At 33.4% G+C, this 126527-nt stretch overlaps 1 protein-coding gene across 1 annotated transcript; it reads right to left on the bottom strand.

Moving 5' to 3' along the window:
* Positions 1-10094: 10094 nt before the first annotated feature.
* On the bottom strand, positions 10095-109737 carry ANXA10 (annexin A10). Its single transcript, XM_074272533.1, has 12 exons — positions 109536-109737; positions 75887-75968; positions 68266-68360; positions 48984-49097; positions 45553-45643; positions 43926-44005; positions 27204-27257; positions 26991-27084; positions 23726-23821; positions 18554-18612; positions 13255-13377; positions 10095-10440 (listed from the first exon to the last, which is right to left on the bottom strand). Exons 1-12 carry the CDS (start codon positions 109551-109553, stop codon positions 10372-10374), a joined length of 975 nt encoding a protein of 324 aa, XP_074128634.1. The 5' UTR covers positions 109554-109737; the 3' UTR covers positions 10095-10371.
* Positions 109738-126527: the final 16790 nt, after the last annotated feature.

Genomic DNA, 126527 nt, shown 5'->3' with positions numbered 1-126527 from the left:
TATATGTGTGTGCACATATAAATACATAACACACATATATAAATACATAATATGTAGATATACCCTTCACTAAAAAAGGCCACATATTTCACACATGCATATCATATCTATATAAAACAATAGTATGCAATTCTATTTGTAAATTCTCTTTCAGGCTTTGAGTAGCATCTTCCTTCATAGTTTCTTTGTAGTTGATTTGAATATTTGTTATACTCAGAATAACTTAGTTGTTCACAATTATTCTTTGAACAATATTGCTATTATTGTGTACAATGTCCTTCTGGTTCTGCTCACTTCACTTTGCATCAATTCATATATATTTTTCCAGAATTATCTGAAAGCATCCTGCTCATCATTTCTTATAATATAATAGTATTTCATTACATTCAATTTGTTCAGTCATTTCCTAATTTATAGTCATTCTCTTAGTTTCCAATATTTTGCCAACACAAAAAGGCTACTATAAATATTTTTGCATGTGTAAATTCTTTTTCCATTTTTATGATCATTTTGGTAAATAGACCAAATAGTAATATTGCTGGTTAAAAAAAATATACAAGATTTTTGTATTGGTGTTACAATTTTACCAAAGTTCCTCCAAATTTGTTTGCCTTCTAACATTCTAGTCAATCTGATAGATGTGAGATGATATCTCAAAGTTGTTTTAATTTGCATTTTGCTAATCAATAATCATTTAGAGCACTTTTCATATGAATATAGATAGCTTTGATTCCATCAAAAAAGTGTTTCTTCATGAACTTTGTCTATCAATTCAGAATGACTCATATTCTTATAAATGTGACAAACTGTCTATAACCCTCTCTCTTCCCCCTATTTTCTCCTTTCCTTCTAATTTATGATATCTTGGTTTTATTTGTATAATGTAATCAAAAATATCTGTTTTATATCTCATAATATTCTCTTTCTTGTTTATTAATAAAAATGTATCCTATATATAAATCTAATAGGTGAGTGTTTCATGTTCTTTTAATTTTCTTATGATATGTTCTTTTATATCTAGGTCATATATAAATTTACCAAAACTTTGCCTTGGCAAAAAGATGCTAGTCCTTACCCAATTTCTGCCAGACTGCTTTCTAGTTTTCCCCCCAAAATCAACCAAATTGTGAATTTTAATCTCACAAACACATTAATTTATTACTGTATATTATATATCTGCACTTCCTACTAATCTACCTTTTTGTTTCTTAGTCAGTAGCAGGTAATTTTTATAATTTCCTCCTGATAATAAAGCTTAAGATTTAGTATTTCTAAGCCCCTATCCTTTGCATTCCTTTCTTTGACATTCTTAATCTTTTGTTTTTCAAATGAATTTTGTTATTATTTTTAGCTCAATTGGAGAGAACTCCCAGAAAGCATGAAATTTCAGTAACTGGGGTGGTTCCACTCCTCCTAAGATTAATTAAGGATTAATTTAAGCTTGAAATCAAGAGAAAACATAAGATCCTGGCACAATTACTGGGACATTGTGAACTTTACGAAAGATTGAGTCATTAGACACTAACATGCTTCAGAGAGTTACTTCATAGAAAACAGAAATCAGGGATGGCCACAGAACAATGCTTTTCATAATGACATATGGTTTTAAGATATATAAACAGCATGATTTCCCTTAATAAAAGGCTCTGTTGAATTATCAGCAATTCAGTCTCCTTATTTTCAATTGCCACTAGCCCCTTTGTGTTGTGCTGGTTACAACATTCAGTAAAACAAAATTGTTATGGCATTGAATACATAGATTATTTTAGGTAGAATTGCTATTTTTATTATATTGACTCTGCCCACCCATAAGCAACAAAATGTTTCTTTAATTATTTAAATCTAACTTTATTTGTATAAAAATAGTTTACAATTATGTTTCTGTAGTTCCTGGGTTTATCTTGACAGATAGATTCCTGGGTATTTTATGTTATCTATGATTATTGAAAATGGTTTATCTCTTACTATCTATTCTTGAAAAGTTTTGTTGGTGATATATAGAAATTCTGGTGATTTATATAGGCTTATTTTATATCCTGCTTTTGTGTTCAGACTAGCTCTCTAGATGACCTTGGTACAAGCCCAAGTCCTTGGTCTTAGTGGAGGAGTGATGAGGTGAGACTCACGAGGATGATCAAATTCTCTCACCCTTCTATACCTTAATACCCTTAATACAATACTGTGCATGCACTAACTATATATTGTGCATGGGGGACCACATAAACGACTTACTATTGTATGTAGATGACTTTGCCACCTGGTATCACTCTGCCTCAACTACAACACCATGAATATGTACTGTCAATAAAAAGTTATAATTTAAAAAAAAGAATAAGGTTCTAGCACTGCCAGTCTTTCACACCTCCTGCTCTCCACTGTAATGGTTCTTCATTCATCCTTTGTTTATATGAGGTAATTGCTTCATTTTACCTCTTCTTATCCAATTTTACTTTATTTTTTTAGAATCATCTCATCATATTTCTAACTTACCTTCTTTCAAACTATGGATAAGAGTTACAGATAATGTTTTCTCAAATAAGAACTAAGTAGTTTGATCTTATTGAATCTCATAATTAAACTTTCATATTTGCCTTCTTATATTTCTTGTTATTTTTGCAGGCCAGATTGTCCATTCAATTCGGCTCTTTTACTCATATTTTCTCACATATACCTGAAAATTTTAAATTAATAAATTAATTATCCCTTTTGTTTTCTAACCAGTATTACACTCAGCTTTGCTGGATAATTTATTTTTAATTGCAAATCCAGCTCCTTTGCTCTTTGGAGTACCATGTTCCATGCCCTTCAATCTTTTCATATATATAGAAGATGCTAAATGTTGTGTTATACTATTGCTCCACAATATTTAATTTTTTTTCTCTGGTTGTTTGTAATGTTTTCTTCATTAATTTAGGAACTTTGAAACTTTACACTAAGTTTCTTTCCTTGTTCCTTTGAGTTTTTCATCTTGAAATTTCTCTTAGGTGGCAATCAGTAGATTTTTTTCAATTTTTATTTTGCCCTTCATTTCTTGAAATATAGTGTCTAGGTTTTTAAAATTATAATTTTCAAGTAATCTAACAGTTCTTATTTAGGCTCTCCTTAATCTGTTTTTCCAATTTAATTTTAATGAGATATTTCACATTTTCTTCTATTTTTTATTCTTTTGATTTATTTTGATTGATGTTGTATGAAACAATTAACTTCTTTGTCCATATTTTAAATTTTAGAGAATTATTTTCTTCTGTAAGTTTTTTGATTATTTTGGTTTAATAAAAACTATTTTTTCCCAGTTATATGTAAAAACAATTTTTATATTTGCTTTTAAAACTTTGCCTTCCAGATTCTCTGTCTTTTTCCCCATCCCCCATTAGTAAGACACATGTGAAGTTATGGAAAATATTTATATAAAAGTCATGTTAAGAAAAAAAAAAAACATAGATCTTTGCCACTCCCACCCTCTAAATAAAACCTTCAAGAAAAATAAAGTTTAAAAAAAGACTATCCTTCAATCTATATTCAGACACAATCAGTTCCTTTTCTGGGCATGGACAGAATTTTTCATTATCAGTCCTTCAGAGTAATTGTATATGGTTGTACTAATGAGAATAACAAAGTCATTTACAGCTGGACATTGCACAACATTGCTATATTTCACTTTGTTCACTTTCCAGGTTTTTTTGTTTTTTTCCTGAGAGCATCATTTCATCATTCCGTTGCAAACACATACCATGGCTTATTGAACCATTCCTCAATTGATGGGCATCCCCTCAATTTCTAATTTTTTTTGTCCTTAGAAGAGAGCTGCTATGAATATTTTTTATACATATAGGTCATTTTCCTTTTTTTTCTTTTCTTTTCTTTTTTTTTTTCAAATCTCTTTTGGAATTCAAGCCTAGTAATGGTGTTGTTGGGTATGGGCGAATTAGCCACTTTTTGGGCACAGATCATATCTTTTGATCATTTGTCAATTGGTCATGGCTCTTAATTTTTTTTTATCAATTTGACTCAGTTCCCTCTATGTTTGAGCAATGAGACTTTATCAGAGAAAGTTGCTTTGATTTTTTTTTTACAATTACTATTGCTGATTGTATCCCCCCCCCCATTCTCTCTCTACTTTCACCCTGTCACTCCACAAAAGTGTGTTGCTACTGAATACTCTCTGCCCCAACATGTCCTCTCTTTTATTATCTTCCCCTTCCCATATCCTATTTGTCTCCTATTTTCCTGCAGAGTACGGTAGATTTCTATATCCCTATTGAGTATTTATGCTATTTTCTATTTGAGCCAATTGTGATGAGAGTAAGGTTCACTCACTCACCCTCTCCTTCCCTTCTTCCCCTCCCCTGTAAAATCTTCTTCTGGCCTCTTTTTTCGTGGCAGATAATTTGCACCATTCCACTTCTCCCAGTATATTCCTTCCACCTCTTAATTTCATTATTAAAAAATATCCCTTCATATTCAACTCACTCCCATGTCTTGTGTCTATTTATACTCCTTCTAAATGCCATAAGAATGAAAATGTTTCTAATGAGTTACAAGCATCACCTTCCCATGTAGGATGTAAACAGATAAACCTTATTAAGCCCCTTATGATATTACTTTTCTGATTACTTCTTTATGCTTCTCCAGAGTCCTGTATTTGAAAATCAAGTTTTCTATTCAGCTCTGGTGTTTTCATCATGAAAGCTTGAAAATCCTCTGTGAAATTGAATGACTACCTATAAAGATTATATTCAGTTTTGCTAGGTAGGTCTTTCTTGGTTGCAATTCTGGCTCTTTGCTCTCCAGAATATATTCCAAGCCCTCCAGTCCTTTAAATTAGAAACTGCTGAATCTTGTGTTATCCTGACTGTAGCTCCACTATACTTGAATTGTTTCTTCTGGATTATTGCAATAATTTCTCCTTGACCTGGGAATTCTGGAATTTGTTATAATATTCCTGGGTTGTTTATTTTGAGATCTTTTTCAGGAGGTGATCTGTGAATTATTTCAATTACTATTTTACCCTCTGGTTCTAGAATATTAGGCCAAATTTTCCTTGATAATTTCTTGAAAGATGATGTCCAGGATTTTTTTTAATCATGACTTTTAGGAAGATCAATAAGTTTTTAAATTATCTGTCCTGATTCTATTTTCCACATCAGTTGTTTTTTCAATGTGATATTTCACATTTTTTCCATTTTTCTTTTGTTTTGCTTTATTGTATCTTGATTCTCATAAAATCGTTTCCATTTGCTCAATTCTATTTTTAATTTATTTTTCTCAGTGATCTATTAGTACTTGCTTTCCCAACTGGCCAATTTTGCTTTGTAAAGAATTCTTTTCCTCATTAGCTTTTTGTATTTCCTTTTGCACCTCTCTCAATTCTTTCCCTATTTTCCCCTTTATCTCTTTTACCTGTTTTTCAAGGTCCCTTTTGAGCTCTTCCATGACCTGAGACCACTTCTTATTTTTCTTGGAAGCTTTAGATGTAGAAGCTTTGACTTTGTTATCATCCTCTGAGTATGTGTTTGATCTGCCTTGTCACTATAATAACTTTCAATGGTCAGAAATTTATTTTTCTTTTCTGTTATTTTCCTAGTCTATTACTGTGCTTCTAACTCTTTGTTAAAGTAGGGCTCTGTTTCCAGGATGGAGGTGCACTGTCCCAAGCTACAGATCTAGTAAGATCTGTGTGTGCTGTAAAATCTGGCCAGGGCAGGGGCTTAGCTGAACAGGACTACTCTAGGACTGCACACAAGACCCCCACCCATTGCCACAGACTGTCTCCACTGACCTTTTGGTGTTCCCAGGCTGAGAGGTCCAGAAACCTGCAGCACTGCTGCTGATTTAGAGGTCCTGCCTTACTGATGCTGGGGTCCAGGTGGGAGCTGGGGCCAGAGTTGGGCCTGCCCTGGGATTGTGGGCTGGACTTTCACTCTGGTTCCATAGACCTTTTCTGATCGTTCAGATCCTCTTGGATGTCTCTGGGCTGAGAGGTCTGGAAGCCACCAATACTACCTCTGATTCAGTGGTCAGACCAGACTGGAACTGGGGCTGTGCATTATTTCCTGGCTTGGGATTGCAGGCCAGACCCACCCTACAGGCTTTTTCTGCTGAGCTTCTAAGTAGTCTTTAGTTGGAAAATATTCTACTCTATCTTTTTGGATATCTTGATGCTCTAAAATTTGTTTAGTATCATTATTTAAAGGAATTTGGAGCAGTTTGAGGGAGAGTTGGGGAAGTTTCTGCTTTTACTCCATCATCTTGGCTCTTCCTTTTTTTTTTTTTTTTTTAATAATCTTTTTTGGGATTCTAGTGGTATTATTAGGTCAAAAGATATGCATGACTTTATAGCTCTTTGGATATAGTTCATATTTTTTGATAATTTATCAATTGGTCAATGACTCTTTTTAAATATAAATTTGATTTATTTCCCTATACATTTGAGAAATAAGGCCTTCATCAGAAAAACTGGCTTCAAAATTCTTTTCAAAAATACTATTTATAACTATATTTCTCTTCCCTTTCCCATTTATTCTATTCTCTCTTTCCCTTCACTCTTTCCTTCCTCAAAAGTGTTTTGCTACTGACCACCCCCTTCTGCCAAATGCTTTCTCTTCTATTACCCCTTCTCATTTCTTGTATCCCCTACATTTCCTACTTTCCTGTAAGATAAGACAGAGTTCTATTCTCATATTGAATATGTTAGCTATTTCCTCTTTGAGCTAATTCTGATGAGAGTAAAGTTCACTCAGTCCCCCTCTCTTCCCCCTCTTCCTCCTCTCTTCCCCTTTTCCCGTCCACTGTAAAAGCTTTTTTTTTGCCTTTTTTTTGATGGTAGATAATTTATATCATTCCACCTCTCCTTTTCCTGTTCTTCCAGTACATGCCTCTCTCACTCATTAATTTTATTTTTTTAGACATTATTCCCTCATATTCAACTCACACCTGTGCCTTCTGTATAGACTACACACACACAAACACACACACACACACACACACACACACACACACACACACACACTCTTTCCAACTATCATAATAATAAGCAAGTTTTTATGAGTTACAACTATTATCCTCCTATGTAGGAATATAACCAGATAAGCCTTCTTAACCCTTATGATATCCCTTTCCTGATTACCTCCTTATGCTTCTCTTGAGTCCTGTATCTGAATAACAAATTTTCTGTTTAGCTCCTGAATTTTTCATCATGAATGTTTAAATGTCCTCTATTTCAATGAATATCCATCTTTCCCCTGAAGGGGAATTCATTTTTTTCTGGGTAGGTGATTCTTAGTTGTTGCTGTGCAGAATATCAAATTCAAAGCCTTTTGATTCTTTAATGTAGAAGCTGTTAAATCTTGTGTTATCCTGACTGTGGCTTCATTATACTTGATTGTTTCTTTCTGGATGTTTGCAATATTTTCTCCTTAACCTGGGAGTTCTGGAATTAGGCTATAATATTCCTGGGATTTTCATGTTTTTTAGGTAGTGATAAGTGAATCCTTTTCAGATCCTTTGATTCTGAATATAAGGACGTTTTTCCTTGATAATTTCTTGAAATTTAAGTATGAGGAATAATATCTCAAGTTTCACTTTTTTTCATGCTTTTTAGTTCTATCTGAGTGACTGACCTACGGTTTGCCTTTCTACTCCTGAGCCACAATCAGGGCTCCCAACAATGTTGTCACCACAAATGCTTTTACTCTTTGTAGTCTTTTCTATGGCTGCAAACTTCAGCTTATCCTTCTAGAGTCAAAATCAAGAACTCTTCTTTCCTACGTATGCCCTTCTGTGGCTATACTCAGTATGTCCTTATCTCCTTACTTATAGCCATAGCTTGGGATGTCATCTGGTTAGCTCAACTGAGTCCCATGTTCAGTGCTAGGGGAGGACCCTGCAATCTTCCCCTCAGCATCTGTTTGACCCCCCCATACTGCTTATAAGGCAAAAATTCTTGAAGCTTAGACCAGGTCCCTACACAGCTATCCCCACTGCTTATTGTTTATTGATTCAGTTGTATCTGCCTGGTGCTATCTGGACATCATTCAGGACAAACTTCTCCCCAGAAGTTGGGTCTTTCCTAACATTTTAAGTTAGTTTATACTATATAACTTATTGCTTTGCCCCAACTTTTAATTATTTCTGTCACTCAAAGTACACATTGAGTCATTATTTTAATTTATTTTTAGGGGAATTAGGAGAGCCTTTCTTGTCTTATTCTGCCATCTTCCCAGAGTCCTCTGAGGCAAGAATATTTCAAAAAGACTTTATTAACAATGAAGAAAAAGAAGCTAAAAGGAAAAAAAAAACCCAAACCCCCAAACTTACAGAATATAAATCTGTCAAGTTATAGAACAAAGAAGTATTATCTGGGAAAAAATATCTAATTCAGCCTCATAGACTAGCACAATGCCTTGCTTATATCTGCTATCATTATGACTATATCATTGATTATCATTGATGTAAAGCATTCTCTGCTACATTTATATTCTCAAAGTCCAATGCTAAGTATATTTTATCCAACTGCCGATTGACCAAAACTTCTAACTTCTCATTACATTCAAAGTATGGTCTTTTCCTTCAAAACTATTATATTTCTGGGGGAGTGCTTCTAGCTTTCACTGGTCTATTACTCTGAATATTCTCTACCAGCTCCAGTGAGTTATATTTTGAATAAAACAATAACATCCACATATAATTCTCACCAATTGTGAGAAATAGAGCATCTTAGCAAAATCAAGGACTATGTCTAAGATCATAATGATAAAATAAAATTAAAAAAAAAACAAATGAGAAAAATCTTCCTTTTATAAAATGTCTGTTTTTGTGTTTTAAATTATTTAACAATGTTTAATCTAAGGCAACTTGTATTATACAGTACGTAATCCTGGTTATATGGTGATAATCAGTGATATTATTTATACACTTAATAACTGATTTCTACCATTTAATTGGAATATTTACATGTCAATTGAACATTTATAGTAATTCCTTTTAAAATAACATTTATTTGTTGATATCTCTATATTATTTTATGTCACATCCCATCTCCTTTGACAACTTCTAAAATTAAAATATATCTGTACTAGATTATAGATATTCATTTGTTGCTACATACATTCACATAACTTATGTTCATACATACATAAATACATCTATTTAGTTATTGTTTGAGAAACAGCCTAGCTAAATTAGATGATGACTTTTTCCAGCCAAGTAATGTATGAAATTGAATTGCAAAGTGAAGAAAAGATGTAGTTTTCAACAGTGAAATGAAAGTCATTATAATCATTATGAAACCACTTATCCCTGAAGATAAAAGGGCTGGGTGAGATGCAAAGTTAGCCATGTTCCTTGGGCTCATAAAACTTAGAATGAAAAATAAAAAGAAAAAAATTTATGGGGGAGAAGGAATACTTTCCACATATACTCCAGTGGCTCTATGATTTATCAGTGTAGGAAGAAACATGTTTCAGGTAAAGACAAAACTTAAATACTAAAGATGGGAGATATTGCCTTATCTACTGACTCAAATGTTGCCAGATACTACCAATTTAGTGGTTGCATAAGGAAAAATATCATGTGACAGTTCAGGAAGATGATCCTGGCCCAGAGATTTATGTTGTCATATCTTATTTTGGGAAACAAGTTGGCTTATAAGCAGTGACTTAGGGAGATAACCATATTAGAATAAGGATTGAAGCTGTTTCAAGTTTGCTAAACAAATCCCTCATGGTTTTGTGATGTGCCTATGTATCTTTATATACATATACACATATATTATACATACATATATACATAAATATTATTTGTGTATATATGTCTATTTAACACATATCTGATAAAAAGCATAATTATTCAATCAGGAATTCCACACATTTTTAAACTGCAAGCATTTTTTTTGTATAACTTCTTTTTCTCTTTCAGTTCCCTTTGGATATTCATTTTAACTTTTTTTTTTCCAGTACAAAAGATTAGAAGGTAGAGATATGTGACCATACTCTTTGTTGTAGGCCCTGAATTTCTCTTTGGGATTGCTCTAAATTGACCTCTCATCCTGCCTGATCACTAATTTAGTGTTAATAAAATAAGTTTAAATAAATACATTTAAATCTATTATTCTTTATTATTCCATGATTCATAAATTAATGAAGTACTATATTTAGAAAATATACATTTAAAAGAAATAAACATGTACCTTGACAATATACATATTTTTGGTTCAGTTTTTTTAAAAAGAAAGAATGCTAATTCAAAGGATGATCTTGTGATTCTTCCAAATTCATCTCAGAGATAATCAACAGTCTACATTTGTGAAGAAATGTCAATATTTGGAGACCTCTTTAAAGAATGGGGTTGTGGTCTCCCAAAATCTTTTTCCTTTTAATAGTCTTCAACATCACCAGCACAGATGGCAAGTAAAGCTTTCTCATAATGTCCTGAAGCAAAATTCTGAAATGCAAAACATTATGTTTACAGAGAGAAAAATGTGGCAATATTCCAAAAAACATCATTCCTTTATTTTTCAAAGGTAAGAGATGTTTCAGTATTCTGGAATTCTCTACAATAATCTTAAATGATGTGTAAAATAGCCACAATAGACATTATCATAAAGATAAAGTGAAATCACAAATGTAATGCTTTTGTAAGAACTTGGATGGAATGATAAATCTTGATGTAAATGATTGATTGGAGCAGAAAACCATCTTCTCTCCTTCCCCAAACCCACAATTGTATGTATTATAATGCAAACTATCATATACTTAGCCCAGAAAAGTAGTTCTAAATGCAAGTAAAATCTCTCCATCTAGTATTAGTTCACAAATACAATTATGAAAACTATTAAAAAGCTGTCGTATGAATATTCTCTCTTGAGCTAATGACATCCCAACTGACAGCTTCTAGATACACAGAATACAGCTGTGGTAACTACATGTAAATATTAATGTACACTAATGAGCTGCAGAATTATAGTGAATGCCTTAGAACTGGTTTTATTAACCAAGTAAATGAGTCAGAATACTTTTTTTCCTTACAGGAAAGTAAGCACAATAACTAATATTCAGTTCAATTTAAAAGCATTTATTAAGTGTCTACAATACTAATTTCTGGGTTTACCAAGAAGTAAAATTGTGGCTGCCTTCAAGAGGGGAGGAAAGTACAACATAAATAAAGAGAAGTTAATATATGTGTATGTGTGTACAAATATACATATATGTAAAAAGATGTGCATATCACAAATTAATTAGTTACAACAAGTTAGGGGAGGGAGTAACAATTGAAGGAAGTAGTAAAGGTCTTTTACAGGCGCTAGCATTTGACCTGAAGCTCGGTTCCTAATCCCTGAGGCAAGAAGAAAGAACATTCCAGGGAAGGGATCCATAACATGTACAAAAACACAGATTAGGGATAGAAGGCCCTGTACTGAGAATCTTAAGTAGGCGTATGTGGGGAAAAAAAAAAAAAAAAAAAGTGTCCATATGTGGAAATAGTGGTTTTGAGTTTGTGTGTATGTGTGTTTTATTTTTTTCCCCATAAGATAATGATTAAAGGATTTACTCAAAACTGCACATAAAACCTATCTTGTTTTTTATTTTGTCTTCTGCCAAAACCCTATCCTATATCATTGACAATACTTTGCTAAAAGACTTTCTGTCTCCTTACATCGATGAAAAGCCATCCTGTCTCCTTACTTGACTCCTAATATCGCTTCCCTAATTTATAATCTTGTTGGCTGTTAGCCTTCAAGGTAAGCCCCACATTTTCAGTATACAAACCCCTCCTGAACTATTTCTAATTTGCTAAACTTTCTTTTGAGGCTAGCCCTTTAGCTATGATACAAATAAACTCTTTGGGGATTTTAAGAGAATCATTTTGATTTCTTTCAAACAATTGTGAGAATATTGAAAAGTTTGGTTTCCACAGAATGTTGTAAGCTTCAAGGTAATGTAAGATATCACCTATAAGTACCATTGACCAATGGGTTGTCAAAATATGAGAAATTAGGAAAGGTAAAATTTCCACAGAACAATTAAGTTTCAATTTCTCAAAAGCCTTGAGCAAACAAGGAATTGTGCCTAGGAAGGCACAGGTGGATTCAGCCAATTAGAATGAGTCTTATGGTTTTGAGAATACCACAAACTTAAGATAATAGCTGTTTCAGCCCAAACTAGTTGGGGTCAATGACCTGACTTGATCAAATCCCAACTGTACGTACTTAATAGGCTAATTGAATATTAAACAACATCCCAAAGGAGTATTTTTCTGCCATTTGTGAACATGGGATGTATGAAGAAGGGGGGAGTACATGCTTATACATATTTAGGAGGAAACACACATTGGGCATATCAGAAAGATTGTAACCTGGAAGGGAATGGACTGATTCAGTCTCTGAAGGGAGGGACTACACTGAGCTAATAAGTAAAAAGCTTCTCTGGCTTCTGTGTTCAGTACTCCCTCTTCCTGAAGAGGAATGGGACCCACTTCTGGCCAGAAACGTTGAGATGATTCCTTAAGTTTCTTCTTTGATGAATTTTCCTCAATATCTGATTTTCATTGTCAAGTGTGTTTCTAATACTATGATCCATGAGTCTCTCACAATTCAATAAGATTGTTAAAAAAACAAAAAAAAACAAAAAACTAGTTTTAAACAAATCAGACAAGATGAAATGTTTTACGTGGAAATAAGAGGGTTCAAACATAAAATAGTTCAACAATTCAATTAGGCACATTTATTAAATGCCCATTGTGAATAGGATACTGTATTAGTGTTAAAAATGAGAAAACAAAACAATATTCTCTGCCTTTGAGTAGCTTACAGCCTATTTACAAACATAAATCAACAAAAAATAATTTTAGGATCAAAGAAGCAGCAAAAACTAAGTATCTTATCAAAGAAAGAGAAATGAAACGACTTTGGAGTATAACCCAATTATAACCCAATCTTTTTACAAATGAAGAGAATGAGACCTAAATAGGTCTTGCCTATATTCACAGAAGTAGTTAGTGGCAGAGCTGGGATTTGAACTCAAAACCAAATCCATTAATATTTCCCTATACCCTGCTTCTTTCTTCTTAGGAAAAAGAAGTTCAAAGAGGAGGTAGTAGCTGAGTTGGGAAATTTGGGTGAGTTTTAGGTGGGGAAGATAAATGAGTTCCGTTGTGAATATGTTCAATTTGAAATTCCTCAAATCAGAGATATAACAAAATATAACTATCAGAAATATAACTAAAGCACAAAGTCCAATAAAAAGCCAAGAGACTTACTTTGATATCATGAAACAGAGATTTTCCATATCTTTCTTTATATCTTTTTCTTATATTCATCAGGTCTATTTCACTTCTAGCAATTAAAATCCTGATAACGGTTTTGTTATGGAAACCGAATTCCTAAAAGAAAAGAAAGGAGAAAATGAGAAAGCCTAAAGTTTTTCTCTTTTTCCTCCTCTCCTATGGATTTTACTGAAAAACAAACAAACAAACAAACAAAACATGTTAAAATCTGGGCCTTAGAAATCTTTTTTTTTTTTTTAATTTTGTTTTGAAAGATAACATCTAAGCAAAGAAAAGAAGCCAAAATAAAGAGACTTTGAGAGAGAAAGAGAGAAATAGAAGCAGAGTTGAAGAAAAAGTTTTCTGCTAGCCTAAAGTAGCAAATCTTAGTACAATAGAGAATAGGAAAATTCCCAGTAGATTTTGCTAAGGTCATTGATTGAATATGATGGGTGAAGACTTTGGACAAGGCTAAACTTGTGAAATTAACATCAAATGTCCAGGACAAAAGAGAGTGGAGTCATGGATGTCTGACAGCTGGCCTGGAAGCCAGGGAGACAGCTTCCAGGTAGATTCATATTCTGCCTTTCAAGTGCTATGTGCTCACCTCTTCCCCTTCTCCGGGAAGAGTTCTAGTCAAGTCTTAAAAATGAAGAGCAGAGAAAGTCTCAACCTGCATTGATAAGGAGGTTCCTCATCAAGAGTTTTCTACACTCAAGAAATTCCAGCTCCAATCCTTATCCCTATCCTTATGTGGAATATAAAGACCAGAATAGCCCAGTTTAAAACCACTCTTTAATTTATAATTTAATGGGGCAATCCTGACATCTAGTGGTCAGAGAAGCTAATCTCAGTTTGGGGGGCTGAAAATTCTAATGATGATTTTACTAATCCGGAACGTGTGTTCTAGGGAGATGGAGGAGAGCCCATTTTTAAAACTTTTTCCATTTAGAGTCCAACATCGTCTGTTGAAATTTACTGGAAGACTTTCTTTAATCCCATGGCAATATGTACAGTTTCAAAACTCTTTTTTTTTTTTTTTAACTTAGTGCAAGAAGTATTTATTAAGCATTTATTATATGCCAGAACCTGTACAGGAGTAAGAGACAAAAAATGAAATGAATGAAATAACTCTTGCCTTTAAAAAAAACCTTTCATTCAGCTGAGTGTAGTATTTGCACTAGGCTTTTATTCTATCTTTTATCCCAAAATACTAGTATAAAGCAATTTCCTTATTCTGACAATTGAAAACTTTCTTCTTGTTCTTTCCCTTCTTTTCCTCTCTCTCTCTCTTTGACCTCCTTTCTGTTTTTGTTTTTCTCTCTCCATCTCTCTTCTGTATCCTACTCTACTTCTTACACTTTCTTTTTTTATCTGCCTCTCTCTCCTCTCTGTCTCTTTCTCCTAGCTCCTATTCTCTCTTTTCCTTTCCTCTCCTCTCCTGTCTTCTCATCTTTTTGGTTTTGTTATTCAATCTTTCCTCTTTTTCTTCTTTATCTACCTCTCTCTTGTCTCTTTATCTCTCTCCTCTCCTTTTCTGTCCTTTTCCCTCTTCTTTATTCTTCTTCTTCTTTTCTTCTTCTTTTTTTCTTCTTCTTTTCTTCTTCTTCTTCTTCTTCTTCTTCTTCTTCTTCTTCTTCTTCTTCTTCTTCTTCTTCTTTTTTCTTCTTCTTCTTCTTCTTCTTCTTCTTCTTCTTCTTCTTCTTCTTCTTCTTCTTCTTCTTCTTCTTCTTCTTCTTCTTCTTCTTCTTCTTCTTTTTTCTTCTTCTTTCTTCTTCTTCTTCTCCCTCCCTCCCTCCCTTCCTCCTTTCCTCCCTTTCTCCCTCCTTCTCTCTCGTTCTCTGGCTTCTTTTGATGTTTCCTTCTGTCTCTCATCTTCTTCTTTGTCTTTTATCTTTTTTTTTTTCTCCTTTTGCTTACCCTCTCTGTCTCTCGTTTTTTGTTGTTTCTCCAACTTCCTATCTCTGTATATTCTTTGTCTCTATTATTCTCTGTGTGTGTCTTTTTCTGTCTCTCTGTCTTAATCTCTCTCTCTCCCTTCATTCTTTCTCATTATCTCTCACTTTGTCTTTCTATCTTTGTTTCTCTATGTCTCACTATCTCTATCTCTTCTCTTTCTCTCCTTCCCTCCTTCCCTTTCTCCCTCTTTTCCCCCCTCTCTTTTTTTCCCCTCTCTGTCTCTCACATCAGGTCTTGGGATTTTCGTAATGTATATAGCATTCTCAATTAGGAAGCATCCTCTGCCAGTGCAGATCAGTGCCTTCCTTGAAGTTTGCATTGTGAAATTGGAGGAAGTGTGATGGTTAACTTGCTCACAGTCCCAAGCTAGTTATCATATGTTATATATATGACTTGAATCTGTCTCCTGTCTTCCAAGGTTGGTGTTTTAGCCATTATATCATTCAATTTCAGCATACATTTATCCAGATTTACAAGCACTACATGCACTACTTCCTAGGGTGCCCCCCTCTCTGTCATACAGGAATACAGACAATTTAACCTCAAAAATGATCATGGCAATTCTCCCATTCCAAATCCCAAAAGTGAAGTTTTCTCTGGCAACAGTGACTTGTTCTGTAAAGCATCATAATAATGGGCATATTATTCTCTTCCTAAGTATCATCTACTGGATTTCAGATATAAAATAAATTTATTTTTCCTGGGGGAGGCACTGGCACCTTGAATTTAAAATTTGGGGACAGAGGGAGTAAGCATCTACTGTTTACCAAGCAGTGGGCCAATTGTATTACGCACATTATTTCATTTGATTCTTACCACAACCCCTGGGAAGTATGCTATTTTCTCATAATACAGGTAAGGATACCCAGTGTCACATAGCTAGTAAGTATGTGAGGTTGTATTTTAATTCTCATCTTCTTGACCCCAGGACTGTAAAGCATTATCCACTCTGCCAGAAGAAAAAGGGCCCCAGATTTAAAAATGAGGAGTCTGGTTCAAATTCTATATTTATAATTATTAGCTTTTAACTTGAGCAAGGCCTCACATTTAGAATTAGGGGTTGGAATACTTATATTAGCTATGTCTGACAAAGCTACATGGGAAAAGCATGTTTTACACATTCAAGTCACTTTATAAATCTTAAGGAACATCATAAATTTGAGTTATTATTATCATTGTTGTGACTTAACCAAGATTACACAGCTAGTATCTGTCAAAGATAGATTTTTGAATCCAGGTCTTTCTTGCCAGTTGTCTTATCTACAAGTAACTGGGAGAGTTTGCTACATAAAGTACTGAAACAGAAGGATCTGAATTAAAATATTGCCTCAGATACTCATTAGCTATGTGATCCTGGGCAAATCACTTAAACTCTTTTTTCATCAGTTTCTTCATCTATAAAAAAAGAGATAATAATAACAGCTCATAGGAGTGTTGAGAGGATCAAATAAAATGACATTTGTAAGGTGGTTAGTAAATCTTAAAATGATATATAAATACTAGGTATTATTATTACTTTCAAATGCTGATTTTTATCTCCCAACATGATTCATAAGGAAATATGTAAAAAAAAAAAGACAATGTATATGTATAACCAAAAAATTGTTTTACATGTAACTGGTGAAAATAAATATAAACAAATTTTTAAAAAGAAACTGAAGTAAACAGAGTTAAGCAAATTGCACAGAATCACCTAGCTAGTAAGGGTCTGATACTGTATTTGAATTCAGTCTTTTTAAGTCCTTTATCCACTGAACCACCTTGACCATCAGGTAGAAGAAGTATTATTCTTGGCACTTGACAGAGGAAGAGCTTGAAGTTCAGATATGTTAAGCAACTCACTTAATGTCATTAGTGATATGAATCCAGGTCTTCTAATTTTAAGTTGGGTATTATCTATTGCTTTACAATGCATTCTGTAGAAAAATAATGCTCATTATGTTAGCATTAAAAATGATTCTCAAGATAGATAGTTGTGCTGGAAGTTTAATAGCTACTTAGGAAAAGTTGATGGCTTGTAAAAAAATGGATTCTTTTTCAAATTTTAATCTTTTGATAACACTAATAGATTTGCTCTCCATATTTTTCCTGTTCTTGAATCTATGATACCTGTACAATAAGATGGGGTACAGCATTTCCACTTGCCTCTAAAAGCTTTGTTGTCATTGAAAATCTTGTTTCACTGACCAGATGCTGTTTAAATCATGAAGTCCATAACCCCATTTAATTCAATATTATTTTTGAGGCTTTAATTTGGAAGAAAGCCAGCTGACACAATTGATAAAGTGTTAGATATGAAATCAGAAAGACCTTAACTCAAATTCACCCTTACTAATTAGCTATGTGAGCCTGAATGAGTTACCTGAATGATGTTTACCTCAGTTTCTTCATCTATAAAATGGGGATAATAATAGCATCTACTTCCTAGGCTTCTTATAAGGATAAAGTAGGATAATATTTGTAAGGCACTTTGTAAACTTTGAAGAGCTATATAAATGCTAGCTATTAATTTTATTAAAACAATATTAAACTAACATGTGATTTAATAGAAAGGAAAGGGAAATTAATTCCAGAAATTAGGTAACCTTCCCATTTATCAAGGAAATTCTTACCGTGTCTAGTATTTTGGGGATATCCAGAAGCCTATTATTGCTTTAAAGCAAGTATGTTAGTAAGCACCCAACACTGTATTAGGTGATTGCTATTAATTCTTATTGATTTATAATGTGTTATATTCTTTATAGGACAGATAGGTAGTATAGTGGAAGGAGGACTGAGCCCAGAGACAGGAAGATCTGAGGTCTTAAACAGTCACTTAATTCCTATTCACTAGTCCCTCATAACAAAATGGGGATGCACTGGAGAAGGAAATGGCAAACCATTCCAATATCTTTGCCAAGAAAATCTCATGAACATGGGGTCTCATAGAGTTGGACATGATTGAACAATAGCAATTTGTTTATATCATGTCTTATGTCAAGTAAATTTACCTTACTGTGAAAGTGTAGACTTCCAAAGAAGCCTACCAAACACTATAGCTGTAGATTAGCTTTAAAACATCTTGGGGCAATTCAATCCTCAGAAAGACTACTTCTGCAACCTGATATTATACACAAATATGAAATATGAGAAAGATTTTTTTCATTAAATTTGGGATTTTTTAGGGTCAAGAAGTTCTTTGGGATAGAGGGTGTTATATTTGAAACTAATATGATTCCATATACTATAACAGATGAGTATCACTTTAATTAAAGAAAATTGCTAGTTAATCCTTTGGAGATGGGGGCATAGTTCATATAGAAAATTGCTTAAATACATAGAGAATAGTACTCACATGGATTGCACTGTACAGTCTATAAGCAAAGAAGGCAGGTTTGTCCCGGACACAGAGAACTATAGGATATAAAAGAGTAAATGCTTTGAGATTTGGAGAAGATTTTTGTATCCATTTTCTTCCACATTTCTGATGAATAGACAATCAATTTATAGATTAGTTAGTTATGGGTTAGTTGATGATGGTTATCATTAGGGAATACTTATAAATGATGTTCTTTGAAGATAATTATGTTGCTAATTTTAAGCCAGTCTAGAGAGATGGTCACACAAAGACCATTTGAGAACCTATATAAGGGTTGGAAAGTCAGTGCCCCTGAATAATATTCTCATTGAGTTTCTTTTCCAAAAGCACACTCAAAATTCCATATATATATCTTTATATATATATATATATATATATATACATATATATATATATATATATAATGATTAAAGTTGGAAGGGAACTGAAGTTCCCCCTTGCTCTTCTCATTTCTAAAATAAAAACTTCATTTTAACTCTGAAGATTTTCGGTTCTATAAAGACAAGAACTGTGAAAATCAAAATGAAACAGCAGACACAAGGGGTCAGCACTGTAACAGAAATGAATTTAGAAATATACATGGCCCATGCTCTCTGTGCATTTTCAGACCACCCCTTCACATCCAGGCAGTTGTCGTCTTGTTCTATCTTAATCATTCCATCTGGCATAGTGAATAGAAAGTTAGCCTTGGAATCATGATGGCTACATTTAAAATTTTTTTTGACATGTACTTGCAAGTAATTCTTACCAAGATATTTAATCTCTTTGTACCCCAGGCAGCCTTCTAAGACTGTGAAGGGCAGAGAGAATACAAATTCACATTGTTAGAGGGAATTATCTCATCCTAGAAATCCCTAAACTATTAAATCACAAGACTTATAAAAAATACCACAACAAAAAACTCCCATACAAAATCCAACCAAAAAAAAAAAGAACAACAGCAACAACAAAGACAGTTATAATATGTATCTCACAAGTTTTGTGCAAAGCTGAAATAAGATAATATATATAGAGTTCTATGTAAATGTTAGTGTTATCATTATTCTCAGGATTTTTTTAAGCTTTTGAGCTTCCAATAAAATGACCATTGGGGATCTCTGAGCAGTTGGTCTTAACCTAATGCTAGAGGTAACCAAACCAAAATTGTATTGGGGCTTGATGATGTGTAAGTCTAGAACACAAGAAACAGATAATAGTGCATTGGATTTATTTTCAGAAGACCAGGGGTTGGATTCTGGCTCTATCATTTTAACATCTCTCTGTCAGTCAGTTGACACACATTTGTTAAGTAATTACTATGTTCTAAACCTGGCCTAAATACTGAGGATACAAGGAAAGGCAAAATTAAGACAAAGTGCTTACATTTTAATTGGAGAAAATAATTAGAAAAGGGGAAAAGAATAAGAATTTATTAAACATCAACCAGGTATTGTGTTAAGCACTTTGGAGATATCGTCTTTGAAACAACATGCAAATTGCTAAATGTGGGAAAGATATAGACAGAATAAATGGAAAATAGTTTGAAAATGGAAGATAATAGGAGCTGGGAGAAATGAGAAAAGCCTTTTTCAGAAGGTAGCATATGAGTTGATTTTTGAATGAAGTCAGGGTTTCTATGAGGGAGAGCTGAGCTGAGGAATAGCATTCCACATATGGAACAGCCAGTATAAAAAACAGAGATGAGAAATGAGTGTTTTGAAGGCAGAATGGCAAGTAGGCTAATGACCTTGAAATTGATGAAAGCACTGAACCTCTCTCTAAATATTTCTTAATCAATTAAAAGATGATCTTGCATTAGATGATCTCTAAATTCTCTTCAATCTCTAGAGCAATGTGACAGGTAGTATGGTCTGGACCTTGATAGGATAACGACTAATATAGGTAAACCTCTCAGGCTATATAAACTATATTAAACCTAATTGAGAGCACCCAACATGCCATATCTTGCCATTGCTGCTATGAATACTTGTATATTTGGAAAAGGAAAAAAATAAAACTATTGTGTTTCTGCTATTTTTTTCTCAAAGGGTCTGATTCAATAATACTGTGAGACAATAAACTGTCCATTTTGCCTTAATTACCTTTAGGATTTGAGTTTATAGGTGGAATGGGGAGACAGAGAGAAAATAAAACTCTCTCATACCAGGCTGCATAAGATTAGAGCGGTCTCAATATTTCTTAATATACACAGGTTTCTGGGTGTTATATTGTAGTGTGTGTGTGTGTGTGTGTGTGTGTGTGTGTGTGTGTGTGTGTGAGCATGTGTGATGTATATTGATATATCTGGTAACTTAGGTTGTATATCTCATAATACTTCTAGGATAGTGGTATAATGAAAATTTCCATTCTCATTTTTTCTTTTTTTTCACTTACAAGTGAAAACAACTTTAAAATTTAAAATCATCCATTCGGATTTTTTGTTCAATGGCTAGTAATAACTTCGATAAAGCTAATTATTTCTCTTTTATCTCTTCCCCCCGTTGTGAGTTCAGTAGAGTGACAAACTTCCAGTATAGACAATGCAGATTGTCCATTTATATGTAACTTAGACTCTTAAAGATCTGACTGGAACTCTGAGAATTAAGTGACTTGGCTTGGTCATTCCATTTGTCTGTATCAGAGATAAGACTTGAATCCAAGTTTTTTTGAATCCAAAGTTTGCCCTTTCTTCATTCTGTCATATTGTTTCTCATATAGAGCTTTATGTTCTACAAAGTGCTTTTCTCTGGAAAATTTTATGAGGTAGTGATTGAAAGTATTATTTTACTCATTTTACAGATGAAAAAATGAGGCTCAGAGACTTCTAAGTCTAACTGAGAAATGAGGCTTGAATTCAGATTTCACTTGACACCATAATTAATATTTATTCTATCCCAGTGCTTGCTAACTTTTTTTCCACTCATTTTTTTTTCCTTAGAAATTTTTACTGGCTATATGAAACTGGCCTAGAAATTAAACATTTATTTATAATTAATCATAATTTCATGACTCCCATGTTCAGTTACATGACAACAACTCATAGTTTAAGAAGCTTTGTTCTACTCTACCTCATACTCAGAGATATGTTGGTAAATATCTAACAACTATCTCTTCAGGAAAAAAAGGATATAGGACACACTTTTAAGTTTAATCTGAATTATTAATGTTTTCTTTCATTTTCTTAAAGCTTAGAAATCAACAGAATAGTAAATCAAGCTTCAACTTATTATATTTGTCAGTTACTGGGATGCAAATACTCAAACTGGACACTTAACAATCAGCTCTTAGGAGCCATCCCAAGCTAATTTTCCCACAGCTCTGTGTTATGCTGATTACATGATAAACATAAATCTATCCTCCTAGGATCTTCTTCCATTATAAAAGTCTAGTTGGGCTTTTGGCATCTGAGAGTTTTTTGAAATGGGTTAGAGATATTTTCTTGTCTTCTAGGAAGCATTGTATAGAAGAAAAAGAAAAACATTTTGAGTCATTGCCCTAAATGACTCACCATTTATGTTGACTATCAAGTTTTGTGAGACAGGGCAATGAACTGTCTACACTAGTGTTTTTAGCTGTAAAGTGAAAGGCTTGGGCTGTTTGACCTATTAACATTCTCTGACTATGTCATTCTTCTCTTAAAAAGGTACATTTTATTAATTATATATATTTCATTAATATTCATTTAATTATTAAATTCATTCTTTTATTTAGTTTGCTTGGTTCATTTAATTATTTAATTAAATTGTATTAATAAATTGTATGTTTATATTTTTATTGATTCATTCTTCAGATCAATATGTATTAAGCCCACAATATAACTCTCTCATTGTATTTTGAGAATCTTTCATTGTCATATTTCAAATTATCAGGGTATTTTAACCTTTCTGCTGTAAGTATGAGGAGACCCCAAGTAATACAAGAACAAATTAGGTTATTTTTGTCTTTTTTTTTTTAATGTGCAGGAGTTGTGTCAACTCCTTACCTGTTCTATTTTTGACATACTTGAATGGGGTAGTTATCATCTCTAGGATGTGGTAATAAATAGTTTAAATAGTTCTTTCTCTCCAACCAGGCTTTTTGGCCCATAGCTAGGGATTGTTTGATGATCACTTCCTCCCCCTCCTTTTTTTTTTTTTTTTTTCCCAGTAGAACTTCCAGGAAAAATACAGAGTTTTTAAGATAGGAGCTGAGAAGAGATAGACGCTTAAGAGATAGAAGAGATAAGAAGTTTAGTTGGAGGAGGTCATATTAGAAGCATCCTTTATTCCCTTGAATTAATTAAATTAATATAAAAATAAGATGAATAGGGTAGTGGGTATAATTACTTGTGAGAGATGTTTCAGTGGTTAATATTCATACTTCTAAAAGATGAACTAAGTGCATTAACTGTTTGAGGTCATGAAGTTAATTTTGTACCTTGTTATACATAACGACTGCAGATGCAGACATCTGCAGACATTTATACTAAGAACAAAAGCTGGAGTTCAAAGGAGCCCTGGAGATCAGCTAATTGAATGCCCTCATTTTGCAAATGGGAAAATTGTGGTCTGTAGCAGTGACATAATTTGCCCTGTATCACCTAAGTAGTGATTAGGAGAGCCAAAATTTGAACTCAGTTCCCATGGCTCTAAGCTCAGCACTCCATGTTCTGTTTTCTTAAACTTATACATGGACAGGTATCCCTTTGACAGTATCTTGGACTGATGATTGTCATCTATCTCTTCTTGAAAACTTCTACTGAAAGGGAACCCTTTATTTCTTGAAGCAGTTTATTCTAATCTGGAACAGTCATGATTATTAGCAAATAATATATTTATATGGAGTAGAAATCTATCTTTCTGTATCTTTCATTGTTCCAAATTTTATCCTTTGGGACCAGGCAGAACGAAAAATTAACACTTTTTCCTCATGATAAGTATGTAGACACAAACATGGAGCTAAGCAAAATGGACAAAAAACAAATAATAAAAAAACCCTTCCAACTCTGAAAGTCTATTCTAATTAGGTCTCTTCAAAGGGTTAAGGTGTTAGTGCTGTTTAAGATTGCTTTAGAAAACCAGATTTATTCTCCTCCATACTACACAAATACACAATTTATTTTAATCAGAAAAACCTTACATTATGGGGATTTTGAAAGTTCTACCCTATACCTAATGATTTTCCACTTACCTATTGCCACAAGTAGCTCCTGAAAGTATCCATCATAACATTCATTAATGGCATCTACCATGTCTTGTCCAGAAATATTTTGAAATTCCTGAAAAACTTTATAAAAATTGTGCAACTTACATATAACTTTGCAAAGATTAAATATATCACAATAAATATTGGTTGACTAAGTTTTGTTGATATATATTTCTCTCAAACAAATCTCCAAAAATTATTTACTATTTATAGTGATGCATACTATCATAAGGGTGTGTATTCCTTTCATTGGTATGGATACCAATTATTCTGTGCCCTGTTCTTCTATATAATTCTTGCATATATAGGTCTTCAATGGTGGATTTACTTTTTGTACTAGAGGCCTTCTTCTAGGTAGTTTAACTTTTTGTGTGTACCATCAGAAAAAATATTGGAGCTGTCCACCTGCTTTTCTTGCCATATACTTGTACACATACTACCATCTATTTGTGCCCATTATGTATCCAATCATTACTAAAGAACACAACTGGCATTCCCTCTTAATGCAGGTCTTTCCATTTTTGGACAGCTTCAATGACAAGATGGATCAAATATAAATCTAATTCTTTTGGGACTGTGATGTTTTAAGATAAGGAATTATATAACTTCACTGGGAGAATATGTGAGTCAATTAAAAGAAGTCTTTTTGTGTCAGGAAATCATCTCTTGGAATCATTAAAAAGGACAGCATAATTTCAAATGCAATTCTGTTGGCTCTCTACTTCTATTCATTTCTGGGTTCATCTCACTATTCAATTTCAGTGCCTATTGAGACATATGCACCCGGTATAATAACTCAATGTCTTGTTCATCACACTTTATGCCACAATCATAATAGGCATTTTTCATAATTTTTTTCCTCTTTGTTTTGTTAGACCTTTTGCTTTTAAGTGATTATCATTAAATAGGCCATATAATATTCCAGACTTTTGCTAAGAGCACAATATGATCTACACATAGAAGCATTTGTTGGACTTCACTATCTATGCGGAATTCCTTTCCTATTTGGAGTAATGTTGGTTTATTCTCAAGAATAAAGAATACATTTGAAGAGTATATTGTATATCTTCCTGCTTTATTTCTCACTTGGAAATAATAACCAGAGGAACATTGAACAGCATCTTTTTATCCTTTTATCAAAAATTCTTATTTTACTTTAAACATATATATATATATAGGATAAACCTTGCTGAAAGACTTCTAAAGTTGTATTTTACTTTCCTGAATCATTTTCTTATTATTAGAAAATGCATAAAATAGATGATCTAGCATTTCCTAGTTTCTAGTCAGTTTCATAATGATAAAGATATTATTTACCATAGAAAATAATTTTGTCAAAATGTGTATATTTCATATTTTCATCTAATATAACCTCAACATATATATATACATATATGTATATGTACATATATGTATATACACATATACATATACACATATACATATATATCAGTGATGCTCATAAATAAATTTTTAAGTGAGAAAGGAGATTTATAGGTCAATAGTTACTACTCTGATGATTTTGGTAATATCTTTGATAGTTAACATCTGTCATGATTCCCATCCCCATTCTTTTTGATATCTTTTCCTTCTTAAGATAGTTTGTAAAGTGATTCCTTGATATTTTAAATATTACATCACTTTCGACATAAATTTCCTCTTTCTATATTTAGTCTGATCCATCCAATCTTCTGAATGTCATCCTCTTAAGTGTCATTTCTTCTATGTCATATATTATATGATAGAATGGAAGGGCTCATATGTTATAGTCACAGTGTGGTAGTTTTGCCATTATTAATGATAAAGTAGAAATGTGGACATCTATTCTATTTTCTAATATTTGGCCTTTAGTTTTCTTCTATGAATATTCTTAAGACTCATCTTAGTATTCTGCAGAATTTTCAATGCTTATTTTTTTTAATTGTTCCATGAGGCAAAACTTCTAATGTTTTGCAAATATTTGCATTTTAAACTGGCACTTACTTCACTTGATATGTGTCTCTATTTAGTAAGAAGATCAAGTGTTTGTCAGTAAAAGCAGTTTCTGGGTTCTGGGTGAATGCCTTTTACTGATTAAACTTTTGTAGAAAGTGGTGATTATCAAGGTCAATATCTTTACTTTTTCCCATTTTCCATTTTAAGGACATAGAAAGCTTCTTTGAATATAGGGTCTTAAATTGTTCCTAATTATACACAATAGTATCTCCTTATAATCCTTTCTTTTAATTCTACATTTGTTTTAACCTTAATTCTAACTAGTAAATGATTTAGTTGTATATGTAAAGTTAATTATGCCATGACTTCCAAATTTGTAATCAAGCATTTTTTATCTGTCAAGTTAGAATAAATTTCAATTTGGGGGATGATTTTTTATATAATGTTTATTAAGAAATTTCCTTTGTGAATATAGTATTCACACAATGGTGTGAAGGTATCCCTAGCTCCTTATAGACTATACCTTGGGGAAGGGGGTTGGAAATAAACAAACTATGAAAAAAAGCAAAACAAAACTCTCCTCATCCAATACACTGGGATAATAAACTTTAGGAAAATTTCAATCTCTATTAGTAGAAGGAGTGCCTAGACAGATCAAGTTACAAGTCTTTTAAAGCAAGGGAATAGAGAATGGATCATGGGTTTCATTGGTATATAGAACTCCCATATAAGGTAACTCCCTTTACCATAACAGGTCAACAATTTTTCTGTAAATTAAAGTCTTAATTGCTTAAAACACTGAAAAGTTAAGTGACTTGCCAAGGGTCACATAGTCAGTATGTGTCAGCAGTGAGATTCAAATATAGATCCTCCTGCTTTTAAAACTGCCTCTCTATCCACTATTCCAAGGAGCCTTTCATTTGAAATATATCCTTTAAAAAAAATCAAGATGAGTCTTTAAATGCACTGTTTAAAAATTCCCATCAGTAATTAAGCTTTTAATCAAAAAAGTTTTTAGTGCTTTCAATCATTAAAACTGTCTAATAAATATAATTATTAATCAGGAATCATGCTAATCACTGGGTGTATTTCTAGGAGTTGAGCTATAGAATTTAACTTCAGTTATCTGGAATATTCACTGACATGAAAAAACTTTCCTGCTGGAGCTGGAAAAGTAAGGCTTGCTACATATAAATAAATTAAATTTAGATTAAGTGGTTACTACAGTTCATATTTTCCTATCTTTTCATTTAGCTACTTGTCTTTCATTACATATTTAGATAAGGAAGCAGAAATAAAAATGATTAATAATTACCCATCCATAATTGCTGGTAGCTCTTGTTACAGAGGATCATTTGTAGCATAGTTTTATGTTCTCCTGTCTTTTGTTGACAAGCTTCCCATAGAACCTGGAATATTATAAGACCATGAAGGGTCATCAGTACAATCCCAAACCATGAGGAGAAATATCTCCAAGGAAAGAGCTGGTTTGGAATTTTGGCTTTTTTGATTGCTTGACTGGACTTACCATTGCATCCTGGGCAGCCATAGCAGGATTGGTGTAACCTTCTTCCCTGGTTCCCTATAAAGAGAAATATAATGATTGTTCCTTTTGTTGTTCTAATTAAATTTACCACAAATTAAATGAGTAGCTTTTATGTTTATTTCTGGGATTTTTGAAATATTAGAAGCATTGATAATTCTCAAGAAAACTTCCCTAGGACTATGAGAGAGTAATGTTTTTAAAGTATAGATCATCCTGTTACTCTCTTGTTCAAGAAGCTTCAGTGGCTCCCTAGTACAACTGATAAAGTGCCAATTACTCATTTTGGCCTTTAAAAACCTTTATAATCTAAGTTCAAGCTAAATCTTTTTAGGGTATTTAAATATTTCTCCCTTTTGTGTTTTCTAGCCAAACTAGATTTCTGAAAATTTCTTATAGATAGTAATCAATTTCTCACCTTTATATCTTTGCAAGACTGTTTTCCATGCACAGAATTCTTATTCTTCACTCCAACATCTTAGAACTTTTAGTCACTAAGCTAAAGCTCTGCTCATCTGCCAACTTTCATGATTTTCCCAATTCTTAGTGCTTTCCTTTTCATCCCATTTCAACTACCTATTGTTTATTTTGAATATATTTTATATTTATTTATCTATATTTCCATTATTCCTTTTCTTCTCCTGTCCCAGTTTTCTTAAGAGCAGGTACTATTTGTTTTTATTTTTAGAAACAGAACCTAGCATAGTATCTGACATATAATGGATACTAGAGAAATACATCTTTCTGAATTGAATCTATATACCTAATGCTCTGTGAGTATCAAATGCTACCTAAAGGTCAAGGGGAATGAGGTTTGAGAAAAAAAGGTCATTGGATTTAGTATTAAGAGGTAGTTAATGACCTTTTACATGAGTTATAATAAAATGGTGGAGTTGTGAGGAGTTTGTGGGTTATGACAAAGTAGAGACAGTGAGCTATTTCTGGAGTTAGGAAATTTAACAGTAAAGGGGCTAGGGTGGCTTAAGGTACTGGCAGGACCAAAAAAAAAAAAAAAAAGAACAACTGAACATATTTGTTGTTGTTCCTCCTTCCTTCCCAAAGTGGACCAAAGATGTCATGAAACCCAAGTCTTGATTTACCCTTGAATTGGATTTAAGTGACATAGAGCTGCTCAAGGTCATCAGCCTCATTCCCTCCTCCAGTCACTGAAGTCTAATGGCAAGAAAACAGACCAGATGACTGGTGATGGCCTGAGATTCAGAAGATGATCTTGGCCTTTCTCAGTTAAGGTCTTTCACAGTCTCGGTTTTTTTCTGAAGCAAAACCCATCCAATGATTAATGGCTAAATAAGAATTGAGACAAAAGATGGTCTAATTTACCATCCCAGAAATATCAATCAATCAACCCTCAAAGTTTTTGGTAAGAGCAGAAACCAACTGCTATTTATACTCTTTAAAATTTAAACTATGAACCATTGAGGGTTGGATTGAGGACTATTATTTACTTTTCTATGTAATTTGAGTTTAAAGGCCTAGTTCCATTAAAAACAAAATAAATAAAAACAAATAAATGCTATCTAGATCCCCAAATTCCTATAGACAGAACACACACATAAGGAGATGGCACCCTAAGTGAAAAGAAAGACTACAAGTGGTGAGGTAAGCAACAATAGCAGGAGCAGCAGCAGCAGCAGCAGCAGCAGCAGCAGCAGCAGCAGCAGCAGCAGAAGAAGAAGAAGAAGAAGAAGAAGAAGAAGAAGAAGAAGAAGAAGAAGAAGAAGAAGAAGAAAGAAGGAAGAGGAGGAGGCTTAAAATCTTAATCTTAGGCTTAAAATTGTATTCCCCTTGCAAAAAAAAAAAAAAGAAAAAAAGAATAATACCATAGTACTTACTTCACAGAGTAGATGTGAAGATTATGTGCATTTAGTAAGCCTTAAAGTATAAATGCTAACTATTATTACCCAATAGGATGCTATCTAATTGGCCTCTTGGCTAGAAAAAGACAGAGAATGACTTGAATATTTTAGCCCACATCATGTTGGTTTGTCAAAGCATTATTATATAGCACATTAAGGTTTCTTGGCCCTTTGACAGGATTCCCTAGGATTTTGTGTAAATGAGACACATTTTAAGCTAAGTACTAATTCTTCCAGAGACATATTCCTCTCTTTTCTCTTTTTCCTAACATTATACCTATTTAACTGTTAGCAATACCACGGGTATCTAGCAGATCAATAGAATCCAGAGGTTGACTGATGAGAAAATATTAAAAATGAGCTGTGTGCCATTGGACAGAGTTCATAGAGGCAAAGATTCAGAGTGAATGATCAATGTGGACAGCCTAAACTAGCAGTAGGTGATGCTTTAATTGATATAAATGTCACAACAATAGTATATAGAGCCAAAGAGGTTGGGGTGGGAGCAGGAGAAACACTGATGAGGTCATGCCCAGGAAAGATCAAACTTCCTATTGGTGATTATTAAAGGTTGATGGAAATAGTGTTCCTAGAGGCATCAGAACAAAGATTATCAAAGTGTTTTTGCAAGGAAGAACTGGAAGCTCCAGCTGATGGGGTAGGTGGTCTGTCAAATCCTTTCTGCCTTTCTTTTCTCTAATAGAATTTTTTATCTTCGATGTGATTTGCACATGTTGATTAATTAGTCCCTAAGTGGCTAATTTTTCATTAGTTGACAGACAATTAATTCTCCTGTAGTTATGCCTTGATTGAAGAAGTAAGGGAGTGTTACCAGACTGCTTGCCAGCTTGCGTTCATTTACCAGAGATACTGGTCTGCACTGTTGCACCATACAGGAAGGTCATTGCCCTGTCTCAGAACATTACCTCACATTATATTTTGAACTGCTCGCCTAGTATTGTGACAATCATTCCTGAATGTTTTCATTCCATGAGCCCTTGAAGGCTTCAATAGTCCCCATGTTCCATATTTACACTATAATCAAGGAAAAGAATATCACAGAATTAATAAAAAATATGACAGAATCAGCAGGAGATTGAAATGACAAGATCTAGAGAAGTGTCTTCTCTTTGTCCATGCAGAGAAATTTTAACAGACAATGGCAGGGAAGAGAGGGGAAATCACAATAGTGACAAAATTATTTTGTGAATTATTAGAGCTAGAAAGGACTTTAGTATATAGTTTTCTCATCTGCAAAATAGAGATAATAATAGCACCCATATCTAAGGGTTATTGTAAGAATCAACTGAAGATAATTATAAGCTGCTTACACAGTGTCTGGCATATAATAAGTGTTATATACATGTTAGCCATTATTTCTATGATGTGCAGGACTATAACTATGATGGGGGCTGCTTTTATTAATGCTGATGCTGATGATACTATAACTATATGCAATATAAGGTTATTGTTTGTCCTTCATTCTCAGGGAGGGCCATGACATCAGGGAGGTGAAACCATGACATGCAAGTGAATTGGATTTAAGTGAGAGAGAGGTGTGCAGTGTTACTTGCTTCACTTTTCCCTCCAGAGCCATCTGGGTTCAGTAGCCAGATATAGATCAGGAGGACTGGAAATGGCTCTGGATGCAATGGGAGACCTTGATCTTTTTAAACTAAGGTGTTCAACTGGTCTCAATTTGATTGAGGTCACAACCATTCAGTGATTAAGGCTAGGTAACAATTGAGACAAAGAATTTCCTCGTTCACCTAGTCCAAAAAAAAAAAAAAAAAAATCTAAGGGAAAGACCCTCCCAATTTCTGGCCAAAGCAGAAATAACTGCTATTTACATTCATTCTGAATCAATCAGAACCCAAATAATGATCAAGTGGAGCTTGGCTTTGGACTTATTGGTGGCTAATCATTGAGAATCTGAGTGGTTTTGGTTTAAAGCATGGCTCTTAAGAAAGAAATCTGATGTGCAGAGGAAGGAGAAAGAGATCTCTTAGAACATATATCTCAGAGAATTAGCTCTGGGTGGCATTTTAAAACACAGGACGTCAGAGTTGGCAAAGACCTTAGGATATAGATTGTAAGAACTAAGAGGAAAAAGTAGAGCTGGAAATAAACTTAGATCTGAAAGACCATCAATGAAAAGGGACAAGAAAACAGTGGTTATAAATGCCTTGGAAATAGACAACTTCTTATTGAAGTTTTCTCATTGAAGAAATCAGTTCAAATCCAGCCTGGGTTAGTCACTTAAATCGCTACTTAGGTTTCTTCATCTGGAAAATGGGGGAAACAATACCTAACTTATATGATCATAGTAATGATAAAATGAGAATAATAATTGTAAAACTTATTGCAAATCATAAGGCATCATGTAAATGTTAGTTAGTATAGTAGCAGTAGAAGTAATAGTAGCAGCAGTTGTAGTATTCATCAGTTATTGTTAAAGAATAATGAAAATTGGGGCAGCTAGGTGGCTCAGTGGATCTAAAGTCAGGAGGACCTGAGTTCAAATCTGACCTCAGACACTTAACATTTCCTAGTTGTGTGACCTTGGGCATGTCGCTTAACCTCAATTGCCTCAGCAAAAAAATAAAACAAAATACAGAAGAATAATGAAAATTGTTTTCCTGAATTGGTATGGCTAATTAAGGCCCCAGAGGCCACAGTTACATCTGTTCTGTAGCATGAAAGGTTTGATTATTTAATGACAAGCAAATTTCATTATTTGCAAACTTGGTTAGACCAAATGGAAAATTGCATATGATGAGTGATTTGATTAAACTTTATGTTGTTTGGTTTTGCTTAGCTTTAAAAAAATCATTATAAGGGAAGACTTGGGAAGAAGGGAGAGTGGAGAAGAATATCTGGAAATGACTCAAAAGAAAACTCTAAAATTTGTAAAAAGGAAAAATCCTGTTTAGGATTTCTATAAACATTTCTATGCATAAACATTTTGCTCTACTGCTAAACTCAAGGAAGTATTGCCATATATGATATATATTCATGAAGATAAATCACCATTTGGGAGATTTCTGTTCACCATCCAAGATAAGACAAATATGAAATGTTAAATGAAATACATCCATATAATTTTTACTTGTTTGGCAATTTTCTTATAATATTCCTGAAAGGGTCTCATTCTCTATAAGAAAAAAAAAATCCCTCCTCCCATGTTGTGCAGTTCTAGGTTATGTCCCATGAGGTTATCCCATGGACGAGCCCATGAACAATCAAAAGACTAGAAAACTTTTACATAGGCGTACAATCAGAACACAGAACTAGCAACCCAAAGGGAGATATAAAGGGGCAGAGATCTATCATTAAATTGGGTTGTTCACATCCATAGATGTTCTAGATTTTGTTTTTTATCATGGGCTCTTACTTGGCCAGTAGATGGTTCCCCTGATGATCCAAAACAAGCACATATTAGTGGAGTCAAAACCAAAAGAGAGCCATAACTCATCTTTGGTAAACTATGGAGTGTTTCTTCTTGTTTGTTTAAGAGAATAAAAGTAGATCCCACAACACCTAAATGTTCACCACTGTGCTATTCCCAGGCTAAAATGAATGCCACACTTCCTTGAAGTGTAAAGACTTGGTTAATTTGTACTTGGAGAAGTTGGGATTACTACTGGTCTGTCACTTTAGCATTCTAAAATCAGCCCCAATGGTGCTCTATCCATTTCTTTTGCAGGTGAGATTGCTAAGCCATAGAAAGGTTAACTGTCTCAGCCAGTTAGTGGCAAATCATGCAGTCAACATTAAACACCCACTTAGTTTTCATATTAAGCTTTTCTTATATTTTAACATGCAAAAACAAAGAAGAGGCAAGCAATGGTTAATACAAGGTGATTGATAGAAAAAAATCCCAAACTAGCCAATGAAAGAGAAACAAAGAAGCCCTTTTGCAGCTCATCAGGGATTTCACTCTTAAGTTTGAGAAATATTAATGCAGCTATCATGCATGATACCTCAGAAGGTAAGTTTCAGTGTGAAAAGAATAAAGAGCAGATAGCAGAGTTTTTCATTCCCCAAATCTATCCTTATCTGCCTCCTACAATGCATATCACCTCAAATGCTGAATATATATTAAAAAAAAATCTCTGAATTTAAAATCCAAAGGACTCGACTCAATTCTCACACGTAGAGCATTGATAAAATTTGATAAATGGTTAATAGTAAGTAAATAATATTTTATTTTATGGCTAGAAAAGAATTTATTTACAAGCTAGTATAGCAGAAAAACATTAAGAAATCTAAGTTTGCTCCAGCTTAGCCTATAAATTAGCTGTCCATTAACTATAAGGATTATTTTCTATTTATAGTTGTATATCCAATCCTACAGTAACCCACAGAATGCATTGTACATAATAACAGATTAAAAAATGTTTGTCAAATGAATGAATCTATAATGGGTAAGATTGGCTCACTGTAATATGTAAATTATGTTCTTATATTTTTAAGTAGGAATGTTACAAACTCAGATATTAAACTAAATAGAATTACTTTTAATTTCCTTTGAATTAAATACTTGCTACTTTACTTTCACCTTAGGAATTCTTATATTGAAACAATAATGATAATAATTGAAAGATAACAAAAACATTTTGACCAGAATGAGATTATGATGTAATTACAAAAGATATTTAGGGGTTCAAGAGGCATCCCAAAAAATTGGAGTTCCAGACCAGCATCAGGAGGTCTTTCAAAAAAATATTCAGACTTGGACCCATCTCCAAGTCAAAAGACAAAGTTTATTATAATTGTAATGGCAATTAAAGCAGGCTGTTCCAAAAGAAGTTAGCAAAGAATCAAGGGCATGAAGATAAATATATAGGGAAAAATTAGAGACCAGGTGCTCCTATCTCTGATATGCTAATTTTGTGGCTGAGAAGTACAATTGAGAAGTGGTGTAGTTTTGACTTTGTGTGCTGGTGTAGTACCCATAATCCTCTGGGCAGAGCTAGGAGAAGAGAAGAGAACCTTCTAGAAATGTTTTTAAGTCTGAAACATCACTAGGTTAAGTGGCAAACACCAATTTTGTCATTATTGTTGCTCATTAGTCTCAGAAACTCTGTTATCATTGATCAATAGGCTGTTATCTGATAGCCAGCAATATTTGTAGCCATAGCATCCTGGTCCCATAGAGTAAACTGGGGCAGGATAGCCTAGGAGAAAAAATATGTCACTTCTAACTACATGATTCCCAAGGTCAGGTGGTCTTAGAGTTATTGCTACATCCTTCCTAATGGCTACACCACATCATTTACATTGTTCAAATTTGAGGAAAACTGAACTTAGAGAGAAACATTGTATTCTGTAGGATTTTAGATGTAAACTAAAGGGGAAAATGAGTGTCAGAAGTGTTGATGATATTATTAATGCATATGTGCTAAATATTGAATATAATATTTTAGAAAATCATTAATTTTCTTAAGGAAAGGAAAGGAAAGCTAAAAAAGAAGCACTACTGAAAGTAAGTTTGCTTATTCCTATGGAATCTAGCAAAATAGCTCTTGGTCTAAAAAAGCATCATGAATTATAATTTTTAAAAAAATCTTTCTAATTTTCCTTCTTTTTCCTTCTATTTCTTTCCCCTCTCTTTCCATCCCCTCCTTCCTTCCTTCTTTTCTTTGTTTCTTCCTTTGTTTAGTCATTCATTGATTTCTTCCTTCTAAAAATAATATTATCTGCCCAAATACATAAAGATTTAAGAAAAACAATCAAATGCTGACCTTAAACTTTTAGAGGATAATCTGCTCATCCATTAAAGCCGAATTAGCTTTGCAAGGATACCAAAGAACTATTTCTATTTGATCTCATCCAGCTCACTAAATGACTTTCTGTTGCCTTAGGAGAATTCGATCAAATTAAACTGAAGCATAAAGACAACAAAACTAATGAAGCAGCATAACAATAAAATACGAAAAAACAACAGATTATAGGATCAGAAAGTATAGGAAATATCATAGAAACGAAAATTTCATTGAAGACTAAATCTAATGGCCTTAGTGGTGGTTTTAATAATAATAAGTGGTTTCAAGAAATAATTAGAAATTTATATAGAAATATGTTTATGTATTTTTCTTCAGATCTCCTTGAATCCATCTCTTTAATTTTCTAGATGGTGAAACTGAAGCAAGGGGAAGTAACTCAAAGTTTTAAGTATAGCTAGCATCAGTGGCAGGATGTGAGTGACTCTCACATCAGCCAGTCTACTGGCTAGAGTGATAGTGATTTTTTCCATGCTGGCACAATTTCTTCTCAATATGTGGTTTACCAGAACAAAAAATTAAAAGAAAGAGAGAGAGAGATGCTGGTGGTCTTATGGCAAAAGTAAAGGACAGCCATTGGACAAGCAAATACTTGACTGTAATCCATGAAATGTTTGAAGAATGAAAGAGATACCTCCATCTTTTGGAGCAAAGGCTTTTTGAAAAACTTATGAAAAGATATAGGCAAGGATCTCTTGGGATGAAGAGGCAGGGATGGGCTGTGATTAGAATGAGTAGAGGTAGTACCACATTGAAAGGATGCTGGCTCCACTGAGAATTGAAGTATATAAAAAGGTGAAATTTAAATTTTAATTTGCTTCCTTTATTTAGGGTCTAAGAACTTTCAGAATAGGTAGTTGAGAAAAAGCACATTTAAGTTTTCCTGTTGTAGACATTTTTCATCATCTGTCAAACATAAGATTGTTAAATAGATGATAATAGCTGGCATTTATTTAAGAATTTAAAGTTTCAAAATACTTGGCAAATATTATGTCATTTAATCCCTTAAACAATCTTGGGAGGTAGGTACAATTATTATCCCATTTTACTAATGAGGAAGTTGGGATAAAAGCAGGTTGAATGACTTGGTCTGACCCACACAGTTAATGAAGCTGGATTTGAATACAAGTCTTCCTGCCTTCAGTTTCAGTATTCTATTCATTTCACTGCTTAACTGTATGGACTTACAGAGAGGAATAGTGAGTTGTACATAATAAATTTGCTGTTTCATGTGCAATCATCTTTTAAAAAAATTATACTGTTATGGAATTATTTGTTTTATTCCACAAATTAATAATAAAATAAATCAAAATTTAAAAAGACATATCCTTAAAGGATATGATGCTTGTACATCAAGAACACTGTCAAGGGAATTGCTGTTTGCCTTATCTCAGATATTTATCATTAATTTAAAGATTGATAAACTACATGTATGACTTTTTATTGGCATTGTGAAATAGAAAGCGGCATACAATTTTATAACTGATAGAAAAGTTCAATTGTCATTTAATGTTGAGCTTATTCAAGAGAAACTATATCCAAATGTATAATTTGATACTTTTAGAAGATTCGTGACATCATCATTGAAGATATTCCCATTTTAATGCATTCCATTATTTTTCATCTTGTACTTCCTTATCTTATTCTATCCTATATGCCAATGACTAGGGATTTATCCCTGAGGGGAATCTATCTGTAACATATGGTTATTCCAATTGTTAGAAACTTTCTTAGAAAATTGCCTGAGAACCTAAAATGTTAAGTGTCTGATATATGCTCACACAGACAGTAAGTGCCAGAGATGGGTGTTTATCACTTTAAAATACTACACCATACTGCCTCTCTAGACTCTTGGCCTATCCTCCATTGAAATACCATCCATTATACTAGGGGTCTTCCTCCTTCCTTTTTATCTTTAATATCTTATAAGTACCAGGATAGACTCAGATTGCCCATCATTCCTAATTCTACTTGATTAGTCCTCCTCCTTTTCTAACCATAAGATTGTAGAATCATGATCCTAAAGTTGTAAGGAAACTCAGAGGCCATAATTTTATCAACCCTATTAAAAGAGTTTATTCAACTCCACTAATTTCCTCATGAGAAAATCAAGGGTAGGAAGATTAAGTGGTTTTTCTAAAGTCAAACAAAGGAAAAATAGTTCAAAGAAAATATAGTAGACATTTTCTATGATTCTGGATGATGATACATTTTTGCCCACCATTTCTTATACATCCTTGGTTGCACTTATGATCAATCTCTCCATTATTATTTTGATCACTTTGAAATTCTGATTGTTTAATTATTGATCAGATTTGATATGATTATTTTAAAGTTAACTTATGTTTTGAATCATAACTCTAGGAAATGGAAGATTCAGAACCTTACTTTCTATTTGTGATTTTTAAATAGTTTCTTTCTATTTTCCTAGTTTCTTCTGCAGCAAACTCAAAGTTAATCTGTGAAATATCTAGCTATATCTTTTTAAAAATTGTGTTTAATAGCCTCAATAATTAAACTTCCTGGATTCAAACCCAGAGGACAGTTTGGAAGATATAAAATGAAATGTTTCACTGATTTTCCACATAGTTCCAAAAAAAATAAATTTGCCTATAAACTAACAAGATCTGATTCGGGAGCACTGCATTATAATAAGGTAGTTAATTTTTTTTTTCCTTTCCAACATTAACGATGCTTGAAAGATTCCAATCAGCCCAATCATGAGGCTTTCCTCAATCTCATGAGGCATTTAATAATTGGTTACCTCAGCAGTACATTTTTTAAAAGGTTGTTTATCCTTGGTTGACAATTATTCTGCTATAAAAATGAAAGAAAGAATTAAAAGTCAGTATTGCTTGGCAAGTGTTAGAATAATTAGTTTGCTTTTCCTGTCTAGCAAATATGCTAATTCCCACCTTAATTGTATTCTCCAGAATTTGTGTCAAGCAAAGTATGAAGTTTTTAGTCACAATATTCATACATCAGAGGGACCTGCACTGAAATGTTTGTGAATGTCCAAATGGGAATCTCTGCCAAATGAGAAAAATGGAAAATAGAAGGATAACAATCTGTGCCTCAAATTTGTAATAGGCTTTTCAAAGAAAAATAATTTATTGTTTTATCCCCTTTTCCAATTCAAGTTACTGCTAACTTTAGTTGCTTCTTTTTCAACCCACAAACCAGCTTCAAAGAGAGAACAAATAATAATGGATGATCTTTCTTCTCTCCTAGTAAATATATCATTTCCACTTAATGTTTGGAAATATGTTTTTTCATTTAAAGAATATTTAGTTGATGCAGGGAGAACAAAAATAGAATTTGAGGAAAAATACCTTTCTAGTTGACCCTAGAAATTTTGCTTATGTTAAAAGTTTTAACTTTCCATCTTAAAACCAAGAGAAACCAACATCAGATTAACTCCCATTTACACTGGATGGTTAGGGAACATCCCATTTTGTCCCTGAATATTATATTTAATATACTTCCTTAATACTGAATACTATATTCAATATACCTACTTAATAATTCCACTATATTTAATGGAGTCACCATTCCTGGATTTTCAATTTTCAAACAATTTCTATGCACAAAACTAACTTTAATGAGAAGATTGGTCATTCACAGGACACATCAGGATTTTTACCTTATGGCGGTTATCACGGTTCATCAGTTCTAGAGCAGTAAGGGATTTCAGATTTAATAGATAGCTATTAAATATGCAGATGAGAAAATGGAACACTTGAGAGTTTAAATGACTTGACTAAGATCATATTTTCAGTAATTTTCAGAAGAAGAAATAAACCTAAGTTTTCAGCCTTCAGGGAAGTACTTGTTTGATTGTACTGTTATGGAATGAAATGCCTTTGACCCTTTCTCTCTACTCTTTTAATTCCCATTCAAATTTACCCTTAAATTTTCCTTCCCAATTATAATCATCTGGTCTCATTACCTTTCCCCATGTCTATTGTTACTGAACTTAACTCTGTTTTTTTGTTCTCATCACCATTGATCCCGCAACCTCTACAATTTCCTTTAATCCATTGTTCCTATTTTAGCTTTATTTGCCCATCTCCTTAGTCCTGAACCTCTCTTCAACTCCTAAGAAAAGAATTTCAATAGTATTTTGGATTCTGTTTTTTTAGTCTTATGCTTTGACCTTCCGCTGTTTCTGTTACAATCCCATTGGGTAACCCCCAACATCTGTTTTCTCCATTTCTACTCTTGCTCAATCAAGTGAAGCTAGAGAAAATCATGAAACCTTTTTGATTGGTATCGCTACAAATTTATTCTATTTAACTCAATTAGGCTTTCACTGTTGCATGGTAATATATTTAATAATCTTTTAATGGCTACCCTATTGCTTCCTCCAGGGAAGTCATACAATACTCATTAAACCTCTCTCCCTACTCCACCTGCAATAATGTGGATAATCTCACACCCTATTTTTAAGAAAACTGAAAATATCAAACAGCAGAGTTTCATCAGACTCCTCCTCCAGATTTTAAGCCTTTCTATTCATTCAATCTCTCCTTTACTTTCATTGTAGAGGAAAGGATAGATATTGCTAAAGGTAAATCCTCCCTCTAAATCTTCTGTGTTAATACTTTCTATTTCCTCTGCAACACTGAAACAGAATTTTCAAAAAACAAATTATATGAGACTGTATATTTAGAGTTGGAAGAAGATTTAAAGATCATCTAATTCAATTCCCCTATCCCATTTTATAAATGAAGAAATCAAGAGCTATGGGAGTAAAGTGACCTGCCATAGGTCTTATAGTTAGTAATATAACTATGATTATAGCCAATACAACTTTAGTTAGAGATATTTGGTAGATCTGACCAAGACCTTTGATACTATCAGTTTTGAGGATTTATGGAAAAATCATGAAAATTTGGCTGCTCAGAGAAGTTCATCAATAAGTGAATTTCAGGACAATGCTCTCCCACTTTCCCAGTCACCAATGGAGTGAAACAAGGCACTCAATGCACAACCATCTGAAGCTGAGGCACAAAGTCTAGGTTGATTCTCTACTGTTTGTGCTCATTTTGGCCTAACACAATATCAAGAAAAATACAGGTGCTCCATCAACCAGCATCACGCAATCCATATGTGGAGCCATTGGCTACCAAAACCGGAGAAATTTTGAATTGTGGATAAGTTCACTTATCTTGGCAGGGATTTACACATTGATAATGAAGTTGACACATGCATTGCCAGAGCTGTCATTGTTTGGAAGGTTCCAAGGAAAATGTGGGAGAGACCAAACTGAAGGTCTACAGAGCCATTGTGCTGATCTATTGTGCATTCTGTCAGTGAAATCTGGACAGTATGCCAGCCCCATGTTGGGAAACTGAATCACTTCCATTTGAAGTGTCTAAGGAAGATTCTGAAACTTTCTCAATGACTGCCAAGCATTCAAACTCTAATGCAGAGAGCACAATTCTGATGGACTAGCCATGTTTTTGGAATGCCAAATGTACATTTGCCAAGAAGGCTATTTTATGCAGAAATGACAGCGGAAGCACTCACATGGTGGTCAGAAAAACTGGTACAAAGATGCTCTCAGGAACTTTAGAATAAATTGATTATATGACATGGGAAATACTGGCATAGGACTGCCCAGAATGGTGTGCCCTCATCAGAGAAGGCTCTATGCTTTATGAGCAAAACAGAATTGAATTAGGTCAGAAGAAACACAAAATACATAAAATTAGAGAATCTACCCCAAATGTGAACATGGACTATTTATGCCCACCAGTGGTAGAAAATACTGATCTTATATTAGTCTGATAAGCCATATTCAAACACAATGGAACTTAACTCTAACATAATGATATAATTTTAGAACTCTTTAAGAATGAAGGGCAACAGCCAAATAATTATAGATATACAATTAGTGTATATATACAAATATATATATATATATGTATATATACACACACACACTATATTACATCTACACATACATACATAAGTACATGGATACATAGATGTATACATAAATATATATTTATCTTCTTCGAAAGTGTTTGAATTCAGTATTTGATGCATTTGAAGAAAAAAGCACTTCAGCATTTGGCCCTAGCTCAGTACTTTTCCCACTGGGTGGTTTTCTTGATTGAGTAGTAGGGGTGTGAGGTTGGCTGGGAATACAGCGCAGCCTCTGACCCTGTTGTTATTGCCCTCAGCTGAGGCAGCTCCTCCCCAGCAAAGGTGGTGGTGACCCTGATTGTCAGGTTGGAACCCTCTATGCTGAGGTTTGTGGGCAGGCAGGTCGAGGGGCCATTCCTGTGGGATGATGGGGCTGCTGTGGATAATATCCCAGCTCCCAACACAGCAGTACTGCAAGGGACGTAGAGCTGCAAGAGAGCTCAGCAAGAGGAGACACAGCTGCAGGGCTCTGTTAGCAGCAGAGGCAGCCAGGATGGAGGCAATGGTGTCAGGGGACCCAGGATTCTTGGCAGTCCTGAGCCCCAGCAGCTAGAGCCTTAGGCACCAGAGGCATGGGACCATAGTTTCTGCCTCCACAATTAGCACCCCTTTTCCAAGGAAGTTTGAATCGATCAGGTGTGGGAAGAATATGAAAATTGAGGTTCCTCTCAGAAAGTGAGTTGGATCAAGGACATAGAGGCCTGGCTGGATTTGGGCTGGCTTATTTCTCTGCACCTGGAAGCCTTTGGGGTGAACTGGTGGGGAGCATGAGGAGGTTGTAGATTAGAGACGTATAATTCCTTTGATGCTCATCATTTTCATTACTCATCGTGCCTTCTGTAATCAATTAACAAGGAGTATCAAGCAAGGTACCTCTGTACACACACACACACACACACACACACACACACACACACACACACACACAATTAGTATTATAATTAATTGTAGTAAATAAAAGTGGGGACTTAAGCTCAGATTCACTGAATTTCCTTCCTTCCTTCTTTCCTTTTCCCTTTCCTTTTCCTTTTCCCTTTCCCTTTCTTCCTTCTTCTTCCTGACTTCTCTTTTATCTCTTAATCTATTTGTAAGAGAATAAGACTGTTTTTGGATGCTCCTCTTTCCCTCCCTCCTTTTCTTTTCTCCTCTCTCCTGCTTCCCTTAGCACTCAGAGAATTTTAGAATATGGCTCTAATCCTGACTTTTAAATTGCTCTCTCCATGTGCTTTGGGTACACACACTAAACGGAAGTACTTGTAATGTCTCACCACTTCCTGTCTCCACATATTTTCCTCACATCTTCTATGGAATGGATCCTTTAGACCCCATATTATGCAAATACTTTTACAAATCATGTGTTTAATAATAATTTATCGAATTGATAGAACATATATATTCAAGATATATAGGATATAGAGGTAGAAGGAACTTTAAATATCATCTCATTTAGCTCCTTCATTTTATATATAAAAAATGGAGTTAGTGAAGCTTACACATTAAACAAGTAGCAAAACTGATTAGAATCTAATTTCTTTGAGTCCAAATATACATGGATCTTATTTTCATATGATATATTTTATGTTATAGCCATTTACTTAAAGTAACAAATACTTATCAATATGATTATGTGACTACTAGCCAGTCATTTAAACAAAAAAAAAGTATCCAAGGCAGCTTTCTAAATTGTTAACATGTGCTAATCTGCATTGGTGAAGGGAGATTCTTCTTTGGAAATTCATTGTACAAATGGATTCATTAGTCTAGATTAAAAAAAAATTCTGACAATTACAGCAGAACTTTACTTAATATGTGGAATATATTTTCTAGTGTAGCTTCTTGCCTCTTTCCTCTGTTTTTAAAGAAATTATTTTTCACAGGTCACTCCTACTCCTAAATTCTAGCATCTTGGATTAAATGTCTCATTTCTTTTCTTTACTTTACAATGTGACAAAAAGATGGGATATAGCACATGATTTGATCATTAAAAGACCAATTAGAAGTGGGGAATCTTCCTCAATATCCAGACTGAAAAGACAGAAAAGAAATCCACAAGAAGAAATGAGCTTTGGATAATGTCTTTCGAACTATTTTTGTTAATACAATGGAAAGATGTGAATTAAGTAATAGTTAAATTAGATAGAGTTACAATCAGTTGAATAACTTGACCTAATATGTAATGAATGAGTAAATGTCAGCTTCCAGGAAGGTGATGTGTTCTAAATTCACTTAGTTGAACTATTGTCAAGGCTACATCTTTCCGCCTTGTCCACTTTACTGAAAACTGTTTATAGCATACTCCTGGTGACTGAATCAGAACAACAAGCATACCCTTGATCTAATAGTTTAATAACCTGTCCAAAAAAAAAAAAAAAAAGAAAAAAAAAGAAAAAAAAGAAAAAGAAAAAAGGAAGGGATGGAGGGAAGGAAGGAGAAAGGGGAAAAAGGAAAAGAATTAAAAAAAAGAGCAAGTAGGAAAGTTTTCTATTCTAGAAACCACAGGGGACTTAGAGGGAAGAATTAAGAGTGTGATTTTTTATAAATTGAAGGAAATGATTATAAATGAAAAAATTTAAAAGCAGCTACAATAATTGCTGCCATTGACATCGTGCTTTGAGGCTTGAAAAGCATTTTACAAATATTGTCTGGGAATACAATAACTCTGGGAAGGTATTTATTATTATCCTTACTTTTTTATTAACAAATGAAGAAGCTGAGGTGGGGTTAAGAAACTTGACAAAATTGTACAGTTAATAAGTATTCTAGAGCAAATTTAAATCCAGATCTTAATTCTAGTCCTAGAACCCTATCCATTGTACCACCTACAAACTATAGTTGTTTGTATCAATGTTTAGTTTAAATTTTCCATAAAACTATTAATTTTTTAAAAGTCTTTACAATTCCAAATAAGATCTATATGGAGTTTTGATTTCAGATCTCTTAACCTTTTGGGAGAATAATTTTATTCTCTATATCAAACAATTCTTCTGAAAGTAATTGTGTTGTATAACAGATTATAAATTATTGCTTCCAAGTATAATTATGAATATATTTTGACCTGTACTTATGTTTTTGAGCAGTGTATTTCATGTTTGGCTTAGGAATTACAGTACCTGAACCAGATTCATAAGTGTGTCTCTGAAGTGTCCAGAAGTCTCTGAGTAAATGTCTTGCTGAAGGTCACTATTGTATTCTGGGGAAGAAAAAGCCAGTGTTAAAAAGAATGATTTATTACAGGCCTCCACATATGATGTGCTTGGAATACTCTAGTGATAATTCTCTAGAAACAGTAGGTTCAAAGCTCAGGAAATATATTCTGACTGTTGACATTTATCTGTCTTTTAACACCTTCTCCTCAGAAGTAATCATTAAGGATCTCAGCAAAGAAACAACCAGTTGGCTTTTCTTGCTCACTTATAATCTTTTCACAAGCACTGATAAATACTGCTGGCAGCTTTTTAATAATGACTTATTTCAGACTTAAAAGGAATTCAGATTTTTGAGATATAAGGAAACAGAAGCAATTGCTTCCCAGACCACCTCCTGGCAAATACTTGAAATGGTTTGTTTTATTTTAAATTTTCTGAGTGATGGTGCCTCCTACAAATTTTACTGGGAAAATCCTATGCACATATATGCATATGCATACATAAAGATGGATCCATACATATGTCTTTTGCTTGAATGTATATATGTGTATATGCATATATACATGTGTATATTAAACATTTGTAATTTATATACACAATGATTATTTAATGATTGTTTCTTGAATGTCCCTTGATATTCAATTTCATATCAAGGATGATAGAGCAGGTTCAATAGCATTCAAGCATATTCATATTTATATTGAAAGTTTGTAGAAAATTTTATCTTAACTGAATTGGGGTGATATATAGATTATTACTATATAAAATAAAATAATGAGTTGATACAATTGTACTGATAATTATTCAATATATAAAAATGAAAAGCTCTGATTTCATATGAATTGACATATAATTCATTGATATGAATTATGTTATTGATTGTTGATCATTGTAGAATTCATTAGGTAAATTGCTAAATTACGATCTATTTTGTCTATGCAGAAAGCATTTATTTACCCTTTGGGTAGCCTGTGAACATATGCTGATAAAACAATAGAATTATATATAGTTGAAGGGATCTTAGATGTTATCTAGTCTGCCTCTCTACTTTGACTAAAATAAAACCTAAAAGGTAAAGTGACTTGCCCATTGTCACAAATTTTTGAATGCTGGTCAATCAATTACCTCTGAATCTACTATACTACCCTGTCTCCCAAGAAAAAAAACTGCCTTGAGATGTTAGAAAGTGCCAGGTAAGTTTCCTGACTTGGGAAGAATTTGCCTATGAATTACTAACTACTCCTAGAGAATTTTTTTTGTTTAACCTTCTTCTCCATGGAATTAAGTCAGATTTGTGTCATCACCAGACAGTATTGATTGAGAGGCTGCTTTCAAGGACATTTAAAAGTCACAGCATATTTTCCTTGCAATTTTCCAAGTATTTAGCACATAGTAGGTACTTAGTACATGCATACTGGCTTCATCTAAACTGGAGTTTCTATTTGCTTTATGTGCAAAAAAAAAAAAAAAGTTTAACATGCATATGTAATTATGTGTGTGTGTTTGTATATATCTATATCTATATCTATATCTATATCTATATCTATATCTATATCTCTATATATATGTATTTATGAATATAAAACATTACGCAAATAGTATGCTTCTTTCATTTGGAAAATTTCTCCATTTGTTCTTGATGCTAATATATCAATGAGGCAATTCTCTTCTGTGCCTGCTCCTAGAAGAAAAAAAAATACAAAATAGAGAAAGACACATACTGAAGATTAATAGTTCAGAAGGTATTTAAATAAGGAGATAGTTACATAAAATTGAATGACAAATGTTTATCACCCCAGCTATATTACAATAATTCTTTTTGACTGAGCCTGGAAGAGGCATGCTGAGTTCATTGAGATGGGACATTTGCAGTGTGGAAATAAAGGTAAATCAATACTAGTAGCTGAGTAAATTTGATTTGTAAGGGTGGAATTATGGGAATCAACTCCTAGAGAGAGACTAAGTAGCTTCTGACCCAATGTCGGGTGACTTCTAAGGATTATGTGTATTTCTTTGGCCATAGGTGGATTCAATTCAATTTAATTCAATTCTACAAGGATTTATTCAGTTTTTCTAGCTGTCTATGAAAGTCAACCATACCAGTGCAGAGTATTCAAAGGAAACTTAAAAAAAAATAAGTAAAACAAATAAAACAAACAAATATAGTCAATAAGATATATTTTATTGATATTGAAATAAAATATATTGAAAATAAAATATTCAATGAAAATAAAATACTCATAGGATCAAACATTGAGAGTTGGAAGGTACTTAAACCCAATCTCTTTATTTGATGGATGAGTAATTGAGTCCTAAATAGTTTTTTTTTTTTTTTTTTTACCCCAGGTCACTTAGCTAGTAAATGTCTAAGACAGGATTTAAACTAAGTACTTTCTGATTCCAGTTTAAGTACTTTACCATGAGCTTAATGAGTTTATATCCTATTCTGACTTTGATAGAGGCCAGATTATTTTATCAATGATTCAATGATTACTGTAAGAATTCAGAAAATATACTATTTCCTCCTTGCTCAGACCTATCACAATGACTGGCACTGATTCTTTAGAAAAGGCTTGTTGATTGACTGTGAAGATGCAGACATTTGAGTTTTTCAGGTATTTTTTTTCTCTTTCCTTCTCACTTGGAAAATTACTATTTCTCAGATAACCAAGCTGAAAAAGAAAAATCTACTGGGTCAGAAAAAACAAAAACAAAAACAAAACCCTATAGAATTGTAGAACTCAGAGTGGTAAGTAGCAGCATGATCTAGCCCAGTGGCATCCAACTCACATAGAAATGGGTATCACTAACCCATGTATAAAGATTCTTGTAGGCATATATTGATTTAGTTTGAAAATCTGATATTATCTCATTGCATTTTTATTTGTTGTATTACATGTTTCCTAATTATATTTTAATCTTGTTTGGACTGCATACTAAAGTGTGATGGGCTGTATATCTGACAACCTCTCATCTAGTTCAGGGCTTCTTGAATTTTTTCCATTTGTGATCTCTTTTCATATCACATAGGTATATAAAATAGGTAAACAAATCAAATATTTGCCAATAATAAATCATAACTTCACAACCCCCACATTTAGTTATATGAACCCATATGGGATAGTGACACAGTTTAAGAAGCTTTGATGTAGCTAACTCCTTCCTTTTTTTTTTTTTTTTTTTTTTTTTTTTTAACATTTGAGCAAATTGAGCTCTAGAGTAACTTGGTTAAGATCAAGTAAGTAGTAAGAAGGAAAGAGGGAATTCAAACTTAGTCCTTTCACTCTAAAGCACCAACCTACAATAGAACAGTAGGTAACAGTTACTAAAACTAGGATTTGATAGTGCTGGTATTTTGATTCCAGGGAGCAATTGAGATAGGATAATTCTAGGCTAAGCCCTCTGCAGGTGTGTAGATCAAAGGAAATGGAATAATGCTCCTTAGGCCAAGTGCAGGATTTAATCCTTTGGAAAAAAACATAATCTTTATCTTCTTCTGTGGTCTGCTAAATCTTAATATAAAAGGCTCAGGTCAGTTATTTCCTTTCCATGTTATCACTGGGGCTAGACAGATTGTCTTAAAATAAAATGAATTTAAATAGCAATATATTGTATAAAAAGTTTTACATCTTTGCAGTTGAAATTTCAGTATATGAACTCCTTTTCTTAAATTACTAAGAACAATAACTAAAATCTTGGGGGCTGGGTGTAAAAAAAAAATCTTTGCCCCTAATTCATTGTGATCAATCTATGAGAGTAATTAAAATAGTAAGGATGATTATGATAACATTCATGTAGACTTTAAAATTTTCAAAATGTGATGATTTCTTCCCTATAAAATTTATGGGTCTGATTTTGGGTACCTACTATTATGAATAGTTCTGTATTAGCCCCCTCTTAGTTTTAAGAATTTTTGACAGTATTTTCTAAATATAACTATAGGAATATCTGAGGTTTTATTATTGTGTGAAAATATTTTATTTCATGCAGATTATTTAAAAAATAGGGACCAGATAGTAGAGATTAGAACCCAGATTATCAATCTAACTTCCATTCATTACCTTTCTAATTTTTAGCAATACTTGTTATGTTTCTCAGATTCCATTCCACAGAGGGTAGGGGCTGTTTTTTTGCCGTTTCTTTTTTGTAATCTCAAGAGCTATGTGTCATTGCCTGACATATAGTAGGTTTTTAATAAATGTTTATTGATTGGTTAATTGGAATAGTGGTTAATAAAAATAATATAAATATATTCATAAGAATAATATAAATCAATGGTTAAATTTGAATTAACTGGCAAAAATTTGATACCAGATGTATTTTATAGGTCTTAGCCAAATTCCTGAGGTAGATAGAATTGACATGTATTTTAATAAAACATAAAATACTTCTAAGTGTAGAGAAGATTTTAATGATGTTTATTTTGGCCCTCAGTGATAACTACCAACTGGTAGTTGCTTCACATGCCCTCTGTTCACAGATTGTAATAGTCTCTTCTGCCAACTAATTTTGGAAAGATTTCAGAAGTCCTAGCGGTATTTCACTATAGCCTTTAAAAATAAGAAGGAATGCACAGAAAGAAAAAACACTTAATAAGATCTATAATTATCTTATTTTTTTAAAAATGGCTTTCTTTATGGGAAAAAAAACCACTTACTTTTTCAAAATGGAAATTCAGATGCATGGGAAAGCATAGGAGAAACTTAGGTCTTTTCAAAATAAATAGACAATATGGCATAAACATTTCATCTTTGATTCTGTTTACTATTTGTACTTGATGTGCTAAAGTGATTACCAACTATTTTTAAGAGCAGAATATTACCTCTGCCCTCCTTAATATGACAACAAACATAAATCATATTGCATAATGCATTTCTTATTTCTCATTAGGGCTCATTTAGAAATGGCCTTTATAACATTTGAGGGTTCCTGTTAAATGTCAGAGAGCAAGAGAAATAAATGCGATTATAGGCAAACAATATCTTAGAGTAGTTCCCAGGGTTTTAGAGATTGGAGAAGTACCTTCATGGCATGCCAGAGCTCATGAGCATCATAAGATGGTGGTGGATACATCAGACCAACCATAACATCCTTAAAATGCCCAGAAAGATTCTCCTTCAGGTCTTCAATTAAATCCTATAGAGAAAAAACAAAACAACAAATCCACACGCTGTCCACATCATGGCATATCTACATCAGAGGCACGGTGGTTGAGGAGTCCAGAGGCCATAGGTTCAAGTCCTGCCTCTGACATTTGTGATTCTAGGTAAATTAATTAAGCCCACAGAGCATCAAGAAACTCCCCAAGGCTGTAAATTGCAGAAAAATTGCTGATCATGGATCTTAGGTTCATTGGCATGTAGTTTGAGAGCAAGAAGAGACTTGAGATACCAATTAGTCTAATACTCATTTTATATATAAGGAAACTGAGGCCCAAAGAAATTAAAGCAACTTAAATATTCAATACAGGAATTAAAATCTATCCTGCCTCTAAATACAGCCCACTGTAGCATGCTTCTTCCACATTAGATAAAAAATCTGTGACTTTATCTCTACCTGTACAAATCATGGAATAGTAAAAAATGCATTTTGTGGACTCAAATAGTATTTCATCTCCAGTCCTTCCATAAGACAGGTGTCTTCCTGCTGAAAACCATGAAGGATTTGGGAACAAACAAATTAGTGAATCTTGTTAGATTGAAAACTTCAAGATTCCTATCTGATTAACTTTACCCTATTATCCCATGGAAAAGTATCTTAGCATATGCAGCAATATATAAAGAAGATAAAATTGTACCTTCCTCTATCCAACCTCCAAGCACACACACAGTCTTTGTCTCACAGTAAATATGAATAGTAATTGAAAACTAAATACACTTTACCTGGACTTACTTACATTAGTTATAGCTCTTCTGGTGTCCTTGATTGCTTCTGGAGACCAGGGAGAGGGGATCTTTTAGGAAACATTATTCTTTAAGAAAAAGTTTTTTGTTTTATTTTGTTTTTGCATCTTGGTAATAATGGCACTTAGCGGGAAGGAATTGATTTCTCTATTGCCCAAAAGCTTATGTTATCTTTTGTGACTTAAAAAAAAATACATAATCTTTTAGGCATTTTTGAATATCACAGCTAGATTTTATTGTAATGCATAAAAGAGCATGGGAAATAAAATATGCATACATACATATATATGTGTGTGTATATATATATATATATATATATATGCATATATATATACTTTTTTTTTCCCTCTCCTAAAGTCAAGCAGGCATACTGAGGTTTTCTTTGTTAAAACATGAGAATTTTTTAAAAATATCAATGTTTGCCAAATTACAAAAGTACAAAAATTGATGAGAAAAGATTTTTCGTTCTCAATCTTTTGAGATATATTAGCTGAAATATATGTACATATTGCGTATATAACATACATATATATATAATAATCTTTTTGCAGTATATTTAGCTTTTATTAAGACTACCAGAAAAAGGTTTATAAATCAATTCCACATAATTTAAAGATAAGCCAATATATGTAGATAATATTCTATCCTTTTTAATGTATTCAACATATTAGTTCAAATTTGTTCTGATTATATATATTAAGATATCTTAGTGACACAGAAAGGCAAAAAGGTCTTAAGAATGAAGACAGAATAATCATAAGTTGAATTCTCAATGTTACTAGACAAAACAATTAAGTGCTTTTATGTTTCATTTTAAGTTAAAAGCCATTTATCTGCTAACTGAATAGTATGATAGGTGGGCCATATGACTTGTGTTTTTCTGAACAATTGCTACTTCAAAATTTCTGTCCTATTGTCCCTATAAACCATAAAAATGTCTTAAGAATTGGACTATATCAGTAACTAGAGATTGATAGAATCAAGACAATAAATGTTATAATAAAACATCCATAACTCACAAAACATTGAGAACTACAAAAGAAATTGGGATTGAAAAAGTCAAAATTTACTAGTCAAAATCAAGGACTTTACCCTTTAGAATGTGATGTAAGATCTTTGTTCTCAAGGACTATGTTTCATTTTTTCTTTGTATTTCTAGTACACAGCAAAGAATATTAAGCATATCAGTATAATCATTGATATGCTTCTTAATAAATGCTTGAGTGAATGAAAGAATGAGTGACTGTATGGAAGATCTTAAGGAGTGAATTATCAAAATGGAAAAATATGGTTTGAACCCATGAAATGATGGAATATTAATATGAAATGATAGATGCTTAACTGCTTATTTTTACTTTCAATATTATTTTTACACATTATAAGATGTCATACAAATGGTAGACAATAGTTATTATGTGTAAGGGCCCTTGAAATGGGCTGCGCCACAGCGCATCATTGAAGCCCGGAAGTAATTTCTGTGGATATTAGGACTGCCTTGTAGGTGGGATCCTGTCCATTTTGAGATAGCTTTGCAATGGGTGACTCTCTCGCTGATTGGCTGTGTGTGTGACCTCACAGGCCCTATGTAAGCCCACTGCAGGCAGCAATTGCTCTCTTTAACCTGGCATTCTTCACCCTGGCTCCCTAGCCTGGGTGGCCAAGCCAAGATGGATAGCCAAAAGAGGTAAGGATTTTGGGAGTGAACACATGGGTCTTCTGACCAGGTGTTCACTAGGGAACCAACAAGTCAGGGCATCAGTTAGGGCATTATGTGAGTAGGTATAATAAAGGCTTTTAAGATTACACGTAGCTGTTCTTGAGTGCGCTACCGGTTATTAAACTATAGATTCAAGAGATCGTGGCCAGAGACCTTTGAAGGCCTCAGAGGAGGCGAGCCCGGTAGAGTTCACACTGCAAAGGACAGTGGTCAAAGGTACTCTGGTGGGTCTAGGACAGACTAGTAATAGTAACTGCCAGGAGAGCACGTTACAATTATGAAAAGTTAAAATGATGGGCCAGATCTAATAAGATAAATCTAAAAGAGATAAATGAAATCTTATTCTTAGAGTAAGGGGGAAAAACCAACGAATTTCACTATTATAAGACTGAGAAGGTGTGACTAGTTGACATTTCTTCTGGAAAAAACAAAAAACAAAAAACCCCCAACTATTTGGGGATTTAGTGGGCAAATGAAGAGTTTGGTTGTGACAACCAAGAAAGTGAATATAAACAGCCTACATTAAGAGAAGCATGGTCTGCTGGAAGAGGAAGGTAATAGTCATTTGTACTCTGTCAGACTTCAGCCCTATAGCATTGTGGTCAGTTTTGGACATTACATTTTAGAAGGTTCATTGATATTCTGGGGAATATGAAGAAGCATCCAAACATGCTGTTTGGAAAACCCTACAGAGCTTGCCAACTAAGAATCATTTAAAGTTAAGAGGGATTGTATGGCACATAGAAAACTTAGGACTTGGGGAATTATAATAGTTATTTATAACTATCTGAAAGGTTGTAGAAGGAAATTGGACTTCTGTTTAGTCCCAGGGAGGAGGACTAAGATGTTAGAGGAAAGTCATAAAGAATAAAATTCAGGTGTGAAGTAAAGGAAAGAAAACTCACGTTCCACTCAATTAATTCTCCGCCAAGAATAAGTAGCAGAAGGTCTTTCTAGTGAAGTTATTGGTTCCTCCTCACAGGAATCTTAGAGCATAAACTCAATGTCTATTTGTCCACCATATTTCAGAGAATATTTTAATTCTGGTTTGGTTTGTATTCAATAGCATTTTGAGATCATTCTCCATTCTGAGACATGTTCATGATTTCAGAAAAGAGCATGAGCTGAATGTGTGTAAGAAAAATGCATCATTTTTGGAGGAAGTGGGGTTTTAGCTAAGCCCTGGAGGATGGCTATGATTGCCAGAAGCACATAGTATATATGAGGTGCAGTGGTCCTCAGACTTTTTAAATAGGGGGCCAGTTCACTGTCCCTCAGACTATGGGAGGGCCGGACTATAGTAAAAACAAAAACTCACACTCTGTCTCCACCCCTCAGCCCATTTGCCATTACCTGGCAGGCTGCATAAAAGCAGGCAGCATGTGGCCTGCGGGCTGTAGTTTGAGAACCCCTGGTAGAGCATTCCATATGGTAGGAATCTGCAGGAGCAAATATAAAGGAAAGCATCTTTGTAGAGACAATAAGACCAGCCTTGATAGACTGCAGATCTTGTGTGAGAAAGTAATGGGATATAAAATCAGAGAAGTAGAGAACTGAAAATAAGATTTTGAGTGCCATGCTGAGAAATATAGAGTATGTCTTGTTGATACAGAGGAAGTCAGAAGAAATAGCACCATGAGAATTATATGCATTAATGATTACAGCTGAAGCTATGAGAATGTATAACCATTTTAAGAGTAGAAAACTAGAAGAGAAGATCTAAGTGAAGACAGGATAAAGAAATAATAAAAGGTATTTGGGGAAGTAGAGGCAGTCAGCCTAGATAAAGTAGACTAAAATCATAAAGATCTAAATTCACATCTGATGTTACATATTTACTAGCTGTGTTATCTTAGGTAAGTCTTAGAGAATTCCCTATGAAGAATCTTTTTATCAATGCATCTGAGCATGAACTCTGAAAATTTTGATGTTTTGATGTTTGATGATGACATGAAAAATGACATCAAGGGGTCACTCAGCCAATATGTATCTGAAGCAGGATTTCAAACCTATTATTTTCTGATTATTCAAGACCAGAAATTCTTAGCTACCAAGCCATGTTGCTCCTCCCAACAAGCAAATATTTATTCCTTCCCCTTTCCTCAGCACCCCCAATCTCAATGTCATGTTCTTGTTGGTTGTCATTATTTTCTCTAGTGAAAGAATTCTCAACTTGGGGTTTGTGAACATTTTAAAATGAGATTTCAAAAATTATATCTTAATACAATCCTTTGTAATCCTTTGGATTTTATTTTATGCATCTAAAAAACACTTGTTAGCTTAATTTGTGGGGTTCATTTTATAGATGGGACTTTAAAAATTCTAAGGCAGGAAACATTTTGCAAAGGAAAAAGTGTTGGACTTATAATGCCAGGGAATTTGAGGCAAATTTGAGACTAGTTTAAATTTCAAATGGAGAATTTAATAAACTAGCTGATGGAATGGGACTATGGTCCAAAGCACTTAGTGCCAAGGAACTGAGGCACAGAATTTATATAGGATTTAAGGGTACCTTCCAGGGCTAGTATTTTCAGAAAACAATAACTGATCTTATCTATAAAAGCACCTTACATGTGTGATGCTCAAGAAAGCAGAAGAACAGAAATAGGCAAGATTACTGCTTTTCACTTTGATCTAGTGTGTGAGGTGGCTAAATCCACATTCTCATGAGGAATTTACAGGATCTTTTTTGGTTCAACAGACTTAGAACCGAGGACCTATGTTTGAATTTGGCTATTGTTCCTTATGATCTTTTTGACCTTGGGTAATTTATTTAATTTTTATGGGCCTTGGTTTTTCATCTGAAAAATGAGAGACTTGGACTCAAAGATTTTAAGCCAACTTCTAACTTTAAATTTATGTACATGAAATGCAGTAGGAAGCGGACACAGGCCTATAACAGCTTTTATGGAGAAAGTCAGGCAGTGTTTTGAATAATTTTTGATAGAAAATGTGAAAGTAGAATTGCAAAGAAACAGGAACTCAGTTTTGTGAGAGTGGTGAGAATAAAAGCCAGATTGCAATCTATTAAAAAAGGAATAGATATTGAAAAAATGGAGAAAAATGTTTACATTTAGTATTCATTTATGATTTATGGTAATGATATGAAGAAAAGAGTGAAAAGGGAGCCTGTATGGGGACAAACAAAAAGTTGTTTTTCAAAATGAATAAAATCTGTGCAATCATGAATGCAGACCAGAAAGAGCCAAATACTTCCTCAGAGTTTTGGCTAAAACACAGACACAGACATACATGTACACAGAGAAAATACAGCACACAACTAAGCTAGTGATACCATGGAAAAATCCCTCTCTGGGAAATCAGAGAATATAAACTTGGCAATAAGGACTAGTCAGAGAGGTCTGGATTGGAATTCAAATTCCACCTGAGACACTAGCTATGTAGCTGTTGAGTAAGTTACTTAACCTCCCTGTGCTTCAGGTTCTCCAAATGCAGAATGGAGGATTTGGACTTGAGAGTCTTGAGGTCCCTAGAGGCTCTTTATCTAAAATCCCTTAATCTCAGTTGAAATACTTGCTACTTGTATGACTTTGGACAAATCACTCAGAGATTTGTTTGTAAAAACAAGAGTGTTTGACTAGATGGTCTTTGAGGTTTTCCTTAGATCTAAAGGTATTTTTGTTTTTCTTAAAAAATAAAAAAAAAAAACTTTATTAAAACAGAATTTAAATTGTTAGAGCTGAGAGGAACTTTAGAGATTGTCTGGAATCACATGAAATTAGGACAAGAAAGGTCCTTGTCAACTAATTTTTTTAACACAGCAAGAAAATGAGGCACAGTTGTCAATTGATTTATTTAAAATTATAGTTCTGTTGTCAATTACAAGTCAGCATTGGAACCCATTTTTCCTTAACTCTCAGTCCAGTGATTTTCCTACTAGAGCACAATGAAGCATAAATTTTAATTGATCACTAATTGTTAAACTTTGATATACATATATCTACATATGTGATATACATATACATATATGTATATATTACATATAATACACATAAACATATAGATAGATATAGATATAATGTAGAGTAAGGTTCAAAGAAACATTTAGATGAAATGTGGTAATTTTATCACCAGACTAGTTAATGATCATTAAGTAATGGAAAAATAAATGATTCTTTCTCAAAGATTCAATAATCATCATTCACTCCAAACTTTTCTTAAGCCTCAAACATTATATATTACATATATAAGTCACCTTCCTTTTCTGACCTCTTCTGACTCTTTTTGACTACAGACATCTCCAACCAGCTTGAGTGTTAAATTTTCAGTGTTAGAATTTTCACTTTAGAAATCAACAATCCATACAACTCAGTGCATACAAGATAATAGTTTTGTTGATTGTTTAAACTTAAGAAAGTGTTATTAATGGAAAGTATATTTGAATCCATCCCTCTACCTCCCAATCCTCCAAGTTGGTTCACCAAGAAAACTCTATGTTGCCATTTAGAGATTGCTTGAGCTAAATAAGAAGGCAGCAGAAGGTTCACAGAATTAAATTATCACCAGCCTGGAAGCTGCTGCTATTGTTGCTGTTGCTAATAACTGACATTTCAATAATGCTCGAAGGTTTGTAAAATGCTTTACATTCATTAACTCACCTTCTAACATTCTGTGGATATAAAAGCAGATTTGAGGGAGTGGGGTGTGCTTGTATCAATATCCTAATTGTACTCTAATTTGTAAGTCTTCTCTAATACATGACAACTCTCTTCCTTATGTACCAAAAAGAGAATTTAAACATTTGAACAATTCAAAATATATGCATTATATCTCTCAGTTTTAAAACTGCTTTCAATGTCTCATTGTTATTGGTCCCTAATCTATGAGGAATTTAGGACAAATATTATTATTGTGATTTTGTACATGAAGACATCTTCAGGGAGCCTCATTTCTCTGAGGTCATATAGTCAATAGATTAGTGAAGTAAAAAAAGTCGTGTCTTCTGAGTATGATGAAATATGATTTTGTGACCCCCTGATTTTAGAGGGGTTTCTATTCTAAATCTTCTGGTTTTGGAGTCTGCCTCAGGAAACTCCCAGGCCAAACTGTCTGAGTACCACTCCTCAGTCAAATAGCTTCTGGCCTCAGGAAACTCCCATAGATCAAACTCCAGAGACAATAGTAAATAGACCACTCCTCAAATCATTGCTGACTGGTAATCTCCTCAGTGAGAAGAACCCAAATTCTGGAGATCACTTCTCCTTCCTACCTCTGAGGCATATCAATGATTAAAAGCTGGAAAAACGTGGCTTCTTGCTAATTTCTTTTTTCTGCTAATTTCTTTTTAGAAATTCGGTCCACTTTGTAATGGAGTTACTTACAATAAACTTTGCCCTTTGTCTAGGAGATGGGTTCAAGCCTGCAAATTATCTTGAGACACTTTGTGATTCCAGTCTATGACCCCAAACTTTTGGGGTCCTCTTTCCCAACCTCAATAAGTAAGCATCATGTATTCTTTCTTAAACCATGCTTTAGATTTGTACTCATCACTTCCTATGCATTTTGCAGTCCCAGCAGGCTTGAACCCATCTCCTAGTCAAAGGGCAAAGTTTATTATAAGTAACTCCATTACAAAGTGGACCGAATTTCTAAAAATAAATTAGCAGAAAAAATTCCTTCTTGTTCCATTTGACTTATCTTAAACTTTAAAAGTTAGGCAGCTAGGTGGTGCAGTGAATATGATGCTGGATTTGGAGTTAGAAAGAGCTGGGTTCAAATCCTTACTCAGAGACTTTATAAAGGTTGGATTAAGAGCAAATCGCTTAATCTCCATGATCCTTCATTTCTTCTCATCTGTAAAATGGGAATAATAATAGCACCTACTTTGGAGGATTATTGTTGTAAGGGTCAAAGGAAATAACAAATACAAAGTACTTTGCAAATCTTACATTATTAATACCAACAGTCCCCTAGACTTTTTTAATCATAAAGGGTTTCCTTGTGAAACAGCTTTATTAATCTTCCTAATTTGTTGTTCCAATTTACTGTTTCCATTTTTTTTTTTTTTTGTTTGCTGTCATTCTTGAAGAAAATCATGACATTAAGGAGGTGATGGTATGACATGCAAGTGAATTGAATTTAAATGAGGGAAGACTGTGCAAGATCACCTGCCTCCAGAGCCATCTAAATCAGGATGGCTGAATATGGCTGTGGATGCAATGAGAAGCAATGGCCTTTTAAAACTGTCTTTAACAGGTCTCAGTTTGACTAACTTGAGGGAAACAAAATTTATGGAGGAAACTAAGGTTAGATTGAGAAACTAAGGTTAGACTTAGACTGAGAAGTATGTAGTGAGATGTGGTTGGGTCTAGGACTTCATATACAAGAATCAGGAGCTTTAACTAGTCTGAAACTTTTGTAAATGGGGAATCAGGAAAGGAACTGAACTGCGTCCAAATGGAAGAATGGCCTCTCAAAGTATGTTCTGGAGAGTTCTGGAAAGGGTTTCTAACAACAAAACCATTCTTATGCTAATACTATGACATTTTAAAATTTAATATATTAACTTTCAATAGATATAACCGACATAAACACAAAACTTTTTGGAGTCCTTAATAATTTTTAAGAATATAAAGGGTCCTGATACCAAAAATTGCTAAAATATACCATGCTTTTATTTCTTATGAAGCAAATCACTAAGAAACTTTATAGTATAATAGAAATGTGCACTATTGCTGTTATTCTTAAATTTTCCTGAAATTATGAGATAATCATTTGTATCTGCTGATCATTTTACCTTTGATCTCATGATAGATTTGGTATCTTTGATCATATTTGCTAACATTTTCCTTTTGGACTAGACCTGTGAAATTTATTGGCTTAGTCCAATGGTTCTCAAACTTTTTAAATAGGCGGCCAGTTCACTGTCCCTCAGACTATGGAAGGGCTGGACTATAGTAAAAACAAAAGCTCAAACTCTGTCTCCGCCCCTCAGCCCATTTGCCATAACCTAGGGGACCACATAAATGTCCTCGGCCATTCTCTCTAATGCCATGGTCCAGTTTCCTGTCCCAAACCTTGAAAGTCTCAGTCAGCCCTGAAAATTTAGTACTTTACATGATGTGCATCAGAAACTGATCTTCAAATACAATTTGTATTACAAACTTGATTGTGAATTAGGGCAAGTTTCATTTCTAAGAGAGATAATAGCAAATCCAGATAAACTTATAAACTCAACAGTTCAGTTTCAATAAAAGCCTAATTCCCTGAAGGAGAAAAAAATAATTGAAGGTATCCATAGGATACTGAATATAATTAATATGGTAGCTAAGACAGCAATAGGAAAGAAGCCTTAGAAATTTTGTAAAAAAGAAATTTTTTGGTCAAGAAACAATAATCTTCACTGAATGCACATTAGCTACAACTGACAACCACTAAATCACAAATGGAAAAGAAATTAATTCATTAAGACATTTCACTACTGATACCATGCCAGTGGGAAAATGGATTAATAGTGGGAATGAAGACTAATTAAAAATTACCCCTTGCAATATGAAACAGGATTGATGGAGAGAAGCACTGAGAAACAAAAAACTAAATTGTCATTATTTGTGAATTTTTTCCACTAATTGTCTCATGATATAATTGAAAGAAGGCAATTATAAATATTCCAATGAACTTACTAGGAATTTACTTAATTCTTCCTTTTCCCAAAATCTTTATTTTTTTTTCTTCTTCTTCCCATGTCCAATTTGACATTTTTACAAAAACTAGGCTAAGCATATTTCTGAATAAAATAATTATTTTAATTTTCTTTTATATTTATACTACCACACTAAATTTTGCCCAGAGAAAAAATAAAGGTTTTATTTAGCTTTAAGTATTGACAAATAACAATGATGGGGATGAATAAGACTCAGTAACCTTAGTAGTGGGGTGGGCCTTGGGGAGGAGCTTTAATCAGAAAGAGCCCGAATTACTGTAAAACATGGAAAAGGTAAGCTACCCCCAGAGGTAAGCAGTAAGGAGCATTGATAGGATTATCTTGTCCTTAAATTGTCTTTTTGTTGTCCTTAGGAGGCCCTTTTATTATCCTTAAGTAGGTAGACTCTTGTTCAACCTAGTTGAATTCCTTTCTTGTTAATAATTATCATGACCCCAGAGTCAGTGTATACAATCAGAAGGCCAAGCTATAGATGTCAACCCCTGAGATTATATTTCTTCATAAAAGAACCTATTGCTACCCCAGTTCTTCACTAACTGCTTTTTGGGAACATAGGCTGGCAGTCGATGGAGAGATAAAATTTTTACCTCTTTATTTGGAGATGCAAGACACTGGCTCAAAACCCCAATATATTGTTGGGGTTCAACCTCCATACCCCAACAATAAAAATCACAAAATATTTCACCTCACAATCCTAACATATTATTCTTTTCTGGGACTTGATGAAATTGTCATAAGTGCTGGTCTTTATTATTAAATAAAACTGAAATGAATATAATTTGGGGATATAATTTGAGCTAATTATAATAATAATTTATATAAAAATATTTATAAAACATAATAATATAAACAATAATTTGAGCCAATAAATAATCTATATTTATTAACAAATTAAAGTGGATGGATATTAACACCTTAGAATTGCTGTAATTTGTACTTCAATGATTTTAATTTGGCCATGTGCTTGGGAAGATTTATAGCAATCAGGACTATCTTGTGAAAGTCCCTTGTTTCTTTTACCCAGTCCTTGTGTTTTTCTTTCCACAAATATTATATCTTTTCTGATAGTGAGGATGGGTTATTTTGCAAAGTCTTTACAAGAGTGTAATACTAGAGAAACTGAGGCAGAGAGATATAGGTTTTAAATCTTTAATGTGGAGAGGTTAGGCTAGATGACTGAATGGGAATCTTGTGCAAAGCACTGGGCCCAGATAAACCAAGGCAGGAAACATATAGAATTTTAGCTAACTAGGATTTAACAAAGGCAGATAAGCAGGGTGAGGACGCTGGGAGGAAGGACAAGCCATAATTCCAAGAAAGAATCATAACTTAATCCTGACAGGATTGGGGTCAAGATAGGAAGGTCATGGACAAAAGACAGTGAGGTGAGGGGCAATACTCAAAAGGAAAGGGAATTATCCTAGCAAGGATTGAGATAAAGCACTTGGAGTTTATGACTCAATGGTATACAAGGGTGGTCAGAGCTCCAAGGTTTTTTAGTGTTAATGGCAAAGAGGGAGGGGAGGAGGTGACCATAATTTTTATTCACAATTTTACAGAGCATGCCATATACATTCACTTTCAAGCTGTTTTGATAAGCAATTGAATTTTTCTTCCCTCCATTTTGGGACTTTATTATTGTCTTACTAAAGTAGATTTTTCTTATTTATTTATTTTTTTTTCAAAGTAGATTTTTCTTATTTATTTATTTTTTTTCAAATTGATTACTCTGATGTCAATTAACTTTCTTCCACTGCTTCTATGCTGAAGATTATTCAATATTTAAACCAATAAAAACCAATATTGAAACCAAAATAAAAGCTAAAAAAAAAACACCCCCCCCCCCAAACTCAACATCATAAACAGAATCTTGATGAGTATCTGAAGGATTGAGTCTGAGAACTGAAGTTGGCTACATTAAGATAAATGAGTTAAAGTAATTCACCATCATTATTCCACTTGATAAACTTAAAGTATTTGGTGAATTTATGAGGTTGTTAAAATACACTTTTATTTTTATTTCATATATATATTTACTAGTATCATAAACCAACCTGAGACACTTATTATTATTGATTGGGGCAAGTCCCCCACATTTTTCTCAAGTGTAAAATGGACCTCTTTCCCAGGGTTGTTGAGTGGATCAAATGAGATAAACTATTTAGCATGGTACCTATCATGTAGTAGATGTTTAATAAATGTTTATTTCCTTTTCCCTAGTTTTGAAACTTTGTTGATTTTAAAAATTTAATTACTAATTATTTCTCTCTTTCCTCTTTCATTTTACCTTATTAATTAAGTAGTTAATTAAAAATCCATTCCTTATTATTGGAAATGATCAGTTGGATGATTTCAGAAAGGCCTAGAGAGACTTAAATGAACTGATGCTAAGTGAAGTGAGTAGAATCAAGACAAATTGTACACAGCAGGAACAAGATGATCAACTCTGATGGACTTAGCTCTTTTCAATGAGGTAATTCAGGCCAATTACAATAGATGTGATGGAGAGAGCCATCTGAACCCAGAGAGGGGTCTGTGGGGACTGTGTGGATCACAACATAGGATTTTTTACCTTTTTTGTTGTTGCTTGTTTTTTTTGTTTTTGTTTTTTTGTTTTTTTCTTTTCCTTATTTTTTTCTTATTTTCCCCTTTTTGATCTAATTTTTCCTGTGTAATAGGATACATGTGGAAATATGTCTAAAAGAATTGCACATATTATTATATTACTTGCTGTTTAGGGGAACAGGATGGAAAACGAAGGAAGAAAAATTTGGAACCCAAGGTTTTCAAGGGAGAATTTTGAAAACTTGCTTTGCATATATTTTGAAAACAAAAAAGAATAAAATTTATTATTTTTTTTTAAAAATCCATTCCTTTCTCTTACCCTCTAATTTATTTTATTTCCCAGATTAAATTTTTTTTCTGCACTGTTAAGGGACAGATCAATTCTCCAAAAGCCTCCACAGCTGTGGATCATAACATCTGAAGGAGTTGCAAGGCAGCCTTTGTTGACACAAGTGTTGCTGCGCACTGGGAATGAGATAAATTGGAGGCAGAGGAAGAGGAGAGAAGTCAGACAACTCAACAGCCTCTCAGTCTCCTTGTATCATCCTATCACAAGAGGAGATCCTCTTTGCAGGTTTGGCTTGGATTTCCAGCAGCCACTGTCAGGTGGCTCCTGTATTCCAGCATTGCACACTTTCCTAAAAAAGATTTCTTTACCTTGTTCTCATTAATTTCTTCCAAGCCCATCGATTCTATTCAGAAATTAATTTTTAATTTTTATTTTTTCATTCAAAGTGTGTATATATTTAATTATTTCTTCTTTACATTCTTGATATTCTTTATAGAATACATGCTCCCAAAATACCATATTTGAGTTCCCTCTTTTAACCCACTTGTATTATTATTGCCTTTATAACCTACATTTACATCCTTTACATTTAGTACATAATTATTATATATTTTTTGAGAGGTATTGGGGACTGGATAAAATATGTAGTATTCTTCTTGTTGGTTGTATTAGCCAGAAGTCACCATTGTTTACTTTATTTATGTATTTTGAATGAAACCAATAGCTTGAAGATTACTGCTCACAGAACAGAGTATAGCATCTGTCACCACACTGTGGTCTGGGGAAACTTTGTAGATTACAGAATTATGGAGTTCATAATGAAATCCTGATAAGAAGCATATCTAGTGACCAAATTACATTTACCATTTGTAATTGTCTCAGATACTATCTGAGAGACAAGATGGAAGGAGATAAAATAATCTTAGCCTTGGATCCAGGAAAATCAGTGTTTAAATTTCACTGTGGATACTGGCAAATCAATATACTCTTAATAGCCCCAACAATTCTACAAGAATGAATAAATAGATTAAGAGAGTATTTATTAAACACTATAGGCAAAACACTGTGAGGGCTAGACATTCAAATAACAGCTGAAACAAAAACAAACACTTCTTGCCCACAAAGAGTTCACAACTGAGTGAACAATAAACTGAATTTATGTTATAAATTATAGAGGCAAAATCGAGGTTTGATATCAGAGAAAAACATTCTAACAAACAGAGCTATCTAACAGTAGTTTAAGCTGCTTCAACAGTTAATAGGTTCCACTTCTATGGCTATCTTCAAACAAAAACTGGATGGCCATTGTGGGATAGTGAACCATGGGCTTTTGTTATTGTTGTTGTTTAATTTGGGGCCTAACTAAATGGTCTCCTGTTCTAACTTAGAGATTCTGTTATTTGTTTTATTATGAGAAGGATTGTCTCAAAGAAATTATGACATTCACAAGCCAACATAATAAACCCCAAGAGCTATTAAAACAATTTGCATTACTTGCCTTCAGGTAATCTTGATTTATTTCTTCCAGAAAATAGTGAAATCTGGGAGTTAAATCATTTTCAAAAGACTTCTTGAGAAGATGCCTTAGCATATTGCAATATTTACTGTGTAGCTCATAAATAACTATGAATTCAAGTACAAGGCCATGGAAATTGACTGTGGTTCTGATATATTAATAATTGATAAAGATATCTTCTACAATATATCTTTATTTAGAAGGGATATAAATCAGGTCTTTTTGTTACCATATTTTTGAATATGCATGTAAAAATTTGTTCAAAATAGAAATTCAGAGGTTTCACATAAATAACTTTTTTTATTCTTTGTATATTGACTTTGCTGTGGATGGTTGTTCAGTTCATAATATAAAAGAACACAGGAAATATATATATATATATATATATATATATATATATATATATATATATATTCACCTGAACCTTTGGAAATGTTTTTTGAGACTGCAAAGAATTTATTTTAAAAAATATTAAAAAATAAAAATAAAAAATAAAAAATAAAAAATTATTAAAAAAAAATCATTTAAATGTAACCATAAACCAAGACTGTACTAATAGATAGAATAAAACAAATTTTTGCAACAAACTTCATTATTTATTATTTTAAATATTTGTAGTAATATTAACAAAACATTCTATTTATTTTTATTTTCCCTTTGAATTTTTTTTTTTTTTTTTGGTTTCTGGATAATTTTCCTTTTGTTGTTGTTAATGTTATATTGTTTACATAATTGTAATCAACATGTATATTGGTCTGACTTAGCTTTTTTGTATTTGATATCATATCCTGCCTTCCTACATTTCTTTATTTTAATCATATCCTTAGGGCATTTTCATAGCAATGGGTTCAAAAATTATTTTAAAAAATTGTAGCTTTTACTAAGTAGCTGCATTGGATGCCAGAGGACTTGAATTCAATACTTTCATTTTACAGATGAGGAAACTAAGTCAGAAATTTTAGCAACTTGCCCAGGCCTAGTGATGAAGTATCTGAGATGGAATTTAAACACAGGTCTTTCTGATTCCAAGTCTAGCATTCCATCTACTACTCCACACTGCACATTGCTTTCCAAAAAGACCACTGCCAATTGTTACTTTTCCAACATTGTAAGTGTGCCTATATCTCCAGGGTCACCCTAACAATGAATTTTTTCATTTCAGACTATTTTCAATTCAGTGGGCATGAGGTGATCTCTAATAGTTGTAATTACATTTCTTTGAACATTAGAACCATTGGACAACTTGTCAGTAATATTTAATTTGTTTTCTTTTGAGAATTTTGTATTCACAGCTTCTAGCCACTTATTGCTTGATGATAGTTTGATCTTATTCTTAACATTTGAGGTAATTCCACCGAGAGTTGTAGATTTTTTTTTTTTTAATCAAAACATTTCTTCTCAATCTACTTCTTTCCTTTTCTTCTTGGATACACCATTTACTTAATTGTTGATTTTGGCAAAACTCTTATGTTTTCTTTGTTGTCTCCTCTATGTTGTCTCTTCTTTGTTGTCTTCATTGATTTGTTGCAAGGTGTTCTTTAGTGCATTGTAAGCTCCTTGAGAGCAGGGACTATTTATCTTTGTATCCTCAGTACTTAGCATAGAGAGTGGCACATAGTTGAAGCTTAGAGTATATTCATTGCATTGAATAATTATCACAGTTGACACTGCTGAATTGTACATTGTGAATATGCAGAATGACTCTTTCCTGGAGAATCCTGAATATTTGAAGTCAATCAGTTCATTTTAATTTTATTTTATTATTTTACCATGAAAATTAGTCTGTTATGTCAATGCTGGATCATGATGAATATCGGTCACTGAAGTCATTGAATCATTATCATGAAAATTCTAAAATTCATATTAGCTTGTGTAATATTGATATGTCAGTTAGCTGTGAAGTTAACTCTGTCAAGATGACTCAACAATTATAAACTCTTAGAAACAAATTTTCTTGAGATGGCTGCCAATTTTTTCTTTTTTTGGTTATATCATTAAAAGACTTTCTAGGATTATAAGTAAAATAAGCAAGTCTTTCATGTACATTGAAACTTCTGATGCTATTTTACCTATAAGCAAGATATATATATTTATATTTGTTACCTTTGGATTTATTATATATATTTGTTACATATGTGTATGTGTACAAAGATGCATTTACATATAAACATATATCACACACATGCATATGCATATGTAGAAGTATATATACATGCATGATTGTCTCTTTCACTAGAATATGAGCCTCTTTTGAGAGGAATTGTTTCCTTTGTCCTGTCCTTATATCTCCAGAGTTTAGCTTAATATCTGGCACATAATAGATACTTAATAAATATTTATAGATTGAACAATTGTTATTAATTTACTCATATATACATTATAGCATAGAAACAGCTTTAGTAAAGTAGTCCTCTAGATCCCCTTTCAGAAATTAAAAAAATTTATTAAAGGGCAAAAGATGAAGTGTATATCAGGGAGTCCTATGGCATAGCATTAGTATTTTTATTTATTTCAGTTCTTCCTAATGCTCTGTTACTATTGAATTGCCTTTGTTAGGGATAGTGATCACTTCTAAAATGGAGAATTTGCCCAGAAGTTTTGAAATAGTTAAATGAAGCCCTGCATGTCCCTAGTCTTTTTTTTCAGAAATGTGATGGATGTCAGTATTTGGGGTAGGAGGTTGTTATTTTTTACCTTTATAGCTCTAATACTTTGCATCTATTTGATTCTGGATATTTAAAAAGTTGCTAAATGAACGAATGAGCCCAATGCAAGATTCATATTGCCACCACAAATGGATTTAGTGATGGACTGTGAATGATGAAAATACTTGATTTATTTCCCATGGACCAATGATAATTTGAATTTCTTAGTAGTATGTTAAAGTGAACAATTCAGAGCAAAAAGTCTATTACATTCCTTCTATTTTCAAAAGAAGGCACAGTATTATTTTTAATAAATATAGAAATATTCAAAGCAGATTACCATGTACATCTAAAATCAAGGGACTATTATTTTTACAGATGTAGGGTTTAAAATACTATGAAAGGTTTACTTTAACAATTTAATAAATTGTCTACTCCATGAAGATTTTATATGTAGTATAAAATTTTTGTTAATATCTAAAATATAATTATTTCTCAAATATGGATTTTCTGTCTTTGAAAAACAGGAGAAAGAGCTGGAAAAAAGTTTTCAAAAGAAAACAACTGTTAAGGCTACTACCCTTTGTCAAATAGGATGTATTTCAAGATACACAAACATGCAAACACATAAACATCCACACAAAGATTGTCTTATTTTTACAAAGGAATGTGCTCCTGGATTAAAAAGAATTTTAAACGATTAAGCTGCCAGATAAGCTCCACTAAGCTGTTTTTACCTGCTGTGGTGTTTAAAGTATACTAATACTCTTTAAATTGAACCTAATCAGTTTATAACATTGCTTCTATGGGAAACACTAAGTACATTAAGCTATTTATCAATTTCCCAAAATAAATTCAGTTTGTTTTACTCCTGTTCAATTTTGGTCCCAAATTAATGTTCTCTTTATAAATATACTGATAAATCAAATTTACAATTATATATGCAAATACATATTGCAGTATGGACAGTAGACATTCTTCATCTACTTTGTTTTTCTTGTGTAGATAATTAAACCCAAACCCTTGGATTATTATAGATTTCCTCAAAAGTCTCTTTCATAACTTGATGCAATGAACCCAATGCCATCCACAAACAGGAAAATTTGGTAAGCACTTGTTTCAGGGCTTTTTGATTTGACAAGTTTCAATTCTGAATTATTGACTTAAATTAATTACATGGCAGGCTACTTGGTGAGACATATTTTGAATTTTGAATGTGAGTGCTTTAAAATGTTATTGATAATATTTAATATGTTGAGCAAATTCTAAACTGCAGATGAAAGATTCTACTTCTCACTGGTTTTTTATAATATTATTTCATGAGGAGAAAGCCAGGAAGGAACTTAGTTTAGTTGAAGACAAAGATAGCAGGGAGATGGATCATATTGGAACAATAAAAATCATTATTTCTCAACCTAGAGATTATTTCTATTGTTTTACTCCTGCCTTCAAAATTTACAAATGTTCATTCCTAGTGCAATATTTATAATATAACTTGAAACATATAGTTGTCAAAATGAAAAGAATATTTCTAGGAGAAAGTATTTCTCAATACCTAGATCATATCAGAACATATAGTTTGTACTTAATAAAGTGTTAGGCTCTTACTAGGTGCTAAGTCGGTACTTAATTCTCTAGCTCAGGGTTCACACTTGACAATAAAGCCTTGTTAACTTGAATTATATTATTGAGAATACTGAGAAAGCTTCTGGGATGATGGAGACACTGAAAGTATTTCCCCCCATAATATAGTTCATATTCCTTGGAATTAAATAAAAAAGATTTTCAATGTGATTGATTTCAGATGGATACTAGCTGACTACCATTTTAGGAATCATCAGTATGCATGTGATGAAGAAAAACTCTTTTGTTATCAGTCTTCATTTGTGTACTAGAAAAATCTGGCTTGGGGAGAGAAAGTAAATCATGGTAAGCTGATAGGCTTGGTAACAGGAGAACTAAAAGGACAAAGACAGAGTTCTTACCTTGCCATACATGCTCTGATATGCCTCTGCGATCATAATCCTTTGTGCATTACATCGTTGAGTTAAAATATCAATCAACATGTCTTTGTTGCAGTCTAAAAAGAGGCAAAACAATATTCCAAGATTAAGATTCCTATTTATCTATATGTATATACAACCTTGATGATATTTTGCAAAAATGAATCCTTACATTTCTTTTAAAGATGAGGAAAAGTATGAATTAGAACTTTAATTCACAAAGAGATGTTGAAGGAGTTCATTAAAATAAAATAAAGTGAAAAACTCCCGCTTCTTATTTCAATATTTTTCTATGACTGAAATGTTTCCCTTAAAAAAGGTAGATGAATAATTGCTTATATACCTTGGTGCTTCCAAAGGCTAGTTGTAAGCAAAATTGTAAATTGGTGTCATGTCTCCAGTAATCTCAAACTCTTTTTTGTAGCATCATTTCCTCCCACTTTTTCTGACTCTTTTGGTATCCAGTATCCCTCAAATTTACCTCTACTCTATGGATACATTAGATTCAGTAAAGAATTTTATATTTATCTTTAATGTTCATTTTAACAAATAATTTTTACATTTGGAGAATAGCAAGTTATTGTTTTTTGTTAGTCATCTTTATCTGAAAGTAGATAAAGCAAGAATCTTTTTAGGGAACTACGGGGAGAGAATTTAGTTTCTCTAATACTAGTAGGTAGTTCACTAGTAGGTTGTTCACTCTAAGTAGCAAGCTCTGACCTTTAAAACAATTATATTCCTTTTCTGACATGAAAATATCTTCAGATATTTGAAGAGAGGCCTTTTGTCCCTAGATATATCTTCTCTTCTGTAGACTAATATCCATTTGCTTCAGATAATCATCAGATAGCTTCCATTTTTCCATCAAGTTCTCCCTTTCACTACTTCCATTTTCATTCCTATTACCACTTCACATATCCATTCTCTCCATTCCATTCCTTCCATTTTAGATAATCACAAGGTCTCAGATAGGAATGGTTAGGGTGGCCATTAAGTCAACAGATATTTCTAATAATTAGTGTCTTATTTTTCTCTTCCACAGGACTAGCTGTCCTGTAAAGAATAATTGATAAACACTTATTTTTTTTAATATTTTAATCAATCTTGCCTGTTAAGCTAGTGTCTTTCTAGAGACCCCACATTCTTTTAAAATGTGGAAGCCAATAGACTAAAAACCAATTGGGAATTAAGTAATCTAATTCAAAAAAATGTGTGGGTCAAACTATAAATCATAGAAACAACATTCAAGAGAATGAAAATAATGAGACAACATAACAAAACAAAAGAGACATAGTCAAAGCAGTTCTTAGGAGAAATTTTATATCTCTAACTAGCTACATGAATAAAATAGAGAAGGAGATCAATGAATTGGGCTTGCAGTTAAAATAGTTAGAAAAAGGACACATTAAAAAAAATACCAAATTAGAAATTCTTAAACCCAAAGGAGAGATTAATAAAATTGAAACTAAGAAAACTATTGAACTAATTAATAAAACTAAGAGTTGGTTTTATGAAAAAATCAACAAAATAGATAAACCTTTGGTTTATTTGATTAGAAAAAAACAAAAAAACAAATCACCAGCTTCAAAAATGAAAATGGTGAAATTACCTACAATGAAAAAGAAATTAAAGGAATAATCAAGAACTCTTTTGCCCAATTGTATGGCAGCAAATTTGACAATCTAACTGAAATGGATGAATATTTACAAAAATATAAATTGCTCAGATTAACAGAAGAGGAAATACATTACTTAAATAGTTCCACTTTTGTAACGTGCTCTCCTGGCAGTTACAATTACTAGTCTGTCCTAGACCCACCAGAGTACCTTTGACCACTGTCCTTTGCAGTGTGAGCTCTACCCGGCTCGCCTCCTCTGAGGCCTTCTAAGGTTTCTGGCCTCAATCTCTTGAATCTATAGCTTAATAACCGGTAGCACGCTCAAGAACAACCACGTGTAATCTTAAAAGCCTTTATTATACCTACTCACATAATGCCCTAACTGATGCCCTGACTTGTTGGTTCCCGAGTGAACACCTGGTCAGAAGACCCATGTGTTCACTACCAAAATCCTTACCTCTTTCGGCTACCCATCTTGGCTTGGCCACCCAGGCTAGGAGCCAGGGTGAACAGCACGAGGTTAAAGAGGGCGGTTGCTGCCTGCAGTGGGCTTACATAGGGCCTGTGAGGTCACACACACAGCCAATCAGCGAGAGAGTCACCCATTACGAAACTATCTCAATATGGTCAGGATCCCGCCCAAGGGCAGTCCTAATACTTCTGGGCCTCAATCTCCCGATGCACTGTGTCCGCCCATTTAAAGGGCCCTTACACACTTTAGAAAAAGAAATTGAACAAACCAATAATAAACTACCTTAGAAAAAAATCTCCAGGGCCAGATGGCCCTGTGAATTCTACAAAACACTCTAAAAACAATGAATTCCAATTAAATTATTTGGAAAAATAGGTAAAGAAGGAGTCCTCTTTCTATGAACAAATATGGTACTGATACCTAAACCAGGGAGCGCCAAAGTAGAGAAAGAAAATTACAGATTAATTTCCCTAATGAATATTGATGCAAAAAATTTAAATTAAATATTATTAAATAGATTACAGATTATTATCACCGTAATCCACCATATCAATAACAATACCAAAGAAATCATAAGATAATCTGAAAAAATGCAGAAAAAGTTTTTGACAAGATACAGCACCCATTCCTATTTAAAACACTAGAGAGTATAGGGATAAAAGAAATTTTCCTTAAAATAATAAGTACCTTTTTAAAAAACAACAGTAAGCATTGTTTGTAATGAAGAGAAGCTGAACACATTCCCACTAAGGTCAGGGGTGAAACAAGGACGTCCATTATCACCACTATTATTCAATATTGTACTAGCAATGATGGCTTTACCAATAAGAAAAGAAAAAGCAATTAAAGGCATTAGAATAGGCATCAAGCAAATAAAATTATCACTCTTTGCAGATGATACAATGTTATACTTAGAGAATTCTAGAAATCATCCACAAACTTAGTTGAAACAATTAAGTTGCACAATATAAAATAAGCCCACACAAATCATCAGCATTTCTGTATATCACTGACAAACCCCATCAGTAAGAGATAGAAAGAGAAATTTCATTTTAAATAAGCATAGACAAAATAAAATAGTTGGGAGTCTACCTGCCAAGACAAATCCAAGAACTATATGAACATAATTACAATACACTTTTCACACAATTATCAATTGCTTGTGGATAGATTGAGCTAATATAATAAAAATGGTAATTCTGCCTAAATTGATTTACTTGTTCAGTGCCATACTAATAAAACTGCCAAAAAAATTATTTTATAGAAGTATAAAAAAAGGTAACAAAATAAAATGTGGAAGCCATAGAGAAATCTTCCAGAAGACTAATATTCTCTGCAAGTTTGCATATATCAATAATATTTGCCATTATTATATATCTTTTAGTTCTCTACAGTTTAAAGGCAAATAATCATTTAGTCTGTATGGGTTCAATGGCATCTCAACGACAGTCAATGGCATCTCAACGACAGTCAATCTGCTAAGAAATTGCTTTAGATGAATCCTTGAAAATAAATAAGCATCTTAAATATATGAAATGTTTTAAACTCATCTCTGACCATAATACATTTATTTATATTTTAATATTAGGAAGTTGCCAGCATGACAAAGTAGAAATGTATTTGGATTCCAGATCTGAACTCAGTTAACTAGTGTCAGCCAATGAAAACTGATTCTAATGGTCCTAGAAAGATTTTTAGAAACTGATATGGTAAGGTAAACTGAACCAGGAGAACAATGTATACAATAATGAGACCATTATAAAGGAAAACAGCTAAGAAAGACTAAAAGATTAAAGAATTCTGACCTGTACCATCCATGTTTGTAAAGGACATATAACATGTAGCCTACCTCCTGACAAAGATGGGAAGACTTATAGTACAAAATGATATGTATATGTGATGGGGTACTGGGGTTTGAATCTCCCAAATATGTTAGGGTTTTAGACTAGTGTCATGAATTATCTCAAAAGAATTTGTAGGTTTAGACCATCTCTAAATCAAGAAACAAAGATGAATTCCGAAAGGGAGTTGAGTAGTCTAGCAAGTCTTAATTCAAAATGACTACTCAGAGATTTCTCAAAGTGAAGAACAGAAGCTTTATTAGAATCTTGTGAGAAGCAGTGATCCATTCACTGAATTCTCTAGAGAGAGCAGGCTGATTTCCACAGAAGTTAAGGGTGATTATATAGTCATAAACTACAAGAATCCATGATCCCTTCCCCTTATCCAGCTAATTTTCACTACCTTGCTCAAGTGGAAGTAGCATGGGTTTGTTAAATTCTAGTCAGGTTGATACAGTTGACTTATTGCAGATGTGTTTATCTGAGTTTATGATGGCCAGTTTTACATCGTTTACAAATGCTTGAGCTAGTATGAGTATTCTATAACATTTGTGCAAAGAATTTTATTTTCCAAACCCATCAGATTTTCATAAACTAAATTTAGGTTATACCTTCAATCTACTTTAGTTAATAATTTTATGAGAAACCACATAATCCCTCATAATAAGGATATTTATTTAGAGGTAAGTAATCCATTAAGCCAGAGAAGTTAGAAGGTTTCTAGAATAACCAAGGAGACTTAGTTTATTTCTGGCTTCCTCAATTAACAAATAGAGATAGTTAATTTGGAGACTTTTTGAATATCTCCAAGTCACTAAGTAATTAGTTATATTTTTCTCTAAGAAGTTAAGTAAAGGTCAAGGAGGCTATCTCAGATATTTCTGCTACTTCTCAGAGCCTTAATGATTAATAGACCCTTGGTGCTGAGTCTTGAATTTCCTACAGTTATTCTGAGAAGTCCTCAGTTTCCTGTTTCACTCAGAGTTTAGCAATTAATTAATGCCATACAAGATGAAAGACACCATAAGGCAAAATTTCCAGAGAAATTGCTTCCATAAAATGGAGAGTTCCTAATGAACTTGTTGCTTATTGGCAGCTTAGTAATTGCGCTAAGTTCCTAAGAGGAGTTAGCTAGTTTGACATTTAAATAGTCTAAGTTCCTAAAAGGAGTAAGCAAAACAGTGGGCTACCAATAGATTCTTTTATAGGAGAAAAATAACCTAGGAGGTTGGCATCTATAACTTGGCCTTCTGATTGAATATTATAACAGTAGGATCATGGATAATTTTATCAATGCAAGGAATTCATAAGGATTTCAACAAGAGCCCTTGCAACAAAGTTCCACTTAATGACAAGTTAATCCTGTTAATGCCCCTCCCTAGGGCCCATCTAGCTAACAAGGATCTAGTTTTTGTTGGAGTCTTATTCACCCCATCACATGTCTGGAAGTGGCCAGAGTAGGGATCTGCTTTACTTGACTTATATATCTGATACAAGATTTTAATTTTTTTCTTTGAGTTTGGAAAGGAAGAATTTGGGTGAAGACAGTGGGGTTAGCAAAATGAAATAAAAACCAAAAAAAGTTACAAAAAGAAAGACAATGAAGCATTTAAAATGCATAAGTAACAAATATAATGAAGGTCAATAGACCTTCATTGTATGGTTCTCTTTTCTATTCTGCTTTGTATATGTAAAAGCTCATCTTCTCTGGAGCTAAAGTTCAGAATTTTTTTTTAAAAAGAAGGGAAAGCAGAGTTGCTAATTGGCTTAGTTTTATATGCTTACTTTTGCTGAATGCAAATATACTCTGTTAGCAAACACTTAATTTCCTCTGTCGACCACCTATCTAGGTTTGTTATTCATTCACCCCCTCTGGCATATTTCATTGTCACTGTTTAAACTGAAGCAATTATCAGAAGATTAAAGATAGAAGCGTTTTTGGGACCTCTGACCTTTAAATATTCAAGGAGAAGCAAATGAGGATGACAGTCAAAAAGAATCTATATTCTGACCCCAAATTTCAGGTAGATTGGAGACTGGTAAAGTAAGGGGAAAAAATGGTTCAGTGAAAAAAAAAAACACAACATAGATTTTTCTGATCTGAAGACTGAAACAATTGCATTCCTGAGGGGAGAAAAGTTAATCTATAACTTTTTGTCATTTTGTCTTTATAATTTTTCTAATGATTGATATTTTGAAAGACACAAAAGCTTTGCAAATTTCTAAGATAGATTGTTTTTTAGAGGGCACAATTAAAGTCATCTTTGTTGTCACTTTCTGAAATAAGATAGAGACAGCAAAAACTTACTTCTTCCTAAGGGCCACTTTTTCTTTAAAGAGATGGAGCTTGCTTTCTTGGGAAAGCTTTTGTAGTGTTTTAAACAAATGTTTCTTTTAAGGTTATTGATTATCACAGTTTTACCAAGAGACCTCATCAAAAAACTGGATACATTTAAAAGAACACAAGGTGTGTAAAAGATACTTTATTTAAAATTTATATCAGTACTTAGATATTTAATTTTTTAAAAATTCTTTTTGCATGGCCTTCTTTATCCATCTGTTTTATAGAGACAATATTGTTCAGGGAATAGAGAAATGTCTGGAGTATTTGTGTTAAGGTCCTGACTGTGACATATCCTGTTAAATGACCCTCAGCAAGTCATTTTAATTCCTCAGTGCTTCCGACAATTCTTTAAGATAGAGAATTGGAACTGCCCCTTACTTTTACTTTAGGGGGTTCAGGCACTGTTTTCAGGGACCATGAATTTGAATAGGAAGAAAAATACATTCTTTATTTTCACTAATCTTTAGTTTAAATTTAGCATTTCCTTCAATTATTTAAAAACTTTTTTCCCTGAGAAGGATTCATAAACGTCATCAAACTTTAAAAGGAGTCTGACATTAAAAAAAAGTTATGAATCTATGTCTAGCAACAGAGGATGCTGATCTGCTCTAGTAGGAGGTGTTTTCTCATCTTAGAATCCCATATACAAGAAATCACAAATTTAGTACCTATTTCAATACTATTTTAAAGCTCTGACTCAAAGTAATGTACTAGAAAGACTACTGGATCTAAATTCAGAGACAATGATAATCTTAGACAAGCCTCTCTGGGTCTCAGTTTCTTTATCTCTAAAAATATTGAGGTGTGAAGTATATGGTTTTTAGTTATTGTTCAGCTGTATATGACTCTTTGTAATCCATTTTAAGCTATTCTTGGCAAAGATAATGGAGTGGTTTGCTTTTTCTTTTTCCAGCTAATTTTACATCAGGAAACTAAGGCAAAGAGTATAAAGTGACCTGCCTAAGATTACACAGGCAGTAAGTATCTAAGGCCAGATTTGAACTCAGGAATATATGAATCTTGCTCACTGCAGGCCCATTCTACTACTCACCTGCCAATATGATATTTAAAAATTTTGAAAACTATTTATCCTGTGCACTCTACTTTTCTCTGTCACCTACTTCTTTGCTTTTTCTCTTCACTCAACTTCTATCTTTCTTTTTCTCTTTTTTCCTTATTTAACTTCTTTGCCTCCATGTATCTTTTCTTCTTTACTCTCCCTAATCTTTTTTTGCAAGTACTTATATCATTTCACCTTATAAAAATACTTAAAATAAAAAAGATATAACATTGAAATTAAAAGACAAAAGTGAATATATAAAACTTACCAAATTCTTGAAGGGCTCCTCCTATCATTTGAGCATCCATGACAGGATTGAAATCTGGAGCTGGAAGGATGGTTCCCTGTACCTTGTTAGAAAGGAAATCATAGAATTCATCATTATTGTCATCAAGATTGTCTTCCAAATAACTTAGTGAAACAAACTTTAAGAGGACCCCAAACATCAACATTTTCTATTTTCATTGATAATTGCACAGTAAATACTTTTGGCTAAATTGTGAAAATATAGACACATGGTCTTGCTTTCATATTTGGATTGGGTTGCTAACCTTATTGCATGGCTTTTGCATAAAAGACAAGGTAGCATCCAAATTCCAATATCTTGACATCTATTATATAGCAAAAGCCTTTTTCTATGGTACACATTACTTTGCAGTGTCATAGCTAACATTAGAAAATTATGAAAAGCACTTGTGTTGTGTTCCTTTTTTTTTTCTTCAGAAGGATTTTATAACATAAAAATGGACTTGTTTGTAGAACCAGTTGTACCTTTTATATGAATAAATAGGATTTTAAAAAAATCATTCAGGAAAATTCTGATTGCTTAAGAGATTTATGGGAATCTGTGATGGCATGGCAGTTTATAGGAGTGGATTATAGAAGTCTCTAGCTAAAGTGCATGACAACTCTGTCCCCTTAAATAAAGGCAGAAACATTTAAGTGGTAGACATGTTCTGGTGAAACTCATCAGTGACAGAAGAACACCAAGACCTTATCATTATATTTTTAAAGGACATCTTAGGTTAATAATAAAATGGAAAACTATTTGAAAAAGACATTTGGTTTATATAGTCCCATATTTTAGAAAGATGCTGAAAAAGTAAGTGTTTGGTAGTTAATCAGTCAACAATCATTTATTGACACTTATCAACAAATATTTATTAACATCAATTAACAGACACTGGGTATGGAAAGACAAAAATTCAATAGTTCCTGCTCTTAGGAGCTGACATTCTATTAGGAGAAGCAAAGGCTACCTTAATAAGAATATATATGGACTACCTGCCATCTAGGGAAGAAGGAGGGGGAAAAGAGGGAAAAATTTGAAACAAAAGTTTTACAAGAGTCAATGTTGAAAAATTACCCATGCATATGTTTTGTAAATTAAAAGCTTTAATAAAAAAAATCCAATGAGGAAAAAATAATAATATATAAAATTTTTTTGTAATATAAGTAAAAAGTAAAAAAAAAATTGGGGGGGGTATGGATTTACTAGAAACTAGAAACATTGGAAGAAGCTTCATATGTAAAATAGTTCTGAATAGACTTTGGGAGAAACAAGAGAACACAAGAGACTAAGGTGAGTTGGGAGTGAATTCCAAGGTATAGAGATGGGCCAGTGCAAAGGGAGTAGTGTGTGTGTGTGTGTGTGTGTGTGTGTGTGTGTGTGTGTGTGTGTGTGTAAAAGCAAGGACAGTTTGATTATTTTATAGAGGGTGAGGCATGGAAGAAAAGGCAAGTTATGGATAGACTTTAATACCTTAACAGAGGAGCTTATTTTTAATCCTAGTGGTTTCTTGAGGAAGTGACAGTGCCAGCCTTGCACTTACAGAAAATAATTCTTTGGTAGCTTAGTAGAGGATGGCCTGGAGTCAGAAAAGACTTGAGGCAAAGAATCTAATTAAGAAACTATAGTAATCATCTTGTGAAAGATAAGGGCTTGCAGCTGGACAGCGACTACTTACTCAAACAGAGGGCATCAAGTATGAAAAATATTGTGGTGAAAAATTTGGTAACTGGATGGACATATCAGGTGAGAGTGATGGAGAATAAGTCAGATTTGAAATCTGGGTGACTAAGAAGATAATGTTACCCTTGACCAAAACAGGAAGGTTTAGAAGAGAACTGGTTTTATTTTCCTTAGGGTAGAAGAAGATAAAATGAGTTCAACTTTGGATTGAGAGGAAATTCAAGGGCTTTCTATTTTAATTTTATAGAAGAGGAACCGGAAAGCTTGAGTGGAAAAGTGAACAAGGTCACAAAGGTATCAAATGGCAGAACGCTTCTTCCCATATCACATTGCTTTCTTTATATCTCTGCCTAAAGGAAATTTAAGCCTTTGCTAATGTTGACATGATCAGTGTTTGTCTTAGCAGAAAGTCAGTAAGGCAACTGACACACATTTACTAAGTACTTACTATGTTCTAGATACTATACTCAGAAGTCATCAGAATTCAGTAGATAAGAAAATAACCTTGACATTTTCTTGGGTTCATCGCTATTTTTTGTTCTTTTATTATTCCATGAGTTTCTGGTAGATCTTCAAATTCACTATCTTGTCACATTACATGAGGCTTCACCAGATAAAAGATTGGACTAAGCTTTTATTTAATTTTTATTTCATTGTTGGGCTCTGGATATGTTGCTGTCATAACCATGCCCCCCTCCTTGACATTAGAACTGGAAAGAATTTTATATACCATTGTGTCATAAACTCCAGATGCTTTATATTGATCCTAACTAGGATAATTCCCCCTCCTTTTCAGTCTTGCCCTTCACCTCATTGATTCCTGTCCATGACATTCTTTTTTTGATCCCTTTCCTATCAAGATTAAGTTATGATCCTTTCCTGGAATTATGGCTTGTCTATCCTCCCTGTGACTTTGCCCCACTTATATGCTTTTGTTTCTCCTCTTAAACCCTAGTTAGCTAAACCCTATATAAGTTCCCTGCCTTGGTTTTGGACAAGAGTCCCATTTGGTCAGCTAGCCTAAACTCTCCACATTAAAGTTTAAAAACCAATTTCGGTCTGCCTCAGTTTCTTTGGTATTATATCATAAATTTCAGTTATATCCAGAGAAAACTCATGTTTACAAGATGTACACAGGTCAAACAGATCTATTAGAAGTATAAAAAAGAACATTTTTCACCTCATAAATGAATGCATTTAATGGTATTTAGATTTAGAAATCAATCCATACACATTTCATTTGATCCTAATAAAAACAGTATATTGCTATTACAGGTGTTTATTATTATCCCCATTGAACATAGAAACTGAGGATCAGAAAGGATGTTACTTATCATGGTCATGCTAATAATAAGTATTCTGAGGTAAGACTCAGACCCATGTTTTTCCTTGATCCAAGTTCTACAATTTTTTCTTTACCACATGGGGGACTCAATCTCTCACCCCTGTCACCTTTGGCTCTGATTGGTGATTCACCTTATCTTACTCACTTGCAAATTTATTATTGCACTTCCTGGATTTCTCCAATCTGCACTATATTATACATAAGCTTTGTTCCCTATTGCTCTTTGCTCTAAATCTAGCTTTGAGAACAACAATAGATAAATAGGATCATTTCTGAAAAGGATGTATCAATCATCCAGTGGTCCTCAAACTTTTTAAATAGGGGCCAGTTCACTGTCCCTCAGACTGTTGGAGGACCCGACTATAGTAAAAACAAAAGCTCACACTCTGTCCTGGTCCTTCAGCCCATTTGCCATAACCCTGCAGGTCGCATAAACATCTTCAGCGGGCCGCATCTGGCCTGGGGGCCCTAGTTTGAAAACCCCTGAATGTTTTGAATCACCACTGCTTTTGACTTCCCTGGCTAAAACTCTGTGGTATGTGCTGTCTTTTATTAGAATGTAAATTACTTGAAGGTAGTGATTCTTCCTTCCTTTCTCCTTCTCTTTCTCCTCCCCTCCCTTCTTTCCTTCTTTCCTTCCTTCATGCCTTCCTCCATTCCTTCCCTCCTTCCTTCCCTCTTTCCTTCCTGCCTTCCTCCATTCCTTTCTTCCTTCTTTCCTCCCTTCCTTCCCTCCTCCCTTCTCTCCTTCCTTCCTTCCTTCCTTCCTTCTAACCTTCATCCCTTGCTTTCCTCCCCCCTCCCTTCCTTCCTTCCTTTCTTCCTTCCTTCCTTCCTTCCACTTTAAGTCAATGTCTATCACATTAACTTTAGAAATACTTAATGATTATTTGAAAGAGATATTTTATATTATATTCAGCAGTTGCCCTTCATAGTTTTTCAGATCATTACATGGATTCCATATCCTATGCCAAAAGTGATATGGCTTAAAACTATGCTATCTGCTTATTGAATTTCCAAAATCAATTTTTAAATAGGATTTTTGGCTTGTCATTTAAAAAACCCCAAAATGATGGTCAATTTCATCAAATAATTCAACAAAATAAGTCGCAGAGTTAACCAATTATTTGACTGGATCTACTGGTCCTTGTAGTGTCTTACTTCAAAAGAGCAGTAAAATCATGATCTTACTGATGTAGATATTGCCTTTGATTGTTTAGCTCATAACCAGCCATGTGAACTTGTTTCCTTTAGTCCTTTAGACCTTTAGACATGTCTGTGACATCAGATAAGTATTTTGTATGATTTTTATCCTTTAGGATAGGAAGGGAGAAAAACAGAAAAAAGGAAAACAAAATATAATCAGAGAGGATTCAAAATACATAATAATGAATTTCCATTTCCAGAAAGCATATAAAATAAATGACATCATATTCATGACTACTCCTTTGTCGATCATTCTTTTGTTTTCTATCGTACATTTTTTACTTTATTCTTTTTTTCCCCTTTAATTTTCCCCATCTTCCCCAAACAGGCTACAGTTAAACATGGATATATTTATTTTTGTGTGTGTGTGTGTGTGTATTCACATCTACAGTCACATACTCACTATATACACACATATTCATATACCTACATGTATACATACACATATACATGCACATATGCATTTATAAATATGTAGTAATATAGCTAAAACAATATTTATATGGCTGACATATAATATAGATTTCTCTATTGATTGAATCTTTGGGTTTGTCTGAAGTCACTGATTTCTACCCCTACTTTTTAAAATTTCGTCTTGATCCTTGTTATTGTGTTTGTGTATATTTCTTATTCCACTTCTGCTCCTTAACTTGCTTTTCTGTTACATAAACTTCCTTAACTTCTCTCTCTATCCTTTCCCTTATTCTTTATCCCATTTTGTTAATCTACAAAGTGTTCCACTGTCAAAAATCTACATACCCTTCTATAACTACCTACCTTATTTTATTCTCTCTCCACTTATTTCTTTATAGATTTTTGGAGCATTCTATACCCTTCATGGTTTACATATGTCTTGTTCCTTATTTAACCCATTTCCCAAGTGAGTAGGTTTTCAGAACTATCAGTCCTCCTTCCCCATTTAATGCCTCTAATTCGGTTCTTCCTCTGCACCCCATATCTATTGCATAATTAATATTTTTGCCTTTTACTAAATAATTTTGCTTTTTTAAGAGTTAGGACATATTCAACTCTGCCCCAAACTTTATTTTGAACTGTTATGAACTGTTATGTTTGAACTTTATTTTGAAATTCTTGAATTTCCACATATAAAACACAAGCAGTTCGCCTTTGTTGAGTCCCTTGAAATTAGACTTTGATGCTAGATATTATATATTAAAATTCCTATTGAATTCAGGTTTAGTTGAGATAAAATCTTGAAAATCTGTGCACTGATGCATTGTTGGTGGAGTTGTGAAAGAATCCAGCCATTCTGGAGAGCAATTTGGAACTATGCCCAAAAAGTTATCAAACTGTGCATACCCTTTGACCCAGCATTGTTGTTATTGGGCTTATATCCCAAAGAAATACTGAGGAGGGGAAAGGGACCTGTATGTGCTAAAATGTTTGTGGCAGCTCTTTTTGTAGTGGCTAGAAATTGGAAGATGAATGGATGTCCATCAATTGGAGAATGGTTGGGTAAATTATGGTATATGAAGGTTATGGAATATTATTGCTCTGTAAGAAATGACCAGCAGGATGAATACAGAGAGGTTTGGAGAGACTTACATGAACTGATGCTGAGTGAAATGAGCAGAACCAGAAGATCGCTGTACACTTCAATGCTATATGAAGAGGTATTCTGATGGAAGTGGATATCTTCAACATAAAGAATATCCAACTCACTTCCAGTTGATCAATGATGGACAGAAACAACTACACCCAGAGAAGGAACACTGGGAAGTGAATGTAAATTGTTAGCACTACTGTCTATCTACCCAGGTTACTTATACCTTTGGAATCTAATACTTAATGTGCAACAAGAAAATTGGATTTACACACATATATTGTATCTAGGTTATACTGTAACACATGTAAAATGTATGGGATTGCCTGTCATCTAGGGGAGGGAGTAGAGGGAGGGAGGGGATAATTTGGAAAAATGAATACAAGGGATAATGTTAGAAAAATTTACTCATGCATATATACTGTCAAAAATTATAATTAAAAAAAATAATAAAACAGAGTCCTCAAAAATCTATTCTTTGCAAAATTGGCCTTGTACCTTGTAGCCGTTTTGCCCACCGGCTCTCCGGTGTTTCCATTCTAATCAATAAAGACTATGTTTCCATACAGCATTAAGTAGTAAATTCATTTGCTGCCGACCCCGCCCTTGGTTACTTTGGGGAAGGAAGGAGAGAGAGAAAAGGAACTGACCCATTTCGGTTTAGAACCTCAGTTTACTCCTCATCATTCATAACCTACACTGATATTATTTTTCTAAACTTTTTTTTAAACATAAGCCTTTTTATATCTTAATTTTTAATCCAATGAACTGGGTTTCTTGTCTTCAACCAAGACGTTCATATTTAGAATCTGGGCACTTTCACAGACTGTTCCTCCTGCCTAGAATTCTTTCTGTTCTGTCTTTCTCTTGTTCCCTGATTCCTTTCCAATCCCAGTTAAAATCACATCTCAAGGAAAAACCCTTAATACAGTGCCGTACATTAAAACTACATTAAGTGCATAAACTTGTTAGGATTACTAAGTGAGAACTCGGGTTGTCTGGATAGTGACAAGGTGAGAATTCAGGTTGGACAATTACAAGGTGAGAACTCAGGTTGACTTGATGGAAGGAGCAGGCTCATTGGCTGAGGTGGTTCTTCCCAGAAGCCCTTGCATTATCCCACGCCCATTCTCTGGGAGGATAAAAAGCAACAGTGGGCCTGGAAAGTGAGTCTGCCTGGAGAAGGATAAGAGCTGGAGGAGATTCAAGAAGAAGACTCTGCATTGCATCAGGCTTGACGGGGCTCCCTGCAGGAAGGGAAGTCACTTCTCTGGACAAGAGTTAACAGCAACTGCCTGGAGACAACGGTTCGTTACAGGAAGAAGAATCTATCGGAGAGATTTGAGTAGAAGACACAGCAGATCTCTTCCCAGAGAGTGATCCGGCAGCTTCTAGAGACGACAGCTCGCTACATTTGGCGCCCAACGTGGGGCAAGGACTTTTGCTTATCCTGACAAGAGGAGCTAGACCAGACCTTCGCAATTTGGCGCCCGAACAGGGACAGACACGGTCCTGATTCCAGTGGAAAAGCTTCCGATCTAGATTTCAGTCTCTCTGACCCAGAACCGTGAGTAACGAGGAAACTTTGTTAAAGATTAAGTGAGCGTGCTAATAGATAAATAAGGAACTTAACTTGTTAAGGGCTAAACCAGGAATCTCTTATAGCTGAAATGGGGCACATGTTAGCTAAATTCAATCCCTGGACCTCAGCCGACTCAACCCCAGCCCCAGAAGCAACCTCAGCTCCACCCCCATTCAGGAGTGGTACTATAGAGAGTATAATCAAGATAATTGAGGAGCAGAGTTTACTTGTAACCTGGGTACAGATTGCTAAACTCTTGGCTGCATTAAGACGCACATCCCCTTGGTTCTTAGAGGAAGAAAAGATAGATGTAGATAAATGGAAGCTAGTGGGATATGAAATGAAAGAATTTCAAGCAAAAAATGGGCCTCGTTCAATTTCTGCAGAAGTATTTTATATCTACAACATAGTTCAATTAGCCTTAAACTATCAAGCAAGTTGTAGGAGAAGGAAAAGTTCTAAAAATGAACAGAGGAGGAAGTGTGAGGAAAAAAGGAAAGATCAAGATCTTTCCCTAGAGCAAGAGGATTTAAATGAGGAATTATGGTATGATTCTCTTGAAGAAGCTTCAACCCTGCCTAGAGAACAGATTATTGACAGGCCCACATCAACCCCACCTTCAGAGATGGAGGAAGAAAGAGGGGAAGAGGCAGAAACACAAACAGAATTGCCTGTGAAGAAGCCTAAGCCTATGACAAGATTAGAAAAAGCATTGGTTAAAGCTAAGAGAGAAGGACAGGATATAAGTGATTTTATACATGCATATCCTGTGATTGAAGAGATTGACTCTGTAGGTAAAAAAAGGAGAAGATATGCACCTTTAGATTTGAATAAAATTAAGGATTTGAAAAAAGGTTGTACCCTTTATGGGGCTACATCAGCTTATGTCAAAATGTTACTAGATGGTTTGTCTTATGAAGTCCTAACCCCAAATGATTGGAAATCCATAGCAAGGACATGTCTGGAACCTGGAGAAAATTTATTATGGCTTGCAGAATTTCATGAATTATGTAAAATTCAAGTCAGATGCAATTTGGAAATAGGAGTTAACACACAATTCACTTTTGAGCACTTAGCTGGTGAAGGTCAGTATGGAGAGAATTCGGAACAGATTAATTATACCATGACAATATATGAACAAATTGCTAAGGCTGCAATAAAAGCTTGGGGTGTCCTTCCTGGACAGAAAGATCGTGGAGAGGCTTTCACTAAAATACAGCAAGGTCCCAATGAACCTTTTGCAGATTTTGTGGGACGTTTGCAAACTGCTGTCAAAAGAACTATTGGAGAAAATTCAGCTACAGAAATAATGACCAGACATCTGGCTAAGGAAAATGCCAATGAGATTTGCAAAAGAATTATATGGGGATTAGACAAAGATGCTCCTTCAGAGGAGATCATAAGACGCTGTGCTACAGTGGGAACAAATGCTTTTTACACCCGGACAATGATGAATGTGGAAAGGCAAGGTCCCTCCTGGCAAGGGCCTTCTAGAGAAACTCGGCGATGTTTTCAATGTGGAAAAATTGGGCATCTAAGAGCTCAGTGTAGATATGGAGATACAGTGAGAAGACAGGGTGAGAGAAGACCTAAAACCCCATGTCCAAAATGCAACAGAGGACTCCATTGGGCATCAGACTGTAGAATAATTCAGGGAAATGGGATGAGGGGCCCAGGTCCAGGGCCCCAGGCAAAAAAGACTTGGGGCATGATGGCAGCTGATGTTACACCCAAAGAACCTTTAGAAGGCCAGGACTCTGATTTAATCAACCAGCAGAAAAGCAATCACATGGCAGAAAGGGATTACCCAATCAGTCAGCCAAAAGGCAATCAGATTGCAAAAATGGATTACACTTGGGGAGAATACAGGCCTTTTAAACCAACAGGGCTGTATCCAGTGCAAACAATTCCAATGTAATTGCCAGATGATGAGAAGAGATTTAGAAAGTGGTAAATAGAAGGTAATTAAATAGGTTAACTGCCTGGGAGAGAGGGTTGCTTGTATTTCTTCAGCAGGAGAAGGAATCAGATGGGTGCCAACGAGTCATATTCACCTTGTCCATCAGAGAGAGACAGAAACAGAGAAAGACCTCAAAATAAAGGAGAAGATCTAAGAAACATCTGACACTGAAAGAGCATGGATAATAAGAAGACTGTTAAAGAACTTTAAAAACCAGCAGGAATCATTGGACTTCCTCACACAAGATGAGACTAATGGACAATGGACTTATGGACATTTATAAATTTTCAATTTATGATTATTTGATTATGTTATTTGTCATATACTTCTAGCATGTATTATGTTACTATGTTACTATGTGCTTATGTAATTTATGTAATTATGTGTAATACTTCCCATATTGATGGATTTATGTTTCAAGATCATGACTGTCCTATGTTCTAAATCAAAAGAAAGGGGGAGATGTTAGGATTACTAAGTGAGAACTCGGGTTGTCTGGATAGTGACAAGGTGAGAATTCAGGTTGGACAATTACAAGGTGAGAACTCAGGTTGACTTGATGGAAGGAGCAGGCTCATTGGCTGAGGTGGTTCTTACCAGAAGCCCTTGCATTATCCCACACCCATTCTCTGGGAGGATAAAAAGCAACAGTGGGCCTGGAAAGTGAGTCTGCCTGGAGAAGGATAAGAGCTGGAGGAGATTCAAGAAGAAGACTCTGCATTGCATCAGGCTTGACGGGGCTCCCTGCAGGAAGGGAAGTCACTTCTCTGGACAAGAGTTAACAGCAACTGCCTGGAGACAACGGTTCGTTACAGGAAGAAGAATCTATCGGAGAGATTTGAGTAAAAGACACAGCAGATCTCTTCTCAGAGTGATCCGGCAGCTTCTAGAGACGACAGCTCGCTACATAAACTGAATGAAGAGAAGAAGTTGCATGCAACAGATGTTGCAGAGGTAGAAATAGCAAAGTTTAGCAATTGATTGGGTATTTGGAAAAAGAGGACTAGAATAATGTCAAAGTCTGATCAACTTGAAAGATTGAAAGTGCCTTTGATAGAAATAGAAAAGTTTGTAAAAGGAGAGGGTTTTTTTTTTTTTTTTTTTTGTGCTTTTTGTTGATGGAGGGGAAGATAGTTTAATTCTGAACATATTAGATTTGAGATGTCTTTAGTATATACATTTATAAATATACAATGAGCAGTTGGTGATGTTGGTCTGAAATTTAAATAAAGGGCTGGAACTATATAAAAACCATATGTTTATGTATATCTATCTATCCCCATGTATAACTATATCTAATATCCATATGTCATCTATCTATCCATCATTCATCCACCTATCATCTTTTTATATGTAATTTGTATAAAGATGATAGTTAATTCATAGGAGTTAATGAGGCTCCTGAAAAAGTGTTTAAGGGAAGGAGAAGGCCTAAAACAGAATCTTGGGGTAGATCCACAATTATGGATTGTTATATGGATGATGAGTTAGCAATTGCCTGAACTAGCAAGGGTTGAGAAGTATTGATCTGAGAGAACAGAATAGAAAAAGAATAGTGTCACAAAAACTCAAAGAATGTAGAATATACCTGGACCAAAGATAGCAGATTATTAAAGAAAGATGAGGACTGATGAAATCAATACATTATTTTATTTGATATTTCCTTACCATTCCTTGTATTCCCTCTTCTGCCTCCTTCTGCCCAGATCCCATTGTATCCTCTTAATGGCTCACATTACTTATATGAGATGAGAATCACCAATTCTATTCATTTTATTACATTTGAAGACTACCGAGACATAACCATCTGACTTTCCCCTGCCTCCTAAGCTTTATCATATGCTGTGCTTCTATGTCTTCCAGAACTTAGCTATGACTAAATGTAAAAAAAAATGATTGGAATAGAAAAAAATGTTTATTAATTAAGTTGTTTATACACCACCCTTAATTGTTTGCACAAATGTCCTTGACTAGTAAAACAAGGTGCCATGGAAAATTGCAATTCTCGGGAAATTATCCTTTCTTCACTAGGGAACTAGATTTTAGGAAAGAAAAGATCATAAATAAGCATTTTTTTTTACTCTCTTTAAAAAGATGTTTCTTTTTTCAATTTAAATGATAGCTTCTCCTTTTGAACAAATTTCTCTGAATTTTATTTTTTCAGAATAAGCTCTAAGAAATAGGTCCTTTCTGCTGCAAAAGATATACTATATGATTTTAAATGTTCTCTAGTGAATGAAACATCCAATAGGGTCTGAATAATTCAGGTAACAATGCCTCATCAATCAGGATGAATTATTAGGGAAAAAAAAAAACTATAACACTGGTATCATCATCCAATTCCAGTAGCTCTGAGACAGCAATCCCATTACAGTGACTCCTTCTGTGGATTAATCTGAAAGATTTCTTAGAACTTGAAAGCCTGTCATAAATCAGGGTGAATAAGAGCCTGCAAGGTGCTCCCGCCAAATAGAAAACATGTGGTTGTAGTTAATGTAGAGACAAATCATTGAATCTGCTGTGCTTGGTGTTTGCACTGAAGTTCAGTAGGTTTGTTAGAGCACCAGGTGATTGAAGATATAGTTTGGAGTTCTACCAGTTACATGTAGAATGAGAGCCAATCCTTATATTCCAGAATCTCAGAGTTTCAAAGGATTCTAAGAGATTATACAGTACAATTGATACACTTCAATAGAAGTCCCTCCACTTCAGGGTCTGTTAATCTGGGGTATATGCATTAAAAAAAATGGTAATTATATTTTAATATAACTGGTTTCCTTGGTAGTTTTAAGAATTTTATTGTATTTAAAAACTTTATTCTGACGAGTCCATAGAATTCACCAAACTGTCAAAGCAGGGCAGGGTACAATAATAATAATAGTTAACGTATAGCATTTGCTATGTGTCAGGCACTGATACTAAGTACTATACAATAATTTTCCAATATGATCCTTACAATGATCCTGGGAGATGGGCACATTATTATTTTCATTTTATAGTTGAGGAAATTGAGTTTAAGTGACTTATGCAGGATCACATAGCCAGGAAATAGCTAGCTGAAGCCAAATATGAATTTGTCGTTCTGATTTCAAACTGGTTCTCTATCCACTGTACTACATAGCTGCCTCTAAAACAAAAAAAAAGTAAGGTTTCATTCCTGACAAGTAGGGCTCCAATGGATTCCTGAAGACAAGTGATGGGGAACATATTACCTTGTAATATAACCCATTGTATTTTTTTTTTTCCCTGAGGCAATTGGGGTTAAGTGACTTGCCCAGAGTCATACAGCTAGGAAGTATTAGGTATCTGAGGCTGGATTTGAATTCAGGTTCTCCTGACTTCAGGGCCAGCACTCTATCCACTGCACCATCTAGCTGTCCTTCCTCCCCCAATTCTACTTTTAAATAGTTTTAATTAATAGGAACTTTTCCTATATATTTTTCCTATATATTTTCCTATATATTTGTTGGGTTATTTTTTTTGTTCCCATGTCTAAGACTTTACATTTATCCTTGTGAAGTTTAATCTATTTTGTTTGAATGAATCCATTCTTATAAGAAATTACCCCTCCTATAAGGATTATTAGACCCCAGATAAAATGTGATTTTGAAGTTTCAGTATGGTGTTTTGAACAAATGCTCATTGACTGACTGACAGAACCTTTTATGAGGTTCTGAAGATGCCAAAAAAATGTTTTCATAAATAGCATTCTAAGTAGAATAAATGCTTTTCTTCTCAAGGTGACTTTTTATAAAGATGAATTCATTTGCTTCAAAAGTTTTGGTATGCTGCTAATATATAAAAATCATTTCTGTAAATGTGATAAAGAAGGAAAAATCATTAGAATTTCCAATACAATGACATATCTTATCAACACTGGATATAATAAAAAGTGTTTGAATAGATGATTAAAGATGTGTGCAACTTGAGTCAAAATCATTTTGCCTTGTGCCAGGCTTTGAGTTAGTTGCTAGATGGGTTATAATAGATATAACAAAATGGTCATTGCCTCAAAGCACTTACATTCTATAGTAGTGAACTAACTTGGACAAAAATCAAGTAAATATCAGGTATATACAATGAAAATATAAAAGGAGAGGCAGCAGAATATAATGGACAGAGAGTCAGTAAGACTGGATTTAAGTTCAGCCTTTAAGGCAAATTGTTCCATGACACTGGGCAAGTCCTAATCCCATAATATCCCATTCAATCTTCTAAGCCTTAAAATTATAAAGTAGGTGCTGAATGGCCTTCACAGAGAGTTTCCTAAGGAGGGAATTACCTATACCAATGAAACCATAAGTTTGGACCAAAGCAAACCAAAGCAGAACAACCTCAAATAATGGCCCTAGATTCTAGAGCTCCTCTATACATTCATTAACTTAAGAGTCTGTATGCTCCTGCTTTCAATACAGTCAAATGATACTCACCTCTGAGTTTATTAAAGTTTTTAATCAGATTTTACAAGTCTGACTTTTAGAACACCAACTGAAATTCTGGAAAACAGGGAGGAATTTTAACTATTTGTGGAGGTTAAGGGTTAGGAGTGGGGGTGGGGGTAGAGGAAGAAGTCATGAAATGCTTTATATATTCCAAAACTATTTCTTGTTTTGGAGTAGCATTTTAATACTTAACTCTTACTTTAAAGTTGCAGCTTATATGAAAATAGAACTTAAAAAAATTTAAGAACCTTAAAAAACTGAGCATTCTTTTGATTTCAAAACTCAGCAAATTTAGAGAAAAATCTGTATAGGGCTATTTTCACTTAGACACAGACTTTCTTGTATTTGCTAGAAATTACAATAATAAAACTTGCCTCTCAGTCTCTGTTGACAGGTATATAGGACTGATATCAATTAGATGCTGAGCAGAATAGATTTTTCATGTCTCAGTCTATTTCTCTCTTCCCTGGGAGTATGCAAATTCCATCTAAAGGAGTCCATTAATAGCTAAAACAGTCAAAGAAGGAGAAATATGGATGTGGTTGATGGCTTTAAGCCTTGGATGTCATTTAACTGTTAACAAATGTTTACTATATGATGTCATATAGGCTTAAAAAAGATAACATGGTTTTGACTTGGTATTAACTGATCAAATTAATGGATGGAGGAGCTCTAATGTAGTTTTAAAATAGAATCTAGCAAATCAAGCTTGTAAAATCTGATTGGAAACTTGAAGAGACTCAGATGTAAGTGTTGTTGTTTGACTGAAAGTTGGGGGATACAGTATTTAGAAGAATTAAATGGCAACCCAATGAACAGATAGATGGAGCTCTAGGGGATGGTGGGACTGTTTAGTGAAGGGCTCAGCAATTGGAATTAGCTCTTTTCCTTAGTAATGACCTAGAGGATATGGTGGAATTCCCATGAATTAATTAAATTGAGTGTTTTATGTACTGAAGTACATGCAAGATTGATATCAAGGAGCCTAGGAAACTTGTAAATATGGTAGAAAGATATCAAAGTGAGAATCTACCTGGGGAAAGGCAAGATATATCTTTAGAGAATAGCAGTTCTGAAAAGAAATATTTAACAGGGAGAAAACTACTGGGAAACTGGATTACCCAAAGAGAAATAAGTATGGAAGTAGAGAGAGATTGGGAGAGAGGGTCTGCCCAAGGGGTCAGTGTGAGTGATTATATTAGTTTGCAGCAGAGGGAGGCTAATTCTACCTTATACAACTCTAGTGAGAATTCTTTTTGTCTTTAAGCAAAAATAGAGAGCGAGAAATGTGATGCTATCTGGGGGGAATAGAAGTAAAATAATAGAAGAGCCTAAGGACTGTAATAGGAGAAATATGAAATGCTGAATATGCAAGTATGGCTGAATGATGACAAAGGTTCAGGGGAAAATGATACGGTGCTTCTAATATTTAAAACATAAGACAAGCAAAGAGACACACTGTCTAAGTGACAATGAGATAAAATTAAGGTCACAGACACTGGACTGGGTTTGAAACTATTGGCCAGGTTGAATTTAGTTTTTCAATGGGGATGAAGGTAGAAGATCAAGCCCTGCTAATGTAAAAACATTAAAGTCAAGCTGGGACAATGCAAAGAGAATGTAGGAAGTAAGAGAACTCACACAGTAAATATTTTCCTTCAATGTCTTTTGCAATTATATGGACAGACATTTAAGTGTTTTCTAAAATCCAAACACATTAGAAACCTTCTGTGTCTTTGCATAAGGTTTTCATTAGTGACTATTCCTATCTTCTAATGGCTAATCATGTGAGTACACTTCCAAGATTTACTAGTTTTATCCTTGATACCAGAGTCCCCGGCCAGACCATATAGATGTCAACAATCATGGATATTTTATTTAAAAAAAAAAAAAAAAAAAAAGAGGATTCTACATGGAATTGTGAACTTCTGTTACAGATTTTTTTTTAAATAAAACGTATATATTAAATTTAACATGATCATAACAAAATTGCCTTGCTTCTCTGTGTTCCTCTCTGAACATTTTTTTTTGCTGTCATTTGTGCATTTTAAAATAATATTTCACAGATTATATTCTTTTACTTATTTATTTTTTATTTCTGTTCATTATGTATTGACTAATTTTCTGACTCATCTGTAGTTTAAGAAACTAAAAAATTCATACTTTTTCCATCACAATATAAATGGAGTTTTCAGTGACCTCCAATTTTGGGCATAACAGTATATCTTGTTGCTTCCTGCTTTCTCCTAATACTTGATTGGTCTCTCTTCTTTTCTCCTTCCTCCCTGTCTTTTTGTTTTTCCCCTTCTATGTATCCCCTTCTCTGTCATCTTTGACCCCTCTTTCTCCTTCACCTTTACAACCCATTAGCTGCCATGTCTATCAATTCTACTTACACAATATATCCAGCATGTTAGATATATTGTACATATATAATTAGAATTTTGTGATCTCCCAGATCACAAAACCACTGTTTAGTTTAGGACCTCATTGCCTTTTAATGCTGGACTATTATAATAGGATCATATTATATGACTCATATTCTAGTTTCTTTTTTGGTATATTCTCTACATAGCTGCCAAATTAAAGTTCTTTAAGGACATTTCTGTCCATATCAAGAAACCACATCAGTTCCCTATTCTTTCTGGGAAAGAAATAAAATTCATTCTTTTTAAAAGTCCTCTACATATTTTCTGTTCTACCCAGACCGGCCTGTTTGTGCTTCTCTGAGAATGAAAATCCATCCTCTGTCTTATGCTTGGGAATATGCTCACAAATTTCTTTGTCCTAGAATCTAACTTCTTTCAAAGCTTAGCTCAAATGTTCCTGCCTATAGAAAACTTATTTTGATTCTCCCAATTATTGATGTCTTATTTCTGAATAAGTTTGAGCATATTTTAATTTTATATGTAAATGATACCTTTCCCCAATATAAGTTTGGGAGCAAGATTATGAGCAAGATTCACCTCTTATTATATACCCATCACTCAGTACAGTGTCTATCACATACAATATGCTTAATAAATGCAGGAAATCAAATAATTAATTGACTTTTCAATAGAACTTTAAAAAAATAATAGTAAAACTCAGAGAAAACCTAAAAAATGGGATATTAATTATAAAGACAATGCTTAATGAATAATACTTGATGTTGGATTTAGACTGAATTTAATTAACTCTGGACACTAAAAAGATCTGGCTTCTAATTGGATGTTATATATGAGCATATATATATATATATATATGTAAAAAAAGACTTTTTATATTTTCTGGATTATACATAGATTATACATTACCTCCTTTCCCTTCTGGTTGAAGGGAAGGACAATAACCCCTTGTGTTATCCACCTTTTATAGAGAATTTATATAGAGAATTTTATAGAGAATTTTGGATTATCCATTTAACTTCATTTCCCATTATCTGGGGGCCTCCTTGCCTTTTAAGGTTTTTTTTTGGTTTGTATTTTGTACATTGTCTTTCCCCCTTAGATTGATTGTAAACTCTTTCTTATCTTGACATAGAGCCTTGCATATTGTAGTTACTTAATAAATGTTTGTTGACTATTGTCCTTTTATAGCTAAAAGATATGACTATAAATTACTTTTGAGAAAATCAGGGCCCATGTTAGAATCATGAACCTATTTCTCAAACTCAAAGCATTGGATTAGGGAAAACCTGCATCAGCGTCTTTACACTTTTATTTTTAATATGCATATTTCTAAGAAATATTTGAATATGAAATAATCCCAATGTGATCGGGTCAAATGGGAAAATCTGAGATTGAAACCATATTCTTTTGAATCTAAGTTCAAAGTTTCGAACCACTCTCTGAGAAGTAAGTGAATAAAATTAACTGTAGCAATTGTATTGGCATTTTGCTATATTGTGGAGATATGTTCATTCATGATTGATGGGGTTGTGACCTTTATTTGTCTCTACTGGTAATGCATTCCAGAATGCATACTTTACCAAAAAACGTTATTTTGTCATTTTTCCCCCAACAACAACAAAACCAGACACTCACAGCTAGGAGAGCTAGTTAGAGAAGTGATGAAATATGTAATAGCTCCTATCAGGAAAAGCAGTAAAAAGAAGTAAATTCAATACGACTGGAATGATGTTCATGCTCAAAGTATAATGTTCAGTTTTGAATTTCATGCTTATTCTCTATTATGCTGACATTTCATGTGTGAAATATTGCATTTCATGGAGTTATTAAATCTACTCCAGCAAAACGATGTTGTTGTCCTTAGATGAAGGGTGATTCCACAAATTCAGCAGACGACTTTACCTTCATCGGCTTTTTTCGAAATAGGTCATTAAGCAGCCTCTGTCAAAACTTAAGCAATTTCACAAAATGGAAATAAAGGGTAGAGACTGCAGTGGTTGTTATCACTGTATCCCTAGCACCCTGATTAGTAAGTGCTTAATAAATGCAGGTCTATTTTAATGCTATTTCCCTATGATCAAAGTATTAGTTTTCCCTGATCAGAATATTTAGTGGATTTAACTTTAAAATTTTATTATTTTTTAACTAGCTCTGTGATTTCATCACAGTGCAGGGAGCCCTGTGAGGAATTCCTTTTAAAAAGACTATATTTTATAATTTTCAAGAGTTATTTGGGGTTAATAGTAGATTTTAAAACTTGTTGGATGTTTTATAAGTATTTTGTGTAATAATGGCAACTTCAACCCTGGTCTTTCTTTGACGCCACATCTCTTTTCTGTAGGCCAAACTGTAAGATTCCAAGCAGCTGTTCTGCTTGTTTTTGTCTCCAAGAATATCATGTCTTTCCCGGAATAAGCATAAAATAACAAATCTCTCCATCATGAAGACCGATTAAGCTTTGATATTCAACACCTCCTTGAGTCAATACCTCCTTTCCCTTCTGGTTGAAAGGAAGGACAACAACCCCTTGTGTTATCCACCTTTTATAGAGAATTTTGGATTATCCATTTAACTTCATTTCCCATTATCTGGGGGCCTCCTTGCCTTTGTAGTTTTTTTTTTTTTTTTTTTTTGGTTAGCATTTTGTACATTGTATTTCCCCCTTAGATTGATTATAAACTCTTTCTTATCTTGACAGAGCCTCGCATATTGTAGTTACTTAATAAATGTTTGTCGACTATTGTTCAAGAAAAATGAAATGGTCCTAATTAGATATTTTTGAGTCTTTATCAATTCAAGGAGTATTAGATTTTCAGTTGGAGATGTTGAATAGTAATCTTAACTCTGTGCCTATCTGCTACATATCTTTGAGCAAGTTATTTCCCCTTATTTTTCTTAGGTATAAAAGAAAGCACTTGATTTAGAGGATTTTTAAGGTCCTTTCAGCCTGGGTTGTAGGGGGAAACCAATTTGGAATTAAAACATTTTATAATTCCCAGAGATAAAATTGTTTCTAGATTCAATTGAGGATAGATTATTCATAGACAAAATAATATTACTATGTGGCCCAAACGTGAGTGGGGCAATTTAAGGTCAATCCCAGCTTAATTAAAGCTATTCTCTGTTCTTAGTGAATACTTAATCTAACCTTCACGCTAGGGTGGATAATAGGTCCATAGATCTAGGGCAAGGAAAGATATGGAAGGATATTTAGTTCAATCCCTTCATTTTGCAGATGTAGGAAATTCCACGGAAATTAATTGACTTGTCCAATGTCATACAAATAATAAATAAAAAGACTAGATTTGAACTCAGGTCCTGCCATTTCAAATTCACCATTCTTTCCTCTATACTACATTGCCTTGGTTGCCTTGAGTAAATGCAGATGTGAATTAGGCTAAACTATGTGTGGGTTTTCATCTTGATAGTTTTCAAAGGTCATGCAGAAGGATAATCATTAACACGGGTGGGCTCTGTTTTATTCATGGTTTTACTTATAGATATCAGGTGGACATCTAATCATAATTTACTGAAAGCACTTCAACTAACTTACTTGACTTAAATGAATCTTGCTAACTAGATGTCACCTTTGGGGAGAAAACATGTATTGATGGTGATATAGAGAGGAAGCCAAGGTAAGAAAGATATTTTTGATAGCTTTCCCAATAGCTGAATGAAGCTAAAGTATTTACACTATCTGAAGATAGTTGCCAATTTTCCAAAGGTAGCTTGCTTTATAAAAATTCTATATTTGAGACTAAAAACGTGAAACTGGATCAATGATATGATATGGATTCATTATATAATGACTTCATGATATAGTAAATACTGCTCCATCAAAACTTTGAAAAGTACAGGAAAGAAAAAAAGACTTAGAAAATATTGTGTTTGTAGAACAGGCAAAGCAGTGTTAGACCCATAAGGCAAAGTGAAGGTATTAAGCTTTGAGCTCCTGCTAGTAGATGGAATGCTATAATCTAAAATTCAATAAATGGAGTAAATCAGTCAATCAATTAGTCAATATTTATTTATGTGCTAGTCACTAGAAACACAAAGACAATGATGAAACAGTTTCAGAGTTCAAGGGACTTATAATATATGAAAGAGATATGCATAAATATAAATATATACATTCTCTGTATAAAATAAATATAATATAATATTGAAGAGGAATGCACCAATAGATGAGATGAGAGAGATTAGAAAAGACCTCATGTAAAGAATTTTTGAGCTGAAAAGAATTAGGGATTCTAAGAAGTAAGCTAAGGAAGAAATGTATTCTAGGCATAGGAAAGAATCTTTGTAAAGGCATGGAGATAGGAAAGAGTGTGTTCCAAGTGAGAAACAAATAGATTGTAGAGTTCATAAAGGGGGTTAATATAAAAGGCTGAAAAAGTAATTTAGAGCAAAATTGTTCAGGAGGTTTTAATGCTAAAGAGAAAATTCAAGCTTGATTGTAGAGGTGAGAGGGAGCCATCTGAGTATTGAACAGGCGAGTGACATGGTCAAACCTATGCTTTAAAAAAATCACTTCAATGGCTGTTCAGAGGGTGGGTCAGAGAGGGAAAAGATGCAGAGAAAATTTTTAGGAGACTGCTGCAGTAATTCAGTGGAGGTGATGAAGTTTGGGGAAAAAATGGTTCATGGCAATGTAGGTAGACAGAAGAATAGATGCAAAATACAATTTTGAGATAAAAGCAACTTGATAATTGAGTCATCTTAAAAGGAGTTTAAAAAAGAATTTGGAGCAGCTAGGTGATGCAGTAGATAGAACACTAGCCCTGAAGTCAGGAGGACCTAAATTGTAATCTGGTCTCAGACACTTAATACTTCTTAGCTGTCTACTTCCTTGACCCTGGGCAAGTCACTTAACTCCAACTGCCTCATCAAAAAAGAAAAAAGGAATTTTAATGCTATAAATAATACAAATAAAGAAGTGGGGAAGAATGATCTAAAGAGACTATTGTGGATGCACAGGGAACTTTTCAAACAGCCTGGGTTTTTAAAGGACATCTACAGGAGGGAGAAAGAACTGCATAGTGGAACCAAGGACAGAGAACTTGTTTTAAAATATGGGATTGTTCTTTAATGATAGTTTATGGAGCTTAAAGCTCACAATGAATTAAGTTTGATAAGGAACCTTGAGAACTTTAAATGAGACTTTTTTAAAGCTAGTTTTCAGACAAGAGGGAAATCAAAGTAGGACTAAGGTCATATTTCAAGACAGATTGGATGCTGAAATGAGGGAGATGGCAGAAACACTCAGTTTTTTGATTATTTTTAAAGGAGTATGACTTGCTAATTGGGAAGGATAGAACACAATCTTTTGGGATATACCAATATAACCCTTCCCCCTCCCAACTTTAAAATCACAACATTAAAGGTATAATTTATGAGTATTTAAAATGGCAAGGGTTGATCACTAATAAACAGTATGGCTTCATCAAGAACATTTCTAATTTATCTAATATCTTTTTCACACAGGCTGGTAGGTCAGGGATATTTTTCAGATTTATACATAGATTTTTACAAATCATCTGGCAAAACCTCCCATGCTATCTTAGTGAAGAAGATAGGGAGATGTGGGCTGGGTGCAGTTCAGAGGATTTAAAACTACTTGAATCACCAAACTTAGTTTGGTGATTGGTAGATAGCGAACAATTTGAAAAAAAAGTCTAGTAAAGAAGTCTAGTCTTCTGTCCTTTGCCTTTGCTATTTCATTCTTTAGTTGACTATACATGGAATTAGGTGTCTTTATTAAATTTGCATATGACAAACTTAGAAGTGATATCTAACACATTGTATGATAGAGTTTGGATCCAAAAAGCTGTTTCTATGTAGATCTGGCAAAACTCCTGAATACAACCAGAACCAGATTAAAATGATTGTGAATGTTTAACAAAATAAATAAAATTACAGTGAAATGAAGAAAATGTTCATTTGTGGTATTCTAAGTTAAAATGTAGCCCACAGGCTTCTATTTATATTTGAGTTTGACAACACTGAACTAGAACATTAGCCAAATCAAATGAAAGGAAATTGTTAGGAATTAATGTGTAATCCTTATCTATATTCAAAAAGCAAACTCTAAATACCACAGGAAGGTGTAGATATCCAACAGTCCTGTGGAAATGATGTGGAGATCTAAAATGTTAACAATGACGCATAGCAGTCTAAAAAGTTAAAGATAACCTGGGTTGGTGTAAAAGGAATAATGTTCTGCCCTGGTTATATCACATGTACCAATCTGGGCCTTATGTTCTAGGAAGAATATATACAAAATGGCAAGTATTTAGAAAGGAATGATCAAGATTGTGAGATGACAAAAAAAAAAGATAATAGAGTCAGTTGGAATTGACTTTCAAGAAGTGATTGTTAAATTTTCGGAATGAGCATTTTACACTATGAAAATTGGAAAAAACTACAAATTAATGCTTCATTTCTTGTTTGGTTGATTGTCTAGAGTTAAGAAAAGGATGGAAATATTTAAAAGTGAATTGATTGCATATATTTTCTTTCCTTCAGAGAGTTGGTTGTTAAACATTTACCAGAATAGTGATTACAAGAAAAAGAAAATTGAATAGATTAATAGCATTTGAACTATTTGAAGGATTGTTATGTAGAAGAGGGATTGTTGTTTTTATATCTGACCAGATATAAAGTGTACCAGAACTAGGAACTAGGAACATAGAGAAGCAAGTTTCAGTTTGACTGGGTCCCTCAGCTATTCTTTTTCCTCTTCCCCTTTATTACCACATGCATACTTCTCTGCTTGCTTCTCTGTATTGTTTCTCCAAATTAATATATATTCTCATCAAGGTAGGGAACTGTCTTTCCCATTGCTTGTAGTTGTATTCCCAGAACTTAAGACAGTGCTTGTAACAAAGTAATAGTTTAATAGATGTTTGTTGCTGACTTGAAGTGAGGGAAAAAAAATCTTCTTAAACTGTAAGACCTATTTTTAAAATTAATTTCTTCAGGATGAGAATTTCTTCCAAATTGCAGGCTTATATTAAAAAAAAAACTAAATGATCTCTTTTCTATTGAAGAGCATAAATTTAAAGCTGAAATAAGAGTGATCATCCAGCTCAACCCCATCATTTGCAGATAAGGTCCATAAGGATTTAAGTCACTTTTCCAAGATGCCAGCTTGGGATTTGAGCTCATCCTATAAGCTCATGTTGAGCTTTTTTTTTTTTTTTCTTTTTTTCCACTGTACTATTTAATAAATGGTATAGTAATGAGAGAAGCAACTACAAATAAATGTCAAAAGGGAACTAGGCAACTTGAAATAATCAAGAAACTTTATGGATTCTTTCTTCCAGACAAACTGATACTTCATTTTGGCATAAAGATGGCAAAGGAAGCTTTGAAGGCCAGAGTAGTGAAATTTCATCCATGAAAGTCTTCTTAAGCTAAGATTTCAATCTAAAGGGGCCTTGTGGTCATATGGTCCATCACCCTCATTTTATATATGAATAAATTGAGGTCCATATTTTGTGACTTGTAGAGAGGTATAATGTGGCAGATTGAGGAGATGAGTTCTATGATACTGGACCTGGTGCTTTTTCCACTACACATAAGGATGGCTACATATTTGAATGTAAAAAGCAAGAACTTGATTCATACACTACTCTGAAGAGAGATCCCAAGCATTATCACAGCCCAGGACTCCTATCAGTATGTTTACAGAATTCAAGACCCACTGGTTGGTATTTATCTAATCCAACTATTCTTCAGCTGCTCTCAGAGAGCTGCTTCAGAGAGGATGCCTGATCTTCATACAAATTCTCCCTTGCTTTGTACAAATATCTTCTTAGAGGCATAAAGGAGGTAAGAGTTTTTCAGGGCTGTGCCCAGGCTAAATCCATATTCTATTAGGAACAACAAAGTTATGTGCTATAATGATTTAGGATTTGAGAGTGATAAGTATATGGATTGCTGGCTCAGCTAGATCCTACTTGTTGTTAAGGACACTATCAGTTTTAGTTTCTAGACTATACTCTTTTAAGCTGGAAAATCGAAAAAGTGCTCAGTACTGTGAGAAGGTTGCCTATACTCTCAGTTGTAAGTACCAAACAGGGCTACCACAAGGACAGTCATGGTCAGACATTGTCCTTGTTGCACATAATTATGCCTGGCGGGGTTTGAGGGAACAGGTAGTTACTTCTGCCCAATACAAAGCTAGTCATCGAAGGTTAGAGAATCCTGAGATTCAAACAACAAACAAGGTAGTTAGGGACTGTTACATTTCCTGTCTGTTATCTCTATAGACAATTTTTCCTCCCGAGGAAAGAATCAGCTTCAATATCCTAATATGAAGACAAGACCTCATATGGTAAAAATGAATAGTGGATAAAAACATGCTTGAATGAAGACATCTGACCATAGTATAGAATATACTGAGAATGGTTTTCTAGTATTTAGAGTAGCCTGGAACATAGTAGGTACTTAATAAATGTTTATTGTTTGATTGTTTCTTCATTTGGAGAAGGCTCAGTTGAAACATACAACAGTTTCTACATATGGGTGGTAAAGGATACACAGATGCTTTGTGTGTCTGCATTTGGAAATATGTTTCTATTTTAGTTAACCTTTAGAACACTGACATTTCAGAACTGGCAACAAAATAGATGCCTCAGAGAACATGTAAATAGCTTCAAATTCTCCAAAATTATACAATAATTTAAGAACATCCTATTAGGAATGGTGGCAACAGTATGACAATGACTGATAACTAGCTTTAACAATGAGTGACTTTCATTAAATAACTTTCTATTTTTTGCTAACTTGTCGTACCAATGGCAATGAACTTTCTGCATGGAGAAGTTTCTCTTCTCTCATTTCTCCTCTTTTCCTTTCCTCTATATACTTTTCTCTCCCCTCCCTCTTTCTCTCTTACTGCTATTTTTTTTTAAGCCATAACTGACTGCTTCTTCAAAAAAAATTTAATAGCTCAAATGCTGCAATTAGGTGATGAGAGTGATGAAGAACATCTAGACACTCTACTATTTATTCAAAATTGTCTACCATCAATTTGGGTTAAAAATAAGGAAGCGATAGGCCGGGTGACATTACCTTTGGCACAAACTGCATGTAATTACTTTTATGTACAAGGTGTTTGTCAGAATCTGTTCTAATTTTTTTATGGTTTCTTTGAGAATAATTACCAGATTATTTGAAGCACATAAATAATATTATGATTTCTTTAGTAAGAAAATGTTCACAACTATGTGATTACTATGCTGAGTTGCTCAAGCAAACACCAATTGGCCGCAACATGAAGTGTGATGTGATATTAAATGAAAAGCATAGCAGGAAGTTTGATACCTTGCCTTACATCACAGAATATGAAAACAGTCCAAGGGCTCTTTAGAAATTTTAAAATACAAAAGCAATACCTAGGTCTAGAATGGAAGCAGAGGAATTCAATTCAATTTAGTTCATTTCAATGTACTTTGAGTATGCAATACATACTAAGTGCTTAATAAATGCCTTTTTTCCTTCCTTCTTTAAGTAAAATAGACAAATGGTCTATATTTGTTGATATATATGCATAGCTATAGTTTTCAATCCTCTTTATCTAAAGGAAGAGTGTATATTTCATCTTCATTTCTATGGAATCAAGCTATAGAATTCATTGCATTAATCTAAATTATGGACTATTTTTGTGTTGTTTTCTTTTATATTATTGTGGTTATAATAAGTCAAGAATTTTTTTCCAGAGTAGATCAGAAACTCAAGTGTGGTTTCAAATATTTAGTAGCTATGAGAAGGTGGACAAAGTCATTTAACCCTATTTGCCTCAGTTTCCTCATCTGTAAAATATGTTAGGGAAAAAAATGAGAAACCACTCCAATATCTTTGCCAAGAGAAGCCAAAATGAAGTCATGAAGTATTGGACACAATTGAAAAAGTGACTGAATATCAACAGATGTGAAGCATTTTTTCATGCCTTATCTTCACTGTATTTGCAGGGATAGAAAAATTCAATCACAAATTGACCATTCCTATACTAAGAAATAGGGAGGAAATTCCACTGCTAGAAGGAAGAAGCAAGACTTTCTTCAGTCTATATCCTTATGGAAACATGGGTTTCACAAAGTAACCTTGTTCTTCTTCAACTTCAAAATGAAATAAGCACATAATCAATTAGCGCTTTTACCTTTTTAATCTCTTAAAGAATTGAGTGCTGCAGTTCAGGGTCAGTGAATTGCACTTTGAATTAATTCTAGAAAATAAATGCAAGAAGGGCCCAATAGACCTTATTTGGCTTCTGGTGCTAAATTCAACTTCTTGTAGAAAGAGTTTTTAGAAAAGCAAATGAATTCCTCTCCTAGAATGCCATTCATCATTCATCCAATACTATCTATCTGCCAAGGCCAAGTTTAAATCCCTTCTCTGAGAAAATTCTCTGGTTCTTTCAGCCTATGCTGATTCCTCTTTTTTTTCCTAAACTTAAAAGCACCTACATTTGAAATGGTACAATTTAACACTTTATTATTTCCTAATGCTTTCTTTTTAGTACATCTTGTTTCAACATGTTTTAAGTTTTTCTGAGGTCAGGGAACATGACTACTTTATATTTCCCTCTCTTCCCTCCCCTTCTTTAATACTCTATTCCACTGAACATAGTCCTGAGCATAGTATCACAGGGTCATAGAAACCACCTCGGAAGTAATTTTGTCCAATCTTCTTATTGTAAAGATTGAAAACTGAGGTTGTAATTTGCCTAAGATCAAACAGGTTAATAAGTGGTTAATTTAAACTAAGGGCTCTCAACCCCAAATTTAGTTTTCTTACTATTATACTATTATCTGTACCTTTCTTTCTATCTCAATTTTTACAATTCTACTGTAGGCCTTGATGATCTTATGTCTGGACTACTGCAAAACATCTGCTAAGGGCTTTCCCTTCCTTGCCTCCAACCTCCATACACATATATGTATATACATACATATAAATATTTTTCCATCTATATATGCTGTTTTTTAAATATATATATATATATATATATATATATATATATATATACACACACATATATATGTGCGTGTGTGTGTATGTATGTATTCTCTCTATTTATATGTATTTCTACATATACATATATATGTATAAGGATCAGAAGTTGCAAATGATATCTACATATTTAAATACTTTTCTGATAATAAACAACATGATTATTTGAGAGACATATAGCAAAGCAGATAAGTGATAATTTCTGAATAAAGAAAATTTGGGTTCAAATTCTGTATCTCGTACCTACTGACTGTGTAACCTCTGCATTTCACCTAATAGTACTTGCTATCTGGCTACATTCCTCTGGATATTATCACTGATCTCTAGAATTTCCTCATTTGATTATGGTGAATTGATTACGTAAGTTACACCTCTTGAGTGCCTCCTGCCCCTGGGCTCTTCCCTCTCTTTGATTGGAAGGGTGAAGGGTGGGCAGTGGTAAGGTCCTTCTAGATCCTCCATTTTTAAGAAGGAATTTCAAGGTAGATAACTCATGATTTCAGTTCCCTGGACTTCATGTAATTATGTTGTATACCTTTTTTCATTTACCCACACCTTTTTAGGTTCTGTGTGTATTTGTCCAGGCATGCTTTGAGAGCAAGAACTATCTTTTTATCTCTTTGTCTCCCTACCATTTACCACTGTGCCTGGTACATAGAGGGCAATTAATACATATTTAACAATTGACTAATTTACAACAATTGGCAGCTCTCCAAATCTCTCAGCTGCTTTGGAAGAAGGATTTTCCTTACTGGGAATTCTCTATGTAAATGAGAACACAAATTTGGGTCCCTTTCCCACAAAAATGATTAATTAAAATCTAAAATTTCCCTTTGATTATGGAAGTCCTTTTATTAAGTACTTTGAAATGGTTCTCTGTTGTCTAAAGTAGGCATGTTAAAGGCCTATTATAGGCCTGCTGTCTCAAGCCTATATGGCTCATACCACTTTTGAGGGCTGCCTGATAAATATAATAGGGAAATTAGTAACAAAATGAGTAAAAACATGATAAAATAAAGAAAAATACAATAATACAAGTTAATATTTGGTTTTCTAAATCAGTAAAGGCCCACAGGGTCATTATGTTTCAATATTCCCCATTTCTATTTACATTTGCCTTAAATACAATTTGGCATTCACCTTCTCATCCTATCGGTATTATCTCAACTCTCAGTCTCTGCTATCATGAACCCTTAACTATAGTGAGGCTGTTCACCTAACTTCAAGAATTACCAATATTGTTTACTTGCCTAGAATATTATTACTTCTCTGCTCCATGTTTTTACATTCTATTAATTCTTTGGAACTTAGTTTTTATTCCTCATCTTTCATAAGGCTTTGAACTCCAAAGGGCTATATTAATGTCCCTCTACTTTAAATTCTCATAGAATGTATTCAATTAAGACATTCTGTTTCTTAATCAATCTTGTACCTCCTTAACAAATATTTAACTGTTTCAAATAGTCATGTCCTCAGAATCAGAACTGTAACAAAGACAATAACATGTGTGTGGGGGGGGGAAGGATATTTATTCCCCAGGAAAGCATTTTTTCTCCTTTGCTGTAATTGCTATTCTCAAGGTCCACTGCTACCTCTCATGGTGATTACCTGTCACCAAGGTGACTATTCCTCAAGAGGATACCTACTGGAATCACAAGGTGACCAGTTTCTCCCTCTCCTTACCTTACTTATTCACAATGATTATTCTAGGATAACCATCCATTCTTCATTTCAAATGAATGTGTTCTAGGCACCAGAATTTCTAGTTCTAGCTCTGATTAGACTTTAAGTTCCTTAAGGTCAGAAACTACAACTTAGTTTTAAACTTCCTTCTTACATCCCTCTTTCTCCCCTCTTCACAAATACATAGAATATTTACTGGGCATGTGGTATATGTCATGTTCAAGAAAAGTAAAAAATTAGAGAGTAAACATTTAGAAGCTATCTAGGAATATTTAGACCTAATATAAAGTCTTTGTTAAATGGAAATAATCATTTATACATGATATTCAGGCATTTAATCTGTGTGCTTAGTCTTCAGTAGTGTGGGAAATTTTTTTTGCTTACTATTTCCACTTTAAATGTATTGGACTCATTATTTAAAGATATTGCTGTTATATTAATAAAATAATTTACATTTATATAGCTTTTTACACTTTGACACTCTCAGATGGGTAGTCAATGAGTCCTTGCTGATTGACTTAACATTTACCATTTTAAGTAACTAACATATCTAATGCCAGATCTGGTAGGGTATGTATAATCATGGGATACATAAAGAGTATTTCTTCATTGCTTCTCAAATGTTATCTTAAAATTGGAAGAATGGTTCCCTTTCCATATTTGTTTTTCCAACAGTCTTATCTTTTCTGGGACTTACTTTGGTCCCAAAGACTGAACCAACATCCCCCCAACTCTCTGAGACAAGTGCTGGGAATTTGTCTTTAAAAAATTCTAAGTATAAGCATATAAGTTGGATCAGGAGAAAAAAAAAGTTGCAACTTTATGATTTCTTCTGTCTGAGGATTAAGGAGTTCAACAGAAGCCTCAGGAAAGGTTGAAGCCATAACTAGCCTGTTTCACAATTTTTATTGAATCAAGGTGTGTAAAGTTCAGCCTATGCAGTCTTGTGATTGTAAAAAGCAATCTGGAGTGTGCACAACCTTTTAATAATATTTGTTCAGTAAGTCATAGAGCTGATAAACAATCAAAGTCAGATTTCTTGCTTAGAACAATTTCTGTGGGAATGACCCCCTTATCCTTCAAAATTTTTTTTTTTTAAACTCAACATATTTCTGAAAGTTTACTATGTACTGCCTTCTTTTATGAACTGATTGTTCTCTGCTATAAGATCTACTATGAGTAATGCTTATTCCTAGATAAAATGCTTTAGTATGGTTTGGATTTACTGAGTAAATTTTTTTTCTATTTTTTTGTACTCTATTATATGCATATGTATATATTGTTATATATCTACTTTTATATTTTTCAGACCTATGATTTCAAAATTAAAGGAAACTCTAGGTGAACAACTTCCTCAGTGAATACAGATAGTACTGTTCTGCTATTAATCTGAGAGAAGGACTTTTAAACTTTTTGTTGAGTCACGGATTTTTTTTTTGGTAGTCAGAAAAAGCCTATGGACCCTTTATCAGAGTAATTATTTTAAAGGCAAGAAATAAAATTCATAGAATTACAAAGGAAACCAATACTACTAATATAAAGATGAAATTTTTTACCTATTCAAGTTCACAGATTTTCTGAAATTTAATACCAAAATACCAAACACCATGGGAGTCCATGAACCCTTAGACTAAGAATTCTTAGACTACTGTTTCAAAGGTAGAGGGTTAGGACTGAAATACCACCTAATGCAGTGGATAGAGATCTGGTCTCAGATTCAGGAAAGGTTAGTTCAAGATTCATATCTGCCACATAAAATCTGGGGTCAAGTTTAAGACAACTAGATAGATATTTAGATAAATATGAATGAACATTTTAAAAGCATCTGTTCTGGGCCAGGAACCATATTATATGCTGACAGAAAGACATACACACACACACACACACACACACACACACACACACACACACACACACACTACAGAAATACACACACACACACACTCTACAGAAATACACACACACAGTTATACATAGAGAATACTGAATGAACATGGGTGCAAACTCAGCATGCTGAAAATACCCAAAACCTATGTGATCTATTCTTTGGAGACAAAATACTGTCACTGAATCTCTGCTGTAGGTTCCTTCTTTGCTTACTCACCATTATACTTTGATCAACTGAACAATTTCTTAAACTGAGAAAAAGTAATTCACTTTATTATATGGCATTTATGACTTTAATTTTTCTAGATTAAGGCATCTAGCACTTAGAATTCCTCCTCTCTGAAGACATTACAAAAATTTATAGATGAAAATTGCACAGGATGACCTTTATCGGCGAAGGGAGAACCAGTAACAATAGCCTCCTGGATGCATGGTTATAAAAACAAAACTTTACCCACGTTCACAATCTTTAAAGCCCATAAAAATAGCTGAATAAGTAATATATACAAAGTGTAATATAAATGTTAATAGCTAAAATATTGATACATTCTGTTAGAACAATTTTATTGGTTATCACACTGGAACTTCATTTGAGCATTGCCTGTTAGGTTTTTTCTTTTGATAAATTGGCACACAATTATGAATCTAGTGCTTTATTAGATTATAATTATTTCCTATCAGTTAGACAGTCAGTCCATCAATAAGCTGTTATTAAGAATTTACTATGTGATAAGTTCTGGAAATAAAAAGAAAGGTAAAATTGTGGTTCTTGCTCATTTATAATTATTATTATCACCATTATTAACTTTTAAAGTACTTAACCTCAAATGTTTGCAGTAGAAAGTTAGACATAAGTAAATCTCACATTGTAACTTTCCATTTTGGTGGAGCTTGTTTTAGAAAGGCAAGCAAACCTTTGTCTGAGGTATAAAGCAGTGAAAAAAGGACTAAATGAAAAATTAGGGCTCTTAAATTTGAGTTTTAGCTTGGCTACTATTACTACTACTAATTAACATTTATATAATACTAAATGACCTTTAAGGACCTTCTAGCTTAAATCTATAGACCTATGAACTACACTTCTGATAGATTCTCTTATCATGATCCCTTTTTAACCATCATTGGGATGTAGTTTGAAAATTATCTGGAGGGTTCTTTCAATAAAGTGGCATATTAATATGAAGCTGGTGTTACACAGTACTGAATATGCTATATGAATTATCCAAAAATAATTAGGCTTGATTAGTCAGAGACAAGAGAGAAAACCCAATAGCCTTTTCCAAATTGAAGCAATTCCCCAGTTGACTCAAATGATCTAATCCTCTCTTTTGCTTTCTAGTGAAATGTAATGACCACAGAATTAGCAGAGTAGTAATGAAAAATTCACTGCCTATTTGGGAATGTGAAATCCAAAATTGGACTCAAATTTCCTAAACCCACACTAGTAGAAAAATCAGATTATTATAGAGCTCTATTTAATGCCAATTTGACTGAAGAAATAAAGATGATCTAGACAATTCTATAGGGAGAAATGCTTTGTAAGTAAATTGAAATGACTCAGTGCAGCAATAGTAACTTCATACAAATGGTTTAAAAATCTAGTGTTAAGTTTTGGAATTGTTAGAATAATCTTTTTCTACCAAAAAAGGGGTGTCAATATAAAATTTTATTACAAATAAAGTTTAATGATTTTGAAAGTAGCTTGCTTAAATGAACATTTTTTTTTTAGAATACCTGGGCTCAAATTCTGTTTCAGACCCTACCATACTGAGTCTTTATAAGCTTAGCCTTTAACCTCTCTGATTTTCAGTGTCCTTGTCTGGAAAATGAAAGTAATACTTTCAGTTCCCATCTCCTATTAGGCTTAACTATGAGAATATATGGAAAGCATGCTGGCAATTTTAACTGGTAATATAAATGTCAGTTATTATCTAATTAGCTATTTTAATTTCTTCTTAAATTTATACATGGCAACTTTTAGGTGGATAAATTTATATTTGAGCCAAATAAAGAGGTTCAAATTTCTTACATTGTTCAAATTAATCAGATACTTTTTCAATTAATTGTGGGCAAAGGATCTTAGGTTTTTCAGATTTTAAAAAATGATCATATCCAATATTGCATTTTTTGTGATTATAATTGTAATATTTATTACAGGATAGCAATACAGAAAAGATAGCCCTTACTTTATTCTTCCATAATAGTTCTGATAATTATAATACTGTATTAGTAAAACATTGGGCTTATCCTCATCATCCTCATCAATTAAGTATCTCAACTTTAAAATATATTTTAGATACAATAAAATTCTCTTCTAGTTAATATGCATTAACCCATTGAATTTATGGTACTCAAGAGGATACAAAGATTAAACTACATATCTTTTCCAAATTTAAGTTGTTCATGACATTTAAATTTGTAAAGAATCTTAGAGATCATCTAATCTTATTCCATCTACTTTTACTTTGTATGTACTAGGTATTTAATAAATTTACTGCATTTTTGATGAGAAAACTTGAGCCCAGTTAGTCATGGCATAGCTGAAATTTGAACCTTAGTACTATGGTTCCAAATTCAACATGTTTTCTATTATATGTAAGTAAAAGGATCATAAATACAGTGGAATTGAGAATTGAAAAGCTATATAGTTAACAGTATTTCTATTGAAATTCTAAATGGAAACCATTTATATAATTCATTCACAAATTAGTGATTTAGAGCTCAATTTTTATTATTCCATGGAAATACCACATTTTACTTTATTATATATTATGTATTATATTATATACAGACTTTATATCATCTTATATACTTTGATACACATGTAATATATTTTATAAAAATATATATGACATAATTATACTTACGTAATCCCCAGAAAACATGTTGATGTTGGAGTGCTAAATTCAGTTTAGATCAGAGAATTAGCTGGAAAGAAAAGTGGTTCTTGCTGTAGCAAGAACTTACTATAGTAACACTGGTATTAAAATTAACTGACAAATTAGAATAGCCAATCACATTTAGTGATTTTTACCATTCAAATTACTCAGTGGTGTAAAAATGAAACCCTGGCACAGTATGCCCCTAGATGCAATATTTATACTGTGCCATTAATCATAAGTCAGTACGTGGAATTATTGCCCCAGACAAATAGTCATTGAATTCACACCCAGATGCATATTGATTCAAGAAAATTGAAGTAACCAGCCAATGAAAGAAACAAAATATTCTGAAAAATGATGTTTTAGTCAAAGGTTAGATGATTAACCACAAGGTTAATAATTTACTTCCTACCTTAAAAAAAAAATCAGCATTTGGGCTCTATATAACACACAGTTTCAAAACACCACAGGTAAAATGTCAATTGTCAGTTTGTAAAATATAAGGTGAAATGATGTGTAAATTTATCATTTGCTAATGATGATTCTCTGGAAGAGCAAGGGGGAAGGATACCAGAGCAAAATACAATGATATTAAAAAAAAATACTGAAAGTACCTCCTTCAGCAAACATTGATGAATACTTCCTCTGATTTTTGAAACTTTGTAGGTCTTTTTCTATTCATACATTATAGGATCAATATTACCACTATACAGATGACTTCCAGGTCTATATATTCATCTATACTCTTTCTTGAACTCTTGTCTTATCATTTGCCTGTTGGACATTTGTACTTCTATTAGGATTTTCTTTTCCTCATTATCTTCATATTCACTCCTCTATTCCTCCAGAACTCCTCTTTTCTAAAAAGGGAACCATAATTCTTTCATTCATCTGTGTTTATAACCTTGGAATCGTTCTTGACTTTTCCTTTTCCCATACCTCCTATAGCTAATCAGTTGCTGAATCTTGTCTGCTTTCACTAGTACTTATTCTATTCCACTATCTTCTCTCCATTTTCATATCCATTACTCTTATTCAGATCTTTTGGAAAGTTATAATAGTATCCCAATTAGTCTCTATTTTTCTTGTCTTAATTCTCTTTAATCCATTCTCTACGAAGTTTCAGTCATTCTATTCTCTAACCTAATCCCTCCCCTCCCTCTCGCTCCCCTCTTTCCCTTCTTCCCTCCCTTCCCCCTCCTCTCTATCCCTCTTCTCTCTCTCCTCCCCTCCTCCCCTCTTCCCCTCCTCCTCTCTCTCCTTACCTTTCCTCCTTCCCCCTTTCCCCCTTCCCCCTTTCCTTCTTTTCTCTTTCCTCCTTCCCCACTTCCCCTTCCTCCCTTCCTTCTTTTCTTCCATCTGTAAAGATTAAGTAACTTGCCCAGAGTTACCTAGCAAGTGCTTTAGGTTTTGAATTGAGATCTTCCTGATTCCAGGGCCAGTATCTACTACAGCTACTTTTTTCCCCAAAAAAACTTTCCCAACTTCTGAATTCTGTCTTGACATTATTCCTTTTCACAAACTGTGCCTTTCACCTGAAAGCTTCTGTCTTTACATCTCTGCTTCTTAAATACCCAACTCATTTGAAAGCTCAGGAGAGATACCTCCTACCTTAAGCCTTTCTTAATTCTTCCCAGCTGTTAATATTTTCTCTCTCCTTCATTTTTCTTGTATTTACTTTCTAATACCTTCTTCCTCTTTCCCCTAATATCTGTAGGTAGATAAATGGCATAGTGAATAGAATCTTGAATCTGAAAATAGAAAATACTGAGTTCAAATTCAGCTTCAGAGACTCAAATAGCTTTGGGACCCTGGTTAATTCACTTAAAATCTATCTGCTTCAATTTCCTTATTGGTAAAAGATGAATAATAGTAACTTCTACCTCCCAAGGTGTTATGAGGACAAAATCAGTTAATTTATAAGGCATTTGGCAACTGTAAGGAGATTTTTAAACACTACTATTATTTATTTATATGTTATAGCCATTAGTAGAGTATAATTTCTTTATAGTCAGGAAATGTTTTATTTCATCTTTGTATCTCCAGTGTCCAGAAAGGTATTTCACCTTATCCTGTCTGATTCCAGATTCTTCACTTCACTATGCACATGTCTCCATGCTATATACTATCTCCTTCCTAGCCTTGACTGCTATAGGATTGACTGTGTCAGCCTGTGATCCTAGGTTCTGATTGGTAAGTATTTAACTTTGTTAACCTACCATGCATATTCAGACCATGTTCTTGGGGATGCCATTATTCCCAGGTATGTACAAGTTCTCCTGCACCCATCCCCTTTTCCAACTTTAGCTCTGAAAACAGTTATCAAATCCACATATGGTCTTACAATCAATTGCTCCATCCACCATTCTTCATAACTTCTCTGTCCAAAATACTCCTCCCTGGCCAGTAATCCCTCATTTGTGTTGTCTTCTCCTGTTAAAATGTAAGTTCCTTCAGGGTATGGCCTGTCTTGCTGGCTTGTAATTTTATCCCTAATACCACACTGTCTGGCACATATTAAGTATTTAATAAATGTTTTTTTCATTCATATAAGACACTTTATAAATGCCCTTTGGTTTTGAGTGGATTATTCAGCATCCCAAATAGCCGCATCCCATCATGTGTATTGAAGAGGAAAATTAATATTGACATCAGGAGCAGTTTTGCATGTAAAACAACACAGGATACAAGACAGAAATCAACTGTATGCCTAAAAGGCAGCAATGTGCATCAGAGGCTCACTGCTATTTAGATATAACTTCCATCAGCCCCTCAAGTCCCTGCTAAATGAGAAATCATGCTGACCTCCCACCTTTTGTATAAATAGAAGCTATGAAGAAAAAAAAAATAACTCAGTTTAATTATTTCCCCAATAGATAGCCGTATTCTTGTGAAAGGGCAGCTTAATTAAAAGGCAAAGTAAAAAGGGAGTTACTATAGTATTATTCTTTTCACTTCCTTGAAAATGAGATTCTAGCTTATCAGTTACTGGTATTAAGCTAAAACAAATTTCACCTTGCCAAAATAAGTTTCAGATATTTCTTTAGAGATTGAACATCAATGAAATATTGAAAATAGAAATTAAATAAGTGATGCAAGGATCATCTTTGGTCTATATTCAATAACTATTAAGAATCAAGTTTAAATATTGCAATACTAGAGAAGTTACATGTGTTAAATTCCTCTCTGTGTAAACTCATATAGGTATATAACACATTGTAACAATATAATTCTAATCAAAATTTATTAAGGCAAAAATAAATTAAAAAGATAAAGCAAGTGATTTTTCAATCAACATGGAAGAAAAAGAGCCTTAAAGGGAGAGAGCTTTTTTAAATGCTTCTAAAAAACAAATAAAAACAAAAGCAGAAACCCTTCAGAAAAGTAAAATAGATAAGGAAATATCACACAAGTAAAAGATGGCGAATATGAAGGATTGAAAGAAAAATGGCAAGTTGAAGAAATTCAAAATGAAATAGAGCCAAAGGAATGTTTTGAATAGTGACTACAACATGAATTAAAAGATCACTGAGGGGAAGCCAAATCTAGAGTAATTTAAAAAACCAACAATGATTTTAGAAAGTTGGTCATAAACCACCCCTCTTATGGCAGAGAGATGGAGGATTAGTAAGGCAGAATGAACTGTACATTTTTAAGTATATTGATGAAGTACAATGAGTGTTTTGGCTCAATTTCTGAATTCTTCAAACTGATAGAGAAAGGAGAGATTTTTTTCTAATTTCTCATCGCACTTCCTTCACTCCCAGTAATCTTTGTCATACAAAAGAAAGACGTAAGATATCAATAAATAGATTAAAATGTATAAAACTAAAGACAAACAAAAATTTAAGTAGGAAAGCAAAGATTTCATACAATTAAAAAACATACTGGTGAACAACTGAATGGAATAAAATACCATAAACAGTTAAGATGAAAGGGAGATAACTCAAAATATCATGAAAAATATCCTTAATTAGGTGAAACTTTAAAGAATTATGGAGTAATCTAAATTGGAGGAAAATCATAAAATTAAATAAAATAACTTTATTTTTTGTGTGTACATTGTTTCCCCCCTCAGAAAATTTCTTTTTTTCCTCAATAGTATTTTATTTTTCCAATTATACAAAGATAGTTTTCAACATTCATTTTGATAATATTTTGAGTTCCCTTTTCTTCCCCATCTCCAAGATAACAAGAAATCTGATATGTTATACATGTATAATCATTTAAACATATTTCCATATTTGTCATGTTGTGAAAGAAAAATCAGCACAAAAGGGGGGAAAAAGCCATGAGAAACTGAAAGCAAACAAACAAACAGAAAAGGTAAAAGTTGCATGCTTCTATCCTTATTCAGGCACCATTGTTCTCCCTCTAGTTGTGAACAGTATTATGTATTCCAAGTCTACTGGAATTGACTTAGATCACTTCATTGCTGAAAAAAGCTGAGTTTATTATAGCTGATCATTATATAATTTTGCTGTATATTATGTACAATATTCTCCTGATTCTGCTGTCTTCACTCAGCATCAGTCTTTTCTGAAACTAGTCTGCTCAACATTTTTATAGAATAATAATATTTCATTCCATTCATATACAATAACTTATTTAGCCATTCCTCAATTGATGGGCATCCATTCAATTTTTAGTTCCTTGCCAATACAAACTAATAAAATAACTGTTTAAAAAAGTAAAAAAAAATTGAGGAAAGAAATGAAGCTAAGGTAAGAGATGTAGAAAAGGTCAGGAGAAAATAATAAAACAAATGACTAATATGGAGAATATTGGATAAATAATATGTAGAAAGCCCTGAACAAATCAAGAGAATCAATAAACAATGGACACAATAAATTAGAATACAGAATGTCGAATGGCAGTCAATATGATCAACTTAAAGAAATACAGTCTCAGAAAAATCAAGATATCCAAAGAACTAGAAAATATGCAGAATTAAATGATAGATTGTTAAGAGAAGATATGAGCTAACAATCTCAAAATGGATGATATTTCAGAATATTTAGAGAAAAAAAAAGGACATAAACTTCTTAGAATTAGCAAAGATAAGCTGTGATACAAATTAAATTAAAAGGCATAATTATTAACATGATAATGAAAATTTTATTTAGCATGGTTTTGCTAATTTTGGGTTAATTATAGAAACAAAATTAATAAGAAAGAAACATGATCCATTTTGATAGATTGATTAATGAAATAATAACCCTTAGGATTTTGAACATAAAGTTTAAAATTCAAAATAAAAAAAAAACTAGAAGAAAAGGAATATTACATTTTGCCCTACTATAAAGAAAAATGGCCTTTTTATCAATTAAACTAATAGAAATTATAGATGAAATGGAAGTTTGATTATATACAGAGAAAATTATTTTCCATTTGAAAAAGTAATATCTCTAAAATGGAAAGAAACAGATTAGGGAAAATATCTATAACAAACCTGTAAGTTGTCATTCAAAATTTAAAAGGAATGTATTTGTTGTCTAGTCATTTTCAGTAGTGTGAAATTATTCATGATCACATTTGGGTTTTTTTTTTTGGCAGAGATTCTTAAAGTGGTTTGCCATTTCATTTTCTAAATTATTTTATAGATGAGAAACTGAGGCTGATTATTATCCACTTTTCTCATCCCCTTATTTTTAAAGACTGGACATCTTTTGTGAAAGACATTTTGTTATAGTTGAGGTTAGAAATGAAGAGAACATTTATTTTTAAGCCCAAACCCAGTTCTGTTTTACCACAGAATTTTGACATGCTTAGTTTCTAACCTGGGCTCACCTTAGCTTCATTCTACTTTAGGCAAGCTATTGGACCTCCTTCCAGAATACTAATTATATTATTAAAATAAGTACCAACAAGATTATAACTTTTTTGCTCAAAAAATCCACAAATCTCAGCCTCCTTTCTAGATCGGATTCCAGACATATACCATTAAATCTGGCTGATTAGACATTTTGACAAAAAAAATCACTGTAAGAAACTTTACCTACAAAATATAATCAAATATATTTGTACAAAGATATTCATAGCTTTTCAAAAAGATTAATTTGCTATAATTATTTATAATAGAAAACAAGCTGAGAACAAACTGTATTTGCCATTTGGAGAACTGAATAATGAAGTAATGGAACAGTGGTAATTTAGAAACAAATGAGACATACATATATAATAAATACAAAAGTGTTAAAAATATAAATATAAGAAAGTTGTAAATTCCTATTTAAAGTGAGGTAAAACAAGATTAGAAAAAATAGAATTGAGTACTCTAGAACTGGTGACTGCAGCTCTTATGTATATGAGAAAAGACTATATATGCAATAAAAAAACAACACCAAAAATAGTGAGATATCAGAGAGATTTGGACATAGAACAGCTATATTTCTAATTTGTTGTCTGTTCATTTGTTTGATTCCAATCTTTTACCCACTTAATGTAAAACATTCATGAGATTTTATTCCTTATTTTATTTTTTATTTCTTTATTGATGGTTGCCATTTGTAATAATTCTTCTAGAATCTTCTCTCTAAGAGCTTACCAATATAACCATAATCATATAGCTAGAGAAATTTTAAAAATCCATTTTATATGAGATTAAAATATCTGTATAGTCTTTTTACACAAGATCATTTCAAGTCTCAGCTTTGTATTTCATCCTAGAAAGTCTTTATTAGGTATTAAAAGATTTCCTTTTTATCCTATAAGCTATAAGAAGCCATTAAAGGTATATGAGCCAAGAAGTAACATGGTAAGAATTGTTTGTTGGAGTATTTACTTTGACAGCTAGATAGATTAGAAAAGAGAGGAACTGGAGGGAAAGAAAACCTGTTAAGAGCTAACTATAATCATTCTGGCAAGACTGGAGGAGAGGGACTGACTTGTTCTAAAATAGAACTGGTTTACAAAAATGTGCCCTGTGAAAAGACTTGGTGAAAGGGTTAAGGAAAGACAGAGGATGGAGTCCCTAATTGATGACAGTGATGAATTTTGTTCTACTTGCAGCTGGTGGAACAGTGACTGGAGTGATAGGTATAAAGTCAAAAAGAACTGAATTCAAATTTGGCCTTAGTCATTTACTAGCTGTGTGATTCAAGGCAAGTCATTTAACCTGTTTTTCTGTTTCTTAAGTTTAAAATGAGGATAATAATAGCATCTACCTCAGCTCCTAGGGTTGTGATAAGGATCAAATGAGATAATATTTGTAAAATGTTTAGCCCTAGCAACTGATTATTTCCTTCCTTCCTTCTTTTATTCTGAGGACCAGTAGATCATATGAGATTCTTTCAAATTGGAACTGTGATTTTCCTCTTCTCCTTTCTAGTCTCAATTGTTTCCTGGTTGGAACAAATTTGTTTTTGGAGTGTTGGATTAGGAACATATATCCTGTCCTAGATACTTACTATACATATAGGGGCTATGTAGAAATATCTGAGAAGACAAATTAATAAATATTTTTCATGGATACTATAAATAACCTTTAAAAAACTACTAATAAAGATACACTTAAATTCCTGATAAACTAATAAGAGAATTTCCCATATAAGAAGAAATAAATATACCTTTTTTGGGTGGTGGTAGTAGCAGTATTTTATTTTATTTTAATTTTTTTACAGTTATTTTATTTTTTTAAATTCTTTTAAAATATTTTAAAAAGTTTTTTTTTTAATTTTTAGTTTTAAATTTACTTCCTGGATTTCTTCAACATAGAAAAGAGCTAATCCAATTCCAATTGATTAATGATGGACAGAACCAGCTACATCCAGAAAAGGAACACTGGGAAATGAATGTAAACTGTTATTTTTACCTTCTGAATCCTTCCTGTGCAACAAAAAATTCGGTTCTACACACATATATTGAATCTAGAATATACTGTAATATATTTAACATATATAAGACTGCTTGCCATCTGGGGGAGGGGGTTGGGGGAGGAAGGGAAAAAATCTGAATAGAAGTAAGTGCAAGGGATAATATTGTAAAAAATTACCCATGCATATGTACTGTCAAAAAATGTTATAATTATAAAATAAAATAAAAATTAAAAAAAAAAAGAATTGCTATAAATATTTTTGTACATATAAAAAAATAAGTTTACTTTCTCCCCCTAAACTTTTCCTCACCCATAGAGAAGGCAACCAATATGACATCAATTATACATGTGAAACATGTATAATTTTTTTATGTATTTTTATGTTAACCATGTTGCAAAAAGAAGCAAACAAAAATAAGGTAGGAAAAAAGTACTTTCCAAATTGTACTTAGAGTTAATTAGTTTTCTCTCTGGAGATAGATAACTTTTTTCATAATGAGTCTCTTGGAGTTGTCTTGGAACACTTTATTGTTCTGAATAGCTAAATGTTTTACAATTGGTCATTACAATGGTCTTTTAGTTCTTCTTACTTCACTTTGCATCAATTCATATAGTTCTTCCTGGCTTTTTTTGAAACCATATTGCTTATCACTTCTGTAGCATTCCATCACAATTGTATCACAACTTGTTCAGTCATTCTCTAATTGATAAACATTTCAATTTCTAATTCTTAAGGGAGGTGGCAGTATTTTAAATGTCCATTTAGTCAGTTTATTTTAATACATTTTTTTTTACCTGCTCCAAACTCCTAATATATGAAGAATCAGTGATTTTGTGAGCATAAAGAACAACTAGTGTGCAAGCTTTCTCTCTCAAGGCAGGCCACATTATCTAGCCATAATGGATTGAGGACCAGAGAGCTCAAATGAGTTTTTGAGGATTACAGAGTTAATAAGTGTCAGATCAGGGAGCCTAATATGAAGCTAGATTACTTGGGATTTATCTTGGCTACTAGTTGTTTGAGAGGAGACACAACAATGTTTAGAAAGAGCTGAATGTATCTTAAGGACAAGAAAAAATGAATAATGAATTTGAGTAATACTACTGAATCTCCCTCTACCCCTACTAGTCTTGCCAGTTATTTTCTTTAGAATTCTAAATATGTTTTACCTAGAATGATACAAATGTACTGCAGTTTTCCAGTGCACTTGTATGGATATAGTTTGAAAATCATTAGAAAATTTATCTGAATTTGGAAAACCAGACCAGATATAATTTTTTTTTTCTGGTCTTTAAGATAATTCTTCTGATTGTTCGTGTCTGTTCTAGTAAGATGGGGCAAATGAATCATTTTTCCAGAATCATAATTTTTTCTGTGCCAAATTTTCATTTCATTTCACAAATCCTCATTATGAGGCAAGTGAGTATTGGTACTATTTCCATGTGGTATCACCTCATAGTAGATAGGGTCATTCACTGGAATTCAGGAAAACCCAGAATCAAGGGAATCTGGAGTTAAAAAAGAACTAGTAGTTATTTAGTCCTACTCTTTCATTTTATAGAAGAGTAAACTAAAACTTAGAGAATTTTAAATTTTAAAACTCCAGAGAGCCTTGACAAAATTCATATAGCTAATAAGTCAAAATGCTAGAATTTGGACCTATTTTTTTCTGATTCTAAATAGAGTGTGCTTTTTTTTTTTCCCACTACATTCAAAATCTAACTCTCTAATACTTAAAAGATATGTGACCATGAGCAAGTACTTGGCCTATAGAGTCAAGGGTCTTGGCTAAATCATTTAAGCTCCTAAGCCCTATCTTCCCTCATCTGCAAAAAAGAGGGGTTTGAACTAGATAGCCTCTGGGGTACTTTCTAGCTCTAGCTTTATGATCTTATTATCCTATGATATGAGAGATCATTGGCATATTGATTTTTTGCAAGGCCATTAAAATGAAACTCTTATCATTCATAACATACTACTACAGTTTTACCATTCTGGCTTTCTGCAGTATCATGGCACTTTCAGTCATCATTAGCTTGACTTAGAGATCAATTTTGCCAGGATAAAAAAGTGTGGAGCAGGTCTGTGCCATCAATAAGAATGAATTTCCTCCCTTTCTCTACATTCTTTTCCATTTCCCCACCCTCCTCTCCTTTCCTTTCCGTACTTAAAAATATATTCTGTAACTATATTTTAGTGTAATTAGCTGTCCTTGTATTCCTATGTATTTTATACATCTGAGAAATTATTTTGGAAAGGGATCCATAAGCTTCACCAAACTGCCAAAGCGTATGACAGGAAAATAATTCAAAATTCTATTTAGAGTTTTGGGTCAAGGAGAAGTATGGACTATAGTGGAGTCTAGAAGGTTATTGCTAGCATGTTTTTCTAAATTAAGTGGGAGTAGTAAAAATCTAGTACATCCTTTTCTCAGAAACATCTTTTAACTGTGTTGCAAAAGGAACAAGAATTGATTCCCTTTGACTTAATGATGTAAGTAATGGGCACATATCCAAGAAGGTCAAATTTCCATATTTATTAAAAAAATTATAGCAGTACTCTTTATAGCAGCAAACCAGTAGTGGTTTTGGGAGTGGTAGAACAAATTGAAATGTATGTCAGTAATGGAATAGAATTGTGCCATAACACATGATTATGAAGCATTGAGAATAAAAGAAAAAGAAAAAAAAATCAGCAACATGGGATACACTGTATGAGTGAATGAAGCGGTGAGCCAGAGGAGCCAGAATAACTAAGATCAATGCAATGATGAAATTTTACTCCAGGGATGAGGAAACATATGTCCTTCCCCTTGGTAGCAAAGTGGTAGACTACAGGTATATAATGAAGCATACATTACCACAGAAGGTCAATGTGCCTCCTCTCTCCCAATATTTCATTGTGTTTCATTACTAGATAAAATTTTCGAAATGTAAGGTATCAATATAATGATATAAAAAGCATTAGTAAAGCATTTTTTTTAAAATCTGACATAAACAAGTTGACAAATTGATAAGTTTAGTTATAACAAGTAAAATTAGAATAGTGTTATCATTGAATATTGACAGCCCAGCTCTAGAATTTTTTAAAGACCTGGATTCAAGTTTTGCCTTTAACATGTGTTAGCAAATCACTTAACCTGTTTCCAAGGCAATTAGTTCCAGAAAAGGTCATAATTTTCATTTGCTATTGAGTCCCCAAGTCCTTGCCAATGAAACATACATGAGGCTGCTTTGGTTTCCATTACTATTATATGAATATTTTACTAGTTATTACTACAGTATGACTACTACTACCAAATAATTATCTTCATATCCTTCTTTGAGTAATTGTTATTAGTAACAGCAATATGTATGTTGTATGTATAAATTTAAAAAATACATTGAATTTATTGTTAATGCAGTTATCACTTATGATTATGTAGTATTATGTAAAGGGCCAGGTACTGAGTGGCTAAGGATATGATTTCTTATCAAAGAGCTAGATTAAGCAAACTTCTAACTTCCAAAATGGCCCCAGATAGTATCCTGGGCATAAGAGAGCATTCATGACATAGATTAGAGCATGAGAAAGATGTGTGGCTATCAAACTATGTTAACTTTAGAATTTTCTCTTCCAGTTGGAGAGTAGAGTTCATAAGATTTAGAACAGAAAAGTCCAGAGAGGAGATATAACTTGTATAAACTCAGACAGTAAGCAGCTGAACTTAATTTAAGATCCAGGTCTTTTAATTCTCTGTTTGTGTCTTATTCCATTACATCATGTACTCACTTAGATTAGGGAAATTACTAGTTGGGCCAGTTAGTTAACTACTTAAGATACTCTAATTTTCTGTTATAATTCTCCTCCTCTTTCTCCTCCATTTTTTCCTCCTTCTCTTCTTCCTCCTCTTCCTCCTCCTCCTCCTCAAGACCATTATTATCATCATCCTAAAATTGATTTGGGATTGAGAAAAAGAAAGGAGGAAGATTAACTACACAGTGGTGTTTTACAGCAGTTTGGGGTATAATGAGAGATGACACAGTATCATTACTGAAGAGGCTATCTAGTTCAATCCTCCTATTTTATTATATGAAGTATTCATGTCTTAGAAGCCAAAACAACCTCAGTTATGTTTCATCCATTCTATGATTTTAGAAAAAGAGGAAATTTCTAGTAAGAAAATCTCTTCTACCATTGCAGATTGCCATCTGTTTTGCAAAGCAGAGTTTTAAAAAGGAAACTGGGGTTCAAGGTTAAATTAGTTGCCTAAGATTGCTAGGATATTAAGTAGCAAAGACAGGAGCTGAACATTTGTTTGAGTGCCAATAGAATTTCTACTGAGATTTATTAAATCAAAGAAAGAAAAATCTTGAAAATTTATCCAAGTATAGATGTGAAAGAAATCTTCTATAATCTATGAACTAGACAAAACTAAGGGATTTTCCCATCATATCTTTCACTTCACTGATGATATAATTTTGGGGTCTTTCGTTTGAGTCAGCATGATACAATGGGATTGGAGTTAAAAATCCTGGTTATGATTGTCTGCTATGCTCCTCCTTGGTGTGGTATAGTGTGTGTGTGTGTGTGTGTGTGTATCTTTAAACCTGTTGTTTAATCTCTCTGGCCTCAGTTTCCTAATCTGTAAAATGATTTGGATGGAATAGGTTTCTTCCAGCTATAAATCTATGGCAATATTTATGTGAAATAAAGAATCTTGAATCATCATGTGACTGGCCATGAGCCTATTGCCTCTATCTGTGAGCTTGTAACTTTTTAAGAAGTGAGAAAGTACTTAGCTGGAAATGCTTGTGAGCTTTGGGCAATAGGCAGTGAATAAAACTCTTGGTAAGGAACTTTTAATGAAATTGAATTTTTGGTGTACTACAGATGGTCATAATATGGATGCTATTTTTGTAATTTGCAAAGTGCATTGTTAATTGTTGATGTAGACAGTCTTAAGGATTGAGTACTCAGATAAAATTGAATGTAGAATAATTTAGTCCCTAAGCCAGAAGTATATAATTATGTGGGTTCATGGACCAGATTGGCATAAAGATGTAATTGATTCTTCCATCATTACTGATAACATTAATTATCTGTTACTAGTCATTATTGGTCATGCTTTAAATATGGAGTCAGAAACCTTACAATAGCCACATGTCAGAATCATTCTGTCTGCCTATGTCTGATTATAAAATTCATTCCATATGCATCTGTGTTTCTGAATTTGAAGTGACTATTTGAAATATTTGGACTTCAGAAAATCCTCAGTCTTAAAACATATTAGTCAATACTAGGTGACAAGTCAGATAAGACTTTTGTTTGCCCTCTAAGATTACCTGTCTCCTTCATGAACTTTCAAGGTCTATACTCTTAATAGTTTTCTACCATGTTTAAATGCTGGAAAATACTGAACTTCTGGAATTTTTCTCTCACCTTTCTCTGGGAAGGATGAGAAAGAAGCTAAGGAATTCTTAAGCTAAAAAAATCTAATGAAAGTGAACTGTCCACCTCAAAAAGGAAACACCAGGATGAAATTGAAAACAGAAAGGGGCAATAGATGCAGTGGGAAAACTGGTTCTACAATTTTTATTTTAAGGAAGGGCATCTCAATACTATAGGGAAACAATGATGAATGAATTTCAAATCTTGTTTATCATCTATGTATCCTTAGGAAAGCCATTTATATTATTTGGCACTCAGTGTCTTCATCTATAAAATGGAATATTTAAATTAGATAATCCCTAAAATCTCTAGAAATCCCTTCTAGTTATGATATTTGACATGCTATAATCTCAATACTAGAGCTTGGTAAATATACCTAATAATTTTAGAAATAAAAAGTGCAAAATCAGTCTTTTTAAAAATAATTAACAAAATATATAAAGAAGATTCAAGGAAGAAAGTCTATTAAATATTAATGTGCCCTGACAAGTTTATGGGTATTTCCTGGGGCTGGAAATTTATATAATTATTACAATTGGTAGGAGATTCAGAAGACCTAGGACCAAGTCTAGATTTTTATCTTTATTAATTATGTGACCTTAGCCAAGTCAGTTAAAGTATCTGAATTTTAATTTTCTTACCTACAAAGTGGACAGAAATATTTGTACTAACTACCTTTCTGAGTTGTTATGCTGACAGCACTTTAAAAGCTTTACAATACTGTGTAAATGTAACTATTATTTTTGGCTTGATAAGTAGTTATTATAAATGTATATGAAGACAGGGAGATCAAGGCCATTGTGCTACCATAATGTGGCAAACTACAGATCAATGTACTCTTGAAGCTGACTGTTTTCAAGATGGGGAGAAATGATCTCAATGCACACAAGTATAATGCATATAAGTGTGTAGTAAATCTTAGTAGAATGTCTTGCTTTCAGGCACATCTAGGATAGTAAGTTCAAATGAGAATGGGAATGTAAGGGTTCACATTGTTATTTTGCCATTTACTAGTCATGTGACCTATGAGTAATATATTAGGTAAGTCATTTCAAATCTCTCTGATCCCCCATTAAGTGAGACTAATAATGCCATCCAGCCCTGCCCAGCCTTGCCCAGCCTTGCCCAGCCTTGTCCTGACCTGCCCTGACTTGTCTTACTAACTCACTGGGACTTAGCAAGAAAAAGAAGGAATTGGGTAAAAAGCATTTTTACTAATTTCAAAGTTATTACTTTGGGTATGAGTTGGATAAGATGTCTCCTTGGTCCTTTCCAACTTTAAAATCCTGGCATTAAATATTAGATAAATATTTACAACAAAAATACCAAGGCATGTCAGATAGCTTCCAATTCTAGGTTTACAATCAGAACATTGGGAATAAAGTGAAAAAAAGATAGGGAATGAATGTACCTATTACTCTTCATTCCCAACATCTTGACTTCAAATTTAGGGCCCTGAGATTATTTTTTACAAGTCCTATTACTACATATGTGAAGAAATTGATTTGCTCCTTCCCTGTGAATGTCCATCTTGGTTTTATGTTCAACTTACTGCTAAAGTTTCACATATAATTTTCAAGAATTATTTTTTTTTGTTTTCTAATTCAACATTTTAACAATGAAAACAAACCTATCAAGTTAGCTTTATTAAGTTCTATGGGTCTCATTTGTTTGAGGGACAAATCCAACTCTTTATGTCTTGTTCCTAGATTATGTCTTAGATATTTCTGGTGCTTGTTTCTTTGGTAATTGTGACTTTTTACTTATTTTGCTTTTTCCTCAATGGAAAAAGAGAAAATCAACATTTATTAAGCACTTACTATGTGCTAGGCATTATGCTAAGTGTTTTACAAATTGGGATTTTTCCTACCTAATGAATATATTATTTGTTCACCCTTGATCCAATCTTTCCATACTGGAAATACAGGCCTGGTCTAATTATATCTTTGTCTATTCTCAAATCAAAAAGGACTTGGTCAGGATAGTAAGAACAATACACTGAGCTATGTTACAATAATCACACAGCTGAAAAGAGAACTTTTTAAGAATTAAATTCCTTGCAGCAGAATATGGACTTTTCTGAAAACTTCTGGACTATATATTGAATATTACATATTTAAATATATTGTTATATAATATGCGTGTGTTTTAGGCAAAGTTGGAGGATATCTAGTAAAGATAACATAGATTTGAGAGTACCATATGGTTAAAAAAAAAAAAACTTTTGCAAATTTGTACAAGTGACAAACTTCTTTGAAATTACTTATTTTCAAAACATGTAACCCTTGTGAACATTTCTTTGCTACTTATGTTATTGCTTTGCTCATCATGGAAACAGCAAAAATGATAAAAATCCATCTGTTAGATGCTCAAGTGCCAGAGATATTGAAGAGAAGACATATGTATTTCATAGGTTAGACTAGATGCTCTGCAGGAACACACTCAATGCTAAGATTCTATGACTCTAGTTTTGGAGACCCAGTGTGGGAAATAAACAAGAAGATTATGAAAAAAACCCCCAACATTTTAAGCACTAAGATTTTCAACACTTTACATTTGCATGTTTCTACAAACAATTTAATAGCAACATTTCCAAAGAGGAGAAAATTTGAAAAATATGGAAAACCAATTCAATTCCCCAAATATTTGGGAAGTGTTTACCATATGCACTAGGTGCTAGGGATAAGAAGATAAGGAATCATTCTTGGCTTCAAATGACTTTTATTCTACTTTCCAATTTTCATTCTATTATCTAATTATTTTTCCCTCCCAACTCCTATAACAAAGATTCCTTTGAAAATCTAGTAAAGTTTCATAATTGCAGAAATTGCTAATTTCCTTTTGGACTTAAGTGACGATAAAGTGTTAATTTTTTCCCCATCCAAATTCTTATCCCAGTGTACTTGGGTCCCAAAAGATCCCCTATTGCTGCCCTGCCACCTTTATGAATGTCAACTTCTGCATACAAAGTTTCATGTTACTTATTATCAAGTGACTAAATAAGTTTAGAAACAATTTTGTCAAACTGGACACTATGTATTTTTTTTTTCTTCTGAATTGTTTTATCTCATTATTTGTTTTCTCATTTGACATTTATCTATGGTAGAGAAAGGATCTTCTTATTCTAAGCATAGTGTCTCAACTCTAATAGACCTTTCCTAATGATAAGTCAGTCTCAGAGAGATTTTAGGCAATGGCTTAAATAAGGAATGGCAAGGATTTGCTGATGTTGTTATTATCCTCTTGAGACCTGGAGAACATCAAAGTTTGCCTTTCAGATAAATGCCTGAAAGCTAGCATATGTATTTTTAATATGGTGGCAGAGATGGTAGGGTTATAAAATCTGCAGATGTCCTAAAGCTGAAAGGAATATTTAATCCTGTAGGTGAGAGAGTTCAGGTCCCATGAGATCTAAACCAATTAGAAAAATGTGCAAAATCTAATAACTTGCTATGAGTCAACTATACAAATAAAAGAAGTTGTAAGTCCAGAGGCTTAACTAAGGTAATTTAATCAATATTTTGTCCAGGACACCATCATTTAAGGGGCTATATCTTCTCTCATGGAAATTCCTCTTTTTTCTGCCACCCCTCCCTTCATCACAAAACAAAAAACAAACAAACAAAAAAAAACACAAAAGATCAAGGTAGATGTTTTGAGATTATGGTTCTCATGAGAAAAATCCAGTAGTTTTAAGGAAATACAAACTTGACATAAATTAAAAATGTGA

Source organism: Sminthopsis crassicaudata, chromosome 6, assembly GCF_048593235.1.
Source record: "Sminthopsis crassicaudata isolate SCR6 chromosome 6, ASM4859323v1, whole genome shotgun sequence".
NCBI classification, from domain to species: domain Eukaryota; kingdom Metazoa; phylum Chordata; class Mammalia; order Dasyuromorphia; family Dasyuridae; genus Sminthopsis; species Sminthopsis crassicaudata.
Note: the sequence above shows the minus strand (reverse complement) of the source record. Positions and strands in the feature narration are given on the sequence as shown.

Bases quoted from the DNA above. Each gene is read 5' to 3' on its own strand.
- ANXA10 (XM_074272533.1), bottom strand. The intron at 23,822-26,990 runs GTAATTATTAAT...ATTTTTATAAAG, and splicing joins CTACCAGCAATTATGGATGG to TTTTTCAGGAATTTCAAAAT. The intron at 18,613-23,725 runs GTAAGTGGAAAA...TATATCCTATAG, and splicing joins GGAGCTACTTGTGGCAATAG to TTCTCTGTGTCCGGGACAAA.